Source organism: Camarhynchus parvulus, chromosome 20 (assembly GCF_901933205.1).
Source record: "Camarhynchus parvulus chromosome 20, STF_HiC, whole genome shotgun sequence".
Classification (NCBI taxonomy): Eukaryota; Metazoa; Chordata; class Aves; order Passeriformes; family Thraupidae; genus Camarhynchus; species Camarhynchus parvulus.
In genome coordinates this window covers 8769081-8896592 of record NC_044590.1, presented here as the reverse complement: position 1 = coordinate 8896592, position 127512 = coordinate 8769081, and the positions used below count along the sequence as shown (strand labels likewise).

Below are 127512 nucleotides of genomic sequence, written 5' to 3'. Positions count from 1 at the left end.
GGATCCATCAGCACCACAGAGCATCCTTGCTCCATGCAAAGCCCTTTGTTCCACTCTGAAATGTACACAGGACAGAGGGTGGAGAAGTCAAGTTTCACCCACAGCACTGCAGAACATCTTCAGTATTTCCTTGGAGCCTCTCCTTGCATATGTTATGGTCTGGCTCAGAAGACTGGGCAGTTGGGGTCTGAATACAGAACAGTTTGGTGCTCAGTGGCGATGTGAGACCTTTTCAAGAGATGATTCAAACCAGCCTAATAAGAATTACTACAGCTTTGACAGCCTTTGAAAGGGGAGGGTTATTTAGCTAGCCTGGCCTAGGAGTGGGAATCTGTAGTCCCAGTAGGAGCTCAGCAATCACATTAGTTCCAGAGGAGAAAATACCCAGGGCAGAGCAGATCCACTCAGCAGCAGCTCTGCCCATGGTCAGGAGCTGTGCACAGCCTTCATCATTCCTGCTGAGGAGCAGCAATATTCCAGGAGGGAAAAGGAGTCAATAGCACCCTGCTCCCCACCATAAAATAAATAGACGCACACCTCTGCAGAAAAACAAACCATCCTCACAGTTAAAGGTCAACAAATGTACAAATCCACTCTGTGCTTTTCTGTGGGATGGTTTCTACAAACTCAGCTCCTCACCTGGACCTAGGCCCTCTCCAGAGGCAGGGAGAGGGGTCTGGGCCAGAGCTGTCTCACACCAGCTGATGCCCTCCAGCATTCCCTTTCTGAAGGCACAGGGCTGCTTTGTCTTACATGGCCAGGACACACCAGTAACCTTTCCCAGTGCCCTCCCACTCTCACCAGTGAGCAGCAGCACAGCACAGCAGCTCCCACCGTGCCAGGAGGGCAGAGGGGACCCTGGAATTGTACAGTGGAGGGAGGCAGTGTCTGCCAGCAGGGCACGTTTGGGAGCAGGGGTGGGAGCTGTCCCTTCTGCCTGGCTCTGGCACATCACCCCAGCTGTGCACTGCCCCAGCCCTGCAGGGTGGGGAGCCCCACAGGGGATGGAGCCAGGGCTGAGGGATGCCAGAGCAGCCCTCTGTTGTGATTTCTCTCCTGCCTAAAGTGCTGCCAAAGCTCTCACAAGCTGCTTGTGACAAAGGCCTTCAGTCTGGCAGGGAACAGCTCTGCCTGCCCCAGCCAAGAGGCAGCAGAGCTGTGCTGAGCTGCTTGGCTCCATCCCCTGCATCCCACCAGGAATCCTCAGCAGGCTGCTCTTTGCTGCAGCTGCACGAGGCTGTGCACACCCAGGAAGCCTTTCAGATGCTGGCAGGACTTCCCTGAGCCAGGGAGCCAAAAGGAAGGCAAGAAAATGTGAGGCACTGACAGCACCCTGTAGCTGAGGGAGATCCCTACATGCCAGCAATCCTTTTCCCCATGCTGAAAGAGAGGAAAGGAGACATTTCCTTCCTCTGCAGCAAGCCACACTGCATGAAGACACACGTGAGAGCTCAGCAGGAGGCTGGCAGGGGCACAGGCAGGGCTGCTGGGCCTCCTGGTGTCCCGTGGCTGGCAGGGCAGCTGGGCTCCATCATCCCTGCCCTCTCTGTAGCCCCATCTCTCAGCAGGGCACTCCCTCCACAGCCCCTCAGAGAGGCTGATGTCTATGTTCAGCCAAGCAGCTGGGATGTTCCACAAATAACAGCTCTGGCAAAGGCTGGTGAGGCACTCTGAGACTCACATGAAGCAGTTTGCAGGGAGGAAAGCAGCTCCCACAGATGCCAGCCCTGCACCAGCCCCTGCTCATCACGCATCAAACTGCAGCACAGATCCCACCCTGAGGCCCACACATGGCCAGAAACTCACCATCACTCCCAAATGCACCAGCACAGGAACAAAGGGACCTGCACACCCCTCCCAGCTGAAACCAGTGCCTCCCTACAGCCAAGTGCTCAGGAAGAGGAGGGTGGGTGATTTATGCTGTAGGGCAGCCCAATGAGCTTCTCCCTCTCCCCAGCTTCAGCCACAGAGGGGAATCCATTTCCCAGCTCCTTCAGGTCCCACCAGCAGCGTTGCAAGGGGGAATTCCTGTCTCCAGGCCTGCCTGTGCCAAGGCACACACAGATGCTCCTTTCCCTGACACTATGTAGGTTAATAACATGCAATGTGATGGCAAGACGCAGGGAACTGCAATGCAATGTCAATATTTAGCTTTTACACATTTGGCTAATTAGGAAGCAACCTGTGATTCCCTGAGAAGGAGGCAGGGCTGCTTCAGCCCCTCCCTCCCTCCCTGTCTGTACATTCCCCGTTCGGATGGGATCAACGTCAGCTCCCTATTTCTGGAAAAAAAGAAACGGTCGCAAACGGTCTGTCCCAAAATGCTGTTCCCAGGCAGTGGATGTCAGAAACCATTATACTAAATAAAGCTTCATGAATGATTCATGAGGCTGGATTTCACATTAATCAGGGAGAGATGGGCAGAGCAGCAGAGCCTCGCAGCCCGCCCTGTTGCCTTCCTGCACAGCCAAGGGAACGGGAGGCTTTGGACCTCCAAGGCACAGATCAGAGATGTGGTGCCAATCAGAGGAGCAGCCTAGTCCCAGCATGATCAGAGCCTGACCCAGCAGAGGCTGAAAGAGGCAGCGTACTGCTGCCCAAATGCCCAAATACCTTTCTGCTTCAGGGACTGCTGTGACTGGATCGCGTTAATGAGCCCCAGGGCTGCTGCTCCGAGCATCCCGAGATGCTCCACTGCTTTCTGCAGGAGCTTGGGAATCCTGCACTGACTCCCTGGCTCTGTGCATGATGGTCTCTAAAAATAGAAAAATGCTTTCCTGAAATGTCATCAGGAGGCTCTTTCCAGGGCTCAGGCAAATGGGACTTCTGCCTGGATGCCATGGTGCATCCCAGCAAACCAACAGGCTTCTTCTTGTTGGGACCCAAATGCTACTTGTACTGCTCCAAGAGTTTGGAAAGAAGGTAGATGTGTTCTCTCTTGGTACCTGGAGAGGCAAGCCCTGAACTCTGTCAGAATCAATGAAAGAATGAGGGGTGCCCTCAACATTGCAGCTGGTGGAAGAAGGTAATGGAAGGTGGAATCCTGTGTGCATATTGCAGGAGCAAGTGCCTGTGTCTCCCCCAGCCATCCAGACATAGCCAGCAAGCTCTCATCCACCTGCATCCTGCATCCTTGGTTTCTCCTCTGCAGCTTGCTCAAATATTCCTGGTAAAAAACCCTCAAAACTACAAGAATCCAGTGCCAAGCAGCCAGGATCCTGTACAGCAGGGAAAAATCCATAGCCAGCATAGCAAACCTGGGCTCAGACATGGAGACAGCAGTGATTCTCCATGCAGCAGCAGAGGAATATCTATCAGGAGACTCAGGAGCTGTCAGACACCCTGCTCCCCCCTGCCGAGGCTCTGCAGCCTTCCAGGGCAGGCAGTGAGTCACCAGCCTGAACCACAGAACCACAGAACCATGGCATGGCTGATCCACTGCCAAGGGCACCTGGGGGCTTCGGGGGTCCCCTGCCAGCCCTGGGTGTCACCCCACTCCCCAGTGCTCCAGCATCTCTGGCCCCACATCCTCCTCCTTGCACTGAGGGTTCTGCCCATGCTGGGGTGATGCCTGAAGGAGGGAGAGGCAGAGATGGGATGGAGGGAGCCAGCAAGCCCCTGGCATCCTTCAGAGCCTCAAGACCTGAAGACACTGTGGCAGCAGAGCTCTCTCACCACCCCCAGCTCTACCTGAATCTTCTGCAGAGAGCCCAAAAGACAACATCCCTGCAGAGACAGGAGAGCACACCCTTCCCTGCACCCAACATCTCCAGCTGTACTGGTCCCTGTGTGTTCATTCCTGTCAGCTCAGAGGCAGCTGGAGGCAGAGCTGGAATGGGAGCAGGGCACTCAAACCACCAGGGCACTTCCACCTGCAAAACTACCACAATCATAATTCACCAGCAATTTATAGTTTTGAGTCTCAGCTGTGTCATCACAGCTGGGCAGAGACTGAAGAGCCCCAAACCCAGTGGCCACTCTCTGTCTGCAGCTCTGGTGGACAGGCAGAGCCTCAGGTTTGCTGCCCCTACTCCCACCAGTGCAAGGCCCTCACCTGGGTTTGCTGTGGGATGAAATTACCCACAGGATCAGATAAATCTCAGGGAAATCACCCTTTAATTGTCCCCCTTATTTAATGAAAAGACTGATTTCCAATTTGCCTAAATACTAAATGATAAGGCATTTCCATGTGCAGTGCAGCACAGGGGCAGGTGAGGACCTCCCTGCTCCACCCAGCCTGGCCTTGCTGGCAGGAATCAGAGGCCACCTCTGGCTCCCTCCATGGCCATGGCCTTGGCTGTGCTCAGCTATCAAAAACAAGACACAGGGCAAGTGTCCTCACTGCACGAGCCTGCAGAGAGTCAAACTCGGCTGCACTCTTGGTTACTTGCATCATTCAACCTGCACTATTGTAAGATTTAATTGCAGTTAAAGTTGTGCTTCCATCTTCACCTGTCTCTCTCCTGGCAGAGGATCCAAGAAGCGAGCCCATGCTGCCTGTGCAAGCATGGCTGTGATGACTGGGTTTCATGGCTTTCTCTGTACTGGTGAATGAAGTGTGACCAGACTGACCCTGACACCAAAGATGGTGTCAGGGAACAGAGCAAGTCCTGCCATTAACCTCTCCTCTGACACCATGCTGCCCTTCTGCCAGCATCCCTACCTGTGGCAGCTCCTAGCTCTGCTGGGAATGGTCTGCAGAGGGCTTGGCCTGTGGGAAGCCTTGGCCTGAGATGCTCCAGGTTAATGATGAGCCTAGGAATAGCCTTTGTTTTTGATGAATTCAGTTTTTAGTGTGTCCTGGGTGTTGGAGGATGGTGAGACAACCTGGAGCCGAGGGGATGCAGCACATGGAGATTGCAGGTTGCTGTAAGGTGGAGGCAATCCATATGCTCAAGGCATGTGGGAACTCGCCAGACAGTAAATCAGTGCTCTGAAATTCCTGACCTTACACTGCAGCATCTCCCTGCTCCCTCACCAGAGGCTCTCCATCTCTATAAAAAATAGCCACTGCATTGGTACAACTCTCCAGATTTTCTCATGTTTTCTGTTAGAGTTTCAGAGCCCAAACACAAGTCAAGGTCCCCAGCAAGTTCAGTGAATGTCCATTAATCTTTCCTGGCTCAGGTGCCCCGTCAGCTCAGTAAAACCCAAGTCCTGAAGAGTTCCAGGCTGTCAGAGGGATGGTCTGTTGCAGGCCATGTCTGTCCCAGGCCTGCTGCAGATGGATTCCAACAAATCCCCTTTCTGCAGGGCGCTGGATATGCAGGTGTATCCAAGGGCTCCAGAGACTGAATGAAGATGGTTAATTAATTTCCAGCATAGAGCAGGCTGATATTCCCCTGTCAGCAGCATCTACAGACACCCTGTGGCTCTGGAAGGACGATGAGGATTGTAGGGACAGAATCCCCTGGAGTTTGTGTCCCCACTTTTCTCCTCCTGCTCAGAGGATGCTGCCATCACAGCTCGCTTTGTCTCCTGCCCCCCCGTGAACTGGCTCCAGGGAGAGGCATGGAAACTGGGACAGTTGACAGCACAAGAATGGGAACAGCCAATGGCATGGGAAGGAAAAGCCCAAGCCCCTCCAGCTGGAGCAGCCCCCTCCCATAGCTCGGGGAACAAACGCACCAGCGAGCACAGAAATCACCAGGAAATAACAGCATTAAGGAAAGCCCATGTATTTAGTACTAAATCTTTGCCACTGAGAAACACAAGACCAGGCTTTAGCGTCTGCCCTAATTTAGCTCTTTCCCTCTGGAAAGGACTATTTGTGAAATGCTTTGTGCTCATGTCCCTGGCATGAATCAGCCCCTGTCAGCCTCCAGCTCTGTGGATCCCCCTGCACTCGCAGGTGCGCTGCTCTATCCCACCCTCCCACGTGGCAGGTACCCAGCGGCTCCAGCCTTTCACAACAGATATCCAAGGGGCTCAAAAGTGCCTGAAAATTTTTTTCTTTTAATTAGAGGAGCTCTGGAGACATGCTATATTCATATGTATTTCCTGCTATTTTTTAAATTTATTGCTACATCAGCTATTAAAAAAAAAAGGCAAAAAGAAGAAAGGAAGGGAGCTGCCACAAGCTGAGTGCCTTTTGGGATGAGTCACTGCATCACTGAAATGGCTGCTGGCTTCAGACTCACCCTGCCTCTGCGATTTGCTTCCAGCCTGCAGAAGAGACCATGGCAAGAGGTTTTGCCCCTGCGCCCATGTGGAGGATTTGCCATGTGGTTATTGATATAATCCACCCCGGCCTTCAGCGGGTGGAGATTCGCCTTCCTCAAGAGAGGAGGATGGGGGGAGACATGAAAGGAAGAGATGGCGAGGCATTTCCAGCTGACCTGATTTTCTGCTTGTTCCCATCTCCACATCACTGCTGGTTAGCTCAGGAGCGGCAGCAGGGGCACGGGGCTGGCCCGTGCCATGGAGAGCTGTGCTTTACCAGGGCCATCGCAAACACAGCTGTGCCAAGGAACAGCCCTTACACCTCAATTCGCTGGAAAACAGCCTTAAAGTGGGAGTCTCCCTTTCCTGCCACAGCTTGCCAGTGTCAGTGCGAAGGCAGGCCAACAGGCTCTGGCTGGCTTGTGGCAGAGTCAGGCCTTTTGCCTCTGAATTTATGGGGAAAAGGGAAAATTCACTTCAGGTGCCATTGATGCAGCAGCCAAGTCCCCTCTGAAGGATGCTGTGATGCCAGCACAAACCTGCACGAGGCCTCTGCAGCCTGGGATGTCAACTTCCCTTCTCTGCAGCTGCTTCCAGCCAGAGCCTTGAGCTGCAGCAGGAGACATGGAGGTATCTCCTCTCTGTGTCTTTCCAGCCCCTTCCCAGGGTGATCCCTCCAATCTGGGGGCAATAAGGACAGGGCTCTGCCAACTCCTTTCCCACTCATGATTCAGCTCCTCCACACAGCCCAGGGATACTCAGCAAATCTCCTTGAATTGGGAGACCTGATTTTGGGGGGGACAGGGCTGAGGTCTGCTCTGTAGTAGAGCATAAACAGGGCTCTGGTGCAGACACAAAGTGCCAGATGGAGTGGGCGCCCTTGCAGCGCCAGGCACAGCTCCTTCCCTGAAAAATGGCTGGATGAGAACTATTTTCAGAAGGGAAAAGAAAATTCACCCTGATCACCATATGTCAGTGACAGGCAGAGAAAACCCCACGTGGGAACCAGCCCTCCTCCTACCCTGCGGGCTGCACCCCGCTGGGGCTCAGCACCCACCGTCAGCCAGGCTCGCAGCTGCCTGGAGCAGACAAAGATGGGCATGTTTATCTTGCAGCTTCCAGGGATGCTCAGCCATCTCTAATTGCCATAAAAATAAATGCTTTTTGCTTCATATCACAGAACAGAGGAATTTCCCTCAGTCTTTTTTTTTTCTTTTTTCTTTTTTTCCTCTTTTCTGAGGCCTCACTCAAAGTCATCCCTTCCCCCTCCCTCCGCTGCCTCCTTGCCATGTAAACAAGCACAGGCACACACAGTCTGACACATCACACACATGGAGACACGCTGATGGCCCTGCAGCGGCCAGCTCTGCCTGGCACAGGGACAGGACTGGCAGCACACGCGGGAGGCGGGCGTGCGGGCAGGGGGAAGGATGCTCGCCACCAAATAGAGCTCTCAGTCCGCCTCGTGCAAGCCTGGAGAAGGCTGAGAGCCCTCAGGCTCCAGCCCCTCGGACTATAATCAGCAAGCCGATGGAAGGGATGCAGAGGGTGCTCGCCCCGTGCGAGCCGCCCGTGTGACACAGCTGCTCTGTGCTGGCTGCCGGAGCAATGAGCCATCGCTGCGGGGACATGCAGCCCCGGCCGTCACCCTCGGAAGGTCCCTTTCCCATCCTGCCCTTCCCATTCCTCCGCTCCAGTGGCTGATTTCGGGGGCGCTTGGCGCGCTTGCAGTGCTCCCCAGGCTGTGTGGAGATGGCCCCGGGCGGCGGCGACAGCTCGCTGACCTGAAACCAGCGTGTGCCATGCCCGGGGCCCGCTGCCTTCGCCCAGTGAGCCTTTAAAGAGACACCGAGGAGCTCGGCAAGCCAGGGCAGCGCTTCCCCGCGGGGCTGCCCCGGTGCCCCGCACACTCCCAGCTCCAAGGAGCAAGATGGAGATGGATCGCATGGAGGGCGACTGCGAGGGCAGGGGGACATCCTGTGCCCGGCGCGGGGCGGCAGCGCTGCCCGGGCCCTGCTCGGCCTGAACGGGCACGGCACGGCACCGCCCGGCCCCGCCGGGTCCGCGGGCTCAGCCCCAAGGGCAGCGCTCCCCACCCGGGGCAGCTTCGCAAAGACCTGGGGTAGCTCAGGGCCGGGTGAGACGGGCACCCCCAGCGCGGCTGGCACCGCCATCCTGTGAGCTCTCCCGCCTTCCAAGGCACTTCCAGCAGGTAAGACTTCAGGAATGCCAGGGGTACCCTCGCCTGCTCCAGATTCCCGGCTCGGTTCCGTGTGACAGCTGTGCTGGTGCCTTGGCAGGGGACACCGCCAGGCTCGCACGGAGCTGTGCCGACCTGCCAGCCGGTTTCGCCAAATTCAGCTCGCCGGTCTTGTCCGGTGGCTTCTCCCTGGCATCCTCAGCCCTGTTCCCTATACAGAGCTCGGCAGGGGCTGGCGGGAGGCAGAGGCAGCCACGGACCGGGCACCGGCGGTCTGGAACCGGGGACTGGGAACGGGGAATCGGGAACCGCGCTCTCCCCGCCTGCTCCCGCGCCGCGGCGCCGGCGGGCGGGCGGAGGGCGGCACCGGGAAGGGTGGCGGGGGGGACCCCCGGCCCCGCGGAGCTCCCGCCGCTGCCGGCCCCGCAGGGCTCGGGCTCCGCGCCGGGCGCGCTCGCTGCGGCGGGGGCGGCGCCGAGGCAGGTGAGCGGCGGCGCGGGGCCGGGCTCGCCAGCGGAATGCTGCGGGCTCCGCCAGCGCGGGGACCGCGGCACCGGCACCCGGGGCGGGCGGGGACGAGGGCAGCGGCATCCCGGGGCGGGGTGGGGACCCGCGGCATCGGCATCCCGGGGAGCGGCAGGCACCGACATCCCGGGGACCCGCGGCGCTGGCATCCCGGGGCGCGGCGAGGACCTTAAGATCGGTAACAGGGACCGGGGCACCGGCAACCCGGGTACCCGGGGTACCAGAAGCCCCGGGCGTTGCAGGGGTCAGCAGCCTGGGGTGCGTGGGGGACTCGGGGCATCGGCAGCCCGGGGTGAGAGGGCAACCGGAGCAGCGGCATGCAGGGATGAGCGGGGAAGCGAGGCACCGACATCCCGGGGTAAGCGGGGAGCCGCCGTGCCAGCATCCACGCCCCGGGATGCTGCTGGGTGCCAGGGCGCAGGGACACTCCTCCCCGTGCCTCTGCGGGCGGGTGTAGGGGAGTCCCTGGCCCCGGAGCCTGCCTTTCCCGGGGGCTGCATTCCCCCTCCCCGGGGAACGGAGCACGGAGGTCCCTCTGGAGAGCTGTGCACGCTCAGCGTGAGACTCGGGAGTGGAGGCTGGCACAGCGCTGGGCTGTTGGTAATCACCCTCTCCTGCACCCGAGGCGAGCAGGGAGTCCCCCGTCATCTCCATCTCCAGCCCTGAGCATCTTGGTGGCCTCTCAGCATAGAGCAGCCGCTTGTGCTCTGCCTGCAGGGAGCAGCCAGCAGTGGGAATCCCCCTTCCATTCCATTCTCCCCTCTGCCTGCCTGGCAAACCCCCGCACCGCCCAAGGCAGGGCTTGGACCTGAGCATCTTCAAGCCGATGAGCGCAAAGACGCTCAGCAATGGGGATGGGGCTCTGCAGGGGCAATTTTGGATGACCAGAAAGCAGATGTCTCCCCAGTCCTGTCCCAGAACATGGGGACACCACCCTGCAGGAGCTGGGACACCACCCAGCCCCACGGGCCCCCTCAGGTACTCAGCAGGGGACTCCCAGTCCTACCCCAGTCTCATGGATATCTTGCGCAGGATCTCCTCAGTGGTCTGCAGCCACCACCCCTGCACACCTGGGACATGCACGGTCACAAGCCCTGGGTGACAGGGCATTTAGGGTAGGCTACGGGCAAATGAAAAGAGGTTCCTCCTCCTCTACGCATTTCTAATGGCTCCTTTGAGACAAGCCACACGACTCCCTGCTGGGAAGCCTCGCTGAGCTGTAAGTACAGGGTTTTTTATTTGGACTGTTAATCTAAATCCATTGTACCTGGTTGGAAAAGACCCTGTGTGCAATGCTCCCTGCACTTGCTGCATCCTCACTTGAATGTCTATTAGCACCTTCCTTCCCACTCCCCTGAGTTCCCCCTGCCAGGTAGAATAAATATACATAACTTCCATTTGAAAGCCTTTGAGACAAAAAATTTGTTGTCAAGGGAAACTCTTCTAGCATTTCTTATAGACATGCTTGATGTGTTTTATATTTTATTTTTACTGTCATAAATGCACATACCAGGGATTTTTTTCTCCACAAGATAGATATTAATTTGAACGCCCAACACCCAGCTCACACTGGGCTTGTGTAATTCTGACGGTTGTCTCAAAATAGCTTACAATATATTTCAACATCTATCAGAAAGAGACTGGCTTGATCTGTTCCCTTTTCCCAATTATTCATGGAAATTTTGGGTCAACTAAAGGAAAATTTTGCAAATTCACTTTCTCCCAGACAGACACATTTGTATTCTCTGTCCATCGTGCTTTTAAATAAAAATCACCCAAGCTTCCAATGTGAGCTTCTGTTTCCCAGCTGATTGCAAATGTGAATGGGGTGCATGCTTTGATGGTCCAACAGGGGAGATCACACTGGATCCCAGTTCAAAGTCCAGTTCTGTTCCAAAGCTGAGCTTAGCTGCTTGTGAAACAAATAGGCAAGAGAGTTATAAAACTATTAATTGCTGCTTTAGATTCCTAGATGAAAGCTGTATGTGGGCAGAAATAATTTGGTCTATTCATAAGCGAACATCATAAAGGAACATCCCTGGCAGTTCGTGACCCTTCTCCTCAGTCTGCTTCCAGTGCAGGAGGGATGGAGGGATTTCCCTGGGGTACAAAGCTTGCAGGGTCCTGACACCCACCTTTTAATTTTGAGCTGGGAGAGAGGTAGGAGCGATCCCCTTCTGGCTGTCAGGGCTTGGCACGTCTCACCCAGAACCACAGCTGTGCTCTGGGGATGGTCCTGCTGAGCTGGAGCAATGCTTCAGGCTTGTCCTGCCATCCTGGGCTGTCCTGTGCCCCAGCCCAGCCCCCAAGCCACCTTGCCTTTGATTTTGGTGGCCTGACCTTTCAGAGAGGCTGCCCTATAGGGAGGGTGCAGAGAGAGTCTGGGGCTGGTTTTGGGATCAGCTGGATCCCACAGATGCACCTCCAGGGCCCCCCATCTGTGTGTGTGTGCTTACAGCCTGAATGCATGAGCATCCTTCTGGAAGGAACCTGGATTAGTCATCCCTACCCCACAGATGGGCTGTGTGATGTCTTCTCTGGAAAAGCTAATCTGACACTGAAATTCCAATTTATCCCTCAAAGAAGGGTTTACACCCCTTCTTCTCCCTTGCTTTTGGCTTAAGCATTAAAAATGGATCCTTCTCCTTCTTCCTTCCTGTTAGAAAGGCAAGACATGGATTCCATTAAGCTCTGAGGTTTATCACCAGCTGGTTGCCTCCTCCAGACGTGGTGTGATGGAAGCGCTGGTTGTGGTGCAAAGCTGTGTCTTTAAGGAGCCCCGGGCTGGGAGATGCAGTGGAGTTCACAGATGCCTTTGCCAGGCTGTTTCACACAGATCTGGCATTTCCTGCACCCACAGCCATGCTCAGCTTAAAAAAACCCTCTGGGGCTTAACCGTGGCTCCATTACCTGTTCCTCTGCAGCTCTGTTCTGCCCTACAGATTTACAGGTGACCGTGTCCCCCAGGTGCCTCCCAGTCTGACAGACCTTTTACGCCGAGGTTCTCAGACTGGAAAGCAGGCAGAGCCCTGGTGTTTGCCCCATAAATCCTGTGAGATGGCTGATGAGGAAGAACTCACAGGACTCCCCTGCGTGTTGTGACCCACCTCGTGTCCCTGACCTGGCCTTGGCCCTCAGTGTGGGACCAGGCTGTTCTCTGTGGGGTCTGCTGGCACCTCAGCACCACTGCAGGGGCTGCAGCCTTTTTCCCCTCAGCTCCTGCTGCCTGTTTGTGCCCTCTGTCCCTGCGGCCCCTAAAAGCTTGGAAAATTCTGTGGGTGACATAAGACAGGAAAAATGTAATTCCTCCACCAAGAGAGCAAAGCAGTATCCCTCAAACCCCACCACTCTGTGCCAGGAGCAGGGAGATCCTGTGAGTACAGGGCTGCTCCATGTTTCCCCTGGTTGTTTTGATGAGTAAGGTGGGTGGAAAAATCTGATTTCAAGGTGGTGCATAAAGATCACAGCACTTTTTATTTGCCTTTTTGCTCTAAATTTCTGGTCAAGACAGGTAAATGCATCTGCATCTGGGAATGCTTCTCTTTCTTTGATGCTTTAACTGTTTCTCATTAGAAAATAGAATTTCTGCTGCACAAAAAAGCCCAGCTCCCTGAAACATATAAATCCCTAAAATGCAATAGAAATCAAAACTCTGGGTTTTTATTTCTCCATCGACATACAGATTTTATTCAGTCATCAATGATTCTGAATCATGTTTTTGTTATGTTTCAACATAATCAAAATAATCTTAATATTTTACATGGCAGAACACACAAGAGGAAACAAAACAGGCAGATGAATTGTTTTGACACTTCTTCCTCTCAAATTCTCCTTAAAATTGACACCTTCTGTGAGAATACTTTGATTTTGGCAAAACTGCCTGTGCTGCTGGAAGGATTGCACCATCTAAGGACTTTTTGACCAGGTCTAATTAGTAGCGTGGGTACTGGGGCTACAAAGCAGTTTGGCAGAATCACAGCAGTGGTGATTTGACAAGATCTAATTTTTCCTCTGGGAGACTCTTTGGGGAATAAATCTTCTCTTCAGTGACTAATTACCTGTTTGAAGAAGGAGAGCCCCATGGGTGAGGTGCTGGAGGTGAATTAAACTGCCTTCCTTAGGCCATTAACAACCTGCAAAGGGAGAAACTTTAGCAGGTAAAAAAACAAGGAAAGTTTCACATGGAAAAATCATTGGCTTTTCTTTTTTTTTACTTTCCATACCACAGGAGAACAACAGTCTAAAGCTGTTTTTCTCCCCTTGTCTCTCCTTGGTCCTCACTTCTCAAAATGCAAACATCCCTCCTCACTCCCCAGGGTGCTTCTGCCCCCCCACATCCAGGAGCACCCCTCCAGCCCCGCTGTCTCATCCACAGGTGGAACCCGCTCCTGCTCTGCTGATCATGGTCAACAAGACCTTAAACTACTGGGGTCCCAGTTTTGAGGAGGACGTTATCAACATCAACGTGGGCGGCCTGAGGCGGCGGCTCAGCTCCAGCGCGCTCTCCAAGTTCCCCGACACGCGCCTGGGCCGGCTGCTCTCCTGCGACTCGGAGGAGTCCATCCTGCAGCTCTGCGATGACTACGATGTGAGCGCCAGGGAGTTCTACTTCGACAGAAACCCCGGCTTCTTCCTCTACGTCCTCCACTTCTACCAGACGGGCAAGCTGCACGTCATGGAGGAGCTGTGCGTCTTCTCCTTCTGCCAGGAGATCGAGTACTGGGGCATCAATGAGTTCTTCCTGGACTCCTGCTGCAGCTACCGCTACCATGAGCGCAAGCTGGAGAGCCGGCACCACAACTGGGATGAGGAGAGCGAGGTGAGCAGCGTGGACACGTCCCCTGATGAAATCTCTGACATCAACCACGACCTGCTGCGCTACAGCACCCTGCGCTGCGGCAACCTGCGCAAGCGCCTCTGGCTCACCATGGAGAACCCTGGCTACTCCATCCCCAGCAAGCTCTTCAGCTTCGTGTCCATCAGCGTGGTGCTGGTGTCCATAGCCACCATGTGCATCCACAGCATGCCAGAGTACCAGGAGGTGGATGAGAATGGCAACGTGCTCGATGAACCCATCCTGCACAAGCTGGAGTATTTCTGCATCTCCTGGTTCACCTTTGAAGTGTCCTCCCGCCTCCTGCTCTCACCCAACCCCAGGAAGTTCTTCAAGCACCCACTGAACCTGATTGACATTGTGTCAGTGTTGCCCTTCTACTTCACCCTCCTGGTGGACGTGACCATGGGCAGTGACTCGGAGCTGGGCAACCTGGGCAAGGTGGTGCAGGTGTTTCGGCTCATGAGGATATTCCGGGTGCTGAAGCTGGCTCGGCACTCCACTGGACTCAGGTCACTGGGGGCCACCTTGAAGGTAAACTGGCTCTCTATCTCCTTGCCTACTCCTTTAGACTAGTGCCTAGTAGGGCTGGGAGTGACCTGCTGAGAAGGTAGCAGGCCAGCCAGCAGTTGCTGAGTCTGCCAGCACCAGTGTGTATGGCTCAGGGCTGCTCCTGTCCCCATTCTGGGAAAAGGGGAACCCTCCTAAGGGCATGCTGCCAGCTGACCAGAGGCCAGTGTCCAACCACTGGTGTCTGCTCATTTAGGGAAACAGAAATCCTGGTCCAGCTGAGTTGATACTTGAATGTTTCAGGATACAGTGAGGTTGGGACTGGCACAAAGCAGCAATAGAAAAGCAACAGGTGAGTCTCATGGTTTGGGACAACCAGCCCCAGGCAGGGTCTGTGTCCTCCACAGAGCCTGGATTTCCAGCAGCTGCCCCTCAGTTTGATGGAAAACTTGGCATGTAGGGCTGGGAGAAGCTGGTCCCAGGACCATGCAGTCCTCAGGAGGAAGGTCTGGAGGAAATGCTGAGCAAGTGGAGGACCAGGATTCAGGTATACCTACAAGTAGCATCCCTGCTGGTCTGGTGACAGGGACCACATCCCCCATAACATGTCCCAAGACTGTGTTTCTCCAGACCCCCACCCACAGAACCCCTGGCCTCTTCAGACAGACCAACTTGGGCAACTCGAAATCTGTCCTGCAATCCTCACTATCCTTGTGCTGCAGCCAGACCTCCATCACTGCAGCTCAGTGGTGAGGCAGGACCAGCTTCCCCACCCAGTGTAGTTCTGCACCCCACCATCTCTCCTCTCCATCCCCCTTCTGCTGAGGGCCATGTTCCTGAATCTGGGGAGAAGGAAACTCACCTCCTGTGCTTACACAGAAAATCCAGCCTGGTGCAGAGGCCAATTAAACTCAGCCTTTAATAGTCCCTGGTTCTTGGTGATTGCATCAACAGGAATCCTGGTCCTTAAGTCTGCTCAGAGTGACACATGCTCCCAATGCCCCACCACACATGGACCTGGTGCTGGGCATGGGGGGATGATCACCAGGGCAAATGTTGCCTCTTCTCAGGCCAATTGCACAAATATCCCTGTGCTTTACTCCCTTCAAACAGCTGGTGTACCACATGAACAGCCAAGGAAGCAATCTTTGTAACAGAGCCTGAAATTCAACCAAAGGGCTGCTCTCCTCCCACTCAGTGTCTGCCATGGGAGGGAGCTGCAGCTCCTGGTGCTGCTCCCTGTGAAGGGCCGTGTCAGAGATGAGTAGCTGGGGACACCCTGTTTTTGCTGCTGCAGCAGTGACAGGGCTGGCATGGGGTGTACTGGCCTTGGCTGCTGGGGTTGGACCCGTTCCCATGGCTGAGTCACGGAGGAAAGCAACCATTGAGTGTGAATGGGGGTGAGGATGGGCAGCAGGAAAGGTCTTCTGCCAGCTTCTGCTCTGACGCAGGATCAGCCCTGCCCAGAACTAATCTTGCAGAGCCCACAGAGCATCAAAATATTCCTGGCATGCTCAAAACCTGCTGAGAACAGAGTCCAGGGTGGGTTGCTTGAAATGAAGATGCCTGAAGTCCTACCTGCTTCATACTTGCTTCTGAACACTCACCTTGAAAGGGTACTGACAAGTGACAGACCCAGGTAAGACTGCTGGTGCAATTTAAGTAAACTTGCACAGGTGGAAAGGGCTCCCTAAGTCCTGCTGGTGCTCCATCCAAGCATGAACACCGCCTTTCAGCAGAGCAGGCACTGATGGACTCATGTGCACATTACTAAGCAGTAAAGGAGGTCTGAGGAGCCAGCAGCATCGCGGCTCCGGCTTCTGACGAGCGGCTGATTCACTCAGTGACGTGCTGGAAAGTGCCCCTTCCTGGGGACTCCGCTCTAAACGGGGATGAGCAAAGACACAAATCTGATGCAGCAGCTTGGCATTGTGATTTAGTGGGCACATAAATCACAACGTCTTGTTAATCATAATTTACTTGCTATTGCGAGAGCAGAGAGCAGGAGCAGAGCAGTGGAGGCTGTTAACAGCCAGGAAGGGGAGCGATGGCTCTGGCAAGCTGAGTGATTGTTCCCCTGCCACCAGAGTGCTAGCAGAGGGAATTCTGCCATTTGTGCATTGTAAACCCTGAACAGTCCTCAGACTGCTTGGGGCCTGATCCACAGCGTGTTTAATTTGAGGAGAGGCTTCCCACACGTCTCTGCTCTTCCTCCCCACCATGCCCGACATCCTTTAATGCTACTGCAGCTCTGTGGTGTGGGTTTGGATCCCGTCTCCCACTGGCTGGTGATAGATGTTGGTCCCTGGGTAATTACAGCCCATACAGGGATCTTCAGGAGTTGCTGTCTGTCCCCTCAGGGGCTTAAATACATAAAGAGGTTGGAACTCTGCTCATCCCCTGTCACCCTGCTGTCACTACCATGGGCCATCTTTGCTTGGTCCCCACACTGCTATTTCTGGGAAGACTCAAAGTGGGCTTTTCCATTCCAATTCTTCTGCTGTGCTGGAGGAAAGATGTGAATTTGGCAGGAAGCTGCTTGGAGGGCTTTTTGCTGGAGTCTTTTATTACCTAGCATTGCCTCCCCCAAGGCTGGCTGCTTGCTAAGCCTGCAACCCACCCAAACCCTGGTTAAAACTGCATCCCACCCAAACCGTATCCAAGCCTGCATCCCACCCGACCCTTGGCTAAACCTGCATTCCATCTGAACCCTGGCTAAGCCTGCATCCCACTCAAACCATGGCTAAAACTGCATCCCAGCCAAACCCCAGCTGCAGCTGCCTTCCCCCTCAATCAATGAGCAAACCAGAAGTTTTGCAGATAAAAGGCTGCAAATAGATGGCAGCCAGTGCCTGAGGATCAGCTGGGAGGTTTCTGGAGCCTTCCCTGTGCTGCAAACCCTGACCCTGTTTGTAAATTGAAGCAGCAGGAGCTATGGAGCTGCCTGACTTCCCCTTTGCCTTCCCTCTCCAACACATCCCAGGGCCAGAACTGATACTCTTTAAAAATGCATGAGGTTATTTGGTGCTGCTGATCCCCAGCTGGGATGTACAGACCTGCTGTTAACTTCCAGCCAGGAGCAGGTCATTCTTGGCCAAGTAATACACCCTTGGCTCTGAGCTGCTTGTCCTCCTCGAGGAGCTCCCCTGGCACTGCTATAGGTGAGGGAGGAGAAAGGGAGGAGAAGGAGGAGGAAGGGGAGGAAGAGGAGGTTATTTGGTATTACTGGCATTATCTGAGGAGTTTTTGCCAGCTGTCTAAGCAAAGTCTCCTCATTCCCTGCCATGAATCCACCTCCTTTTAAGTCTCATCCTGACACAGAAGCCTTTTCCCACATTTGCTGCTGTTTGCTTTGCTCAAATGTTGTTTCCTTTAGCTGTTATGTGGTCTCCAATAAAGCATTCTCTGCTTGTTAGGAGACTGGGAAAAAATCCCCACAATCAGAGCTCTGCTTCCTTTTTCCCAAAAGATGAAGAGCAAGCTGGCAGGTCAGTGGGCAGAAACATCCAAAAAAATCACTTATGGCAGTCAAGAAGTAATTGGACAAAGCCATGCTGGGAGGATGGTGGTGGCAGTCTGTCCCTTGGCAGTCCCTTCCTGGCATGACTTGCTGCCTGGTCCTCCAGCTGCCCATTGCCTTTTCCCCCTGGGCTTCTGGCACAGGTTTATACTTTGTTCAAGTATTAGGAATATAAAAAGAAAGATCACAGCATGAAGGTTTTAGGTTGAAACCAGAGAAATTATGTCTTCTTCAAGGAGCGTTGCATACCACTGCCATCAGAGCTGGGTGTCCCATGGCTCTATTGCCACCAAGGCTCCCAGACCCCTTGGGCTGTATCTCATCAAGCTGGGGCTTGCAGCACCCTGTAGGATGGCTACTAAGACCAGCCCATGCTGACACTGGATGGGTCCCTGGTCTGCCCTGATGACTGGGGATGTTTGGTTTCATGTCAGCTCTGATGTGATGTTTCTACAAGTGTGTAACAATGGGTTTCACAAATGCTGAGGCTCAGTGGTGTTGGGGTACAGGAGGGACCCTGGGGCTCAGGAGTCCCCAGGGAGCCTGGGCTGAGACCTGGGTAAGAGCTGAGCTGAGCTGCACCAGAGACCACGTCCTCCCTGCAAGCAGTGCCAGCGACTCAGGAAGGTACAAATTGCTTCTTTTAGTGGCTGCTATTAGGTGGTTTCTGGGGACCTGCCAAGATAAAAGGAAAATGTGCTAAATATTGTTAGCTGAGATCAGGCCAGAGTGAGTGCTGGAGGCAGGGGATCAGCCTCTGCTGGGGATCCCTGGCTGGGGAGCCCAGATCTGCCTTCCCTCCCAGCACTCACAGCCTGGTGGAGTGCACAGAGGCAGCTGTGGGTGCCAGGAACGATTCCCGGCTGCACCACTTGCTCCAGATGAGAGTCACTCCTGCCCCATCCCAGCCCACCCCTGGAGCAGGACATCCCACAGCAGAGGTGGATGGAGGCACTGGGATCCCTGTGGAGGAGTGCAGGGAGTCTGTGCAGGGCTGTGTTTGCACTGTGGGATCTCTGTGTCCTGATCACTGTGGGGTCTCTGTGTCCCTCACTGACCAAGGCTCTGTTTTGCCTTCCAGCACAGCTACAGGGAGGTGGGGATCCTGCTGCTCTACCTGGCTGTGGGGGTCTCTGTCTTCTCTGGTGTGGCCTACACTGCTGAGAAGGAGGAGGACGTCGGCTTCGACACCATCCCGGCGTGCTGGTGGTGGGGCACGGTCAGCATGACTACCGTGGGCTACGGGGACGTGGTGCCCGTCACTGTGGCGGGCAAGCTGGCGGCCTCGGGCTGCATCCTGGGGGGCATCCTGGTCGTGGCACTGCCCATCACCATCATCTTCAACAAGTTCTCCCACTTCTACCGCAAGCAGAAGGCGCTGGAGGCGGCCGTGAGGAACAGCGGCAAGAAGGAGCCCGAGGAGGGCGGCAGCGACTCCGAGGCCCTGAGCGAGACCTCCCTGGACAGGGCCAGCCCCGACCGCCGTGGCCTGACCCCCGGGGCCCACCCCAGCCCCTGAGCCCTTGCTCTGCAGCCCTGGGGCCCATGGGACCTGCTGGGGCCTACCTGGGGCCTGTGGGACCTGCTGGGGCCTACCTGGGGCCTGTGGGACCTGCTCACGGTGAGCACACCACGGTGGAGAAGCCATGGCCAGCATCAGCCTGTGAAGGACAGGAGGGGTTGGAGGAGATGCCCAGGGGATGCTGGCTGCTTCCAGACCCTGTGCCTGCCTGGCTGTGTCTCAGCCTTCACCTTGCTCACCCGTGGCTGCAAAGGGAGGTTGTGGTACTGGATATACCCCTGCCAGAAAGGGAGGCAGAAAATAAGAAATGCAAGTGACCCCTGATCAGGCACTGCCCCAGGTGTATGGAGAGGGATTTTCCTCTGCCCTAGCGTTTTGTGTTGTCCAGGGTGAGGTTAAATAGCTCAAGGATGAGGCAGCCCTCAATAGGCTGGCAGCCCTTACAGATCTGTGCTGTGTTGACAGCTCCAGCCCCTGCCTTGTCCTTTCCAGCAGGAAACAGGCTCAAAAGGCTCATCTGTCCCTCCAGCCATAAAGGCAAGGGGCTGGGAATGAGCCTGTATGGGAGGAGAGGTGGTGCTCAGCTCAGGGTGAGCCCCATGGGATGGGATTGACTGAACCCCACCTTCTTTCCATTGCTGGGATTTATCTGCTCTCCTGCACTGCCACTGCTGGGACCTGCAGGGATCAGGGGCTGTGCTGGGAGCGTGGCACAGCTGGGAGGAGCACTGCCCATACGTGGGGATGGACACTGCCCACACACCTGGGCATGGCCAGGATGGCAGAAGGAACACCGAACTCTGAGGCAGTGCAGTCAAAGGGGTCAAGCTGGGGGAGCTGAGGAGCCAATCCCAGTGGGGCTGTCCCCCAAACCCTGGTCTCCCTCACACAGCCCCTAGCCTGGCTTTGTCCTGCCTCTTCCCTCCCTGTCTCAGGGCCAGGAGGGCTGTAAGGAGGGGGTCACACTGCCCCAGGTGTCCTCACAGGGAGCTGAGCCCCCCGAGTGCCTCTGCACTCACCTTCCCCCTGCAGGGAGAGAGCTGGGGCAGAGGGGACCTTGCTCTGCTTTTGTCACCACGGCCTCTGAGCCCCTCACAGCCAGGCAGGGAGGTCAGCCTGGAACACAAACCCCTTCCTGCCTGGACCCCAGCCCACCTGAGCACTTTCAGGGCACAGCATTAATTCCCTACAGAGCTTTTCCTCTCCCTCCCACCCCTGTTCTCTGGAATTGTGCATCTCTGTTGCACACACAGGAATGCACCCAGCAATGCCTGTTTCAACAGGAGAAATGTGCATCCCACAATCCCAAACCACCTCAAACACACTTTAAAGGCTGCAGGATGACCCCAGGATCATGGCTTTGCTGCTGCTTTCCTGGCTGGGTTTCAGCCCGGCTATATTTGCTGGTGCTGGCTCTGCCTGTAGCCATCTGCTGGTGACAGGCAAGGAAAGCCAACACTGGTGCAGGTCCAGCCTTTCCAAGCCCAGTGGGACTCAGGGAGGGTCCCCAAGGAATGGTAGTGTGGGATGGGAGGGTGCTCACGCTTCTGGCATCATCAAGTCTTCCAGTACCAACTCCATGGTCCTCTCTGTGCTTATTCCTGCTGGGAGCTGGGACTGGAGAGCAGCACCCCCTGCTCCAACCAGCTCCTGCTGCACTGTTACTTGAATACAGGAAGGAGTTTCCCCTTCTCAACATAAATATTCCAGTAGCAAAATGTATTCAAATGTGAAGAGTAAATTATATCTATTAATGAAAAAGCATTATGCAATTAATTAGGAGCATGTAAATTAATTTTCTATCTATGCATGGGATGCATACTGTATATTTTATTAAAGACCTCAATGACCTGCTGTGGATGGTTTCTGTTTTGTGGCAGCTGGATGTGCTCATGCAGCCCATGGGCTGAGCCAGGGCTGGGGCAGGGTGAGCAGGAGCAGCCAGTGCTGCAGGTCCCTGTCAGCCAGCCCCAGCCCCACCCTGGAGCCCAGCAGAGCTCCCACCTGAGCCCTGCTCTGGATGGTGGGATGCTGTGGGACGCCGTGGGATGCTGTGGGATGCTGTGGGACACTGTGGGATGCTGTAGGATGCTGTGGGACGCTGTGGGATGCTGTGGGATGCTGTGAGATGCTGTGGGATGCTGGATGCTCTCTGGCTGACAGCTGTCCTCATGCCTGGAGCACTGCTGTGATCTTGCAGGAGCAGCTGGAGTAACCCACCTTCCTGAGACCCCAGGCATTCCTGGGGTGTGAGGAGATGTGCTGGAGCTGGTGGGCTCTGGGAAAAGCCCCTCACAGGCATCACAGCGGGGAGGGAGGACATCCTGGTGCTGTCTGTGGCTCTCTGATGCTCTGAAATGAAGGGAGGTCTCTAGGCTGTTGCTCTGCAGGGGCTGGCTGGGGAGGGCACCACTGCTCTCCCTGTCTGCTGGGCACGATGGGGTAAAAACACTATCTATTCCTTTGAGAGCTTTCCCATTAAAAAAATGAAAAATCCACATTCTGCCAATCATTCCAAGGCAAAAGCTGCCCTACCTGGGGGGCTACAAGCAAGGCAGGATCTGTGAGCCCCTCTGCCCCACATCAGAGGGGGCACATCAGAGGGGGCTGGGGCACGAGAGCCCCGAGCTCGGGTTTGGGAAAGCCACACAAGATGTTTTCTTTTTTTAGCCTCCTGCTCCCTGTGAAGACATTAGGATTTGTATGGCTCTGAGTAAGTGCACCAGGAAAATCCTCCCACTGCTGTGCAGGCAGATCTGGCAGAGCTGGAGCTGTGCAGAGCAGGAAGGTGCCCAGCAGCAGAGTGGGTGAGCACAGCCCACGCTCCCAGCCAGGCTGTGCAGCACTGGGCTGCAAGGACAGCCTCTCTTACTAGTGCTAAGGCAAGTAGGAAACTCTTGTTCTTTTGCTAATCCCTAATCAGTTTTCCTGAGTGGCTGCATTTTCATTTGATACAGTGGGTAAATCAATTACACACTTTATCAGGTTATTCCTACAAAGCTGCTTTCCACATTCACCAAATGATTGACTAAAGCATGACTCTCTTGCCTCCAGGGAATGGTGATTAAGGAGTGACCTTATTAAGCTGTTTAATGCAGCTGAGAATTAGACAACTCTGCTCAAAGAGACAAAGTAAACTTCATTACCTTTGTTTAAAACTTCTTTTCCTTTGCCAACTTTCAGATCCATGACTACCCTGAGCATGGTCTGTGCACTTGGCTGGTAATTAGAAAACCAGGAGATTTTAAAGGGCTTCATCTGTAGGAAGGAAAGACTCCTCACTGGTAGTGTTTCTGGGATCTCTTCTGCTCACAGATTCTTACAACCCTGCTGACCTCAGCAAGAATCAGTTCTCCCTGCTTGAGCACACTGCTTGACACGTTGAATCAGTGTTACTTCTATTTGCTGAACTATGGAAGGAGACCAGTAAAAACAAACAGTACAGTAATTCCATTTTTTTTTACAAAATAATATTAAACCACTTTTGCCTTGTAGTGAGACAGCCCCAAGGTCTGCATATATTTATGGGTTCACTTTAGCCTTTACCTGAACCCAAGCTGCTAACTTAGTTGTAGGAAAAACACAAAATCAAGACTTCTATTCTAACCATATGAGAGAGCCAAATGAGCAGCCTCGAAGGCATGGAATTGAATTAACCAAATGTGCCTAGACAGGCCACACCATTTCAGGGAATCAAACCCAGAGGTCAGGCCTGCAGGGAGGCACAGCACCAGCAATGTTCACAGCATCTTCACATGCAGACCTCGAGTCTGCTGAGAGCAGCACAGTGGGAAAAACTGCCCCACATTTCTTTCAAGATCATGCTCTCTGTAGTGAAGGAATATTGGTCCAGAGCTTGTGAGCCCCTTGGGCAGAGGAAGATGCACCTTACAGCTCAGTTGTCTGCTGGCTGTGCACAGACAGGACTGCAAGAGGCTGCTGTCACCACTCAGGATGGGACTCAGGGACTCTGGGCTCCCTCCACATCCAGCACTGTATTGATTTGGACAGCAACACCCTAGAGGGGAGCAGGGCAGTCCTTCATAGATGGAATTGAATTGTTTTAAAGGTTTTAAACACACTGGCTTTCTTCCTGGGCTCTTAAATTAAAGAGCAATTAACTTTCAGTCTAGAAAGAGCTGATGGGTATTTCCTGGTTTGACTCGTCAAAATTTTGCCAAAATGATTAGTGAAATGAAAAATTGTCAACTCTCTAGGCAGGGCTGTCAGCCAACACTCAGCATTTATCCAAGCTCAGACTCTTTTGGCCTCTGGACAGCAGGAAACGGTACAAAATGAAGGTGTAGGAAATGAGTAGCTGGGCAAAAAGGACACTGGAACAGCAGCTCCTGTAGCTTAATGCTTATAATTATTAAAAACTGCTGGTGCTATGGGCTTAGTGGAGAGCTGACTTCTTCCTTTATGGGGGAGAAAACCAAGGCTAACCACCAGCCCCAGCTCGTGGGCACCTGTTGTTGCTGGGTTTGTTAGCCACAGGCAGAAGTTTGTGCAGCAGGTGCAGCGCTGCCAGCACAGAGGGAGTGCACACAAACCCTCCCCTGGTATGGCTGCACAACCCTCCCTCCCTTTGCTCTGGGGCTCCACAATATCCTGGTAATGCTGCTGAGAAGATGTGAGAGCTCCAGGCTTCCCCAGTTACTAGAAAAGCCTGCAGCCTCCCTCCCTTTGATTCCCAAGCTCCTTCCCAACACTTAAAAGCTCAGATCTATTTTGTTTCTTCCGGAATTGCTAACCAAAGCTGACTCCTGAATGAATTCTGTCTCTGCTCCAGTTAGTCATCCCTCCAGGACAGATTTAGTAACTGCTCAGGGAAACCACATTGAAGCCAACAGTTCACCATTGGAAGGCAGCACCCACTCACTGTCAGCTTCATCTTCTCCTGAGCTAGAAAGCTCAAAGTGCAGCAAGTGAGCCAGAATTAGGAGTGAGCCTCCAGCCTCACCTGTTGTGTAGGAAGGTGGATAAATTGGAATGTACCTAGGCCCAAATGTGCCTGCAGGTTCAGGGAAGCTGCTGCAGACAGCAAGGACCTACAGCAGAGCTCAGCATCCCCATCTGCCAAAGCACCCCATGGGAAATCATCCCTCCTGCACGGCTGGAGCTCCAGGCAGGGCTGCCTGTGCTCCTCCCTGTTGGAACTGCCTGAGCATCACCTCCTGAACCCCACAGAGCTGCCAGCACATGGAGCTGCCCCTCTGCTCAAGCTGCAGAATTAGTAATGTTTTGAAACATGTGTCTGACATGTTCACTGCCCGTGCTCCTGAAAGCTTGTGCTCTCCTCTGGAACGTTGCATAACATTGGCTGACTAGAGGTGCATCGTGTTTAAACTTCTCCTGGTAAACAGCAACACCCCTCAAGTACTGCAGTGCATAAATATGAGACACAACACTGATGCTTTCAGGTAGGGACAGTTTATTTGCCCCTTTGAACAAATAAGGCAAGATATTTGAGAAAGATCAAACAAAATCTCCTGTATCAAACTGAGAGGAATGCAATAAAAGTTACTGTTCCATACATATACAAACTAAAGACCCAACACTATTATATACAAACAGGCAGATCTTACAAAACAGCATTTCAAGTCAGCAGTTTATGCCAGTGTTGCTAATTTCTTTGTTACAAAAAAAAGTTAAAGCTACAAACTTCACATTTGTAAGTCTCACATGACTGACACCATCAGTATCTCTGGGTTTTCGAAGCAAAGAGAATGGTTCGTCCAGAACCCTTTCCAAATGCAGATGGGCCCAAGGAGCACATGGATGCAGCTTCTCAATTATGCCATTTTTTGCTTAAAACTTTGTCAAAACATCCTTCCCTTATGGTACCAGCCTTGGTCATAGCTTGGAGGACGCTGAGGAATGAACAGGTACTGTGCTCCCAGACATTCTACAAAGGGACCAAAAAGGGAAATATTTTCTCCAACAAATTGAAAACCAGTGAAGGAGAAAATAATTCCTCTGCACTACAGCTCCAAATGCAAGAAACATCATTAAGTCTCACCCACTGCAAGCATTTTAGAAAGGTTCAAAGACAGTTAAGCCATTGGACCAGTTTTAGTTATTTTGGTTCATTTGCTATATTTTAAGACAATCACGTCAGCAAAGCAGAGTATTTCAAGAGTGCTTACATTCAGTTACAGCAGTCACAGGTTGCATATTCTGTAAATAGACACCACCTCGTGGTGTTTCACCTTAAAGTTGGGGTTTCTAATGCCCTCTGATCTCTACAGAGTTATCTATACAGTGCAGAGGAAAAAATCCTTCCAGCAGAACAGGTTCAACCCACACCACACAGGCAGTGCACAATTTACCATGTCACAGACCTCTGTGTCTGTCACACCAGAGGTGCTGGGCCAGATCCACCCAAGTGACTTATACAGGATCCAACACTGACCAGAGAATGCCCTGCTGAGTTGGAGGAGTTTCTTTGATGCAAAGGATGCTCATGAAAATTGCTCATCACGAAGACATGGTTAGGGCAAAGCCCATTGCACAGATTCCAGATGAGCATGGCAGGAGCCCTGATGTTCCCCAGCACCTGGGGCTGTCAGACTGCTGGCTATCCCAGGATGTACTCCTCCTGCAGCACCCTACATACACCACTCACTGCCTCCCTTTTCCTTAGGGACAGCTGTGACCCCACTGCATTAGCAAACTGAGACAAACCCATGCAATGAGGGTAAGGATGGCTTGGTTCCTTTCACAGCTGTGGAGCAAAACTGTGAGCAGCAGCCAAGAGGGGAAACAAGACCCTACAGAAACATGAAACAAACACATCACCTCTGTAGCAGCATTTGATTCAGGAGACACTGCTGTTTAATCATCTGGGTGATGCACCAAGGCCCAGTTCAAAAGCACAACGTGGAAACTCTTCCCTCTATCAGAACAAAATAAAATAACATTGGTAGAAACACTTGCTTTGCCCAAACATTCCATCATATGCTAGGCACACCTAGAACTGCACAGGGGGCAGAGGCATTGCTCAGTCTCTGCCCTCAAACAGGCTTTGTTTTACTCTCCACTCTGGCGTGAGCTGATTGCACCGTCCTCACAGCGATTGTACGTGCTTGGGGCATTGTGGCTGATTGAGCTATGCTGGGCAGGATGGCAGGGAAATTAAAAAAAAAAACCAAAAACAAAAACACAAGAGCATCCAGAGGAGCTGGAAGAGACTGCACCTCTTCCAGCAGGACACTGGTAATTGTCTTCTCATCTACATCAACCCTGCCTTTGCTGCACCACCATAAATGCACATCTTTGTTAATTTAACAGTCTTTACTTTCAGTTTGACTCTCCTGATGTGCTAAACCTTGCAGAAATGTGAAGGATTGTGAAATCAAGTTTTTGTTCAAGCATCCAAAGATGTAAATTTGAAATGAAGCCTATAAAATATTTCACAAGCTGTGGAGATTTTTAAGTCCTCTTAGACACAGCTGAAGTACCTAATTCCTGAGAGAGGTTCACACAACTTCCACCCATTCAAACGCTGTTTCTTTTTCCCAGCACTCCATTCTCAGCAGGGTCTCCCTGAAGGACATTTCCAAACAGACAGAAAAAGGGGTATCAGATCACTGACTGGCTTTTGGTTTTAAGTGGGTGTGGATTTTAAATTACAGAATGTAATTTCTTATGGAGGCACAACATGCTTTATCTACTCGTGTAAATTCATGAAGTACACAAAACGAGGACAAAACTGAGATCTTGAAGGAATAACACTTGCTTAAAGCACACAGTGTAAGGCATGGGGCTTATTACAGGCTTTTTAAAAACTGAGATTTAAGTTCTTTCAAAAGGCTGGAACAGTTTGTACATGTTCTCACCTGCTCTCTTCAGTGACCCAAAACTTATCAGTACCTTAACAGTAGAAACAGTTAACAGCTTGAAATTGAGTCTGTGCATTCACAAAGGAAAACAAAAACCCCACAAAAGAATCAGCTGTTACAGACAACCATCTGTATTAACTTAAACCAAAATAGACTCCTGAAAGTTCAGTTGAAAAGAGAGTGAGCCAACTTTCATTAGCCAATTTCTATCTGGTTCCTCTGGTTTAAAAACAACCCTCCTAAAAACAGTAACAGAACTCTTTTGAAATTACGTTTTAAATACATGTCTAACATTAAAACATACAATCAGGATTTTCCACGTGACGGCATTCCTGAGTTCACAAAAGGTGCTATGGAAAAATAAACGAGCAGAAGTATTGCCCTCTATTTTGCTAGCATATTTCAATAGAAATCAATCTGTTCAGTAGTCATAAAAGCAAGGGGCTGATTGTTTGAGGGTGGGAGAAGGTTCCCCCCATGGCTCAGAAGTTCTGCTGCCGCCGCTTCTTGGCTTCAATGGCGTCGAGGATGGGCTGACGTTTGGATTGGTACTTCTGGCGAATCTCCTCGATCTCCTGCTCCATCATGGGGTCCAGGGCAGAGAGCCTCTTCTGCAGCTCATCCACGCTCCAAGTCTTCAGCTAGCAGGGAGACAAAAGAGAAACAGACACTGGCATCAGTGCAAGCACCACCTGCAGGGATCCTGCTGCTCCTCTGACGGCCACAGAGCATCTTCCAGCAGGGAAAGGCCCAGAGCTCTGCTGCAGGCTGCTGCCCTCAGTGAGAGTGGTGTGAGCCTCAGGATACTGCTGCTGCTCATTTCACAGGTACATTACATGCTCTGGTTGCTGGCAGAGTGAGCACACAACCAACCAGTGAAATGTTTTCCCCATGGAGTTGTTTTTTTAATGCTTTGTTTTGCAGGCATAGGACAGAAATGCTGCACTGAAAATGAAAGTAAGCAAAGTTCTCTTCTCCTCCCCTGTCTTTGCAACTAAACCTCCTTATGTTTAAAGACTAAAGGAGACATAGAGAACAGGAAGAAAATACTATCATTGAAAAAAGCTGCATGTGAAAAAAAAAAGGCAATTATATTCAATCAGGCCAAATCTCAGTCATGGTGAAGAATTCAGACTCTTCTACACCAGAAATCCCAGAGCACAAACACAACTTTGGGTCAGCCTTGTACTGATAAAATATGCAAGTACAATTTGTATTTCCCTGTACACGTGAAGAAGTCAGGCTCATCTGGACAAGCTCCCTCTCCCTGAATTCTCTCTCTCTCCCTGACCTTTTTGTTTAATTGGCTATCTTTTGCTTTGTGGCAATTTGCTAAGAACTGGCACAGGAAAGTTTTGCTCTGTGATTACAGATTCCAAGTGTGGCCTGGGACAGTCTCGATTGTCCACAGACACAGCCTTTATGTAATGTTATAATATTATAACTGGTGCAAAAGACAGGATTTTAGTAGAATGTTAAAAATACGGACCCTGGAAGTGCTTCAGATGTTTACTTAAGCACCAGTCCTTTCCCCATCCACGACCAAGTGATCACAGGAGAGACTGTTTTACAGGCACTCCAGCAGGACAGAAATGACTGTGCAGCACCTGCTATCACTAAGCACCTGCTGTGGATGCTAAGAATATGCAAAATAATGTGGGTTCTTTCTTGTGCACAAAAAACTGTCAATTTTTTTTGTTGTTTTCAACAAATGTCATAATTAAGTGACTTATCTTTATTTTCCTGCAAGTGGGGCTGTCCTAGTTCAGCTGTTAATTAATCAGCTGTCATGATTTTTCTTCAAGCCATTTCTGAACCAAAACATGAAGTGAAATGTTTGCTGCCTACTATAAGGCAACAAATGAATGTTTAATGGCAGTTTGCATCACTCCTTAAAACTAAAATATGGATCCCTTATGCCTTTTCCTGAGTGGAAGAGATACCAGTCCCTAAATCACAAAGTCACCTGCTGCTTAATTTCTCACAATGTCTTTTGAAGTTCTTTAGCATATTCTGCTAAAGAACTTCATATTCTGCTGTTTCAAGATCACAAATCCATTTTAATAATCCAGGCACACATTGGAACAACCTTTCTGCCCAGGGTATACAGTATTTCAGCCTTTCCAATCAGGCAACTGTTCATTAGAAAGACAAAGCACTTCCTCCACAAAGATATATATTATTTATACACATTAATGCAACTTTAACAGGCAGCAGTTTAAGTTGATGCATGGCACCAGTTGCCTTTTCACACTAATTTATTAAGGAGCAGGTAATTATTCAACATTCCACTTCCTCACAGTCTAGGGAATTGAAAAGTCAAATAAAAATGCAAACCAGAAGAAAATATTAATACAAGTACTGAATACATATACTAAGCAGCTACACCTCTCCCAGTGCTGGACTGCTTAAAGAGAATGTTGGAACAAATCTAAACCACCTTGCTCAAGGTGTAAGCCAACTGTTAGATGTGAGAAATTGCCTTAGGGCTGCAATCTTCCAGAGATGCCCTTTGAGCCTTCTCTGCCATCCTCCTGAAGTGCCTGGGTGCTGCTCAGAGCCAGAAACGAAGTGCCTGAGCTGGCAGAGCAGATGTGCAGTGATGGGCTCTCCAGAACACGTGGCTGTAAGAAAACACTGCCCTACAGCTGTCCTTGAGCAGGATGGAGCATCAGGGACATCCTCCAGTGACACACCAAGCCTTCCTGCAAAGTGCAAGAGCTGCTTGCCAAGAGACACAACAGCTTTGACAATTCCTGGGACTGTGTTTGCCAGGACAGATGGCTGAACAGTGTGGAAGATGCTGGAGCACAGCTAAGTCTGGAGTGGGCAAAGCCCACAGATTTATGTGAATATGAGCCAACTGGAAGTGGGTTACCTGCATGATGCAGAGCACAGTGGAGCTTACAGAGCTGATCACGGGTTAAACATGACAGGGAGGCTGGGGGAAGGGAGGGATGGGTGTAGGAGCATCAGGGGGTAGGACGGTGGGGATGGATGGAGACGAGAGATCTCTGCAGCCAGGTCTGGAACTTGGGGTTTATTGCAAAGGGCCTGGATGCAGGGCCCTGCTGGGAGCTGCCAGCCACAGCTGGAGCAGGCACGAGAGAAGAGAGGGGGAGAGAGGATGAGAGGGCAACAGAGTAGAGGGTAAGAGCATAAAAGGGTAAGAGAGTAAAAGGAGCGAGGTTCCCGTTACAATACAATAAATCTCCTTCTGTGCTGAATATTCTAATTCTCACTAACCAATCTCGTACAATATACAAATCCTACAGCATTTACACACAGCCTATAAGAATCATTAAATCACCATACTGTGTTGCATTTTAAACTCTAAAAACTCCTCTTTGGACCCCTTCTGCCGAGCTAGTAGGGTCTGCTCTGACCCTTGGACCTGTCTGCAGGCAGAGGGTATTGTTCCATCAAAAGGGGATTACCTTCAGCCAGCCACACCATTGTTTTCCAGTTGTTCAGTAACTCAGGTATCTCAAAGCTTGCTTTCATTTCAATCTTGCTTATAGTTTCTATATTCTCAAAGTCTTTTGCCAGACAATCATATTTATAAGGCCTTCCTGTTTCATCTTCCCCAACAGGGAGGCAAGTCCATGTGCCCAGGAACCTGGGAGCACAGGAACACCCTGTCAGTGAACATGAACAACTCATGGTTTTCATCTGGAACAATGGCACACTACTCCTGGAAGGGGTGGAGAAGCCAAAGGGCAGCACTGGTGCAAGGTGCAGGAGGTGACTGCTCAGCCCAGATGAGCTGATGGGAGACTGGCAGGTCCCCAGTTAGAGCCACGAGAGCCACCCAGAGCAGGGGACACCCAGCCCTCTGCTCCTACTGTGACAGCAAGAGCCTGGGGACCTGGCCTGGGCAATCACTCAGCCTGTCCTTCCACTCAACACACACATCTTCAGAAGGAAAAAAAAACCCAACAAACTGCTCAAAATGTGATGGCCTCCATTTCACTTTGCTGCCTGGCATTGCACTGTAAGGCAATGGCACAGAAATGAAGTTTTAGACTCCAGTGTATCTGTTTCTGCACTCCTGGGACAATGACATTATTCTCTTAGAGAAACACCAGGAGCAAAATAAGACAAGAAGGACAAGGACAGCATCTCATGACAGACGGTTACTCAGGGTAAAGTCTCAGCACTGAGCAGCTGCAATTAGAGCTGGTTTTAGCCACGGGCTCAGTCCCATTCCTCTCCTCACTTCTCAGCATTTCCTCTGCTCTAAGAAGTCTAACTGTCTCTGTAAAAGCTATCTATTTTTGTCCATGCTGATCAAATACCTAAGACAAACTTCTAAAGGAAGGAATCTCATTTCAAATGTAAAGCTGGATAAAAAAATACTTGTTCTAAGGTTGGCCAAACAAATCTATCAAAATTGTGAGGAGGCAGCACATGAAACTCTTCCAGCAAGCCTGTATGTTGAGAAAGCTAATTTTTAACCATTTGATTAACAGTTGTATTTTTACTTGAGCTTTTGAGAATGATCTTAACTCTGTAAAAATGCCCAGCTGAAGACATATGTCAGAGGTGGAAGTGCTCATCTGAAAGCCTCTCACCCACAGCTGTTGGATGCTGCTTGTTTTCTTCAGACACCACTGACAGCAACATCTTGTTTTAACATGCTGATGATTTCTACTGTATAATTCAGAAGGACATACATAATTATATCCTTTGGAAGGACATAACCTACAGCCTTTTCATGCCTACGCAGTAGTGATGGACAAATCAGGAACAGATCATTTTAAGTACAATTTCTTCCTCAAGGAGAAGGTTTGTAAGCTATTCATGACATTCCTTTGTCAGCATTTCTGACAGATTTGCAGACAACTACCCCACTGAATAATGTTCAACTCAGCAAACTGCTTCTGAGTTGCAGTTCTTTCAAATCAGCACTTTAAAAACAGGGGGAAAAAACCCCCACTTGTATTTCCTACAGTCAGGTAAAGTGTCACAGCAACATGATATTCTACTGAATGTAAATGAGCCTAAGCAGCAAAAGGAGAATACGTATAAGCTCTCTGCAGACACAGCCACAGGTCTGGCATTCAAGGGCACCATGGTCTGAACTTTATACCTCTGCTGTTCTGACCCAAGCAAGACACAGTCCAAAACCCTGCCACCATGCCAGATTTCTGTTTCACATAAAACAAACAAAAAAATCTGTTGTAAAACACAAAGCCTAGAGGATTAACTCAGCCTCTGCCCCATCCCCACGAAAACCAAACAAAACCACCAAATGGTGAAAACTTTTTGAATTAGAAGCTGATGCAAATAATTTATCCCAGTCCTTTTCGTACCCACAGCCCTCACACCAAGGAGCAGCCGTGCTGGTTTGCTACAGCAAGGTTTGTAGCTTGCCCAGTTTGGGGCTTGGCACATCCTCTGGTCCCTCAAGAGTCCCTGAGCAGCACAAGGTCAGCACTGCCTGGGCCAGCCTGCACTACTGACATCAATACAGCTGTCCAGTGACCCCTGAGCCACTCCAGCCATCATTCTTATCTGCTCCTCTGGCAAAACCACTGCCAGCCAATCTCCCTGCTGCAGGAATTATGAGCATCAAGCAGAAATGAGCTGTTTCCCAGCAGCTTTCACACATTTCTCTCCCAACAAAGAGTTTTGGCCAAGCTCGAGTTCACTGACTGCACAGGAATCAAAAAAATATTATCTTGGGGCAAGTGGAAAACATGTTCCTCCTGAAACTGTCTTTTTACTCACTGACACTGAATTTGACCCCTGCATTTAGCACAAAGCCTTTTCTTTGCATGTTTGCAAGGTTTCAAGCTACCTGGGCTTTGCTTTTAAATGCTGTCTTTGAAATCCTGAGGCTTGTGCCAAACAGGAACCCTCCATCCCCCGGGTGGATGCAGCTTTTTTACCATCATTTTTCAAATGTGCAGATAGACCCTGACTTCTGGAACTAAAATTGGAGTATCTATGACACTGGTGAGATGAAGTTACTTTCCTCCTGCTGAAAGCATTTGAACAGTTTTTCAGAATGAGAATATTTTCAAGCCTTGGTACTACAACCAAGCCTACAAATAAAATTGGGAAGTTGTTCTCTTCTTCCTTAACCCTCTAGACATATTCCTCTGCCATCATTCCTGTGAGTTTGAACACTTGTCTTCTACATGCCCAGGGTGTTTTCCAAGTTTCCTCCCACTGTTACCCAGAGCCTGTGGCTTTTTAGAAAGAAAACACCCAGCTGTAGCAATTGCTCTGCCTGCCTTTCACCCAGAGATTCCAGGTGGCATTTACTGCTCAACATGACTTGATGTCAAACTTTTAAGTTTTATATAGCCTTTAGAAAAACTGGCTTTGGCAATTATCACTTCATAAGGGGCAGTGGGAGTTCGAAGACTAAAATACAGAAGTAATAAAATTGCAGCTTCCCACGCTACACAGGGAAATAAATTCTTAGTAGAAAAGATACAAGCTAGATGGGAGCCAAGGAAAAACAAATTAATTGTCTATTTAGCACAGCTTTTATTGTTATAGTTTCCCTTTAAGCCTAGTTTTATGCTGCAATCTAACAGTTCTTGACTGCATACCCAGTGATCAAAGCCCCCCATAGAACTCATCAATCCCATCAGCAGGGTGCACAACCCATCAATTTTTTTGTGTGTATTTAGACAGGCAAACTCTAAGCATGGCTTGAGAAGGGGTTTTACCCAAATCAAGTTACCCAAGCTATGCTAAACATTAAATGCCAAACGGGAATTTGCTGTTAGAGATAATGCAAAGCATTACCACAGTAATACAGTAGCAAGTCTGCTTTGGAAAAACAAAACCAGAACCAACTGGGACTGCAATGGTGTGGAAGCCCCTCAGGGGAGGCTGTCGATGATCACACAGCAAAAGTGGCTACATATGAGACAAGTATAAAACAATTCCTAAAAATTCAATTAAATGCTCAGGTGTCCTTTAGGAAGAGAGGCTCTTCACAGAAGAGAATAATTAAACTCTTCACTTGACCTTGGCCATCACCAAGGCTATCAAGATGTTTCCCCGCTGATAAAACCAAGGGCACACTGACACTTCCTTCTCCACAACCCTGCAGATCAGTTTGATGTGAATCCACCTCAACTCCTGAACTCTTCTGCTATCACCTCCTCGAGCAGAGTTTTATTTTTGGGAGGAGCTCTCCGATCAGATGCCACTTGCCGTGGCTGTTTGCAGCAGCCACCTTGGGACAGAGCTCAGGCTGCAGCTGCAGGACAGCAGGGGTGCTACAGACAGCATGAGCCAGAGAGGGGTGGCAGAACCCAGGGATTCATCAGGGGGAGCTCTGACAAGTGCAAGAGCTGAGATTATCCTGGAATTAGCTTCCTGTAACTAGAAAGACTGGTTAAACAAGGTATCCATTAAATGCTCACATCAAATATACTCTGAGGACACAGATTACTCAAAAGTACTATGCACTTTTTTTAAACCAGAAAAAAAAAAGTCCTCAATTTCTCCAGCCAAAATTAAATTGTAGTAAGGTAATTTCTCAGGCTCAGCAGTGCTCCAGATTTTAGATCTTGAAGATGGTGATATAAATTGGTGTTGGAATAGCATGCCATTTTTTTCCCATAGCATTTTTCCTGAAATGCTGCCTGAATATCACTTGGCATACTTTCAATCACTGCTCTAAAAATTAAGTGCCTCGTTCTCGTTTACGTTTCCAGCACGAGAAAGCCTTGATGTAATGTATGAGCAGGCATTAACTATTTATTCACTTTAAGTTGTCAAATGCAAAGGACACAAGGACCTACTGGCATTTTCTGACCATTTCTCCTCATCCATCAGGTCTCTACAACTTCACAGATCTGTCAAGCAGCCACGCTACGGAGGGGCTGCAGTAAATCAGAACGAGCCCTTGTGCCTACACAGGCACTAATTATCTTGCTTTTCCTCCCTTTTAGCATCAGCATGTCAGTGAAGTTTCTCACTGTTATGAAAGCAGTGGATGAAATGCACTCATTGTGGGATTTCATGCAAGATTAAAAATACAGATATTAATCTTTCAAAAGATTTGAAAAATAAGTCTCAGCAGCACAAGCTTCTGCTTTTAAAGCACCTTAATTATTTAGGCAATATACTGGCAAAACACATCATGGGCTGCAGCATCCAGCACCAGCCAAAAGAGCACTGCAGCTACAACGGCCCAAAGATGGAGAGATCACAGCAGGAGCTGTGATCAGTGCACATCTGGAGACTCTTCTCAGGCCTCCTCACCTGAGCAGCAGGTGGCTTTCCACAAAAAAACATCACTTTCAGTGAGATCATAGGTGACCCAGAGGTCAAGTCAGCTTCAGCCAGTTAAATATTTAACTGCAATCACAGCATCACTTTTGTGGAAGAAAAGATGGACACTACCACATTCTCAGCTTTTGATCCCCAGCTGAACTGGGAAATCTCAACAGAGAGTTGTATCAGAGGAGACCCAGGGGCTCTCAAGAGAAGCGTTTGGGATGGCTCTACCTCACTTGCATGGATGTGGAGCTACTGAAAGTGAAGCACCTTATTCTTATGGATGCCAATAAGGATTCCAGTTAATTTTCCATGTAGCTCTGCTTACTTGATTAACATAAAGGTTCATGACACCAGACCATGGTATCTGTATTACCCCTCAGAATTCCTGAGGGCCATGTGTGCCATCCTTCTCCTTGCCAGACACACTGGGAAGAGCATGTCTGAACTGGAACTGCCTCTGCAGGAATGACAGCTGCCAAGACCTCTCTCCCCAGCCCGGCAGCCTGAGCAAGGCTTCTCCCAAGCAGGCACAGGATCCCAGCTCCAGGGGCAGCTGCCCCTCTGCTCCAGCACTGCTCCACTGCTGGGGTCTCACCAGGGCCTGCTGAGGCCACTGTTTGCTACTCCACTATACCTTATTTCAGGCAACAGTTATCCCCAGAAAGTTTGATCCTGCTGGTTCAGCAATTTCTCAATCCCACCTTGAGCAGCCCATTCCTGTGGCTGCTCTGGAAGAGACACACACGCCCTGGGCACACAGGGGCTCCTCACCAGCTCAGAGGCACCTCTGCCTTCCCACCCTCCCAGCACTTTGGACACTTTCCCCTATTCCTTGAAAGCCTTTAGGAACCAGAGAGCAGCTTTGCTGTTGGCAAGTGTCCCTATTGCAAGGCAATGTGTATTCTATTTGCCATCTGTTAGAGGCGTGGCAGTTATCTTCTGTTCATTGGGCAGTCTTCCTTATCTCTTCCATAAACCAATCCTCCCTCCAGGAGATCTCTTCTGTTCATGGGCCATTAATTATTAATTATCTTCTGTTCATGGGCCAGTGAGTGTCCCTGCATGGCTGACCAAATTCCATCATCCCACTGGGAGATGCTCTGCCCAGGGGAGGAGCCAAGCATTCCTACCTGGATACAATCTGAGATTTTGGGATGCCAGCACAGCTTCTTCTCTGGATTTCCCAGAGGAACAGCAGCTGCCTCTTCCACTGGATCTTCAGAGGAAGACTGCATCCTTCTACAGGACCCCTGCTCCAGCAGAACCACCCCTGACACTGCAGGAGGGCTGCAGCCACAATTGCAATGGGACTGCTGCCAACGCCTGACCCACAGGGTGTCAGGTTGGGTTCTGACTCTGGCAGTGTTGGTTTAGTTTACTGCATGGTTAATTTTATTTTTTTATTTTCTTCCCTAATAAAGAACTGTTATTCCTAGGAAAAAAAAAAAAGGGAGCAGGAATAAGAGAGTCCCTTAATTTCAAATTTATAACAATTTGGAGGGAGGGGGTTTACATTTTCCATTTCAGGGGAGGCTCCTGCCTTCCTTAGCACACACCTGTCTTTCCAAACCGAGATAGCAAGGTATCAGGAAATTCTCAATTCCAGAGGATCACAGCAAACATCCTGTTCCCCCTGGCTACCCTGACAGAACTGTGGAAACTCCACAACCTGGACCAGCAGCACTGGCATCCCTGGGCTGCTCCCAGCCAAGAACTGCACTTCACTCATCCCTGCCCTAATCCTTACAAGGCTCAGGGAAGTTTTGGAAGCCCAACCATAGAATTCTGCAAGCTGTTACACCCTCAGCATTGTCCTGAAGTATTAAGGAAGAAAACCCATCCAAAGGTCTACTTGCAGATATGAGTGCTGAGTGATCATTAAAAAAATAAAGCTTTTTTTAAAAAAGAGCAATTCATTTTAATCTTCTAAGCTCCAAGATTAAATTTCCTATTTTAGCCTTAGTGTCAATTATGAGTGTGAATAGCCCCACTGACTTCCAAAATCATCCCAAGTCCTGTGCACACTTAGTGTAAACAAAGGAAATGACAAATGGTCATGGCAGTGTTATTCTGCAGTACTGAACTTCAAGAAGTCCAAACTTTGAAACCCTTTAGCAGTTTGGAAACTGGATGACTAATCCTATAACCACAAAGACAAGTTATCTCACTGCTATTCTTTTTTCAGTAACTGAATTACAAACCAAGCTAAAAGGTCAGCCTGTAAGTAAAAAAACGAGCACCGTTTGCTTTTAAAAAGCACTTGCTTGCCAGAGGTTTGATTAAATAAAAACAGCAGGGTTTTTTTCCTTCTCTAAGTGATTATGATTTAATTTTCTTAAGTAAGAGTACAAAAATACCTCTGAACATGCTAAAATAAATCATGTCATTAGGCCATGAGGATCTGGCTAGCTGCACAACTCAGCTATAAATTACAGAGCTGACCAACGTGGGCTTTTTCTCCTTTTTTTTTTTTTTTTAAGAAGAGCAATCTGTCAGAAAATGCTGATTCCTTTAAATCAAACAAAAATTTTTTACAAATCAAAAAATTCTTTATAAATTCAGAAAAACTGGAATCCTTATTGGCATTCATAACAATAAGGGGCTTCACTTGAACAAAGCTCTTCTAGGAAGGGTACATATGTCCATAAAGGAGCTCCCTCCAATTCCAGGTACCCTTCACCCCTCTCTCCCTTGTCCTAAGGGCCCTATTTGCTGAAAGATTAACAATTAATTTCTTCATTCAGGATCACCTATCCTGAAGAAGTAAGAATACCTGAACTCAGAGTGATTAATTCATACAATATTTCTCAGTATGAAATACAAATGTAACTGAAGTGGTAACCAATTAATTAACACTAAATCAGTACTTGAATACAGCCTTTATTAATGATGTGGAGTAGGAAGCATCATTAACATATCTGAAGACTTCATACACTCAAATCTGCAAGGAAGATTTTTAAACCTTTTCACTTTTAAGTGAAGGCTTAAAACACACAGTTCCAATTTCAAAGGCTTCAGACTACATCATCCATGGCAAGCAGCCATTACCAGCTTTAAATAACTTGGGCCTACTTATCTTAAGAGTATTAAACTTTATTCAACAAACATTTTTAAGTCTTAGTCTCCCATTTTAGTTCCAGCTCCAGGAGAGCTGCTGAAAGGGGTTTGCTTTCAGGAAGACTCCACATTGTCTACCCAAAAGTGAGGCTTATTAAAAAACCCTGGTTGAATGCTGCTCTGCCTCCCCTGTTTCACTCGGGAAAGGAGGAAACAGTTGCAACTTGAAGGCAAAGAAGACAGGAAGGAAAATGATATCCTTTTCTGAGGGAAGACTGAATTACTGAGATTTCCAAGCCATTCTTGAAAAATAAATAGCTACATGTCCATGCAGTTGTCTTTAAAACTAGGGGCATGTGTTTAAGAGGCAAATATTTTTGGGACAGTCCCCAAGTGAACCATCTCCACAAAACCTGTCTTGAATTAACCTGCACAATTCACTATGAAAGGTTTCCCCAGTTGTTCACTTTTACTTGTGTATACATTTATAACAATCCTGCATGACGGCAGGACACAAAACAAGAAGGAATTAAACACTTCATTCCTAAATAATATTCCTTGTATCAGTCTATGTGTATTAAGCTGCTCTTTCTCCCTCTTCCTGAAGGTGAAAGCTTTGATTATGAATCATAAAATGGTTTGGCTGGGAAGGGACCTTACAGCCCATCCAGTGCCACCCCTGCCATGGGCAGGGACACCTTCCACTGTCCCAGGTGGCTCTGAGCCCTGTCCAGCCTGGCCTTGGGCACTGCCAGGGATCCAGGGGCAGCCACAGCTGCTCTGGGCACCCTGTGCCAGGGCCTGCCCACCCTCCCAGGGAAGGATTTCACCCCAGTATCTGATCGAAGGCACCCCAAGGTTACACACACACACACACACACACACCAGCGTGTGGCAATAAGCAATGCCTCGATGTTCCTGCAGGTTTTAAAGCGACACAAGAGAGGCTGCACAAGGTCAAATGCACCAGGTCCAGCAGTCAGAACTGAGGGAACTTTGCTCCTCTCACAGTTCATCATTTCAGGCACTTTTCCAGATGAGAACCTGCCCACTGGAAAGTGCTCACAGAGGCCTGATGAGGCTTCATCCCCTGACTTTTCCAGATGGTCCAGACTCCATCCCCTAAAGGCAACCCAGAGCAGCTATAACAGGCTCTCCATGCAAAGAGTCTCCAAAAGGAGCCCTTTTTGGTACAGATGAGAAAAACCTGGGCAAGCTTGTCTTTTTAAGCTACATTACCCTTTGCAAACATTTGCACTGACAGATGAGCTGGAAGAAGATTTCAGAAGCATTTCAAATAGATCTTGTTTCAGCAGCAGTGTTCTTTCTTTAAGGGAGATGCTGCGCCAAGAACACATCCAGCCCTGAAAACAGATCTCAAGGCATAACAAGGCTCAAACAGGTTTTCTAAAGAATTCAGTGTGGTCAGAGAGCATTTTTCCAGCATCACACCTTCAGCTACCAACTCCTCTCCCCTTTCTCCCAAAGCAGAAATGCATGCTGCAGCCTGACCTTAACCATGAAGCAGCAGTGGAACAAACCCAATAATCACAGAGCCAGGACGAAATTCTTTTAGTTACTTAGCTCATCTGCAAAACTTTCAGTCAATGTCTTAGCAGATTAAATCTGCAGCAGGCAAGGGGCCTCCAAGATAGTCCAGGATGTTGAATTTACAAGTCTGAGTACTCTGATACGAAGTCGATTTCAGGTTACATTATTTCAGTCTCCATTAAGGGCTATGACCTAAGCAACAAACTACAGCAACTCATTTTACTTCCCACTCACTGCAGGTTTCATCTAAAAGCCCCATGTCACAGAAGGCCTGCTATATACAAAAATATAGCAAAAAATGAAAATTTGACAGCAAGTTGTGGCAGTAAGTGCTTTGCAATCAATGTCAGTTTGCACCAAAGTGAAAGCAGGTGGTGAGCAATGACCCTGTTACCAAATGGGAGAGAGCAGGAATTCTATTCTCTTCCCCAGCAGAGACAAGAGTCATGTCTCTGAAGTACCTTTTTCAATTTTAAATATTGCTAACAAAATTTTAAAACAAATGTGGCGTATTCTTCTTTTGTTGTTGTTGTTGCTATAAAGGGAATTTGGAAAGGTTTATCAAACCTACGTACACAGAACTCGCTGTGAATCACATTGGCCACAAATCCAATGAGGTTTGCAGTGAGGTTCAGAGTGTCTTCCTCATGCAAATGGTACAGAACATTCAAGACTACTTAAACAATAAAAAGGAGAAGCAAGCTGCTCCTTGGCTTATTTTTAAAAAGATTGTTTGACTACAAGGTGACAGAATGAACCATTTGTCCTTAATAAAGATGTCACAAGTTAAAAGTATTTGCTGGGAAGAACATACTAAATATGCTGGAAAGGTAATGCTTAAAAGAGAAATAAACAATTAACAGAGCTTTAAAAATTCTTGGCAGATGGCTGAAGAGAAAAAAAAAAGGAAATCCATTCAAGGAATGTCAGTGTTATGAATCAAGACAGGTGACATTTAAAACCAATGAATAAAACATCAGGAAAACCTGTCTCTTTTTATAAATCATACTTCACAGTGGAACTACATCTAAGCAATACACTTCAAGATCCTCCTCAACAAGCAGGAGATACCATGGGGCTACAATTCAGGTTTGAAAGTTAATAATTGTCTATCCTGGACTGCCTCCTGTTGTCAGAAAAACAGTCCTTTTACTCCCGTTTGTTTCCCTCCCTCCCAACAAAAAGGGGAAAAAAAGCAGCCTTAATGCTCTCCCACAGAAAGAAATCTTTATTTTAGATTCAGCACAGCAGAAACAAGTACCTCAAGTTTTCTTGCTTCCCAACCAGGAACCTGCCCTAGTTTCACAGTGCCTGGACAGAGATATCAATCAGCCATCCCAGATCTGGCTTTATCTCTCAAACTGATGAATGCCCCAGCAAATAAGTTCACTTTATGTTCAAAGTAAGACTATTGGAAGAAGTCAGTCTCTGAGAAGTAATTTTTATTCCAGTCACCACTGGGAAAAAGGAGAGTTCATGATAGATGAAGGGAAGAAACACTTGGACAGAGAAATCCCTGAAGATTCACTCAAAGTGTTTGGTTTAGTCTTCGAAAAATGTTATTGAAAAATGCTCCACTTTAACCAAAGTTTTTTATTCTTCTACACAAAACTATATGTATTCAGACGAATTTTTTGAACAATCAATCTTGATTCATCACACAAGGGTCAGAGAAACTTCCTCTCTTAGACAATAAAGAATATAATCTAAGTTTCATAATAATTCAATAGAAGTCACAAGATTATTTGATTTTCAGTGATGCTGTTTAAATGACCTACAAATGTGCACACTCTAACACAGCTTTTTTTGCTGCTGTCCAAGCAGACAGACTTTCTGGTGTCTCAGTAACCAAATCAAATTACTCACTTGAGTAATTTGTCTGGGAGAAAGGAGAAACAGAAAGATTAGTGCAGAGGCCTGCACCTGACACCTTTACCAAGCTGCTTAGAAGGCAGAAGTAAAAAGAAGATAAACCTAAGAGGATCACAGGAAACGTCAGGAAACACTGTAAAATGATAAATTATAAAAAGTCACACACCAGCAGCTTTCCCATATAATGCAAGTATTCCTAGCATCTGCCTTAACCCTGCATCCTCAGCATGCCTTCCTCCTACTGCTAGCAAAGACCCAAAGACCAATTCCAACAAAATAAGAACCAATTATTCAGTCTGCCATCATTTTCAAAGCTGGCAACTGCACAGAAAATACTCTCAAGTTTTTAATCGATTGAACTTTTAAAAGGACAAAAGGTAGTAAAGCTATAAAGCATCAATATTAGATTGCTAACAAATGCTATCCAAATGGATGTTCAGAGAAACCAAAGCCATTGGATGTTCCAGGTACTGGCAGACAACGAGCTGTTCACAAGACAAATGACACCTTCACAGACAGAATGCAATAAATTAGAGACTCTGGTCATTGTAAAGCAGCGTGTGTTTACTGTTATTGATAAGCAATAAATCACCTGCCCTCCAACAGTTCCTCCCCATAAATCACTTGCAGTGAAAGAAACAGATGGTTCCAGTGTGCAGCCATTCCTGAGCAGAGCTGGGAGAGGGGCTGGGCTCTGCTGAGCCACGGCCACGTTCGCTGCAGGTATTGCACAGGGGGCAGCAGCAGGAGCTGCAGTTCCTGCACTTGGGGTTCCACTGGGACTGTGGCTGGGTGGTGCCAGGCTGAGCAGCACCTGCTGCTCCAGAGGGCATCCTCACTGCACCTCCCTTGTCGGAGCTCAGCACATCCCTCTGGCTGTCCTGCATTGCCAGGACCACTGCCAGGGGGCTCACAGACCCTGGCACAGAGCCCAAAACACCTGTGGGTTTGATTATGGCCCATGGAGCAAATTACCAACCTTAGATGAAGATCTGCAAGCCACGACAGTTTAAGTAGAATGATAGTGAATTTATCATGGGGTGAAAAAGTAGATTTTGGGGGTTTTATAGAGCGGGGGTTCAGGGAGCAAGATGGAGGAACCTGGGCGTGTCCAGCCTTTCTCCTTCTTCTTCTTGGCCTCCATCTTCTGCTGGGATGTTGGCACTTTTAGACTGGTTCAGAGTAGAAGCTCACTGTCTAACACAGGTGATAGGTATTGGGAAGCAAGTGTAAATATCGTACAGGTAGTTTTTAGTACAAAAAGATAACACCAGTGTACCTCTGTGTGACCTGCTGGACAGACCTCAGCAGGCCAGAGAAAGAATTTTATAGATAAGAAACAATAAATGCCCTTGAGACTGAGAACTGAAGAGTTCTGACTCCTTCTTCCCACCAGGCTGGGAAGAGAGACTTTCAAACACATCTTGGGGTCACTGTGAGCAGCAGAGATCCTGAGACTCCCTGGCCTGGATTCCAGCCCAGTGCCATCCCCTGTGGCTGGGTCCTGCCTGCCTGGACCACACCTGACACACACAAGCAGGCTCTGACCTGCAGGCTGCTGTGTACCCTAAAATACAGACTAAAATACATATAAACAAGATACCACGGTCCTAGTGCCTGGGCAGCCTTGCTCTGAAAGAATTCAGCTTTCTATACACTTCGATTTCTTGCTGTCACACCAATACCTAACTTGTCTAACCAGATTCACATTCCCATTTTCACTGCAAACAAACAGCCTCTTATTCAGGCTAAACAAGCTGAAGACACCATCAGACCAACACACTTCCCTTTTTTGCTGGTAAAGATACCAAAAGTGGGTTTACTTATTTATTTATTTAAAAAATCTGGTTCCAATGTAACGTTTTGAACTACTAAGTAAAAGCACAGAAATGAGGATGTGAATAATAACAGAATATCCCATGTGACATCACCATAATCAATCACTGTCTCCAGTAAACAGAAAATTTTATTTTTCTTTACTACTTCAAGAAAAATAATTATATCTTCACTCAGGGAAGAGGAAGGTTTGCTTTTATGCACATTATACTTGTAAAAAAAGAAAAATCTAAGCAGTAGCTGTAAAAAAGCCCTGGCCAGAAGCTGCTTACAGACAGAGAAAATATCAGTTTCCTATCAAATAATTATAAATGGACATACAGTTATTCAGCTATTTGAAGGAGAGTGCAGTTGTGATACCAACTCCTGCAATTTAAGATCTCCAAAAGAGGCTATTATACTTTTAGAAATTGGACTTAATTAAATTTTAAGACTTTCCTTGATGCTTTGCTTCAACCACTTGTCAGACCACTGGTTTGGTGAGCCAGCATCCAACTCCTACAGCTTCCAGCTCTCCAAGGAGCCCTGGGCAGCACTCAGGGTAAGAAAACAGAACCAGAGGTCAGTGTGACCATGTTCACAGGGGTCTGAGGATGAGGGAAGAGATGAGGATCTGACTCCATGTTTCAGAATGCTTGATTTATTATTTTATGATATATATTGTATTTATACTAAAAGAATAGAAGAAAGGATTTCATCAATAGGCTAGCTAAGAATAGAAAAAAAAATTAATAACAAAGGCTTGTGTCTCAGACAGAGAATCCGGGCCAGCTGACTGTGATTGGCCATTAATTAGAAACAACTCTATGACACCAATCACAGATCCACCTGTTGCATTCCACAGCAGCAGATAATCATTGTTTACATTTTGTTCCTGAGGCCTCTCAGCTTCTCAGGAGAAAAAATCCTAAGGAAAGGATTTTTCATAAAATGTGTCAGTGACAGGCCAGAGTAAGTGGTGTACAGACACTTCTGAAATGAAGATGTCTCATTTCAACACTGGTCTGTTTTAAGGAGCACGTTCCACAGGGAAGTCACACATGGACAGCAAATTGTGGCCTGAGACTTTGGAAGCAGCAGGTGAAACAACTGGGAAGGGATCAGTAGGTGGGGAAGGGCTGGGTGAGATCCCACAGCTCCTGCAATCACTGAAGCTCCTTCTCTGACAGGCAGGCTGTGCAGACCAGAACTGTTTCTTGTACCTGGGGGCTCTGCCTGTGCAGCCCTGGTAGAAGTGGCAGCTGATGAGCTCTTGAATTCTTCCTCCCAATTAGAGGCAATTAACACCTCCTGCTCATCCTTCTTTATTTCACCCCGGAAAGATTTCCTAAGCCACAGCTCTGCTGTTTGCAGGACAGCCCTCCCCAGCAGCAAACAGATGACACTGTGCGCTGAGAAGTGATGCAGGCTGCTTTGGAATGCAGGGAAATCACAGCAATCTGTCCTGTCCAAAGGGATTCCCATCAGCAGCCAGGGAGACACTGCTCAGAAGGAGCTAAAGGGATGAGCCAGCCCACAGAATGGCACTCCCAGCATGGACACAGAGCTGAAACAAACACAGGTTCACTCCCAGCAGGCTGCAGGGTGGTGGCACTGTGACCAAAGGCCATGGCAATTGTCACCTTCCACAGAAATCTGACAAACTGTCCATGTCTACTGTTTCCACTTCTGCAAAGTCTGACATCCTCCAAGGTATATTGTGGTATTTTCTGGCTCCCCTGGATGAAGGAGGAATTGAGAATCTGACTCCATGTTCTTAGAAGGCTAATTTATATTATGTTATATTATGTTATATTATGTTATATTATGTTATATTATGTTATATTATGTTATATTATGTTATATTATGTTATATTATGTTATATTATGTTATATTATGTTATATTATATTATATTATATCTATACTAAACAATAGAGAAAGGATACTACAGAAGGCTTAACAAGAATGATAACGAAAACTCGTGACTCCTTCCAGAGTTCTGACACAGCTGGACTGTGATTGGTCATTAAGTGTAAAACAATTAAAAGTAAAAACAATTCACATGTTGGATAACCGATCTCCAAACCACATTCCAAAGCAGCAGAACACAGGAGAAGCAAATCAGATAATTATTGTTCTCATTTTTCTCTGAGGCTTCTCAGCTTCCCAGGAGAAGAAATCCCGGCAAAGGGAATTTTCAGAAAATATGACAGCAACAGTATATGTTAGTTTTCTTTTCCTAAAGACAGAAGCTCTGCTCCAGAGTGTTTCTGCTTCAATGAGAGGACCTGTGAATGTAGATCCTCTCCATTAAGCCAAGGAGAGAAGGATGGACCCATATCAGGGCTGCTGAAAATTGCAGGAATGGGAACAGGTCTGACTCACCAAGACCTTGCAGATGCAAGCAAATCAAGGTTTTCCCAAAAGAAGCAGCACGCTTCTTAGGAAAAAGACATAAACATTGATTCTGGTTGTTATCTTCCTGCCCAGCAGGATGGAGACTGCCAGAGCAGAAAAGCAGGAGTACCTGCAGGGGAATGGCACTGCCTGCCTTCAACAGCCCAGCTCCGTCCTGCTGCTCTGCAGGGCAGCACAGAGCAGCTGCAGACCAGGACAGTGTCTGCACCAATTCAGCTCTCAACAGGCACCTCACAAGGCAAGGAATGGCTGGCAGATCCACAGGTGCTGGAATCAAAGAAAGCCTTGGAGCAAACCGCTCCAATTCCATCAAGACTTGATGTCCTGCAGCACTCTTGCCCTAATCTCTGTCAGAAGTTCACGTCCTACTTGACTTCACATCCAAAACAAGCCCACAGGATAGCAAAAATTCACTGATAAATGAAAAAAATATGACTTAGAATTACAGCAAAACCTAAGCTCAACACTACAGGTATTTTAAAAAACCCACAGCCACATCATGATGGCAAAATTTGGGACTGACTGGGGCCCAAGTGCCACTGATTTTTGCCTGTGGAACCACACTCATGGAATAAAATTGAAAAGGTTTCAATGTTGTCAAAGCTCCCACAAGCCAGGAGTGGCTGGCACCTGCTAATTTGCTAACAAAACAGGCTTTCAATAAAAGGATTACTGATGTAATACCAAACATTCATGACTGGCTGATCCACAAATATGTGCTACAATGGGTTTGGCAACACTGAGGGCCTTTCAAGCAGGGCCAGAATAAAAACAAACGATTCTACTTTAACCACAAGTGATATTAGAATACTGACGTGCTCAGAGCAGTTAAAAGGCTTTTAAAATAGGAATAAGTAAAGGATTTGTTGTGTCTAAGGGCAGGAAACACTACACAGCTAATTTTCCTATATGTTACAGTACTACAGAAAGATTAAAGTGAAAAAATGTAGGACATTGTCTAAACAAATCTTCTAGCATTATTAAGTCTGTGCAACAGCATGTGACTAATGTTCACTGGCAAAATCAAATGCAACAACAAAAATTCTGAGATCTGATTATGGCAATTAGGAATTATCCATACAATGCAGCCTGCCTATTATCAGCCTACCCCTGCAGCAATCTCTGCTAGAGTTTGCTATGTTCTTCCTAAAAGCAAGAATTTTTGCCCATAATTAGTATTTTTCTCCCCACGTTAAATAAATCATAACGTTGTTGAAAATATTGTTCACAGTCAAACATGGCTTAAAAGACCCTTGTTCAAACATGAGAGGGGATAAACACTAACAGCATCAAGCACTGACTAATCATTTAATAACAACTTCCACCTCAGAAATCCAAGGCTGGAAATACTTTTCTGGAAATACTCTGGATTAATGCCATCTCTGACCACAACCACAACACTGCCAAGCATCACAGTTAGGAGGAATTTAGGAGTTCATCACCTTTCAGAAGAGGATCTCTGGGTTTTCAGCTCTGCAGTGGATGGGGTTGACTCAATCTAACCCTCATCTAATGTTACATTGCCATTGTGATATAAATAGTGTCTTATTTGCCTGCTTCAGAACAGCAGTGTTAGTCAAGAAAAGGTCAAATGGTTTTGCCACAGGCAAAAAAAGAGTAAAAATCTTTTGTAATTTAATATTGCTTTTTTTTGGTTTTGTTTTGGAAGACAGGAGACTCCAGGTGCTAGTCACACAGGAGGGAGAGGAATACAGAAAAGGAGAGAAGGCAAATTTATCTAGTCTGCAGTAGCAGAAAGCAATAATATTTCAATCATTTCTTAAGGCCCAGAGGAACAAAGATTTACCTGGCATCTCACTGATCTCCTCTCTACTTGGAATGCTGCAAACTGTAGAAAAAGGCTGCTCAAACCTGCCTGCTTTGGCAATGCAGAAATTATAGCTGCAGGCAGGTCTAGGACAGAGATACTGGATACAACTGATTAATGCCTTTTTTCTTATTCCACAGTGCTTATTACATTGATGCTTTCAATTAATAAATCATTAATAAGCATGACTTTTAGCCACAGACAGTCATCAAATCAATCAATTTCCAGCCAAATGGGAAAAATCCATGATTTTAAGTCTTTGACTACATTATACAACGTGAGCTTGTACTAACCCTCAGATAAGGGCAATAAAAACACCCACGTTATTTATTAAGGCTGCTTTCAAGCAATTTTCTCATCCTACAGGAAAAAAAGTAGCTCTGTTCCAAAATTTATATGCAAGGCAGGCTGGTACATTCATACACAACTGAACTAGAGAAACACACAGAGCTGGGAAGTGAAATTTCTACAAATTCCTTCACAAAGGTGACCCAAAGGCCAATTTATTGCTCACTTTTATTGCTTCCAGCACAGTGGGAATCTGTGCACATGGAAATACTGCAGTACTAATGGAAATCAGTAAACAGGGTCACACATGTCACAGGAGTTGCTTTTCATGTTCTGAAAATATTTGTGGGTCCTGCTTGCTGGAAAGGCAGAGAGCTTTGCTTGTGTTGCCTGTGCTGGCTGGGTGTTCCCTGCACCTACAGCTCCCAGGGCAGAGCATCCCACTCAGAGGAAATACACTGCTAAACTTGTTATCAACCCAATGAGAAAGTAAAATAATCACAGCAAATTTCCCCCTGGGCCATCCCCTGCAGACTACAAAAGACTCCGAAGATCCTCTGAAGCAGCCCTTGTCTCCTGGGAAATGCCACTCATTAAAAAACAATTGTTTATCATTCAATTAAGGTACAGCATGAGGTGAATGAGATAAATGAAGCATCTGACTCGACTGGAATCGTGTGTCGGGCCCAAGCCCTGTGAGACACAGGCAGCTTGAGGGTTATTTTGCACAAAACATATTTATGCAGTGGCTTTATGCCTTGAGACCAAAGATAACAAAGACAAGAGTGCAAAGGGCTACGAGGGAGGAAATGCAGGAGGTCCCCTCAGCTATTCTTTGCAGCCTGAACAAGAAAATAAGAAAAGCAGGAGCAAAGACAACAAAATAACAGCAGTAAACCTACACAACCTACAGAAAGAGAAAGAAAAGCTCCAGCTGTTATTCCAGCCTTGAAGGGAGGCATCTCCTCGAGTTGTGAACAGCAGAGGGAATTTGCTTTGCACAGTTTGGGGGGTGAATATCACCAGCTACTGCCAGAGTGACAGCTTGAACCACAGGCAGGCACTGAAAGGGCAAAAAGTGCTCACAGTGAAAGATCACTGCAGAAAACTGAGGGGGGAGCAATGCCCAGTATCTTCTGGCTTTCTGAAATCAAACATGAAATTTTACATCCTCACACACACACACACACACACACACAAAAACTGAAATCAAATTTATGAATAATAGGTCTTTCTTTGAACTTCTGAAAAGTTCCTGAAACTTCTGAGCACATCAGCCTTAGGAAGGAAGGATGAAAATAAGGATTTGAAAGGAGAAATGAAGACAAGCTTGATGTTTGTATAATAAAACAAAATCCAATGCCAAAGCTTGAGAAAAACAAGGAAATTTAATAGTTCTAACACTGTTCTTTGTCAAACACTAGACACTGAGGATTTGCATTTTCCAACTGCCATCTGAAATTATTTTTTTTAAATTTTAAATGCATAATGGGGAAGTAAAGCAAGACAGCTTATACCTTCATGTCCTCAGGCTTTTTTGTTCCTTTGTTTGCTTTTAAACAAGGAACGTTTACAGATAATGACTGGCTGTGATTACTGAGAAATACATAAAGAAAACCAGTTTTTCAAAATGCCCCATCCAAATGCATTAGCAATTAGAACCTCCTCAAGTTACCATTAGTCTGTCAAAACAAGAAATAATCTCATGGCAGCTGACTAAAATTCTTCAAGATTGTCACATTGATTGAATTTCAAAGTATAGACTTACAAATTCGTAGTCTCCATCCTGTGGTACTTTCCAATCAGATGAATTTTTTGTCTGGCCAGAAACATTCTTCCCAAAGCTATTGATTTGATTCTCCTTCTCTTTCTGTTCAAAGTATTCAAGGAATGATGGTCTGGCTGGCTGCATTGTTTCATCCCTCCCTGGAAATATAAAAAATAAGAAGAAAATAGTTGTTTTGAAAAATACAATTTTGGTTATACAGCCCTACATCATACCCAGAAGTGATTTTATTTTTTGAGCACACACTAAATCACACAGTACTGCTAAAGCACTTGCTAAAATACTATTTTTCAGCAGCTTTTCCATCATAAAACTGACGGCAGAGAGAGAAAAGTGGAGGAGAGCTGAAAGTGAAGCACAGAAGTGATTACAGTGCTGGAGGCCTTGGCCTCTAGACCTGCAATCCATCCCTGCCAGAACACTCCAGGTAACCAGCTCCATGCCCTGAATGCCAGAACTGAACAGCTGCTGGCCAGACAGGCTGGGCTCCTCCATCCCAGCCAGGATGCACTGCAAAAGAAGCAAGCTTCAAAATAAACAGTGCTGTTTTACAAGAAACTCACCTTTGCATTTGTGAACAGAACAGGACAAAAATGAGGCTTTCAAAGACCACAAACACCTTATAAATACCACAAAATTTGCCTTGGGTAGAAGCAGTCAACTTTTCTATATCGTTTGGGTGGAAAGGCTTATCCAGTTTTCAAAATTTGGTTTTTTTTCTTTTTATAAATAGTCAGTAGGTGTTCAAGTTTACTGCCCTAGTTTTCTTTTTGTAAATTAGCTCTTCTGAACCAACTTTCTTAGTGGAAGAAATACTTAGACTCAAACAAGCCAGATATACAGATTAATCATTCAATTCTAGGCTGTAATTAAGAAACTTGGGGTAATAAGAAATGGGAGGGTGGCTTCATTTGTAGGGTGATGACAGCACAATAAGGAAGGAAGTGATGAAATCTGAGGGGATGGAAATGCTAATTCCCAACACAGACAGCAACAAAAAAAGCCAAAACAGGAAGAAAACATGAAATTTAACTTCACAGCAAGTCAAGGTTACAAGGCTTCCAGCATCTCCAAGGGAAGATTTCTTCATTAGTGCAACCAGTCCAGCCCCAGATGCTGCCCAGGCTGTGCACACTTAAACTGGGCTGTCCTGAGTTTCAGCGCAGCTAATTCCTAAAGAGCCTCAGTCCAAACTAAGAGGCAGCAAATGTGCTTTGACAGGGCTGCAGCACAGGACCACGAGAGCTGCAGGCACAGCTGAAGGCTGCTCACAGCTCAGCGCCACCGCCCTGCTCCTGGTGATGAAATCCCCAAAACCTGCGAGCAGCACGGAAGCAAGCACTGTAACCCACTGAATGCTTCTGTTCTGTAACACAAGGTTCTCTAGAATAAGTTACTCATACTTGAAACATATGTTTTAGGTGATGCAGAAACCATAATTTTCAGAAAGCGAGATCAGGGATCGGAGTTTGCAGAAAATGGCATCAGAACAGCCTAAAGTCTGGAGTGCAGAAATAAGTTCAGTGCTGAATGCCATACGTTTGAAATAAATATAATCTGTCAGGCAGGCAACCAACCAAGAGTTTAGAGCTTCAAACAGGCACACAGGGGATGTCCTGTGATGGGTTGGCAAGGTCTGTGTAATGCAGAGACTCTCCCACAAGAGTCTGTACAGAAGGCAGGCTGTCACAAAACAGTCCTCTCTAAGGACATTCAGCAGAGCTTTCCTCTTGAAAAAATATTAGCTGCTCTGGAAACTCATTAAGATTTAATCACAGAATATTATTCTTGCATATAAAATTGCCACCCAGTGATCCAGAACTTCCCTGGCAGACTGTGTCTGAACCTCAGAGAAGTGGATGAAGTCCTTGGTCAGCTACAAGATACTCTAGGAAATTATTTGTCTATAGACATGTTAAATACGGAACAAATTTCTACAAAGTATGAAAAATCTTGGCAGGATATTTGGGTTATGATACTGAGAGAAGTGTGGTTCTGCACAGCCCTAAATGTCACGATGCATTTTGAAAAAGCCCTGCATCGTTCTGCCTCTCCAGGGCCAGCTAAAAGCTCAAGCATGAACTGAAGTGCTGATACTTCTGCACCATGACAATTGGAGCAAAGACAAATTATTATACCCCTGGCAGTAGTTCCCCTTTTTTAAAAAACAAAACTAAAAAACTCATCATACATAATTAGATCAAGAAAGACACCTTCAGACCAGCAGCGTGAAGGTCAGGCAGAGAACACGTCTGCAAAGTGGAGAACAGCTTTGCTGTTGGGAATAATTACTGAAATACAATCACAATCCAATTACTGCTGAGTGATAAAACATTTATTTAGAATGAAGTAAACACACCCCTTGTACCCTACTGCAGCTCAGCCTGCTTGAAGCAGGAGGTAAGTTATTATGGACAATCATGGCAATGTTTAACACCAACTAATTTTGTAGAAAGAGAAGAATTCATAACTAGTCAGGCTAATCTATACGCAGCTCACTGACAGCCAGCCTGGGTCTCAATAATTCAGACTTCCTAGGGGGAGAAAAAGAGAAAATCTAAATCATGTTTGTATTCTGTTTTGAAGACTACTTTTTGCAGCAGAAGAGACTGTGAAAGCAAATGTTTCACTGCAGTGACATTGGCTTATTCAGTTCTTGTCTATTTACTTTCTAAAAAACTATTCACTCAAAACAGAGCTTAATTCAGGGTGTCAGTTAAAATAACCATGGCTCATTTCCTCACATCTTGTGTTTTACCAAGAACTGCTGCACTTGCACTGGGCAGAAGAGATTTGCAGAGTCCCACCTCTCCGGTGTGCCCAGGTCCCACTGGAGGGCATCCCTTCCCTCCAGTATGCCAACCGCACCACACAGCTCAGGGCTATCAGTGACAAAAGGAAGAAGAGGGAAAATTATGGACCTATAGAAGACTTTCTTGCTGCCCTCGATGTCCCTGGCCATACTTAATTCTATCAGGGTTTCAGCTTTCCTAACCTGATCCCTGGCTGCTCAGACAATTTCTGTGAATTTCTCCCATGCTACCTGTCCTTGCTTTTACCCTCTGTAGGCTTCCTTTTTGTGACTGAGTTTGTCCAGGAGATCCTTGTTCATCCATGCAGTCCTCATGGCATTTTTGCCTGACTTTCCCATTGTCAGGATGCATTGCTACTGAGCTTGGAGGAAGTTAGCCTTGGATATTTGAACCAGCTTTTTGGGCCCCTTTTCCTTCCATGACTTTATCCCATGATCCTCTACCAAGCTTATTCCTGAAGAAGCCAAAATCTGCTCTCCTGAAGTGCAGGGCAATGAACTTTCTGTGAGATCTCCCAGTGAGAGGATGAGGGGAAATGAACTGCTGCAAAGGGTAACTTGGCTGAACAAAAGGAAGGAAGTTTCACAGCAAGGATGGTTGTGCAACAGAATGGGACTGGAGTGACTTTCAAGGCCTCAAGCAACCAGATTTGACTTTGTACTTGTCCCATTCCAGGGACAATTGCACACAGGGAATCAGCATGATGAGCACCAGAGCTCCCTGCCCACCCAAGTGCTTTTGTGGCACATGCTCCTCATACCCATCATCAGACACCTCTCACCCTGCAGCCACCTTAGGCCTTGCAGACACAAGCAACATTTAGTCACCAATTTAAATACATTTAGTCACCAATTTAAGTACATTTAGTCATCAATTTTAGTACATTTCCACACATCAACACATTACACTGCATCTTAGTGCTGCTTTGTTTTTTAACTGATATGAAGCAGAGATTGCTAACTGACAAAAAAATGGGGGGGAAAAGAGATGGCAATATAAAAGGAGAAATAGCTGTGATGCAAATCTAAGATATCTGAAATTTTAGTTGCTGCTATGATCTCTGTAGGGGTGTGGATGCAGCAAGAGGGACAGAAACGCTCCTGGAGACAGAAAGACATTACACCAAATCAATTATCATCCCAGCACAACTGAACTTCTTTTCGTCAATCTTAGCACTTAGCATCAGTGTCATCTTTCCAAAGATGACCTGCTATTAATTCAACACAAGAGTCACACCACTATATCTTTAAAATTTTGATAACAGGCAGCCAAAGACCAAAATCGATCCCTGCTATTTGCAGAAGCAGATGCTGCTGAAAGATGACACCGCACCAAACGTGTCTGTGCCAAAAAGCATTTAACTTCCTAATTTTATAGGGTTAGGCTAAAATATGAACATTTGACAGAAAGTGAGATCACAACTGTGGTGGAAAAAAGCCTTTTATGAGAAGGTCACCCCGTGGTGACAAGAAAGGCTTCACTGTTGCATCTATTTTGAAATCTAAAGAGTTGCTTCTAAGGATGAGCCATGAGAGCTCCCTGGAGCCATTAAAGGTCTATCATTTAGATATGCAGTCATCTTTTAGGAGCTATATTAATTACACAAATGGAACACCACAGCTCTGCTGGGGCTGGTCCAAGTGACTGCAGAATTGCAGGTTCAGAGTGGCTGTGCAGAGCAGGGAGGGCTGCTCAGAGCTCAGCCTGCATTCTGTGAAGAGCAGAAGCCCTCCATGGAAGACTCACAGGTGTGGGCTGGTTTCAAAGCCATGCTTAAAAAGTATAAAAACATCAGTACTATTGTGTCTGAGAACAGAAAAAGGTGTGAAACTAGTGGGTCCAAAGGTAGAGAATGCTCTAAGTTGTGCACAACAAATATCCCTATAAATTTCCATTACTGTGCTGTCCTTCAGCACTGGAAGCAACGTCCAACTGCATGTGGCAGTGTGCAGGCTGGTACAGTCCCTCTCCAAGCACAAACAGCCCAAACACAACTGACAGGTACAGGCAGGGCTCTGCAAGAAGCCAGCACCTGGATCCTCTCCTCTGCCAGGCTACAGCAAGGGCAACTTGTAAGGAAAAAACTGAACAACAGTCCACTCCCTTCCAAAAATGTCACCTGTCTGAATAGTTGAGGGAATGAAATAGGTCAGTCTTAGAGGCTGGCTGCAGCATACAAACCACCTCACATGAAGCAAAAGATGACAAAGAAGGTGTGGAGAGCCTCCAAGTCATTTGCATTTCCATATGATGCTGCAGAGAAAGCAGAATGATAAAGAAGAAACAGCCCAGTCAATCAAACCAGCAAGAGATTTACTTTTCATACCCAGCAGTAAAGAATATCCATGGAACCAGATCGCTTGCTATCATCTAGCCCCAGAAATCAAAAGACTAATTTCGTTGATTTTGCCAAATTAGCTCTCACAATTGAAAATTTTCAGAAGCTTACGAGCTTCAAAGGATGCTTTCAAAAAGAAAGGGAGATTTACAAAGGCCTTCTGTCTATCTGAACAAGCTTGCTGAGCAATGAAACTAAAATTTCTGCTTTTCTCTAAAATTATTCTTCTCTACTCAAACTTGACATCAGAAGAATCCTTGGTTTATTATTCTTTCCTCTTGAAAGGGATTGCTAAGGTCTACCTGGGGTGAATATTCTGGAGTTACAAAGCTTGTCATGAGAGGGAGAGTAAGACAGCCTCAGGTACACATTTTGTGTGCATTTTACTCAAGGCAGTTTATATAGTTAATACTTAAATACCTATTCTTGAAGTCATAATGATTGGATTTCCTCCCTATACCACAAAAATTGGAGCTGTAGTTATGGCTGGGCACAGTCAGGAGATAATGCTACAAATTGATTTACAATGAAGCTGACATAAATCAGAAACAATTAAGTGATCAACTAAGTGATTTCTAACTAAGCGATTAGTGATTTCCAACTAAGACATGATCCTTGGTACATGTATGTGCATTTGTCAAAAATTCAGAGGCTGCAACCTCTACTGAGCCTTAGTCCTCACTAGTCTCAGTAAGCTGCTGCTTTATATTCAATTATGTAACTTTAAGACTGAAAATACATACTTAGGATGCACAAAAAAGTGCCTGATGGTCATGTGTAAGCAACACTTCATTAATATTAAATTTCAAATGGAACTGCAGTTTTCTTTGCTTTGGGCTATTTTTTAGAGATCACAGATGAACTTTAGCAGCTGGACAGCATAATTTGTACAGTCTGAAGAGGACTGAGTCATTTTAAGCAGCACAGCAGAGAGATGTCAAATTATTCAACCAGAGCAAAAATTGCTCCATCGTTAATAAGTTCATCCCATGGCAAGAGGAGTTGAAATTTCCTCACATTAAAAGCAGAACACGTAACACTTTTTATCTCTTTATGAGGACAAGTCTCTCCATAATTATGGCCTATCTCAAATTAAATCAAACCAAAACACTCCCAACAGCTTCTGCTATTAATAAGAAACTCCTAAATGAACATAAAAATCAACCTATGAATGAATAAGGTGTGAAAGACATCTAAGGAGAAGAGCACCAACACTTACCCAAAGCTGCAACATCTATAGCGAGAACCCTTCCAAAAATAGGGGAGGAAATCCTCACAGTAATTGAAGGTGCTTAAGGTCAGGTTACCTCCTTTTATCTCTCCTCTGCTTTAAATCTCAGACATGATTATAAATACAGAGCAGCTTTCTTCCTCCATCACAGATTTTCAGTGTCCACCTCTTGTCTTTCACCTCATTAGCCTGAATTGCTAATTTAGTCCAGCAGCCACTGCACGTGACCGGCAGTGAGATGTGAAGGTGCATCCACAAAAAGTGAACATTTCCTACTCTGCATCCTCTGGCTCAGCTCTTCATAAAATCTTAATGAGAAACACCCTAATCAGCAGGGATGTAGGCTTCACATGCAGCACCTGTGGGTAAGAGCTCAGGCTCCCCAGATGGCACAGAACCAAGTAAGCACTTCCTAACTCCCTTTCTATTCATAAGCCAGAAACTCATTTGCTTATCTAGAGAGAACAGAAAACAACATTGCAATGAACATTTTCTCCCCCCGAAGCTTGAAAATCTGCTGGTAGAAACAAATTTGGTTTTGAACTTCTGCAATAAGGAATTTAAGAGTTTACACTTTTTCTTATTCCTGCTTGGGAGTAAGGCTTTCTCCAGGATTTATTTTGATCCAAGTACGGAGTGAGTTTATTCTTAGAAGGGACAGGTAGGCTGCAGCTTGCCTGTATGTGCAAATGCATGAATGTGCATGGGACAGAGATGTACTTACTGAGTGATTTACTACCATTCTGTCTCTTGCTTGAGTCTCCTGAAGCACTGTGCCTCCTGCACAGTGCTCAGGACCCTGTTAATCACATCTCCCATCTTCTCCAAGAAAAATGCTTCTGTCAAGAAAAAAAATAAAAATCTCCTACTTTCTAACTAAATACAGGAGTGCTCAATAACAACCTGTTAAAACCAGCAAAAACAGCTCTGTTAAACACATAAATCATTTCTCCAATTTCAGTATCTCTGATAAGATAAACAGATAATTACTTTGTCTTAGCAATGAAGCTTTGTCAAATGTGCAGGACAACCAAAGGTGGACAAGCATCCCCCTTAGATCCTGGATTAACTTCCCTTCACTCTCCAGCCTGCACAGAGCCAATATTTCAATTAGTAGGGCCAGTGTTCAGATAGGAAAACAAAACACACAACAAAAACCCCACAACAAAATGACAGCATACACAACACCTCCCATCCCTCAGAAATGCTGTCTGCATGTTCACACAGCTTAATACTCTTAAGCAAATTTTGCTGGCCACTGCTTACATCAAGCTTGCCAGCAAGGCTGCTATTAAAAGTCAGAAAGCAACAGGAACATTTCTCTGTGCAGATTTGTATTCTCCACAGCCCAAGAGTGGCAGTAGGATGATTCTTACAGCTCAAGAACAATTTAATCAATGTAGGAGTTTGTATAAGCAGCATGTTATTTAAATGCATTATAATGCTGGGAGTGTTTTATGGTTCAATTATGACTAAAGGGACCAATTTGCTTTAAACACAGAACTGCACCACTGGACATTAATAACACTAAGTAGTGGGAAGTTGCTGCAAAGAGCTGTTGTTGTCCATGGAGAAAACCAGAGGCAAAACAAGAACATTTGGTCAGTATCTTTGGCACACACATGATGTAAATCCTGACAAGATGTGGAGTTATTCTCCACAGTAGCTGCATGAGCAATTTGGATAAAGTGCCACTGCACTTTTCTGGACAACTAATGATATTATAGCTACCTCAGCTATACATCAGTAATACTTTAGTCAATTACAATATTAATGCAATCACATAATCCTTCTGCCACCCATTCTCATTCTGCTGCTCACACTGCAGGTTTTACAGTCATTGCTTTATGTGAAAAATCTCAGGTTAATTCACAGGGAAAAAATGTTTCCTGAGTCTTGGCAGAAACATTTCTCTGGCTCAGGCTTAAGTGTCACCCACTGGATGTCTCACACAGCCACCAAGATGACAAGCTTACTCTGAATCATTTTTCAAATAGGAAATTGCCAAGTTTGCATCTTAGCTCATTTAATTTGCTAATGAAGCCCAATTCCGCCTCAAAAGGGGAAATACTTCTTTAAAATGACACAACCATGCTTAGCAGTGTGGGCATGGTAAAAGCACAACAAACCCCAAGCCACCTCAAACTGTGTAAGAATGAGGCCTGGATTTTTTTTATTTTGAACATTTACAGACTCTAAAGAATTTTTACCAGCACATTTCATCATCAAGGTAGAGACAACAGCGTTATTAAAGCTTCTGGTGTATTTCTGCACCAGACCCTGTACTGAATGTGTGCCACATGAACAAAAACCCCACAGCCACAATCCTTCCCCTGTCTCCAGATTCCTCATTCATCTCAACCCAAACACCAGACAGCCCAACTCACACTGCTGCTGGCAGCTCTGCATTCTCCTATGTAATTCACCAATTATTGGATGCTTAAACAAGCAAGATGTACTTTAACAGAGAAAATAGGGCAGGCTACAGTACTAGACAAACTAGATCCAATTTCACTTGGATCTGATTGTATTGCGGTGTTCAAGGAAGGCAACATTATTATAAAATTATGTTCCACTCTTTAAATCAAAGAGACAAATTCATGCCAAGATTCCACTATCTAAACAAGTACAGCAAATAAAGCAGAAAAAGGAAGAGTAAAAGCATAAAGAATAAAAAATGCTTCACTGTTTAGTAGCACTATATATTCTCCCATAGAAAAAATTAAAAACAGACATTTGCAGACATATTAACAGCTCAAAAGTTATTCCAGCTCTCAAGCACAATGGAAATGCCTGTTATTACAAATCATTGCTCATCTATAGTTCTCCAGCTACATTTAAAGTTTTCCTGGAATAGTTTAACTGCAATCCATAAGTAATCTTTCAGCAATCGATTTCGAAGTAAAATGTGTCGCAGCACAATTTAGTACCTGCAGTCTCAGGCAATCACTTGAGTGCTTTCACAATGTGTAACAGAATGTCACAGTGACATTTTTAATGATGCCTGACTATTTATATTGAGTGCCCAGAATAAAGCCAAGCAAATGAAAGAATTTAAGCAAACACAATTACAGCTCAATTGACTGCAAAACAAAACTTCCCCTCCAATGTAAAATACTGGAATTTAAGATTCCTCTGAGCCTAAAAAGTCACAAACTGATTTATGCAAGAATCACTTTCAAGTCTACTGGAAGTTATTTGCACTTTCAAGGCTACTAGAAGTTGTTTGCCAGAAATTTCTAAGACAATTCTATCTATAAAATACTGAAATACAACACTTTACACACTTTTTACATTAAAAAGAAATACAACCAAACAAAAAACTCGTTAAGACACAGATTTATATTTTTTAATTAGAAAGAAGGGCTACAACACAACTTCAGAAACCTACAGTTAAAAAGCCCAGAACCTAGAAAAGCTATAATGCCATGTAAAAAAACAAATCAGAAGTTTTTTTATTGACTTAAAAATAGGTTCCATTTTGAGTCATAAGACAAACTGCCAAAAAAAATTATAGGTGCGTTTAAAAATATGATTCAATGAAGCTCCTTAAAACTCAGTTGCTCTCAAACAGCATTATTTTATTTATATTTAAGATTACAAAAAAGCACTTTCTCCAGAGGGTTCTGCATCAGGCTGATGAGCTTTAGGGCTAAATGCATTTAACTGAATGTTATGAATATGTAAATGGCAAGCTGAAAAATGGAGCTGCAGGGAATCCTCACAAAGGGCAAGCTGCTCAGAGACACTGCCTTGCATCTGCAAAACAAACTGAGAAGTGCTCTGTGCAGCAGCCAGCATTTCAGAGTTACACCACCAAAGGAGGAGAAAAGGGTGTTAAGATAAGGTTATCACTTTCATTAACATCAGGTTTGCTGGAATGAAGTTACAAGCAGGCAAAATGCAGAATAAATGGGCTGAGTGGGCATCACTGTGTGAAGCCCATGGCATGGAAGTGGTCCCAGCGCCAGCCACCACCTCCAGGGCTGCTGCAGCACCTCTGCCACACACCTGGCTCACACCTGTGAGCACCTTGCACAGCAGCAGCTGAGGAGCAGGGAGTTCTTAAGGAGCCTGAAGTCTAAGGAGGGTTTAAAATAAAACCGCACTTTGCAGTGGCGGAGCTCTGGAGGTGCCAGAGCTTGTTGCGGAGCTCCCTCTTGAGGGGAGAGGCTGCCCTGTGCTGAAGGCATCGCTGCATCCCTGAAACTCACTCTGCTCAAAACCTGAGCTGTCCTTGCTGAACAGAGACTATCAAAGGCATCTCCTCAAGCCTCTGAACAGCACTTCACACACAGCACCAGCAGCTTTTGAGACACAAGCACTGCAGCCTTTCAAAGATAGCGAGAAGACAAGCACATGTCAAACACAGAGGATAAATTCAAGAGGTGCTTCACTTCCACAGTGCTGGCAGTGCAGGAGCACCAGACAGCAAAACCTCTGATACTGTGAGCCATGACATGGAACAATACACACTGAGGATGAGCAACTGTCAGTGCTGGCTGTTAGTAAAGAAACTGCAGCTTCACCAGGTTTATTTAATACCACTGAAATGTCCCTTTCTTTGGATGACATTTTTGCTGCATCCATCTCCTTGCTAGACCAACTTTGTTCCACCACACCATTGTCTTTGCTGCCCCAAGCTGCTACATGGACTGACACCTCTGGGTTTTAATGTGCTGAATCATGTTTATCAAAGTTTGGAAAAATCTTTAAAGGGATTCTGCTGAAATCTCCCTCTCAAACCCAACACTGTTTCACAAACTTCAAAGGGCCCTGACACGGAAGAAGCTTTCAGCACAGACATTCCTGAGGAAAGGATTCTTCCAAACTCCTGTGAAGAGCAGCTAAAGGCTCAATACCAGATGGCCAAGGAAGTCTTTGGAAGCAGAGCCAGAGCCAAAAGAACAAGCCTTGCATGTGGTGATCATACTTGAGTACTGCTGAGCCCTCAGTCAGCACTTTCTCCACTCCTTGAGCAAACAAACATCCAGGCTGGCCATTGAGTCATCCCTGACTAACTGTGCCTCAGGACTGGGAGCTTAACAAACCAGTGGGAATGGATTTCTAGGAGACCCCATAATTCAGAAAAATTCCTTTTCTTGTAGTCATACTTTTCTAGGAAGACTCTCCCTGCTGTTTCTTTAACCAAAGAAATATTTTCAACCCTTTTCCAGCTCAAGCTGTAAGACTACTAGTCACATAATTTTAAATCTCACATCCTCTGACAAGGCTTGTGGCTTTAGTAAGCTTTTCTGTTTCAGGGCAGCATGGATTTCAGCTTGATTGTCTAAAACAGCAGCACAGCTCACTGGGCTGTCCTCAGTGACTGCAGTAACACAAAAGAAGAGCACCACTCCAGAGAGATGCCAACCCCTCCCACTGCATGTCCTGATGTGATGAAGCCTTCAATATATTTGTCATTTCATAAATCTATCTCTTCATTGAATGCACCACTCCTAAAAGAGACTTTCTGCTTTCAGAGCCAGGTTACAGCCAGACCATCATCTAAAGCAACACACATTTTGTGATTAACCCCTTGTCAGAGTCCCCCTCTACATTCTGTGAAAAACACAAAACCAGCAAAATAGAAGTGACAAAAAACCACCCCAAACTACTAGCTAGAATCAGATCTTATTTGATTAACACAAAAGCTTGTGGAAATTGTGGAAATTGCACTTCAGCTATACCATGGCTTGAAACTTGGGCCTAGAAAGGTTTCTCAGAGAGCACGGACCTAAGAGTTTTGGCTCCCTACATCCAACAGACACAATAAACAACAAAAAATATCAAAGCAGGTTGGGAATACATAGCCCACATGAACCTTTAAGCAATATTCTAGAAGTCAGAGATGTTTCCTTACTTTTCATGGTGCCTTCCTCCTCCTCCTCCTCGGTGTTGATGACCATTGTGCCCAGCTGGGACTCCAGGGTGCCATCATGCTCTATCATGGTGTTGGCTCCATCACTCATGGTGTTCACAGCTCTGATTGTGCCAGTTTCATCTCCACTTGCCCTCACCATGGTGCCTGAATCTGTCTCATCTTCCTCCTGTTCAAACATGCCACACACACAGATTTTACTGATGAAGTGCCATGAAGAATGGCTGTGTTTAAGTCACACTAATTCAGAGGGTTTTTTTTACAGACACACACAGAAGCAACATTTGGTTTATGCACTTTGTTCTCTCCCTGTCATCTCCAAACAGGTAATGAAAACTAATGAATACTTTTCTGCCAGCATAAGTAAGAGAACAGATAAATAATCAGCAGAAACTTCTCAGTGCAAGCTGTATCTCATTTCTGAGCTGCTGAAGCGTCTGTAAGAGTAGATTAGAGCACTCAATCAGTCATCAGTGTTTCTATTCATGCAGGCAGTTCTGAGAGCTGACCCTAACCCTCTGTCCCCAGTGGTACAGCTCACTGAGGAGTCACCAGGTCTAAGTCTGGAGAGTATGTGGAACATGGAAAGAAAAGACCCTCAATCCTGTTTTTCTTCTATTTCTAACATTTAGGTAGTTTTACTCATTATAAACTGAAAAAAAAAAAATGAACTACATTTGAAAATTACTTTTTATCTTTCCATTTGCTTAAAGAGACTAATAACAAAAGTTGGAATTACTGCTGCCAAGGCTTAGGAGACTGATTCTGTAGGAAAACACAACCTCTTCAAAGCAATTCTGGCAGAACAACTTCCTGGCAGAGTTATGTTAACTAAAGGTGGCAGCTCCATCAGGTGGTGTGTGCTTCACTAAGTGTGGATTGTGACTAGAACTTCATGAAGAACTGGGCCAAGATTTCCATAATCCATTTGGTTTCTTCAAATTGTGGACCAGCTATCCTACCGCAGGAACAGAAGTCCCTTTCTAGGTTTACACAAGAGTTTCTAGGCATCTCACCTTAGCTGAGATGCTCATGTTTTGTTCTCAGGATGAAGTTCACATTCTTTATGTGACCATGGCCTTACTGATCTGTGTTAGTGTTAGAAGGAAAACACACAGGTGTTGCACATCAAGCTGTAATATTCCATCTCAGTGTCATGGAAAGAGAGAAGTCACCTCTCCATGTTCTGGTGTTTCCAGCATTTTACCTGTTCTGTCAAGAGTGTCTATAAAATTTGCCTTCCAACCTCAAAACCAATAGCAAGAGAGGAGAAAACTACACAAGATGCTAATAGAGGAGAATTAATTTTGTGTGGAGTTGAGTGGGTGAGAGGAAGTAATAAATTTGTTAGCTTCACATCATTTAACAAAGGACTGCATCAGAAGTTTTAACATCACTTGGGAAGTGTTTGGGAAGCTTTTCTGCTAGCAGACATGGAGTAGAGAAGCTTCAGGAGAACACACACACCAACAGAGAGGACTCAACTCCACCACACAGACACCACCTCTGTGACCCCAGATCAGTCAGAAATGAAGGAAGGATGGCAAAGACAAAACTCAGGGTAGGGACAGTACTCATAGAATTGACATCATGGCAATGTGACCAATACGTTACTTCCACACTGAATAAATATCCAGCCCTAGAGTGCAAAACCAGATGCACAAGGTGTTCAGCACAGATACCATGGACCATGCTGTCAAGTGTCACACCTGAGCAGGGCTGGCATACAATGCCTTGTGCTGCCCATTTCATTTACTCAGGCTGAAGCAGGCAGAGGCTCAAAAACCAGCTTTCGACATGCTTCCCAAATCCACATGCTGTAACCACTGAAACAAAGAGCCAAACTGAAATTCACAGCAAGCCCTGAACACTTCCCATGCCCTCACCTCAGGCTTCTGTCGGTTGTTCTTGTGTAGAAGAAAGTTTCTATAAGGGATGTTCTAAAGCACAACAGTAAAACAACACAACAGACTTATATCACAGTGCATCAGAGATGATATTAGTATTCTGTACAAGGAGAGCAGTCTAAGACCTGAACCTACAATGAAAACTTTCTCACTACTGCATAAATAATAGAATCCAACTGGGAAAATGAATCAAGTCTTCTGCATACAGCACTTTGTAGCCCAGCCTCAAGCTACACTACAAGGTGAACAGCACCCCACTCATATACAGCTTGAGCAGGGACCAACTATCAGGTTACACAGTCATAAAGCAGAAAACTCCAGAACTAAGCCAAATGCACTGGCAATTGGACAAAATATTGCAAAAACAAAGCCTGAAGCAGTTAAGCCTTATGAAAGGAGCGAGAGTTTGGACTTTGCACAGTGCTGCTATTAAATACTCACTGAATTTTCTTCATCCTCCTGATCGAGTTCACGCTGCTGTGCCTCTTGGCGTTTCAGCTTGATGTCCATTGCTTCATTGATCAGGTCTCTCAGAATTGATACTCCTTTGGCACTTTTAACAAATGGATGCTGAGAAATATTTTAAAAACAAATAAGCACTGCATCCAAAGCAGGACAGAACAGTAAAACACTGTTACTATGGCCTACTTCAAATCAAATTGAGGTTTAACTCAAAACATTACTAAAATAAAGATCCAGTCCTTCTGTTTGGCACAGGAGGGAGACTTTCCACCCTCCAAACAAGATCAAGCTCCAAGGGCACAACTGATGTGAGACCTTGGGCTCATTCACCACCCACAGCTCTACTTACTTCTTTCCTTAGCTTAGCTGTCAAGAACCAATTACACAGACCATTACCACGCCTGGAACATTCTGAGCAACCACTTACACTTAGCCTGCCCTGTTTTATGTTTTAAAAGACACTTTCTTGGCAATGCTGGTGGGAATTTGAAAGTAAAACAACAAATCCAAACCAAACAAAACCAGCAAACCAACAACAAACTCTGAAAGCCAAAACAACAAAAACACCCCAGAGAAGACAGAGGAAGTTGAAGTCAGACTGGTTCTTAGAGAAGAACTGAGAAGTTGAAGTTGAGTGTGAAATTTTTATAACAAGTTACTAAAAAGTAAAATCTGCAGTGAGCAGGAGCAGCAAGAAACGAAACCAACATCTCAAGAGCCACACAGCACAGCCTACCCTGGACAAGCCTCCCCCAGAATTTATGCTCTCCTAAGAAAAGCAGACCTGCAGCAGCTGTGTTGCAGTGGCTCTCTGCTCCGGGCTCTTCACAAGACACTGCTTCACAAAGTCTGTGAAATTGTCCGACCACAGCTCCGGCTTCCGGAATGTTGGAGGAGGATTGGTAGGAATCATGAAAATCGCCTGAAAGCAGAAGAGTATTTCAGATTTTCACAACAAAGCTTAAAACCAACAATTCAACAGAAATACACCCAAACACATGCTGGTACTAAAGAACAGTGGACTTTTCAAGGTGCTGCCTCTGAGGAGTTTGTGCCAATATTACACACAAATCTGCTCACAGGGATCAAGTAGCAGGAAAACAGACTTTTCTCACTAGGTGCCCATATCTGGCTGAGCCATTATGTGGTCCAAAAGTGTGAATCTGACATTATTCAGTCCCTAAAATTTGTGCTTGCATTAAAAAAAAAAATTAAAAATCCACTTTGCATAATCTAGCTGAAAATATCCTTCACGTCCAACACAGAGCACCAGCTATGTCTTAACAGAAGAGAATTGTGATTTTTTTTTATTCCCATGCAGATTCTTCTTGACAAAAACCTGGTTTTAATTTAATCAACAGTACAAAGAACAGACAGAAAACAACTTGTTCTATACATTAAAAGCAAGATTGCATGCTGATATATGATTCAGCCAGCTATGACATCAAACCTTTTCCATACAGCAATACATTTAAGGCCACAGTCCTTACCCTCATGGGATGAATATCTGCATATGGTGGCTTTCCTTCAGCCATTTCTATTGCAGTGATTCCCAGGGACCAGATGTCAGCCACACAATTATACCCAATTTCCTGAATCACTTCTGGAGCCATCCAAAATGGGGTCCCTATGACTGTGTTCCGCTTTGCCATGGTGTCCTGAGGAGAAAGGGATAAAGATCCAGACAACGGGAACTGTATTAGCCACAAAGTCATTAATGATTAATCATCATTAATTATCACCCTAATTATCTGGCACACTTGCAGATTATTAGACTCAGCAAGACTAGAATACAGAAGTCTGCAAAGATCAATTAAAATGTGCTCACAGAACTTAAAAATATCCTAAAATAAGCAACAAATGCTATTGCAAACCATTACTTAGTTGTAACAGCTTCCACAGAGGAAGATCTGCTCTAATCTGCTGCTGGTTTAGCATCTCATGGTGCAAAGTGATAAAAACCAGCTATGAACAATTTGTCCAGCTCCACAATCCCATCACACACACAGGTTAAAAAGATAAACTGAAATGTATACAGCCACCCTGGTTTTACTTACTGTGAGTTGTCCTGCCACTCCAAAATCAGCAAGTTTAGCATGTCCCTCTGTATTTAGCAATATATTTCCAGCTTTGATGTCCCTGTGTATTTTCCTCATAAAATGCAGGTACTCAAGTCCTTTCAGAGTCGATTGCACTATTGTAGCAATTTCCTCCTCTGTGAGCTGAAGAAGGGAAGAGTTACTGCCAACATACCAGTGGATGAGACACAGTACTGTGGTGCTTTGGTCTGTATTTTACTGAGATTCACTAATTGCCACTTAATTGCCTTCACTAAAGGTTGCCATATCAATGGGGAATCAGTTAGTGACTTACAGCGTTATGTGGCAGAATTAGATCACAACCAGCATATATAAATAAATAAATACACTGCCACATTTCATATGCCATAACCCTTTCTCAGCTAGTAATTGTTATCCTGAAATAACCAAAGGCAAAGTAGGGTCTTACTTGGAATCAATCTGGGTTTTCAAGAAAATCAACACACCAATTAAATTGTCCAGATAACCAAAACTCAATGTCATCAGTTTTGTCATTTTCAGAGTAACAAAGGACCTGCATCTTTCAAGTTATGGCCAATGGTTGTGTCAGGCCCTGAACACTGAGAATTAAGCCCTAACTACTCATACTACACCCACAGTCCCACCCCATGCCCTCAAAGGAGAAAGGACACACGTACAGTTTTATTTCGTAACCGAATAATGTCAGACACAGATCCAGCACCGCAGTATTCCATGACTATCCACAGGTCTGTGTTCTTAAAATAGCTGCCGTAGTATTTCACCACATGAGGACTAGGAAAAAAGAGGGATAAAACAAAGGGTCAGACACCAGGAACCAGCATCACTGAATAAGCACAATACACTGCAGAGATCCTATGGACGTTTTAGAAACTCAGTGCTGAAGTGCCACTGAAACCCAGAGCAGAAGTATTTCAGAACACCCTGAATTCTGCACAGGGCTCCCCCGTCCTGCCAAGCCTGTTCCCACAGCAGAGCTCATATGACCTGCCAGTAAGTCACTCCAGGCAGCTAAACTGTCCCACAAATCCCACGGAAACAAGGGGTGATTAGCCTCCAGTCAGGTTCAGCTCCCTGCACCAGGTTACAGCAGGGTCAGTGCTGGGGCAGGACAGGGAATGGGAAACAGGCCACAGCAGCCCCTGGAAAAGGTGCTGCAGAACATTTGCAAACAAACAGAAACAATAAATAAAGCCCACAATTTGCTGGAACATAACTATCATGCTCATTAAGAAAAATGTTCCCCCACTACCACGTGAACCTACTTGTCTCTTTGATTTAGTCCAGGATACATTTTAGGATCTCAGCACAACCTAAGACTGTCTCAAGTCAGCTGTCTGGCTGCCCAAAAAGCAAACAACCTAGTAAAATACACTGCTCAGAAAAACCATGTGTTCTCTGGAAAAGGTAAAGCAGAAACTAACAGAAAGCCTGTCCCTGATTTGATGGGAATGGAGCTAAGGAACAAAAGCATGTTTAATTTATTTTCTGCTGAACATTTTCTAATGAAAAAGCTTTAAAACTAGCAGGTCAGTCACACTGCAGTGTCCCTTAATGCTTGCACAGAAAATGTGATGCTCCAGTGATTCACTCCCTCTGCTGTTCACAACTCTGAGGTCTCACTTTAGGCCTTACAATACTAATATTTAATTTAAGAGAAAGTAGTAATGCATTTCAAGTTACACAGTAAGATTTTTCAGGAACAATTTCTTTTCAAGATACACTCTGCTGCCTGCCCCTAAGTCATCTTCATTTAACTACAGTGAGAGTGGAATGCAATAGAATAAGTGACTGGGACCACAGTTTTATACTGCTCATGTAATTTATTTTGAATGGCTTTCCACGCAGGAAGTCCTTCAAAGTAGTGTTTCCTAAGGCCAGATTCACAATACCAGAAGAAATAAATGTATTAAAACCGTCAGCCTTGGACTTTGAGAGGGTCTTCCCTACCCACAAGCTCTTCACTGGCTAAGTCACTACAGCCCCTCTTCCTATAAAAACATGCACAAAGGGGAACGACAACCATCACAGAGCTGCCAGCAGGTTATTCAGGGGATGCTCAGATCAGCAGCCAGCTTGCACTGCAGCAGAGCCTGCAGGGGCAGGACAGCAGTAGGAAGGACAGTCCTGCCATGAGCAAGTGACAGCACGGAGCTGTGCACATGCAAGAGCAGTCATGCATTAGCGGCTCTCATCCACGTGCCCTTTAAAACAGAAACAAAAAACCTCCTTCTGACAGTTTTCTATGCCTTGCTGGGAAGGCACCAGCACCCCTGCAGGCAGAGCAGCTGCTGTTCAGGGTCCCACTGTCCAAGAAGTGACAGTGCTTGGGCAGGAGGCAGCGACTGCTGGCAGGGCTGGCAGCCAGGGCAGGGTTACTCCTCTCAGCTCAATGCCCTCTCCTGCTGCAAGCTACACCTCTGCTCTTACCTTTGCACTACCCAAATGGTCAACTAGGGTGGCTCAGTTGATACCATGTAACTTGATTGTACAAGTCCAGCCTTTTAAAAAACATTTAAGGCAAGATTTTTGGGGAAGATGAAGCAGGAAAGCCTTATAAATATGATTGCCTGGCAAAAGACTTTGAGAATATAGAAACTATAAGTGAGATTGGCAAGCTTTGAGATACCTGAGTTACTGAACAACTGGAAAACAGTGGTGTGGCTGGCTGAAGGTAATCCCCTTTTGATGAAACAATACCCTCTGCTTGCAGACAGGTCCAAGGGTCAGAGCAGACCCTACTAGCTCGGCAGAAGGGGCCCAAAGAGGAGTTTTTAGGGTTTAAAATGTAACACAGTATGGTGATGTAGTGATTCTTATAGGCTGTATGTCAATGCTATAGGATTTGTATCTTGTACTAGATTGGCTAGTGAGAAATAGAATATTCAGCACAGAGGAAGATTTATTGTATTGTAACGGGAACCCTGCTCTCTTACGCTTTTACACTCTTACCCCTTTTACTCTCTTACCCTCTCATCCTCTCTCCCCCTCTCTTCTCTCAGACCTGCTCCAGCTGTGGCTGGCAGCTCCCAGCAGGGCCCTGCATCCAGGCCCTTTGCAATAAACCCCAAGTTCCAGACCTGGCTGCAGAGATCTCTTGTCTCCATCCGTCCCCACCGTCCTACCCCCGACGCTCCTACACAAGATCATGGCTCTTATTTGATTAAATGCCAGGTCACAGGTGATGCTTTTCCTTGAGTCCCAATAACGGGTTTTGCAGCACACACTTACCTGTCACATTGTTGCATTATGGAGATTTCCTTGATGATTTCTTGCAGGTCAGATTCCACAGGAACTTGTTTAATTGCAACAACTTGACCCGTTTCTTTATGGATGGCTTTGAACACGCTGCCATAAGAACTGGAAAACAAAACATTAAACAAATACTGAATATAGTAATGTTTTAAAAAATGCACATTATGGTTTTGCTTTTTATGAGTGTTAACTATCCTTTTATTAAAACTATTTTGTATTTTAATGTAAATAATCAGTCCATAAACTTTGAAACACTGTAATACAAAGTATTAATAAGTCAGCACACTGAGGTAGTGAGGAAAGAGCACACTATCATTACACTGACCATAGCTTTGGAATGGCCTTTCACAAAAATTCAACAACTAAAAATTCTCTTTTTGCAGCACAGAGTACAAGATGAGCATCAGCAAGAACTACAGCTCTGGTCAGAGAGGTTTGCTTGCTCCTGTCAGATATTATCACTCTTATTTCCAGCTTCTTTACTTACAGCAGCCAGGCAGATTACAACTCAGTCTTTTCAAACTGCTTAAGGCAGTGAACATGCCACTCCAGGAGCATTCCCATGCTGCTCTGCCTCACCAAAGGGCACAGCATCACAAGTTCACTTCCACCAGGCAGATATTCCTCAAGAGGTACCAGGGATGAACTACAAAATCTCTTGAGTTCCCACAGGGCTCTACCAACTCCAGGCTGGGATTTTTCACAAACTTTTAAACTCCCTACTGCTGACCTGCTATTTGGATTAAGCTATTGCATTCTTGGGAAACAAATTCTTTATTCTGTTATTAACCAAACAATGTCACTATGTCAGTAGCTACCTTTCAGAAACAGGACCATGACAAAAGTGAAACATCTGAATCCACTGAACACACCTCCATCACACAGATCTGTTTTCCTAGAAAAATATACACTGGGAACACTGGAACACAACACATACCCTTCTCCAAGCTTCTCCAGGACATCAAATACTTCTTCAGGTTGTTTGGTTAAACTGTCTTCATCTAACTTCTTCAGCTGCCTGTAGGGGTAAGAAGAGAGAAATTATTACATTTAATTTTAAGGCAGTTTGGGCTCTGCTGAAACAGAAGAATAAACAGCACCATTTAACATGGTTTGGCATGAAGTAAATTGATTATGAAGTAAGCTTATTTCACCTGATGAGGAGACTGAATATTATTAGCATCCAATAGCAAAAAAGGACTGGGAATTACAAGGAATAGAATGTGAGCAGGCACACAAATCTACAGCTCCTCTAGGCAGAAATCGGTTTCAGGATCTATATGTTGGTGGTCACATCTTAGCATGGCACAGTTTTGAAGCCATTGAACATATCTGCTGGATTTCAATATCTGGAATGGAAGGATACCTACCAAAAAAAGGGAACATCACCTTCCCTGATGCTTAGAGTATGAGTGGAATATATTTGTTGGGAGGCAGGAGGCAATACTGCTCTCACCTGGACATTTTTAACATCAAAACTTCAGGTCTTAACTTCATGGGCCTGGACATTTACTAGGAAGATTCTATCAGGAAAACGGAAACTGTATCTGACTCTCAGGATCTTGATGCCATCCCTCTTAAAGTACTGCTAATAAGAATCAACTGAAATAATTTCTAGGAATAAAAACCTGCCATGTGCTGTGATTCTTCACATGGCCTCCCCTTTCCCCCAGTACAGCTTTTAGGGAGATCCCGTACACAAAGCAACAAGAAGCTCAATCATATTTGTTTGAGTCTACAGTGGAGAGCTGTTCACCAAACCTCCTGAAACAGCTAAGGACTACATAACAAAAAGGTCTGAAAACAGTATTTTATTGTCACTGGTAAGAGTATCCAACAGCCCACAAACAAATGCTCTTCCATTTTCACGTGAACTAAAAAAAAAATCTGAAACAACAATAAACAAAAACAAAAAACAGCCAACAAAACCCCCTCCAAACTCCCTAAACGAGCTCATTCGAGTTTTTTAAACACAGAAACTTAAAAGAGTCTCAGAGTTTTTAGCACTGGCTGGTGTTTAAAGTAAAACACGTGTGGTTGCCCGCAACTGCGAATTGCTCCTGAAAGCTCTTACAGCTGCTGCTAAAGATCAGGACTCTAATTTTTAGTTACAGGAATACTAATTTTTATACTAAATATATAACTTTTTTACCCAATTTATTCAGAAATAGAATGAAAAACCATTCATTGACCCCTGGCTATTATGTTTATGTACAAAAGCCACACGGGAGGAGCAGCTCACGCATGGAGCACATACAATGGCTTCCTGAAGCAGAGGAAACATTATATAGAAGCAGACTCAGGAAGTGGTGAAATACTGAAAGTAGCTGCTAGCTTCCCTGCTCAGATAAGCATTAAACAGAATTTACTTGTCCCTGTGAAAATGGAGAGGGAAGAAGCTGTGGGAAAAGGGGAAAAGCAAGTAACACATGCACCAGAAAACACACAAGCCACCATTTCCAAGGAGCCCAAAATGTGGTGACGCAAGAGGCAGACCCCTCTTGTTTGAGGCCTAAATTCTACTAGCATAAAGGAAAAATAAAAAAGACTTTTCATATACCCAAACACAATAACCAGACAACTACTGTGCTTGCAGCAAACAGCCTAATTTCTACTACAGACCAGGAGCCCAATTACTTTGCATTGTTCTGCTCCACCGAGTGCACTCACTGCTGTCTGACACACTCTGCCTTTCTCCTGGATGTTTATACCACACAGATGGAACAGCAACACAAACCCAATCTCACCTCTGTTGTTTTTCACATCTAATCTTAATCACCTGCCCCATAAGCAATTATAGAATAAAACCAAGCTTGTTTTGTTTTTTAACAGAATATACATCACTGTTTAACCAAAGAGGCCAATGCCACTGGGGACCAGCGCCAGCAGTTTCCTTTGTTCGCTGCCGGAGCGTTCCCGGGCCCCAGCTGCGAGGCACTGATAGGATTCTGACACTGACACTTCATCCCAGCTCTGCCCCGCAGCCCGGCCCGGCCTGGCAGCCCGAGATACGGGCTCACGGCTTCGCGCGGGGCTCGCCCCGAAACTCCCGAGGGTCCGGGCTGGGTGCGCCCGTTGCGCTCGGTGCACCCGGTGTGTTGAGTGTGCTCGGTGTGCCCAGTTTGCTCGGTGCCCAGTGCGTCGGGTGTGCCTGGTGCGCCCGGTGCACCCAGTGTACCTGGTCTGCTCCATGTACCCGGTGTGCCCAGTTTGCTCGGTGTGCTCGCTGTGCCCGGTGTGCTCGGTGTGCCCAGTGTGCCCGGTGTTCTCCGTGTACCCGGTGTGCCCGGTGTGCTCGCTGTGCCCGGTATGCCCAGTGCGCCCTGTCTGCTCGGTGCTCTCGGTGTACTCGGTGTGCCCGGGCACGGCGGGAAGGAGGCAGTGCCAGGGCTGGGCACCGCGCCCAGACACGGCACCGGGGGCACAGACCCGCACAAAACTCACCCAAGGAGAGACGCGACGGGAGAACAAGTGACCGGCGCAGTGTCACCCCACGGGCACGGGCCAGCACAGCTCGTACAGCCGCGGTAGCCGGCGGCAGCTCCCGCAGCAGCGCGGGCAGCGCCTTTCCCCCAGCGTTCCGGTTTCAGCCGTTTTCCCGCACCTGAGTGCGGGGCTGTCCCAGCACGGACCTGCCCGGTTGCCAGGGGCTGCTGCCCACGGCCCCGCGGCTCCGGAGAACCGAGGGGGCCGGAGCTCGGCGCGCCCGCAGCCCCGCTCCCGGCCCCGCGCCGCCAGCAAGGGGGTGACACGGGCCGGGCATCCCCGCTCCCGGCAGAGACACACCCCGCGCTTACCGGCGCGGGTTCCGCAGCTGCACCGTCTCCATGGCGGTCTGTCGGCGAGCTGCTCCGTCCCTCACTGCTCCATGGCACGGCTCCGCCGCCGCTTCCGCCCGCCGCCGGATGCCAGCGGGGAGCGCCCGCCCCGGCTCCGGCGGCAGGGGCGCGGCTTCCCGGGCGCGGCGGCAGCGGCGGCGCGATGGCCGCGTGCCCCGGTTCCCCTGGTGCGCTGCGCCGGGCCGGCAACGAGGAGTTCCGCCGCGGGCAGTACGGCCCGGCCGCCGAGCTCTACTCCCGGGCGCTGGCGCAGCTGGAAGCCGCAGGTAGGGCACGGCCCGGGGCCGGCGGGCGGGCGGGGGCACTCCTCTGAATCGCGGCTGAATCGCGGCTGTGCCCCGCGCAGGGGATGCCAGCGCCGAGGATCGCAGCGTGCTGCTAGCCAACCGCGCCGCCTGCTACCTCAAGGACGGTGCCTGCAGCCTCTGCGTGGCCGACTGCAGCAGGTGAGCGGCGGCGGGGCCGGGGACTCCCGGCGGGGCCGGAGGGAGCGCTCAGCGCCGGCCCCGGCGCGGTCGGGGCGGGCGGAGCGCGGCGCAGCCCCGGGGCGCGCGGGCTCACGGCGCTCTCCGCTCCGCCGCAGCGCCCTGGAGCTGGTCCCGTTCGGGATCAAGCCCCTCCTGCGGCGGGCAGCGGCCTACGAGGCTCTGGAGAGGTACTCGCTGGCCTATGTGGACTACAAGACGGCGCTGCAGGTGGACTGCTCCGTGCAGGCGGCGCACGATGGAGTCAACAGGTAAGGAATGGTGCCCGGTGCCCGCAGCTGGGTGCTGCTGCTCCCACCGTGCTCATTCCTGCTGCCCTGGCGGGACCAAGCTGGCTCCCAGGCACACGGGTCCCTGCTGTGCTCCCTCTGCCTGCTAGTGCCTTTCAGGGTGCTGGTCGAGGTCTGGGAACCATTGCTGTGGGACTGGTTTTGCTTTACTCAGTGTGTGGCTTAAAGGAAATAATGAACTAAAGTTCAGTACCCTATCCTTCAAGCCTCTCTCTGTGTTTACAGGCTGCTATAGTCCTGCTCTCTTTCTGGTGCCCTCTGCTTGCCAGACCAAGGAGTGAAATGCACGGCTCTTGCTCACCTGAGCAGTCACAGCCCCAGCCCGTATCCTGTTGTGTTTTTAGCCCTGCTGGTGTGAAGATAATCTTTTTGCAAATGTCCTGTCTGTAGAATAAACCTAGCTGAGATGCATGTAAAGAAATTAGCAAACAGAGAGATGCTGCACTTAACACACAGGCCAGGTTAAAAATGACCTGGCTGGTACTGCGTGGCCCAGCCAGGGTGACTGGGAGCTGTCTCTTCCAGGATGACTAAAGCCCTGCTGGAGAAGGATGGTGTGAACTGGCGTCAGAAGCTGCCACCAATCCCCACAGTGCCTGTTTCTGCCCAGACGAGGTGGAGCGTCCCTTCTGCCCAGGCCCCTGGGGCAAACGCTCCTCCTGCAACTGCACCACGGGGAGAAGGAGGTGGGAACGTGCCCTTGGGCTGGGCAGAGAGCCCTGCAGCTCCCGAGGGTGCTGAACAAGACAGCTGCCACACCTGCTTGGTGTGTCTGCAGCCAGGGCTGAGGCCTGGAGAAACCCAGGCCTGGTTCTGCCACAGCCTTTTTGGTTGATTCTGGGTTTTTTGATGTCTCTGTGTCTTGCCTCTGGTATGGGGATATTTGTTTTCTGTGAGGCTGTGGTATTCTTGTTGGTTTTATAGAGTTCTATATCCTTTCACACCATTTCCAGACAAGACTGCTGCTGGCATGGAGAGAGCTAGAGTGCTTAAGGAAGAAGGAAATGAATTAGTAAAGAAAGGAAACCATAAAAAAGCAGTAGAGAAGTACACAGAGAGTTTAAAGCTCAACAAGGAATGTGCAACTTACACCAACAGGTACTGTTCAGCTCTTTGCCCAGCTATTTCTTGGCCCTGTATGAAAGCCACCATGGTACTTCCTGGCAGAACTGTTTAATATTTGCTCCCAAACTAATGAATAAAACAAAACCACTCCCTCAGGTTCACCCCAAGTGCAGCCTCCCCTGTAGTGTAACACTCTTTGATCAGGTAGTACAGAAACCCTTGGAGACTTCCCTCTGGGCTTCCAGGGGATTTCTCCCTTGACTGCTTTGTCTCTGCTCTCCTACAAACCTCAAACTGCAGATTGCTGTTTTTAAACACTCAAAGTTCTTGTAAGGCAGTTGCAGCAGGCAGAGCAGGTGCTGCACTGGCAGAGGCAGGAACCTGCATCCTCCAAGTGCAAGTGCACTTTGTCTTTAGGGCAGGTTGCCCTAAACATCTTCCTTTTTGTTTCTTTGAAAAACCATTTCCTTTTTTCCCCCTCCCTGTAAATGAAACAAACTTGAGCTCCAGAATGAGATGACACAACACACAAGGATGGTTTTGGAGCCCAGTTTTGTGCTGCCCTGACAGCTGCTCTGTTGTGGCACTGGATGCTGCCAAAGGTCTCTGAGCAGGCGTGTGTGTTGCAGAGCTCTCTGTTACCTGAGCCTGAAGCAATACAAGGAAGCAGCACAGGACTGCACTGAAGCTCTGAAGTTGGATCCTAAGAATGTCAAGGCACTCTACAGGCGTGCTCAAGCACTTAAAGAACTGAAGGTAAGTCAGGAGTTTCTGCAGGGCTTTAGGCTAGGACTTGATGGCTGTTGCTGCATTATCAGAGTCAGGGATACCCTTTAGGGCTTGTTTCTGTGCTAGACAACCTCTGCCATCGCACCTTTAAGAGTCAGACATCACACTTTGCTCTTTGGATCTCATGAGTTTATCACCATTAGATCCTACTTCTAGAGATGCTGAAGGCAACTGCTTTTCACAGAATCACAGGCTATGCTGAGTTAGAAAGGGCCCACAGGGACCCGTGAGTCCAGCTCCTCACCCTGCACAGCACCACCCCCAGCAATGATACCCTGGGCCCAAGAGCTGAAGAGCCTTTTCCTAATACACAACACAAAGCTCCCCTGACACAACTTCAGGCCATTCCCACAGATCCTGTCCCTGCTCACCACAGAGACCAGGGTGAGCTTTATCTTTTTGTCTCATGAGGAATGCAGGAGTCAGTACTGGCATACATATTGCATTGGTGTTGGACTCAGAATGCACTTGAGTGATGGAATTATCTTCTCAGCCCTAGTTTGAACATGTTTTAGAATAGCTACATCAATGCCAGTGCTTGAGCAGTCACAGAGAGGGACTCACAGGCTTGACTGTGCTGTCTTTGCCTCTGTTGCTGGGCAGTAGTTCTGCCTTAGACTGCTTTTTTAATGCACTACCCCTTCTGTCATGGACATAGTTTATGAAAAATCCTTTTGATAGGATCTTTTCTCCTGAGAAGCTGAGAGGCCTCAGAAACGAAATGTAAACAATGATTATCTGCTGCTGTGGAATGCAACAGGTGCATCTTTGATTGGTCTCATGTGGTTGTTTCTAATTAATGGCCAATCACAGTCCAGCTGTCTTGGACTCTCTGGTCAGTCACAAGATTTTATTATCATTCCATTCCTTTCTATTCCTTGCTGGCCTTCTGATGAAATCCTTTCTTCTATTCTTTTAGTATAGTTTTAATATATAATTTTCTTTTAATATATCAAAAAATAATAAATCAGCCTTCTGAAACATGGAGTCAAGATTCTCATCTCTTCTCATGTCAGAGTTGCCTGCAAATTCAACACCCTTCACTTTCTAGGATTTCATATTGATGAAATAATATATATATGAAGTAAATGATTAATGAAATAAAAATATAAAATATTCTCTTTCTAGGATTACAAATCAAGTATTGCTGACATCAAGAGCTTGTTGAAAACTGAACCAAAGAACACAGCTGCACTGAGATTGCTGCAGGAACTGAGCAGAGCCTAGGGTAACCAAGCAACAAGGAAAGCTTTCTTTCCTACTGCAGAGAAAAGCTTTCTCCCTTCTGCTGTTGATACAGGGACCAGTCAATGCAGGATTGGTGTTGAAATCTATCTTCCAGTGCTGCTGAGATCTGAGAGGTTCTGTACCAGCACAGTGATTGTTCAGACGTAATCTGTATCAAACTCTATTCAGCTGGCTCTATGATCATGCATAGTTTTAGTGCCCCTCCCCAAGAGGCATTCAGGTTCATTTTCCTGGTTGAAGTCAACTTGCCTCTAACTATTGGCCTCAGGGACTCTTTACATGTTGGCTAAGATGCACAGGAGTGGCTGTTCCTGTCTGAAGAGCTACAAGCCCAGGGGTTTTAGTCCTTATTCAGGTGACAGATTTGCTGCATTTGTGCTGCTGTTACTGAAAGAAAGTGGCTGCAAGAACTGCTGTAGTTGCCAGAGCACCACATACCCTCCTTGTGGCAGGGGCACAGTTATTGCACAGGGCCAAGCTTGTTCCCTCTCCCCCCTGATGCCTGCTGGGTTCTGCTGCTTACTGTGGCTGGGCAGATGTTCACAGTAGCAGCTTTCTTTAATTATTCTGCACATTTAAGAAAACAGCAGCAAGTTCAGCCTGCCTTGTTACACTGTGCACTATTCTTTCAGATTCTGGGTGCTTGGGAATTTTGCAATGGTTTTTTTGTCTTGTGTTTTTTGTAAAAAAAAAAAGAAAAACCACTTTAGTTCCTCTGTGCCTTTTGGAGCAGTTGCTATGGGGTGTTACAGGGAGGAAAATACACAGCAACACCCCAGCTGAGGTCTGGCTTACTACTTCAATGCATGTTTAAATTTCTCCTGATCTGATATTGATGGCACTGATTTCAAATGGTAGATAAAGAGATACTTGGAGTTACTTTGTGTACTGTTAAAACCTGTTCTCATTAAAGCCATGTTTATTTTCACTCTAGGACTGTGTTTTTTGTGATGGATGGAATGGGGAAGGGAAACACTTGTTTAACCATTTCATCCTGTTCCCTCTGTTTGTCAGAGGACTTCAGGCACTGTACAGGGCTTTGCTCTTTCAGACAGTGACCTCAGCTCATAGTTGCCATTAAAGTTAGAGTTCAGAGAGCCAGAAAGCTCCAGGGACACTGGGGCTGGGAAAGGCATGCCAAGGAGAGCACAGCACTGCATCAGGGTTTCCAACCATTGCTCAGCCTTGCACTCTGCCTCAGCTAGTAAGATGCTGGGCAATGCTGACCTGATCCAACTCATAATACAGAATTATAAGATAAAAAGAAGCTAGCCCTTGGTCAGGGCTCAAAAATACTTGTTTCCTACCTTGTCTCTCCCAGCAGTGTTTCAGGCAGGTACCCCTGAATTTAATTTTGAGAGCGATTAAATAGAGAGCAATCCCTCTAATGCCATTGAAGACAAAGACCTCTTACCTTAGCCTGACATTAAATAGCTTTTTGTTGTTCCCAGGGACTGTACTCCATCAGCTGTAATGTGCCAGGGCTTGGAACAAGCCCTCCTTGAGGGGCACAAATTGCTCCATTCACTCCGTTCCTGCTTCTAAGCATGGCAGCTCCATTGATCCCAGAGCCAGCCCTTTCCCAGGCTCTTGGGGCAGGTGTGATGGATTCCAGGGTGGGGAAGCACACAGCAGAGAAGCACTAGGAGTAGGAGTCCAGAAGTAGGACTGGCTTCACTTAAGAGCTCTCCTTTTGGCAGCCCTGCTGGTACCTGAGAGGCAGACACCTGCTCTGTTCAACAGCAGCTCATTGCAGCACCCCTAAGCAGCAGCAGTCACCATCTCCTTCCCCTCAAAACAGCAGGTTTGTTTGTGCCTGACACCAAAGATTTCCCCAGCAACAGCAGCAGGTGGACAAAGGCCATGCACAGCAGTGAGACACCACTGCAAGCTCAGGGTCACTTCTGCTCCTGCTGAGGTGCTGCTGTCTGTGCTGACACTGCCCAGGTGGGCAAAGGTAGTGCTGGCCCCAGGGCAACAGAGAGGGTTTGTGACAAGGACTCACCTTCATCTGCCCCTCTCAGACACAGCAGCTGCTCCAGACTCGTTTCCTTTGCTCCCTCAACTCCCTAAAGCCTCAGACTGCAGCCAGGGAGCTACTCTGAATCATTTCTAGTATCATCAGGGATCCAAGGGCCAGCTTCACCTTTTCTGATCATCATTTTAAAACCTCTTGTCCTTGTTCATATCCTTTCAGAGGCTATTCTGCTATCCCTGTGTTCCTGGGCCCCACCTCTGGTTTTAAGGAGGGCTCACCCAGCACAGCCATCTGGCACTGTAGGTGGTGTCACAGGCACACCTGAAGTGCCCTGTTACACCTGAAAAAAGGCTGCAGCCAGGCTAAACAACAGCAGAATGAAGTTTACCTGTACAGCTCCATTCCAGCTCTCCTTTTGTGCATTACACTCCTGCAAATACAGGTTTTTCTTCTAGAGACCAAGCAGAAAAACTTCCAGCCCGTGACACTTTGAGAGAAATAACAAATCAGGGTCCTGTATATGAAGTGAATTAAAGTCCTTTAAAAGCATCTCACTGAGGAGATGATATCTAAACAGTGAACAGTTCAGGCTGAGGCATCCACTAAAAGGAAAATAAATATATAAGGACATCAGAGGAAGAACTGGTGAAATGAAGGTGAGAAAAAGGAATGATGAAAAGCCCCAGTGAAGAATCCCAGTGGAGCAGAGCAGATACCATGCAGGAGCAAATGTGTAAGTGGTTCTATTAAAATGCTGGAAGGAAAACAAGAGGTAGGAGGGGTGACTCAGCAGGGAGCTGAAGGGAGAGTATGATACAGCACAGGAGGAGGATTGAGACAGCAAAACCAGCAGAAGCTGCACAGAAAGCAGGTGGGTGGTGCTGGTGGAGGTGTGCTCCTGCCAGCTCGAGGTAGCAGTCAAGTGAGGTCAGTGCATCACCAGCCTCAAGCACTGAGGAGTCTCTAGGGACTGAGATTCCTTTCCTAACTAGGCAGAGCAGAGCATTAAGGCCAGGGTGGTGACAGCAACACAGGGAGCACAAGGCAGCAGTAACAGGTCCCAGCTCCCCCTGCAAGCAGGAGGTGTCCTCGTGGGACACAATGCAGTCATGAATGCTTGTAGGCACTTCAGTGACTCCTGGGAACCTCTGGACAGAGACACATGGGAAACACAGCTTTTGATTTACAGCTGCCCCACAATACCTCAAAAAGTTGATCTTGTGCACCACAGACACACAGACAGACCCCGTGGTGAGCAGCAGAGACACTCGAGCATTGCTGCAGGTCTACAAGGTTCATTACTGGAGGAGAACAGCAGCAATCCATCCTGTTTTGCTTAAATCCATCCTCCTAGGGAATCAGAAAGGATTAGAGGAGCCTGTTGGTTGGCAATTTGTTAATGTAATGCTGTATGTCCCTTCTGTCAGCTCTCCAGACTGACACTACACCAGCACCACCAACTTCAATCCCTAATTACTGCAGCCTGAGTCCGTCCTTCCACCTGGGAGAAGCAAAGCCTTGGCTGTCTCCCTGCCAAGGGAACTAACCCTTTGTGGGGGTGGAAGTATCAGCTCTTTATTGGTGTCAGCTACATGAACAAATAAAACTACAGAACCCAACAAATTCACTAAAATGATGATTCATCAGCACTCATCATTTTCTGGGCAGCTGCCCCAGGCTGGGTTCCATATCACACTTCACAAGGTGCTTTCAGTGGTGAGAAGAGATTTAATGTGAGGATTTTTACAGGTGTAGGAGGAGGCAACTCTACAGGGGTTACAATACACACAAACAATAGGATGGGGCATGTGAAGACAAGCCAGGGTCACTGTATGGGCATGATTCCAACAGCATGGTGGAGTTCCTGCTCCTGTTCTTCAACAGCAACATTCTCAGGGCTTGCTCTCAGTCCCATAGTCTGCAAGAAACAGAAAACCCACACATGTAATTTTCAACTGCTAAAGGAATAGTTCCATCCAGAAAACGTGAAATTCACCCAAACTTGGATTAACACTGTTACTTTGACATCACAAGTCAAGAAGATATCTGAAATATCTTCAAAGGGGTACATACAGTCTGAATTGCTTTGTTAGTGTGTCTATCCCAGCCTCAGCAGCAGGGCCAGCTCCCTGATCAAGCACACAAAGGATATTTTATAGGGTACCTACAAAAAAACCCACTGGGAACTCCCAGGAATGATTGCGCTGGTCTCCACTACACCTACAGAAAAGCAAGGACCCTTCCTATATCCCTTTATGATAGCAAAGTCATTGCCCTCATCAACACAGGAAGAGCCCACACAGGTCTCTGTGGTACAACTAAGTCCAGAAAATAGAGGATGTAATTTAAGAAATGGAATACTACAGCCAAAGACACTGATACTGCTCATTAAGCCCTGCTAGGCCTGGATGAGAAACCCAATCCGCAATCCCAGAGTAGGAACCCAGAGGCTCTGAGCACAGCAGGGCCCCCAGCACCCACCTGGAGTCAGGGCAGGAAGGCCCCAGCAGGGCCCTTGTGGGCTGTCTCGGTGCTCTGGTGTGCCTGGAGAACAGTCACTGCTTCCTCGATCTGCCAACAGAGCACAAGGGGGAGGAGCGGAGCTGCTCCGGGGGAAAACTGCACCAGGAACTCAACATTTCAGGTCCCAGCGCAGCCTCCACACAGAGCTGCTCTCAGAAGGTAAAGAACTGGAATAATCACAAAATCCAAGCTTCTGCAGGAGACTGATCGGCCCTTTTCTGTCTCTTACCAAGGAAAATTCTGGGGCATCTCTCCTTTATTATCAAGTCAGAACTTGCTAGACAGAAGGCAGATTTCACAGGTAAAGCTACCTGGCACCACCCAGCACAGCCCAGGCTCCTCAAAAATACAGCAGTGGAAGGGTGAAAGCAGCTCCTGCCTCCACGGGGCAACAAAAAGGTGCAGTCAATTCACTCCAACTACTTTGATGGGAACCAAAGATAAATATTCACCAGAATTAAGAAGGAAACTGAAGAAACACTGCAGAGAGGCAGCAGTTTGTCTGGTTTTTATTTTGAGGAAAGAGCTGCTTCCATGTAGAGATATCACTCTGCTTTTCCCCTCTTGCTTCCCAGCCAGCCCCAAACCAGCCTCAAGCTTTGTCTGTGCTTTCAGGGAGCTGCTTCCAGCTTCTCCTTTTGCTGAAGGCAGGCAGACATTCAGGCACTGGGTGTGGTGACATCAACCCGGGGCTCCTTTTTCACTTGTCAATAAAACCAGCAGCTACCTGCTCTTCCCACAGTGATCAATGTGCTGGGCTGTGCTCCCTTCCCTTGTAGCAGCAGGGCATCAGCCCCTTGGAGAGGGATTTGTCTGGGCACTGATCTGTCCTACCTTGGAGCGCAGGGAGTCTGGGGACTCCAGGAGCAGCAGCAGCTCAGAGTTGTCAATCTCCAGCAGCATCCCAGTGATCTTGCCAGCCAGTGAGGGGTGCATCACATGGATCAGAGGGTAGAGGCGCTCACCTGCTCCAAACAGCAGCCAGGACGTGAGAACCATGCAAGCCCCCAGCATTTTAACCCACTGCACGCCCTCCTGCCTGCTCAACCAAAATGGGACACAAGGGTGGTGATGGTGGTGGAAAAACCACTGCTCACAGGCAAAGCTGCTCCAGCACGTCTCAGCCACAGGAAGCTGCTGGGTGAAGTCAGCAGCAGGCACCTACAGTGGCATAGGGCAGTGGAGCTGTGCACACCTGCCCACCCCTGCACAGTTTCTGCAGGAGCAGTTTCCTCCTGGGAACAAAGAGCTGGTCTGTTGTAGCTATGATATTTTCTGAAAAAATCTTCTCTTTAGTATTTTTTCTCCTGAGAAGCTGAGAGGCCTCAGGAACAAAATGTAAACAATGGTTATCTGCTGCTGTGGAATGCAACAGGTGCATCTGTGATTGGTCTCATGTGGTTGTTTCTAATTCATGGCCAATCACAGTCCAGCTGTCCAGACTGTCTTGGTCAGTCACAAGCCTTTGTTATCATTCTTTTTCTATTCTTAGCTAGCCTTCTGATGAAATCCTTTCTTCTATTCTTTTAGTATAGTTTTAATATAATATATATCATAAAATAATAAATCAGCCTTCTGAAACGTGGAGTCAGATCCTCGTCTCTTCCCTCATCCTAAGACCCCTGTGAACACCATCATGGTCTGTACCTGCTGTGCTTTGGCCAGGCCAAGCAATGCTGTCCCACACCAGGGCACTGCCTGCTCCACCACAGAACCCTGAAACCCCAGGGTTGTGTGGCACAGCTGACCTTAACCCCCACGGCCACCAAGCTGTTCATCAGTGCCCAGGAGCAGCACTGCAGGATGGCTCAGAGCTCAGGGGAACTGGAAATGCCCTGGCACAGCCTGGCAGCACAGGCAGGCTGGATGGAGCTCTGCCTCTCTGCAAAGCTTCACCAGACACTTCTCACTGTCAGGCAGCTCACGCAGACAGGGAGTGGCTTTATTGCTCCCATCCAGTTCCAACACAGACTGAATTTATTATTATTTCTTTTTTTAAGCAGCATAATATCAGAGCAATCCCACAAAGCCTTACAGCTTCTCCCAGCAGTTAATTTTGCCCTGGTGCATGCAAGCCCAAATGCCCCCAGGGCCCTGCAGCTGGACCTGCTCCAGCAGAGCAGCCTGGCACCCACCTATCATTTGCTTCTGCTCCTGAGGGGGGGCTGCTGCAAGCAAGGATGCTGTCAGTGGCTCCTGCCCCTGGACATGCACAGCAGGTTCTCCCACCTGGCGAAAAACAGAGAAGAACAGCCAACAAAGGCTGGAAGGGATGCGAGTCACCTGACTTGCAGGAATGGTGCTCAATACCAATCACAGTGGGGCATTTCAGCCTTCCAGGATGCACTGTCTGTTTGCATTCAAACAGCAGCTTGCAGAAAAGCTGGAATCAAGCATTAGAGCTGTGTGCCTACTGGATCCACAGCCCCACAAGGTCCCCACAGCACCGCTCACAGAGCATGGGGATCCCTGGGCTCAGCAGTCACATTATCCCAGAGCAGGAATGTCACATTTTGGTGGCTGCAGAGCACTTACCTGTGGGGCCACCATAGGTGGCATGTGCCCCATGGGCTGCATGTTCCTGGCAGAGGAGGAGTACTTGTACTGCTGGGCACCCCGTGGCAGGGCAGACGAGGAGGGCACCCGGGTGCTCACTGTCTGTGTCCCAATGTTGGCTGCAGTGGGGACAAGAACATTTGTGAGGAGGGGTCCGTAAATTCGTGCCTGTGCCAAGGAGGCTGAAGCCACAAGGACAGTGTGTTTGTTTGGAGAGCCTGAAAAGTCCTGCATGAGCTCAAAGCAGCCCCCAGGTCAAAGGCAGCTTCCCCAGGGCAGGCAGGCACTGCTGCCCTTGGGGTGCTCTGGTGTTGTGCAGGGGGCAGGAGAGCTGGCAAAGGCACCCACACCTCGTCAGCTCTCCTGCAGAAACCCATCAGCATCAGCAGCCAGAGAAGGGGAACAGCAGTGGGCAGGGTGGGCTGTGAGACCCTTGTCTGCCACCTCATCCTGAAGGGAGGTGAAGGCAGAGAAATGAGAGGACAATGACAAAAGGAGAAGGGACAAGCCACAGACAGCCCTCCTGGTCCCACTGGTCACTGCAGCAGTTAGTGACAAAGATGACTTTGGGCAAAATCCCATGAAGATGGGAAGGCAGTCACTGCCCCAGATAATCATCTGTGGAGGTGACACCCCAAGACCTAGGGCCAGCCTCAGCACAACCAGCCACTGGGGATGCCAGCAAGGTCTGGTTCTCAGCTCCAAACCCCTCTAACATGAGGCTTGGCATTGGCAGCAGTTCAGCCTGTAAGGTCCCCTTCCTGCTCCCCAAAGATCCTTTCCCACCCCTGCCTTTGTCCAAGCACTAAGCCCAGGTGCTGTGGCTGCATCACCATCTGCTCTAAGGATCATATTCAAGGCCTAGCCACCAACAGAACCAATCTGCATGTCAGAAACCTGTCCCATTACATGAAATATCCCAACCTTCCCCAAAAAGTTACATACTTAAAGTTCCTACAGACATTGCTCCAACTCCATCCCACCATGAGCAATCCCACAAACCAATCCATCCTACTGGGGACCTGAGCTCACAGTAAGCACCCTTGCCACCATGGTGATACCACGGGGGTCCTTCTGGCACTCACCCACTCTCTGGGCCTGGGGGGGCACTCGGGGCACCTGGGTGGAGGCCTGTCTGGTGGTGCTGATGTTGGACAGCAGGCGCCGGGGCGGCACCGCAGCCCTCAGGACGGGGGTGGCTTCAGGATACACTGCTGCAGAAAGAAACGGCACACAGAGCGAAGCTGCTGGGTAGCAGAGACATGGAGGGAGAGGTGGGGAGAGTGGCTGTGGCTGGGGACAGTTCAGGAGCCCCTCACCTCCGGTGTCACTGCCAACATCTCACCTCCGGTGCCCATCACCGTGAGCCTGCACCAAACCCCTGCGCATATTTCCAAGATAAACCCTCATGGTTACAAACTCCCTGCTGCTTTTAAAAACCCTCAGTCCCTGGCTGAGCCCAGCTCGTGCCAAGCGCCCCCAGGGAGAGGCAGGCAGACTCACAGGGAGGCCGGGAGGGCTGTGCACTCCAGCGAGTGGCAGGGCGGACTGGGACAACAGGGCTGGGGCCATAGAAGGCAGCTCTGGTTTGTGGCTGGGGAAGAAGAACACATCCAACGTGACTGGGCAGCTGAGCTGAGCCAGAACTAACCCAGAGCCTCTTGATGGCTGCTGCACACAGACAGACAAGACAAAACCACACTCTGCAGGGTGCCAGAGCACTTTAAAGACCAACCTCCAGCCCTGCTGTCAGCGTGCCCTCCTGCAGCTCTGCTGCATGGCTCCTCAGGAGCTTCTGCCCCTCTGTAACCCTTCTCCCCTGCTCTCCATGCTTCCCTCCCACCAAACTCCTCCTGCCTTCCTCCACAACAGTAACTATGAAATCCCCAGCCCATTTCCTGCAGCACCTGCACCCCACCCAGGCAGATCCCACTGGCTCCACAGGGTGTGCCTGTCACAGACATCTTTTATGAAAACTCCTTTCCTTAGGATTTTTCCTCCTGAGAAGCTGAGAGGCCTCAGGAACAAAATGTAAACAATGGTTATCTGCTGCTGTGGAATGCAGCAGGTGCATCTGTGATTGGTCTCATGTGGTTGTTTCTCATTAATGGCCAATCACAGTCAGCTGGCTCAGACTCTCTGTCCGAGCCACAAGCTTTTGTTATCATTCTTTCTTTTTCTATTCTTAGCTAGCCTTCTGATGAAATCCTTTCTTCCATTCTTTTAGTATAGTTTTAATATAATATATATAATAAAATAATAATTCTGAAATATACAGTCAGATCCTCATCTGTTTGCTCATCCTCAGACCCCTGTGACCACTGTCACGGTGTGCCCAGATCTGCACAACCCAAGCTCTGCTCCTTAGCCCCGCTGCCACCCCGCTCCAGGGCGGATTTGGGTCCCTGTGCAAGGCTGCCACTGTGGAGCAGGACTCACCTGAGGCATGGGGGGTAGGAAGTACCCCGGGGGGGTCTGGAAAGAGCCCAGGAGAGGGCCAGGCAGGGCCCTCATGGTGGCCAGCCTCTGCATGTACTGGTTGGTAAGGATGGCTTTCCGCTCCTCCTTCCTCTGCGCCAGCGCCACGTAGAGAGGCTTGGTGCTGACAATGCGCCCGTTCATTTCTGTCACCGCCTTGGTGGCCTCCTCTGGGGAGGAAAAACATACAAACCCAAACCCTTTGCTGCGGCCACCCTCTGTCATCACCTAAAACAGGATTAGAACAAGACAGCTCAGTCCACAGATCGCTGCAGCATCCACAGAACACAGTGTGGGGAGTGTGTGTGTTCCAGCCACGGGCATCCCATTTCAGCCCCCACACCCAGGGTGGGATGGATGGGACTGCACCTCTCCCACAAACAGGTCTCTCTGGGGAAGGGCAGGATTTGCTCAGGCAGTAGGTTTGGGAAATGAAGATGGCAGAGTCTGGACCAGCCTGGGATCAGGAGCCTGTGATTGTCTGGGGCAAATCTGTGCCTTGGTCTCACAGGGCTCATGGGGCAGAAATGCTCTGGTGCTGAATGCTGCAGGAGCCAGCAAGGGATGGGGATCAGTGGGACTCTGTGCCCTGACAAGGGCCAGCCAGCATCTGTCCCTGGCAGGTGACAGGTGGCTGACCTTAAAGCCAGACCATCCTTTACATGTTGCCTTCCAGAGAATCCTGACACCAATGCCAGTGAAAAGAGTGACATGTCCATGGCGTTTCCAAAGGGCCAAACACCAGCCTGTCACCCCACTGTCCCAACAGAGGTGGCTTGTGGGTCATTTTCATTAGTGTCAGTGTCACAGAGCAGCTGGGCCGAACTCAGAATGTTGCAGCTTTTAGGTCCTATACCTGGCATCTCACCAGGGCTGAGGTAACTCAACAAAACTACCAAATATTTGCTCCTCAGGACAGTGTGAGGTGAAGCAGCATGTCCCTTACATCTGGCTTGAGATACCAGCCATCAGCAGGGAAGTGTAATTCAACAGGATGATAATTCCTATCCATCCCCAAGGGCTGAGTGCACTGGTTTACTGACCCCAGGAGCTCCAGTCCCTCACCTTGGCACTGGTGATGGTGCCATAGGGGGAGAACTCCTTCCTCAGCCTCTCATCATCTATTCCATCATCCAAGTTCTTCACATACAGGTTGACCCCCTGCACGCAGGTGAAAAAAAGCAGCTTGGGATCCCAAAGTTTACAGCAGTTTGTTACACTGGATGCACATTTCACCAGCAGCTCAGCTGGAGGGTGGGACATCCCACAGAGACATGGAGAGGGGCCAGGATTGTGCATAAACTCCCCTCAAAATACAAACACCACAAGTGAAGAGGGCACCCATGCTATCACTGGGAACCTGCTGAACCTCATGAAGCTGTCTAATTTCCAGACTAATATTTCTGGAAATTGGCACACCCATTTGTTCATCCTCCAACATCACTCTGGGTTTAAATCTCTCTCCCCTCTCCTGATATTGCTTCCCAGGACATTCCCAGGCAGTGACTGACCCCTCACTGCAGGAGGTGCCCACCATGCTGATCTGCTCTGGAGAGCTCTGTGCCGTCCCAAGCTGAGTGCCCCTGTTGCAGACCTGCAGGATGGAGCCCCCTGCTCTCCCTTACCTGGTACCTGTTCACCCTCTCTTGCTTCATCTGCTCGAATTTCCTCTTGAGCTCGCTCTGGCGCTCCAGCCGCTTCTGGGCGCGGCCCACGTACAGCACCCGCCCGTTGAGCTCCTTCCCGTTCATGTCAGCCACGGCCTGCCGGGGAGGGAAAGGCTCTCAGACAGCAGGGAGCCCATGGCCACAGCTCTGCTCTCACCCACCACCCCAGGGCAGCCCCAGCACAAGCAGAGAGCTGCTCCCCCCTGCCAGGTCCTGCCCATCCAGGCACCCAGCGCCAGCTCCCAGACAGGCACAAAGCTGGTGAGGTGGGGTGGGGACATCGCCAGGTGACAGTCACAGGAGAGAGATGGGCAGTGAGGAGCCTCTTGCCTTCTGGGCTTCCTCGTGCTTCTCAAAGTTGACGAACCCGAAGCCCTTTGAGCGGCCGGTGCTGTCCATCATGACCTTGACACTCAAGGTCTTTCCTGCAGCAGGGAAGGAAAGCACAGTCTGAGGGGTGCCCAGTGAGGCGTGCTGCCAGTGTGCAGCACTGTGCTGGGAACCACCACGAGAGACCAGCCCAGCAAGGACACTGGACAGCCAGGGCAGCTGGAGGAGCCCAGCAGGAGGACAGACAGCTGGATCCCCATGAGGCAGGGACAGCAGGGTGTGAGGTTTGGTGAACACCTCCAACCTGGGCTGCTGCTCTCATTGCCCTGGCCTCTTCAGCCTCTCCAGCCAGTGCAGTGAGTTCCTTGGCTAGAAAATCTCATCTCCTTTACATATGAACAGAGATTGGGTTCATATGAAGGACAACCACAAATTACTTGGGATGACGCTGACCAAGTATGACCCATGGATTGGCACAACACTAAAACCCATCACAAGAGGCATCCTCCAGTAGTGGACTAAACTGAAAAGCCTGTTTTCCTTATATTCAGACTCAACAATTCTTATTCGCAGAGTTCCTGTCACCCCACAGTATACTGGTAACAAGACAACTTAAAAAAAAACTATCCAAGAAAGAAAATTTTTCAAGACAGCACCAAGTATGAGTTCTCCTCTGTCACAGCAGGAAAGCACATGTAACATCCTGACAAATGAAGTGTCTGCAGTCCTTTTATGTGGGGGATGTTTAAAGTCACATCTCACCAAGAAAAGGGGCTTGCTATTTCAGCCAAGCACTCCCCCACTTCATTTTAGGCTGCCCCAACTCCAGTTTATCAGACATGAGGATATTTCAACAATGCACTCACCAAACTTGGAGAATATTTCCCTCAGTCTGTCATCATCCATGTCATCCCCAAAGTTTTTGATGTAGACATTGGTGAATTCTATTGCCCTAGCCCCAACCTCTGCCTCGCGCTCTTTGCGGGATTTGAAGTGTCCAACAAACCTGTGGGAAGGAAGGAAGAGGCCTCAAGACCTGCATGTCCCCTGCAGAGGGAAGATGGACTCAGGCACACCTGCCTCAGTACAGGCCAAGAGAGGTCCCATCACCTCAGGCCATGCTTTGCTCACCATGAGTTTCACATACAGCACCATCATTCAGCATGGTCCCACTCCGGTGTACATATACCCAAACTCCCCATTGCCACTGCCAAAAGTAGGGATTTGTCACCCCAGGAGACATCAAGAGACTTCAAAGGATGCCACCATCACAAAAGACCCCAAAGGATGCCACCAAGCGCCAGCTCTCTCCCTCCAAAGCATTCACCAACACTCTGGGCAGCCCTTGCCTCTGTGGGATGTAGAGTGAGGTGATGCAATGCAAACAGAGAGAGGAACAACAACAACAAAGCCTCTTCCTGCCCAGATTATCTGATGGCAACAGCCAAGATCAAGGACCAGCTCCACTTTGTGGGCACTCATTACACCTCCTCAGCAATAAAACCCAGCCTGGGGCTGGACTCTTTCCCCACCATCTGGGAGCAGCTCCAAACCACTATCACACTTCCCCCAGCACCCACCACAAGTGACTCACTGTCCCAGAGAGCAGCAGAGCTGCCATGCCCAGCAGGGATGGAAAAGGGAAGAACACAGAGCAGCAGGAAGGGGATGCCTGATAGTGGACCAAGGCAAGGGAGGAGCAGAGCCAAGTGCAGAGCCCGGACTCCTCTCTCTGGCACTTACACCTTCCTGTCATTGAGCAACATCCCATTCATGGTCTCAATGGCCCGAGTTGCTGCCTCGTGAGTCTCAAAGTGGACAAAGCCATAGCCACGGGATCCATTTTCATCACAAACCACCTACAAACACAGCAGAGGGGCAAAGGAAAGAGGCAGACACTGTTTTTCTCCATGTTTGTACATGGGTACATCACAGGAAAACCCAGCCCCATTTTCCAGGGGCATTTTCCCTCCCTGACATCCTGCCCCCACTGCAGCTGAGCTCTTTTGGGATGTTGGCAGCAGGTCAGGGAGGTGGGCAATCCCAGGACCAGATCCATGCTGCTTTATATGATATCCAGGAATCTGTGGCTCCCCAAGACCCACATGGCCCTGGTGCACTGAGCTGCGACAGGATGGCACATAACATCCCTGTGCAGGGACTGGGGGAAAAGCCCCCATTCTGAGGGGAAGCATAGCAAGGCCTTTTGGCTTCAGAACAGCTGGGAATTGAAAGGAGATGTTGTGGGAAGTGAAATGCCAAAGGGAATTCCAGCTGGCTGGAGCATGCTTCCAAGAGTGAGGGCAGCTCTGCAGCAAGTCCTCTCCTGCAGGGCACACCTACCTTGCATGACAGGATGTTTCCAAAGGTAGAGAATGTGTCATACAGGGCTTTGTTATCAATGGAGTCATCCAGGTTCTTGATGAAGACGTTTCCAACCCCTGATTTCCTGAGCCCGGGGTCCCGTTGGGACCACATGATGCGGATGGGTCGGCCCTTGATCACCTCGAAGTTCATGGTGTCCAGGGCTCGCTCAGCTGGCAAAGGAGGGGGAGGACAGGGGAGTAACAGACACAGATCTGCCTCACATTCTGCAGCAGCTGAGATGGGCACAGGAACTGGGGACAGGGGCTTGTTAACCCAAATGGGATAGGCAGCTCTGCCTCCCCACCCCTCCAGCCACACCACTCTTTGACTAATTAGGGTTTTTTTTCTCTCCAAAGCACGCCTGACTCTCAAGGATCAACCATTTCACAATAAGTTCCAGTCTGGCAGATGCTCAGCTAATTTACCCAGTAAGGGATTTTGGTCTCTAGGGCAACCAAATCAACACCTTCCCATCATTACAGCCTCATTTCAGCATGGAACGCCTTCCAATTACAGTACTGTGTCATGGCAATGCCTGCCAGGAGAGTGACCTCACTTTACACTGTGAGCCAGTGGGCAGCTGGGTACCCCAGGGGAGGGGCAGAAGGGGCTTTGGTGCCCTTCTCTGATGGAGAAGAAGGAGGGAGGCAACTCCTGCAAGTCACCTTCAACCCCTCACCAGAGCTCAGCAGCTGCATCCTTTCCCAGATGCTAAGAAGGGATGGAAGCAGGATGGGTCAGCATCAGAGAGAAGGCTGGGATTAGTTATAACTAAGCCCCAGCAGCAATGCAGCCATTCAGACAACTGCTCCCCCCTCTCCCAAGGCCCACCCAAGTCCCTGCTGTGAGGCAGTTCCTCAGAGCTGGTATGAGGAACCTACCATCCACGGGCTGCTGGAAGTTGATGTAGGCGTAGCCCAGCGAGCGGCGCGTGGCCACGTCCCGGCACACTCGGATGGACATGATGGGCCCAGCAGGGGAGAACTTCTCATAGAGCATGGCTTCAGTCACATCTGGGTGCAGGTCTCCCACGTAGAGAGAGGCTAAGGGATAGCCAGGGCCACTGGCATTCATGGTCACCCACAGAGCTCAGCTGCAGAAGACAGACCCGAGGCTGCAGGGCACAGGTTTCAGATTGCCTGTGCAATCACAGACCCACACTGGGGCTGGCCCCACTGCAGCAGCACAAGTCAGAGCAATGCCCTCCCCTTCCCATTCCACTAGGATCAGGAAAGCCCCAAGGAAGCTGCAATCTCAAAACTTTCCAGGACATAATAATTTTGGTACAAAATTTGAGCTGGAGTGGTCTGCACCTCACAGCCCTTGCACACCCTGGAAGGATGCAGAGGGACACACTACACACACAGAGATTTGCTCCTGAAAACACACAAACCCCAAGATAAATAAAATAGAGTTTAATTCCTTGAAGGGAAACGCCCTTCTCCATCAGAGACCTCCATTTTAACTCCTTAATGGCTCCCTCCAGCCGGGGCAGACCCAAGAACTGGGGGTTTTTACTGATGGCCAGGGAGCAGAACTGCAGCCCACTGCTTCCTGCAAACAACTCCATGTCTAACAAGGCAGACACAGGGTTTTAGCCACCGCTTCCCAGTTTCTCAGCTTGTTGACTACTGTTCCCAGAGCAGGCAAATTGATGCTCAGTCTGTGCCTGGTTTCAGTTGAGTATAAAGTTCTGTGTGAAGACAACAGTCAGTGCTTGAGAGCCCCGGGCTAGGAACACAGAAACCCAGGTCCTGCCCCAAAAGCTTATACATCTGTCCTTGGGGCTCTTACCTGAAAGCTCAGAAGTCCTGAGACACTTGTTTAGACACCTATAGATACCCAAAATTAATACACATGTATAGGAGAGGTACATCGAGCAATCCCCCGGCCAAAGGCAGGTCCCCACGGCGGGGAGCCCACGGCAGAGTGACACAGCCCCGCTCCTCGCACCGCCCAGAGACCCCCCCAAAACCAAACCCAGGGTAACAGAGCAGCCCCAGCGCCCCTCCAGAGCCAGCGGGGCACGGAGGGAAGGGAGCTCAAACAGGGAGGAGGCGGCCGGAGCGACGATGCGGGGAGCGGCCGGGCAGAGGCGGCACAGCCCCGCCGGGAGCCGCGGGCACCGCACAGCGCCGGGCACGGGCCGGGGCTGCGGAGGAGCGCTGCTCACCCTGCCCGAGCCCGCCCCGGAGAACTGGCCCCGGCAGCCGGAGCTGGGCGCCGGCCCCGCACTCACACCGAGCGCCCACCGAGGCAGCACCGCTCCGCTCCGGCTGCCGGCACCGGGCGCCTCTTCTGCGGCGGCCCCGGGGGCGGGACGGGACCCCCGCCCACCGCCCCACCCCGGCCAGGTGCGGAGCGGACCGGACACCCCCGCGGGCAGGGCACGGCAGGGCAGGGGCGGCCCCCGCGGGGCTGAGGGCTCAGGGGTTCAGCAGGTGCAATGCAGTTCCTCATCTTTGCGAATCGCAGCTCCTGCGCATCTCGTGCCTTCCCAAAGGGGAATTGCGCTGCGTGTCACCCTGGAACGCTGACAGCGCGCCCCACCCACGCGCTTTTAGGAAATCGCGTTCACCTTCTGACATGTAATTGTCTGAAGTTAAGGAGTTCAGGCAGGAGCCGTACACAGTTGGGTTATAAATCCCTCATCACCAGGCGCTCGTGCATTTCTGAATTCCACAGTAATCTCCCTCAGGACCCAACAGAGAGCCAGGGAATATGGCCTCTGTTATCATCACCTCTTGTCTGTGTGGCCCAGGGGCTCTGTAAGCTCACTTTCACCCACTGAGATCGCACCCCAGCTGTTCTGGACGTGATTGTGCTGCTGAAACGCCGGATGAAAGCACACAGGAACCTCAAGCCGCAGGCAGTGAAACTCCAAAGCAGCCCCCCAGCATCCGGCTCCACCCCATCCTGCACCCCCGGAAGGGTCAGCTGCGAAGCAATCAGGAGAACCATCGCCTTCACAAAAGCCTTCTGGTAGCCTCACCCGAAGGTCAGATCAGCATCAGCATCAGCACCAAGAATGAGAAGCTGCAGCAGCAACAGTTGGATGAGTCAAACACGTTGAGTGCACCTGGACTCTTACTGTGGCTGGGCCAGCTGCAGTGCCTTTTCCCAGAAAGACAGAGTTAAATAAAGAATGGAGACACCCCCTCAACTCATCACTGCTGCAGACCAGCCTCATCAGCTCACGATTTCCCCAAAAGAGACAGCCAGGATGAGAGATGTTATGTGAAAGGACCAAGACAGGAGGTGGTCTCTGAACAGGAGCAGCTAGCAGATGCAGGGATTTTTCTTCTCAGAGCTGATAATGCCATCAGCATGAGTCAGACTGGGAGTTGGTGTACACTATAAAATAATTTGTGTGGTATGTGCATACATTTAGGTATGTCCATAAAGGCTGGAGAAAATGACAAAGTAGCAATAATTACAGACATGGAGGGACCACCATGTACAGCCATGGCACAGGGCAGAACAGCAGTCAAGCAACGGCTGGTTAATTTTGTCCTTATGCCTTCATTGATCAATCCAGAGCAGCCAAGTAACATTTTCCACTGTGCACACTTCTGTGTTGCCACACTCTGGGAGGAGGACCAAGCTTCCTTGAAGCTTTCAGGCTGCCTGGCATCTGCTGCCTTGCTACTGCCATCCATCCCTTCACATACTCTTATGTCCAGTGCATCTCTGCTATTTTGCACTCTTGGTGCCCCTTTAGCACAGCCCAATGTGAGACCTCTGGGTGTGCAGAGGTGAGCCTAGCCCTGTGTACAGAGCAGGTATTTAAAAAGATTCCCAAGAAAAATCTCTAAATGTAACCAACAGGCTTTTCTCATTTACAGTGTGTTTGACCCTACAATATGCAATGACTCGTGGCAAGTTAAATGGTTATTTAGAGTTGCATTTAAGCCCTGCAATTGCAATGTATTACAAGTATGCCCTTGATGAAAAAGAAGAGAACAGTGTTTTCTCCTCCAAATCTGGGAGGGTGTGTGGGAAAGTCTCTCGTTAAAAGAATGAGTAACTCAGTATTTGTAAACCATGAATCAACTCACACAATCCACAAACTGAAAACTGAGTACAAGTGGTGATTTTACTACCACAGGTTTCGGTACTACTACAGCAAAGACAACAGACAACCAAATGATAAAATTTTTTTTTTATTATTCACTTTTGAATTCTTTTACACTTTCCTGATTATTTTGTGTAAGGTGAAACTAGAACTGTTTAAAAGACATACACAAATCTAGTACATCAATAACCAGGTATTTCTTTTTGCTATACTATTCTCACAACCACGTGTGTGCTAGGCAATATAACCGTCACAGAAGCAAACTTTAGGCAGAATACTGGTCAGTAAAAACAAAGCGAAAAGAGCTACCAGATATACAGACAGGCTCGGTTCCACATTCACTACTGCATTTATCAAGCGCCAAGTATTAACTGCACAATTTGTTCAGCTAGTAGAAGGGAGTTTTAAAATCAGTGCATGAAATTCTCTTCAGCAGACAGATGGACAAACAGATGGATCCTATACCTAAGTGGAATGTGAAGGCAGGGGATGATACCACGGGACTGATAGGTGACTATTCCTAATCTTTTCCACTGCATTATTCACGCAACTCTTACTAGGTTTTGTTTAATGGGACATGTTTGAAACATGACAAGGTGAGGACATTTGGAGCTCAAATATTACAAGCATTACAGATGTGTAGGTCTGCATTCCAGTACGAGATGGGAAATCATGAATATTTGAGCCAGTACTTGAGCCAGTTTCCTGGTACTACCAAAGAATGGCAGACAAGAGCTGAAGAATAGAACAGCACTGGCAGCTCTTAAACACCCAAGGAAGAAACCTGTCCTTGGTGAGGTGCAGGCCTCATCCACCATCCTGACATCACCAGGAACCAAAGAAAAGATGATGCATATGGGAGTCCAAAACTGCTTTAATGGAGTTTAAACAGGTGAAAGGGTCAAGGATGAACAGAGTCCAGTGGGAGAATAAAGTGAACTAAAAGATGGCTCAGTGGATTACTTTAAAAGTTTTCAGGATAAATTGAGAATGGGAATACCATGGAGATTTTGATTTACCTAAGAGTAAAGTAATGCAAAAGTGGCAGATCACTTCATGGTATCATTCAAACTAATAAGGCCATTCAAAAAATTGAATCTTCTCCTATTTCAAGTCCATGGCAGTGAACCAAGAGTTTTTACTACTGAAGAATATCTAAGTTGTAACTAGGTAAAAGTTATTGCTGTGGGAAGGGGCTTAGTCATGCATGTGGTATGAGCATGAAAGCACTTTGAGAAGTCAAACCCCAGTTATCTGCCAGTGTAAAGAGTTTGGAAATCAAGCTGCTAACTCCCGTTTCCCTCCTCCCCAAAACAAACCCCATCCCCAGAAAGACAGGATTGACAAAGTGAGCTTTTGACTGAAAGTGGTGCCTCAGACTCGGTTACAAATGTCTACAGAGTGTGCCTGTTCAACTACCTCATAGCAGTGTCCCTAACTGGAATGCCATATCTTGGATTGTTTTCCTTCCATGCCCCAGTGTCACAATAGAATCTCTATAACTTTCTGTACAACTTTACAACAGAATTGTACTTCAACTATTTTGGTGCCAAATTAAGCTCGCCAGAGTTACATAATTGATGTCTACTTGTCTACCAAGAAGAGTTTTGTAAAGTCAATTGCAATCACAAAACCCTTTATTATTATTATCATCACAGTGTTCAGTTAAAAATATAAACACGGTAATCGGAACTGTAAATGTTCAGAATAGGAAAGTTCGGAATGCCATTGGAATAACCGACCTCCGCTCTAGGTACACAAAACACCAACCAACCGGTTTTACCCCACAGACAGTTTTTGCTACGTTGAGGTTGTGAAAGTCAATGTACTATTCTTTTTGCTTGTCGCACAAAGGGATTATGTGTAGGATACAGGGTGACATTGAACATATAGTGAAGCGTGACAGCCATTAGTTCTCTCCCTCCCCAGCATCCCCTTCATCTCCCTGGTTTTCCGACGTCCATAGCTGTAAGGAAATACAAACACGTGTTTATGCTGGAAGCACAGTTAATTACAATTGTCAGGAAAGGGAAGACAGCGTAATTAGTAGTAGCTGTGCAATTTTCTCAGCTAAGAGCAATGCAGAACTGAACTTAATAGTAAAGCTGAAGAATAATAAACTAGAACATGAATAAAAGATAAGCAAGAAGCTAGCACAAGCCAGGAAGTTTCACATAAAACTGTTGAGAACAAACTCCACTCTGTGTTACAAAAGGAATCTGAGTTTGTTACAGCAGTTAACAAGAGATTCGTAGTTTGAACAAGCAAGTCTAACTGGTCTGGTTACAAAAAGCATCGCAGTTAACACATGCAGTTAACGCCTCAGAAAAAGCTTTTAACGGCACAGAACCGCATCAGCTTTCAGATGCTGAGTCCCACTTCAGAGTGCAGCAGCCTAGAGTGCAGTGGTTTGCCCCATGGTACTCACAGTGAGGTTGTCCCTAAGCAGCTGCATGATCAGGGTGCTGTCTTTGTAGGACTCTTCATTCAGCGTGTCCAGCTCTGCTATCGCTTCATCAAATGCCTAAAAACATAAACACAGCCCTTTCACATTCAGCTTCCTGAAGTCACTTCTGCTTATACAGAAGCTTAAAATCTGCCACACTACTATCCATGTTCTATAAAAACTATCCACGTTCTATAATAAAGCTTCAAGTATTTTTCTTTCCCACCACAAGAAGAAATGTAAAACAAAGTGAGCACCAGATCCTAGACAGCCAGGGCAAAACAGAAGGGGTGCCCAGATAAAAGCCCATAAAACATTACTAAATGCCAATACCAAATACTGAAGAGACAAGAGCACTCTATGTGTCATGCTGAAAAATGGTTCACATAGCTTGAAGTCAGGTTTAAGACAACATTTACAAAAAAAACCACTTTCATTAAAAACTAAGGTCTCCCTGGTCTAAATAAGCAGTGAAAGACAAAGGTACCATTACTTGAATGAGTATATACTTATATACATTGTACATGAGTCAGTAGACAAGAAAATGGAACACAAGACTTTTCGACAGTGGGGAGGAAGGTTTCCAATTTCTTTTCAAAACAGCAGAGGAAATCAGGTATGTTCCACTAGAGATTAACAAAGCCATTCTTCCCATCCATCTGTTGCACATGAAAATCAATGCTGTGAGTCTGAGAGCCGTAACTGCTATTTCTTCATTCAGGTTTCAAACAGATGTAAGCATTTTAACTAAAAAAGGCAAGAACAGCAGCAGCATTTTACAGCACAGCATCACTTCTTGCTACAAAGTCTTACTGAAGTGCATATTAAGAACACAAATATTCACCTAATGCCATGTTATTCAACTTACTACCAGACAATTTTCACAGACACAAAAAGCTCCATTTAGAAGACTAATCCCATTTTAGGAAGAAGGCTAAGGAAAAAATGACTGGCTATTTGTTTGCCACAACCCATCACAAAAGCTCTTTTTGGTCTCTGGAGAGAGAGGCACACATGCATATGGATAACAAGGACATTTAGGGCTACAAAGACTGGCACACAGACAACACTTCATGTAGTGGCTAAGTGCTTCAATTTAAATAAGTATTTCACTTTAGAATTGCTAAATTAATTCAAGTGTTTTCAATTTTGACACAAACACATTCTAAGAGAATTAGGGGGACATTAAACAGAGGCAATTTGTCTTCCCTGTCACTGGAACAGCTGCAGTAGCAAATTAGCCTTACCCAAAGCTAAGCTAGTCAAGCAAACCAACTTACCTGAAAATATACTACAATGACAACCATTTTATGACAGCATTTTTAAGGAATTTGATATGAGAAAGCATTATCATCTACAAAGTGCTACTGTAACCATGTAATTACCTCCTCAGCCTCCACAAAAATCGGTGATATGAAGAGTGTGCTTACCGTCTTTGCCAGATTACAGGCTTTTTCAGGAGAATTTAGGATCTCATAGTAGAAGACAGAGAAATTTAGAGCCAAACCGAGTCGAATGGGGTGTGTTGGCTGCATCTCTTTCTTGCTAATTTCAAATGCCTCCTGATAAGCTTGCTGGGAGTTTGCTACCGTTGCTGCAAAGAAGCAATTACAACCACATAAATACACAGTACATCTCTCTACTTCACTGGGGAAGCAATTATATTCTTAGCCTAGACTACCATGTCACCAGAAATTCATACAATTACCTATGCACAGACACGTCTTTCAATGTTTTTACATGCAAAAGCCTTCCACTTGCCAAACAATTAATGCTGAAATAGATTTTTTATTAGAAACTTAAAATAAAATTTATTCAACAAATTCCAACCAATCTGAATAGACACAAACTCTACTTAAGCGTTCTGGTTTAAAATATTCATTTTCAGCCCAGCTGAAGAAGTCATAGTTATCAATAATAAATCCAGACAAAACCATATGGGGAAGAAGAGGTAACTAAACTGCTGCAGTTAGGTCATGAACTTTGTATTTCAAGTTGGGGTTTCAGGGCAAAGCTAAGTTTGCAATTCATGGACTACATCAGACACTCAGGAATTCAGACAGTTCAGCACTGTTTTCCCATTTCAGAATTTATGACTTCAGAACCCAGAAGCCCAATATCCCATATTTGTATGGAGAAAGTTTGTAAACAGTGAAGACTTGAGCTGAATTCATAGTGTAAACATGAGATCAAACAAATGAAGCATTTTCTATGAGAAAGAAACCTACATTCTGCAGGAAAATGATTTACACTGCCACATATACTTGAAAACTAGCTACAGTGGTCAGGGGCTGCAAGCAGAGTTTCACAGCATTGGTGAACATCTGACAAACACTTTTATTAATTTCAGTGAAGTCTTTCTCCTAAAGTGACTTGCACTGCACCTATCTTCATAACTACAGAGCAGCAGTAAAAACAAATAAATACAGGATGTTGGGGAAAAGAATACAAGTGAGTTTTATACTTGATTCTGCTTGGTCCACAGAGAGAGAGATTTCGTTTCTACTTACTTTGCTTATTGTCCCCAGATGCCACCTCTGAGAGGTATCTGTAGTAATCACCTTTCATTTTCAGATAGAAGACCTTGCTTTCTGGCTGCGTGGCATTGACAATAAGGTATTTATCCAGGAGTTCCTGAGAAAGATTAAAAAAAAAGTAGTGTTTCCTGAGTCATAAAAATAATGTCTGAAACAGAGCCTTTGTTACAATGGTGAGCATGAACTGTTCAAACAGTAACAATGACTTCTGTCATGACTTACGCAGACTCCTGTGTTAATCTCTTTGCCTACTGCTGTCTAAAGTCTGGGAAAAAAAAGATAAACTACCTGTAGCCTAATCTATGGAGAGCTGAAAATGTGCTATGTTGATCCTACCCTCAATTCCCTCCTGCAGGATCTGAAGGCTATCAAGGCTTAAGCCTGCTGATGCAAACCCACATCCATGACCAAAGTAATGAAAAGCAGCAGCTGGAAATTAGCACATCTGGTCACTTTTGCTGCCACAAATTTGAATTCTATGCGAGCTGTGAAATTGTCCACCATAATCTGATTCTATCTCCAACTTCAGCTGAAAAGTTTGACAGTGGCACAGGCAGCACACTCAGAAAGAGATGCAAAGATTGAGTGCACTGACAGCATCTGCTCCTGACTGATCTTAAGCAAATGGAACAACAATAAAAGGAATCCCTCCTGTCTGAGTGACAGAAAGAGCAAAATGAGACTGGGAGAAGAACCACACACCTTCTCCATTAAAAAAAAAGTACTAAACAAGACTCAGGACATCAGCACTCATTAATTAAGGAATTTAAACAGCAGGCCTTCTAGCAGGACTCATGTCAGTGAGTTTTGTTGTCATGGTGAACCCCCTCCAGCCAGCAGCCAGGGGTCTTCAACATGGCCTTGTTTGCTTTTTGCTGCTAAAAACATATACTCTTTTATAACAAATTCCCTAAGAAGCAAGCTAAATGACTTAGCTCCATTCTAGGAACTAGAATTGGACCCAAGCATGTAGCTATGCAAAATTATTCCCCTGCTAAGGTGCTGCAGTGTCTACAGCACTACTAAAATTCCTTAAGCCTCTCTGAAGAATGCTGCAGTACTAACTACTGTTATTTTTGCTGTTGGATTATTACCAGAACATCATTGCAGATATCCTGCAATTCAGCCTCAATTTTCTCACGATATTCTTTTCCCATCTGCTGTTTCTTCTCGTTTCTCTCTGTTTTCTGTTCGATGCTGGAAATCACACGCCAGGACGAGCGACGGGCACCGACCACGTTCTTGTAGGCCACGGAGAGGAGATTCCTTTCTTCATTGGACAGTTCATGTCCCTGCTCAGTGACAGCCTTCATAGCAGCAGCCATGTCATCGTAACGCTCGGCCTGCTCAGCCAGCTTGGCTTTCTGTACCAACTCACTTTTATCCATGGCTGTCCTGCAATGAGCGAGGAATAAAAAGAGAGAAAAATGTCTCCATGGTCTGCACTGAAAGTTCATGCTGAAGCAGATCTTACACGCAGTAATAAAAGGGAAATCTATTGACTGTAATAAAGTAATACAAAAGGTTTCTTTTAAAAAATGTATTTGACCTTTTGCCAAATGTGTATCATTTCCATGTGTAAATGACTAATGACAATCCTGAAGACATGAAAGCATCATTCTTCAAAATGCAGCAAAAGTCATATTGGTATTAAGCACAGCCCTATCTGAAGCTCTCCTCTTTCCTTTACCAGCCACATCTCACTCAGATGGGGAGATATTTACCAAGAAACCACCAAGTGCTGGGGCTTTTTCAGCTTTGTTTGTTTGTTGTTGCTGTTGTCGTTTGTTTCCCTCCACTGCAGTACAAGAGCAACTACTCAGGAGCACTGAAGCACTGGACAGCTCCTTCTGACACTGAAGATTTTTGGCAAGTTAGAGATGTTTCTGTGGGTTTACATAAACCATACCCAGGAAAGCAGTAGTGTTGGCAACTATGGAAAGTACATTTATAACGTTCTGCCAGAAAATAACGTGGGTTATTTTGCATATGCATCAACATACACACAATGGACAACTCTACACAGCTAGGGTGGCTGCAGTCTCAGGTTTTCAAGACCTTTTAAATAACATTGACATTCATAAAATCTGAATGGGACGTGGCCCACACAATGGTCACTGCTACAAAGCAAATTGCTTATATGGAATCAGCTTGTTTATAATTTCTGATAATGCAGTTTAGCAACCAAAGCTGTGAAAGCACTTCACATGGCCACAGGGTCACTGAAAAGCTTATGCTAGGGAGAATGAATAAACCACCCAGGGCCAGGCTCACAGGAGAAAGTAAAGCAGCTTCTTTGCCTTTATCAAAATGGACCTCAATACTTCACAAACTTACAGACAACTCAAATTAATCTGTAAAATTTCTCCAGGTCAGCAGGTACAATTTTGGACACATCTAGAACTTATTCTCATCAGTACCGAGCATAATTATCCCCTCCCACTCCTAAATCCTAATCAGGGCTCTCACTGTCTAGGTAAGTTGTCAGGCTGAGACTTACAGCCTAAAAACCACTTTTAAAACAAAAATAAAAACCAAACAAGAACAGTAAGTTTACAATTGTATTTCACAGACTTCTGTTCATTACAGAAGCACCTACAGTCCTATTAGGAAGAACCAACATGCTGAAAGAGATTGCTGCAGCCTTTTTCCTGGCTCTCATCTTTGAAGATTCCAGTCTGACAGGCTTCTGATGAAGAACATCTTGCACACACTGCTCAGCTTGTATTTTACTCCAACGATCACCAACCACACTATTATAGAGGAAAAACAGTCCCCTGTACCAAATCCTCAAACAGGACAATGAGACACAGACCCAAATTCCAATTGTGATACATTCCCAAATACACACACGGCTCACACTGCTGAGGATGAGTCCTAACTACAAAATTATTTTGAGATAAGCACATTCAGTACCTCCAGCTGAAGATATTCCACTTTAGCAAAAAACCAAATCACCCATGATATCAAGTCAAAAATTGCTATTTCACATTAAAGTTCCTGAAGTAAACCCAGCAACCAAGTGTACCTGCTCTGTATCTGCAAGTCACACTCACTCCTGCTTGTGTTCGATCCTTTGAAAATTCTAATACATGCATCTTTGTAAGGCACTCAAAGTAAGGACAAGGAATACTACAACCAGCCTCCTGGAAAGGGATCTTTCACTGCTAAGTAAAGCTGGGCTCTGGGTCAGCTCCATTTCAAGTGCTGTGTTTAAACCAGTGGATTCTGGGACCTATTAAAAGGTGCCACACATACTTCAGATCAAAGCCCTGAAATTTGTTTTCATGACATGGTGACTGTGAGCAGCACTGTGACAACTTGTGGTAAGGCACGATTCATTTGGTTCTCTCTCCCCCAGTAAGCTTTTACCCTGGGGATATTACCATTGGTTTCCACAGGCTTATCAAACAGCCAGCTCCTGATGATGGAAAAGGTTAAGTGGGATTTGTGATGTGCTTTGTTTCTTCCTACTTTAAAGGCTATCACAGCACCAATGCAGAACAAGCCTAAGGAAATCATCAGACCATTTCCCCTTGAGACAACCCATCCCACTTTTCCCTGTCGAGTCTTTCAAACCTTGTAAACCATTCCCTTAACTCAGCACTATTTGCAGACTATGCGCTCAAGGCAGGAAGTAATTTGTGAGTGGTATTTCTCTAGTCACTCACTAAAATCTGAACATGAGCAAAGTACACCTGAAGAATGCTTTTTACATTACAAGAGACAACTTTAAACAACAGGACATTGAAACTAAACCGTTTCAGAGCACTTTTCATTTCTTCATTGTCTGCACAGCTTCTAGAAGTATTTCTACTGCAAACATCTTTTCCTCTTCTTCTCATGGAATGTGATTGTTATGTGGAAGCAGACTGCTTGTTGAAATGCAGAGGCAAGTAGCTCCAACTGAGTTTACATTTTGCCATTGAAAAGTCACTTCGTTTTATCTTTGATCTGCACTTTGCCAATAGTGGTCTAATCTGCAGACAAGTCATCTGTGCAGAATTCTGTTTACAAACAATACAGTTTAGTTTTGAAAGGGTGTAGAGTTTGTTTTATCAAGCTTACTGACATATTTATATTTAGATGCAAGACAGTTCACAGAAGTCAATCGGTTCATATAAGGACACATGAAGGAAATCACAAAGAGAACTGCACATGAAGGAAAACACTAAGACCTAATGGATAAAAGAGATCCAGAAACCAGTTTAACACATCAATTATACAAGTAAAATACCAGCACAAAGATCAGAATGTTGCTTCTCATCAAGCAACTTTCCTCAGCAATGTAACTAATTTATGCACATGAAAGTCATTTATGCATATATGAAACACAAACTCATCACTAAAGATGGAGCTCCTGAGTACTTCACTGGCTTAGTTTTGACACAAGAATTCAGTGTACAGAGGCTTGATTTTAGTTAATTTGTGTTAACATCTGTACTGTTAGCAGGCTTGCTATGAAACACAAGTATTATTCAGCAACATGGATTTAACAGAACTTAAATGCAGTAAGAAAATCACTGCCCACACCAGAATATCTGCCAATGACAGTAAGCCTACCATTACTTCCTTCCCAGGATGCTGCATAAAGGAACACTCAAAATCCTCATTTGATTCTCCATTGCTTACCTTGTTAGAAGCTTGGAGAGAGCTTTGCAGAGCTATGCTGGCTTGAGCTCCATAAGAGGGAAGTGTTTGCCAGAAGGAAAAAAGATACAAGGAAAGGAGTGATGTTTGAAAAGGCAAAGAAGCAACTATCAGTTATAACTGGTCCCTCCCAGAGAGGAGATGAAAGCCACACTCTAACAATGGACCAGTGTGCCATGGTCTGAAACAAGCAAAGCCTAGAGCTAAAAATACACCTAGGCCACACACAGAAGCCATCTACCAAAGGTTACCTGCAGCTAGGAGCAAAACACACAGAGGTGATGAACAGGAGGCTGACAGGAATGGTCTATTCTAGCACTGGTAAAGCCATGCCATGGTGGCAAAGGGAAAAGAGGGAAGATGGAAAAAGGAGCAGAGACGTGCAGATCACAGCCATGGAGGAGTCCTGAAAGTTGCCTGTTCTAAGCAGAAGATTCTGATATTAGATGCATGAACACAGTTCAAATTCTTAAGACACTGTCTTCTTAAGAATCTGCCCAACACGACTTAGCAGCCCTCGAAAAAGAAGTGGCTGGACATTGTTCACAATAAGGAATGCCAACCACTGCCCAGCAGTCACAGCCAATAGCACCAGCTGCCAGAAATTTCAATCACCTGAAGTCCCACACTCAAAATGCAATTTTTTTACTATTTTTTCCCTCTATCTCCCATACAGCCTAGAGCTCTTTCAATCTCTCTTACAAATGCAGAAGAGCATGTATGCAGGCACTGTAAGTTACAAGTGCTTACTCACACTCCAGAAAAGCTTTACACTTGTGTGGTCAAGACTGAAACACATCACAAAGCATCAAAGGTGAAGGTATGGACCTACAAAACTCACTAGTTTGTAGCTGCCTGCATCTTTCAGTGAGTGGAAGATGCAGTGAGAAGGAGATGGTGTGGCCAGCCTGGGAACAGCACCTGGGGTCAGGACACCCATGGATCTTTCAAGAGTGGATGGACACACAGAGCTGGAGGTTTACATCCCATTAACAGCTGAGGGGTAAAACATGCAGCTACTGTTCTTCAGAAGACTGCAGGATTTTGAGAACTACAGCTTACTCCTTAGTACTTATTCCATCTGCTCTGTAGCCTTTATTGGTTCCCATTCCTATGGCCTCTTTAAGACAAAGCCAAAATGAATCAGAACTAACTGTGCTTAAAGTCTGTAAAAATCAAATGAAAACTGACACTGAAATAATCTGGCTTATATAACATATTGAACTGACAGGACAATACTAATAAGCTTACGTTGGTCTGAAGTCTGCTGCTCTTGATGACCTGTTCTTCTGATGCTAATTAAGTCATTGATTTTTGTGCACTGTTTTTCTCTCTACAGCAAGCATGAGAATCTATCAGACCAACACTTCCACTTTGTAGAAAAGAACTGGTGAGAAAGCAGTGTAGTTATTGGTTTGACATACTGGTCCCTAACGAGTTGAGCAGAGCTGCAGGTTACCAGACCTGCACATTTCACTGTGAGAAAGGAATACAAAACGAGGTTTGGTGAAATGGGAGGCAATCATACCTCCCAGTCATAAGCTCTCTAAGTCCACTCAAATTCTAACAGAAGAGGCAGCAGACTGGTACAGAATTGGCAGTTCAGTATTCCAACAATATGTGAACACACCTTATTTGATTTCTGGACAGGCAATTGATTCTGAAAATAAACATTCATGTGAGGTGAGTGGTATCTCAAATTACAGTTCTGTAACTACAGAGAGTAAGAGCTCTGGGGACATTATTTCTAAAATAAAAACAAAATCATTCTTCACCATTCAGGTACACACATGCTGACACAAGTACCTGCGTGATGGGGATGGCATTCCCTGACAACTGGACAGTGCTTCCAACATTTATTTTTTACAGGAAATGGAGTGCAACTTTTGCAGTTGAGTGCAAGGAACTTTCCTTGCTTTCCTGCAGTATGAGGCATTTGATTAGTTGTGTTTCTCTAGATGGTTCCCTCAAAGGCTACCATGGGTTGTTAAATAACTGATTAGAAAATGAATGGCTCTGGTAAGATCTGAACAACAAAATCTTCCTGTCAGAAGCCTGGGTATAATAAGTTCAATAAAATATCCTGCAAACATAATGAGGGAAAAAGGAATATGACTTCACAGCTGTGATATTCTTGCTGACCTTGTACAGCACATAACTTCAGCCTCCTCTGCATCTACCCTGGCCTTCAGCTCAAATCTCCATGCAAATGTTGAGATAAAATTAACATTCTTTAAAGCCATGCCTCACCCTGCTCTGGCCATCTGCTGCCATCATTACTTGTTGCTTTGTAAAATTGAATAAAATGACACTCAATGGTTTTCAGTCTCCATAGAGAATTACAAAATACCTATGACCACTACCAACAGCATGTGGGGACACTGATATTGTATGGATATCTCAAATTTAGTGACAGCAGCCTTGCTCTTCCTAATGTCAGGCTGAAAAGCAGAGCTCTGCTCTTGCCTATGGCCCATTGCTCAGAACAGCTGCATGGAGACATGCTGGCACTTCCACAGCACAACATCCCCACATGGCAACACCTTTTTGTTCCAACCAGCAGAATTGGTTTTGGCTAGAATCCAGGTGGAAATTGTGAGTAAACCCCAAAAAATCTTCCCCCAGGCATAAAGTTCACACCAAACTAATGTATTCATATCACAGGTAAATCAATTTTGTTAATAATAAACTGACAGTATTTATATTACAGGGTGGGGCAAGAAATGTGGCCATGTAACAGACACACCACTGTAATGCCTGGTAGTAGGATACCACACGGATCAGAGCAGGAGCTTTTACCTCATTAACCAAATAATTATTTACTGAGCTCCTCCTCATCCGAGTTTATTCACATGCATCACAAAAAGCTGCATACTGGCACAGGCCTGCTCAGGAAAAAATAAAACGACTCAACATCAAAATAGCAGAGATCAGAACATGCGGTACTGACATAATGAGGTTGAGAAAACTGCACCAGGCCCATCTGTGCAACGAGTCTATCACTTTATTGGTACCCATTTAATAAACAAAATATGATACAGGGGATATTTTTGCAGTCCTTTAATACGAAGGGAGAAATAGGCACTTGTGTTCTTGTTCTCTTTTCTAGACCAGATTGTATCTCATTATTGTTTTAAAATAAAAGTAAGCTCATTTTTTTTCATGTAAAGTTATTGTAATTTCTGACTGAGGTGTCCTGCGTTAGTGAACATGTGAAAACACAAATATTCCTACAGCCACTGGAGATACAAACCATTACAAACATTGCCAAAGTCTCTGATATTTTTCCATGGGAATTCAGCTTTTATAGTGCTGCATGATGTGTTTTTTTGTTTTCCTATCACTGGAAAATGTATTTTAACTATTAATAAGGAATCTATCTAAAAGCAAGCAATCTATATTGTGATCTTTGTGTGAGATGTATTTATGCCAATACAGTGGTTGTGTGCCACTGTTATTTCAACATCCCAATTAATACCTGGTTATACCTACCTCAAACAAAACCCATAGCCATTAGATCTGGGCTACTGCCCAGCCTTTTGTAGGCTGGGACTGGCTTGAACCAACCTTCTTTCCTGTGGAGGCCTCCCTAAACGCATCTCTATTCCCAAAGGGGCAAGAATGATCAAAATCGGAAAACCCTAAACGCATTTTGTTCCCTTCTAAAGCGCTCATACACGGCCATGACCACCTACGTGGGCCGGCTCACGGGCACGGCAGCTGCGCTCTCCGGGGCTGGGCACGGAGCTCCCGGCGTTGGGAAGCCCGAGGCCGGCCCGGGGCCAGCCCGGCCTTGCGGTGGTGCGGGCGAGCTCCGGGCAGCGCCGCTCGGGGCCCGGGCGCGCAGCCCTTCCAGCCGGGCGGGCCCAGGTGAGCGCGGCCGCGCCCCGGGCACCGAGTGACTCACCGGGGCGGGGCGGGGCAGCGCCGGCCGCTCGCCGAGGGGCGGCGCCGCCCGCCGGGGCCCGCCGGGCGAGGGTCGCACCGTTACCCGGGTCAGGGGACGCAGGAGCGGGGAGGGAGAACCGGGGACCCTCCCGCGGGGACCCCCGCACGGCGCGCCCGCCGCGGCCTGCGGCTCCCCGCGCGGGGTGGAGCGGAGCGGAGCGGGCGGGGGGCAGGCCGGGGCGGGCCGGCCCGCGGGTCGCGATGCCGATGCCCCGCGATGGCGATGCCCACCGCGATGGCGGCCGCGGGCCCTCACCTGGCGGCGCGCGCGGATCCCACGGGCGGAGGCGACGGCAGCGGCGGCCGCTCGCACGGACACGCGCACACACCCTGCGGCGCTCGGCCCCGCTTCCGCCGCGCGACACGCCCCCTTCCGGCGCCAGGGGGCGCCACCGCCCCGCGCACCGCCCCGGCGGGACGGTCGCCATGGCGACGGGGCTTATCCCGCCCGGCCCGGCCCGGCCCGGCCCCGGGGCTCAGCGGGTCCCGCCCGCCGTGTGAGCGCACCCCGAGCGGGGAGAACCCAGAGACACGGCCCGTGGTGCGCTCACAGCCCGGCATCCGCCGCTCTTTGTCTCCGTGGAGCTCCCTTGTGCCGCAGGAAGCGCCGGGGTGGTGGCAGTCCGGGCAGGGGCTGCGGCGGCCTGGAAGTGCCCCAGTTTCTCCGGCAACAAAAGAAACAGTTTCTTGCCTTTTCGCACTGCTGGACCTCTTGCCTTTTCTTTGGCCGGACCTCACGGTAGTCACAAAATCACAGGATTGATTAGGTTGGAAAAGACCTCTAAAATCACCAAGTCCGACCTGTGACTGACCACCTCCGTGCCAGTTAGAGCGTGGCACGGAGTGCTGCCCCCGGCCTGAAACACCAGCAGGGACAGCGACCCTGCCACTTCCCTGAGTACGCCATTCCAAAGGGATGTATCCTCGGAAAACAGGCACTGCGGTTATTCTGTGCACCCTCAAAATAAAATTACACAAATGCTTTCAATTGCAAAATCACCTATAAATGCTGTTTTAGTAGCAGCTCTTCCCTACAATTTCAGTTGCATGTTTTCCCTGAAAAATGTCTTCTCTTCAGTTGCATGTTTTCACTGAAAAATCAAGATCCTTACTGGCTAGATAAGTTTTATGCAACTAATAAGATTTTCTAGGGAAATGGCAAAAGAGAACATTTTTGGGGCATGACGAGAAGTCTAGCTTGGTCTCCAAAAAGGAATCCAAGTAAAAGAGTTCAGTTTTGTAATCCATATAATCCTTTTGGATAAGAAGTGACAGGACACACAACTCAATTGCTCTGCACCCAGATCTCAAATTTATGGCAGCAACACTCGTCATAGTGTTATTATTTGGGCTCAGTTCAATTACAGCGTCCCAGAGTCCAATTTTCTCTTCTACTTTCGGATACAGTCCTGGGCCCATCAAAGTCACTGTCAGATTCCTTTTTGGTGATGGAAGGACTTCATTAATTTCCTGCTTAGTCTCAGTCCAAAGGTTAATTACTTTGGAAAGTCAGAAGGAAAATTGCTTGGTACCCACAAGTTATCTTAAGCTGCAAACACTGATTCAGCTCCATTAGTTGCTGTCATCACTCTCTTTTTTCTTTTCTAGGCAAAACTTGTTTTTTCCCCTGATCTTCCCCATAGTCCTTATCGTCTCAGTTTCTATTTGGGCCATTCCCAGTGTTCTTGCTGAGGCCTTGGGGTGCTGATTCATGGCAGAATCACTTGGTTTTGACACTCCTTGCACGCCTTGCCTGCATATCTGTGTACCATACTCAGTTTGCAGAGGTGTGCTGTCGACACCTGTTCATTTAGACTCCCACTGTGCCTCCCTCACCCTGCTCCCCTTCCTGCCTGTGCTATCACAGCTCATGCCTCTTACTTCCAGTGAGGTGCACTGAGCTCCTTTCACACAGCTCCTCCAATTTGTCCACACAAAATTCTCATCATCACCGCTGAGGTGCTTGCAGTCCTTCTCAACTGGTACTTTTGGAACATGCAATCTCCACCTCGGCATCCAGGTGGGACAGTTCCATGCTGCGTAGTCATAGAGGTGAAGCATCACCCTCTGCTTTCACTGAGCTCCTGCAGCTGCGTCCCTGCTGGGCCAGAGGCCACTGAGACATAACTGTGCTAATGATACAGATCATTCCTCCCTGAGCTCTTCCTGCCCTGGGGCCTTCCCAGCCCTGTGCCTGCTCTGGTGCAAGAGATAAGCAGGGCATCCTATTGTAAATGTAGGTGTGCTGATGAGGGAAGAGAATGATGCATCTGATTCTATGTTCTTAAAAAACTAATTTATTACACTATATTATATTAAAAAATATTATACTATACTAAAAATTCAGAAAAAACTTACTAAATATTAAAAAATAATAATGAAAACTAGTGATATTACACTATTATATTTAAAATACTATACTAAAAATACAGAAAAAACTTACTAAATGCTAAAAAATAATAATGAAAACTCGTGATATTATACTATATTATATTAAAAATACTATACTAAAAAATACTAAAAAACCCCTTACTAAATACTAAAAAAAAATAATGAAAACTCGTGATATTATACTATATAATATTAAAAATACTATACTAAAAATACAGAAAAAAACTTACTAAATACTAAAAAAAAAGAAAACTCGTGATATTATACTATATTATATTAAAAATACTATACTATACTAAAAAATACTAAAAAAACCCTTACTAAATACTAAAAAAAAACCTCATGACTCTTTTCAGTCTCAACCCTACTTAACCCTAATTAGCCAGTGAGTTAAACAACACACACCAAAATCCAATTAAGCAATCACCTTGTCTTGGTTTAGAGCAAAATTTCAGTCCAGAGCAGGTTCTAAGAGGTCTAAAGAAAAGGAAAAGAAAAACTACAGTCTAGGGACTCTTCTTTGCCTCAGCCAGCTAAAACTAACTAAAAGCAAAAGGAGAGCTCTCTGTCTTGCCGTCTGTTTGTCCGCAGACAACACAGTCTTGGAGGAGGAATGCGGGGGAGTACGTGCAATGTCTGAGCGAAGAAAAAAAAAACTGTGCGATTCTTCTCTCCCCCCTTTCACTCTCTGCAACAAGTCTTAAAAGTGCAAAACTTATTATTATTCAGCATAAACTAATAAGACGATTTAAAGATAAAAGCATCATATAGTTAACTTAAGACACACCTGTAAGTAAACAATCTCCAAACACATTCTACATAAACACAACATAAGAAAAGCAAATGAAATAAAAATTGTTTTTCTTTTCTCTAAAACCTCTAGCTGCTTTTCAGCTTCCCAGAAAAAAAATCCTAAACAAAAAAAAAAATCAGGTCAAAAAACTGTGAATACCACAGCACCCTGAAGTTCCTCCAGGGATGGTGAAGGCTGGAACCAACACCAAACCTCAACTCTGAAAAAGCTTGTGCCAGCAGCAAGTGGTTCAATGTGTCACCTTTCAGAGGAGGAAGTGCACATCAGCTCAAAGGATCTGAGACAAGCGATACCAAACTCTGTGCAAGAACAGCCTTTACCTCAGGGACAGGCTGGATCCATGAGTAAACAAGCACAGGAGAGAGACCAGGCTGCCTGGCTCTCCAGCAGAAAACATCCTGCTGTGTGCTTTTTCCCAAAGAGCCACATTTCAGGTAGATAAGGGTGAGGTATAAATGGAGTTTGGCTTTAGCAGCTGGTCGGTGCTAACCCTGTCACTGCCCTGGGGAGCACAGAGCAGCTGCCCTGAGAGAGTGCTCACAAAGAGTAAACCAGAAGGGAGTACTCTTTGTGAGCTACAGCCTCACTGAGAGAAAACCAGAAGGGAGGAAATCACAAGATTTGCTCTGAAAGAGGAGACAGCTCATGGCCGGGTGGAATCCCTCTGCTGCAGGAGAGGTTCTTTACAAGGACTGCGAGACCCGAGACCTTTCCCGGACACACCCCAGGCTTCACCCTTCAAAGGAGGCTCTGCAGGGACGCCTTGTTCCTGTCTTTTGCAACTGATTCACTGGAGAAAGAGAATTTCCATCTCCAAACCACTTCTCTTGCACTGAGTTAGTACTTAGCAGCAAGAGCAGGTAAAAGGAGTGGAACAAGCTCTTTGACAGAGATGTCAGCTGCCAAACAGGGAGGGCTGGCTCTACTCCCCGTGCGAGCAGCAGTGGCAGAAGAACATTCTGATGATATCTGTTCCCAGCAGATGGCACAAGAGCTCGGGCTGCTCCAGTCTCTGCTCTCGCAGCCCGTACCTGCCCTCAGGTGTGCGGCTGCTCGTACAGGAAAAATGAACCTGAGATTTGTACTAAAATAAGTGCATAAAGCTTTGTTCAGAAATGCCGTGCTGACCAGTCGCTTAATTTTTGTGATTTTTTTTTTGGTTTTGGTCATTTGTGTTGGAAGTAGTAGGTCTCAGCTGCTGTGGGTACCAGAAGCAAACAGTTGATGGCACTGCACGATCGCTGTCCCTGCAGCTGATCTCTCCCTGCAGCCTGAGTGAGTGAAAAACGAGAGTGTTTCACTTCCATGCTGTACAAAAGACACTCACAAAATGCAATCGCCACCTATTGAGTATATTTTATTTCTTGAGTATTCTTCTACTCATTTTCCCAATCTTCTGCTCTGTGTATGAGAGTGTACAGCCTGATGTTTCAATTGTTCTAGAGCTGGATCTCCCAGATCACTAAATAGTGGATGAGGTGATGGATCCCACATGGAGCTGGTGTAGTGATTTGTGGCAGCTGATACAAGTGACCTGCTGGAGCTGACAGCTGGGATGTCCACCAGAAGTCTCATCAGAATATTAAGAATTCCATCCTTTGCCAATGCTGGTTGTGGTGTACTTTGAATTGCACATGATGGCCCTAAGAAAGGAGACTTGTAAGGAAGCAACAAGGAATGTGAAAGAGCAAAACAGTATTTTTAAAATTAATATTTCTGCAATAGGAAATTTTAAAAAGCTCCAAGGGAAAAACTTCTGCAAAAAGTCTTGTATTTTCTCTGTGCAAAAGGTGCTTGTGACATTACAGACTACTGTGATGAAATTAAAACTAGAATTAGGTTAGTTAGAACTAAAATTACAACTAAACTGGGCTCAGGCATAAGCATCTTGCATAGGATAGAACTATTTATAAGTTTAATTAAAGCAACCTTTAAAGCAAAGAGCAGCAGGTTTTCCTCATGGTCCCTGCCAACAAAATGCTAGACTAAATAATACTTTGTTTGGGCATCTTTCAGTCCTTCCTTCTGTCCAAGGAATGCAAGTAGTTTAGTGCAGCTTCTCTATTAAATGTGATTTGGACAAAAGTCAAATGGCTGTTTTAATTTGAAGGTGTTTAAAGGTCTGAAGGTGACTTTAGATAACTCAGTTAAGAGCATAATTGCAAAGCAACTTACAAGAAGTAACTGTGGGAGCATGAAAATATAAATGACCTAAATAGTATAAAATAGTATGATGGGAAATGTGCTTGGAACAAATGTCTTGGATGGGATAGGAATTCAGCTCCAGGAATGCAATTTTGGCAGTAGTGCCCCAAACAGAGAATTCTATTTCTGGGGAAATGCACTGAACTCTGGGTCATGAATTAAACTCAGGTAATTTATGTTCTGCTCATAAAAAGTGGCAGTGTAAAAAAACAAGGAGAAATGGAATGGAATATATTGCTGTAAATTTTGTAGCTGCTGGGACCTGGAGAGTCAGTGTGTACTTCTGATGCCAGGTAATGCCTAAGAAAAATTCAAGCCAAGGAACACATAGCAAACCCTTCAAAGCTGCCAACTCAGTGACCCTAAGGAAATCCAGTTTCAAAGCAGCATGTGAAGAGAGGTTTGAAGAGGTGACTTCCCAAACCCTGAACTTTATTTATTAGCTGTTTCTGACAAGCTCTAAAGAAAGGCAAATGTCTTGATATTTTGAAATTGCATGGCATGTGTTCATTTTCGTAGGAAACTCTGATCTTTAGGAAATACCAATATTATTCCATTTCCCGATTTCTCATTCTTTTCTCTCTTGGTCTTTAATACCGGTCTGCTGTGTAGAACTTCCAAGCCAGTGTCTCTTCCAAGACTTGGCTGCCTGGGTCCCACAGAGCTCCAGCTTCCTCACAACCAGCTATCTTCCAGGTGCTTTTGAAGCGGGAATTCTACTAGAAAAGCAGCTATGGAAGGAATAACCCTCCCTGTGGTAATGACAGGTAGGTCTGCTAAGGTTTTGATGCTTCACTCCTCAGCATGTGCAGGTCAGCTGGAATTCTTTGTGAGGAGATGCAGCCAGATGAGAAACCTCCACTTGGCAGAGGGATGGGTCCCTTTGGGATTTGGTGAGATCAGCTTGGACAAGTCCAGGCCCCTTATGGAAAACTGGGAGAAAAATCTCCTTAATACACAGAGTGGTGGAGCTCCTTCTTTGGTATAATGCATAGGGGAGCCTGGCATGACGTTTTCTCTGGATGTCTCTGGGGAAAGGCAGCTTCTCTCCCAGCAATATGGATCTGTTTTAGGCCATACTTCAAAGTCCAGCCTGGGTTTTTGGTGTTTGCTTTTCTCCTTTTAAACAGGAACTATCCAAAGGGCTGAAAATCTGAAGTTTAAAGAACTATGCAAGCTGCCTGGAGCTCCAAAGTGTTTCTTTATAATTAGTATAAATGCATTAAATATTTAACCTTCATCCTGTGAAAACCCTGACTTTTAAAAAAGAATTTACAGCACAGGGTGGAGTTTTATGTGCTCCTAAATAGGACAGCAATTTCCTTCTTTCCATTTCTGCCCCAAATCTCAAATTCCAGAGTGCAATGAATCAATTGCAGAGGAGGAGACGACTGTTCATCTACCTCCCCATGCAACTGACTCTCAAAAACTTGATTTTTCTCAGACGAGTCAGGGTGAGAGTTCTGAAGTAGCACAACTCCAGCTGGATATCTGTTCTTTATTCTGGCTTGTGGTTCAAGGTGTCTTTTTCTTAATAAGCACCTACCACTAGACTGTTAATAGTTTAACAGTCCACAGCTTCCAAGGAAATGCTTGCCAGAAGTCAGAGCTGGAAAATAACTCAGAGAATGGCATGGGCCTGATAAAAGGATTAATAAATCATAGCCCTGAGAGCTGTGAGTTCAGTTTTGTCTGACACTGGCTCTAAGGATTATTTTGTGCATTCAGTGCTCTTAATTGCTTTTTCTCCCCGGAAGTTTGTGCGCAGCTCTGGGATAGATTTGGAGAGTTTTCCCAAACAAACTCAACTAGATTTCTTCCTAAATTATATTTAAACTCTGGTCCTTACTGTAGACACTTGTATTTGAGCTGTACTGAGGGGGCTGAAAAACAGAGAGGGGAAGGAGTGACACATCTTCTCATGGCAAAAGTAGAATATTTTTGCAGAATAAAACTGCCAGCCATTTCAACCTAGCTCTGCTATTCCACTTTTACTGGAATTGTTCCGTCTGTTTCTCTGAAAATGAAAGTCTGTTTCTACTCCTGCCACCTGCTATTTCCATATGAAAAAGCTGTTTGGTTATAATGAAGGTACCATTTCTCCCAAGGGCGAAGTAAGGACATTTCATCACACTGCTCTTCCTGAAATTTCACTAACCAGATTCAATATGTTACTAGATTTGATCTACTTTCTCAGAAAGCTTAAAGCCTTTAAGGGAACCCTCAAGTTCTGTGTGAGTATTTACAAAACAAAATGTCATTTCCCTGCTGAACTGTAAAACAGTCTGATCTTGCAAAACAAAAAGGAGAATCCAAAACCAAGATTCACTTTAGCTTTGAGACTTACGCAGTGACAAGCTTTTGGAAATCACAATGATTTCCAAGTACAGAACATATTTTTATCCCAGGCAGAAGTCAACAACAGCGTAAACAAAAAGTTCCTTCCTGCTGACCTCAATGTGAGCAGTGGGGGGCAGTTGAGATGGCCAGAATTTGGGTTCCTCAGCAAGTCAGCATTTTGCAGATGCATTTGTGTTTTTAAGGAGCTGTTTAAACAGTCCCTTGACTCCAGGAGAAACTCTCCAAATTAGTCACTTTTGACATCCACCTTTTAATGAACCCTTTGACATCATGAGCATTGTTCTCCTGCTTTCCAGGAACAGAGCAAGAAAACAGTCTGAAGGCTGATACTGGGCCACCTGAGTTTCCTCTGCAGGATTCCTGGAAAAGAATCATGGAAAATTGATCCTGCTCTTACCATTTGTACAGCTGACTCAGTGTCTAACCCACGACAGACTGTACTCTGGAGTATGTGACACCCAGGAGTTTATAACAAAACTAATTTGATCTTGCAGACCTGGATTCACTGCAGGAGATTCCCAAATGGCTGATAAAGGATTTGGCAAGGGTCTGCCCTGGGCCATTTGCTGCACTTTCAGCTGTGCCTCAAGTCACCTTTTCAGAGCAGTGCAGACACAAACGTGAATCAGAAAAGATTGCACAGTTACAAAGCTCTTTTCAGCACTGTATCCTTTTTCCTGGTAGCCTGGCAATCCCCTGAGCTGAGATACACTCTCTGCTTTGTCCAGGGCTAATAGTTATCATCAGGGATGGAAAGGTACAGGCTGCATTGAAGACTGAAGAGAAGACATAGCTGAATTTTTTCTCAAATCCCCAGAAAGCCATCAACTGTGACTAGAGCTCTGGTCAGGATACTACAGCTCCTTGGAGATTATCCAGGCTCATAAAACACACCAGGCTCTTGCTGCCTTAGACTCCTTTAGGTTCCAGCCTCAGTTCAATCCTGAAGGAATAAGGATTGGGGCCCATAGCAGACTGAGGCTTTCTTGAAAATCCCAATTGACACTTCTCTATTAATATTAAAGATCTGTCTGGTTTTTGCAAGTCATCTTTATTTCAGGCCTGATTAATTTATCAAATGCTCACAGATCAGCCAAAGGCCAGGGCAGTACATGGGAATGTGTTAACACATCCACTCTTGGATTGCCAAAACATTATCCAATTATCTATGCTAATGCCAGCTGCTTGGAACATGGAAAGCCTTTCATACAGAAAAAACTCTGGTAAAGAAACAATGAAATGAGAATAGCTGAAGATGTCTCCCCAGGCTGGGTGAGACAGAGGCGCAAAGGAATCATCACAAATGCACACCTAAACATTTTGCAAACATGAATATACCAAGGGATGAAGTCTTTGTAGTCCCAGGAATAGAGGCAGAGGGTGTCTTTTTGCTTTAAATCGGTTTTCTGACAAATTTCTTGGGGGAAGAACCACAAAACTGCTGCAAGCCCTTAACTACAAGTGCTACCAGCCACTAGATGTCCCAGAGCTGCACTCAAACTGCACCCATCAGCTGCAGACAGAGGGAGGGCAAACTTGGCAGTGCAGGAGACAAGGTATAATTTAGCAGACTCACTGATTTGTCTGGAATCAGCACATATATGTCCTTCTTTAGGGCTTGTATTGTACCTCTGATGGTGCAAAGAAATAAGGGATCTGAACACATGGATCTGAGGAAGAGTTTCCACATCCCAAAGCTTGTCTTGCTTCATTTATTGTTGCCTTAAACAAGGGTACAGCAACACTGCTGCCACAACAGGAAAGCAAAGAGGGGTGGGAAAGCTGACACTTCAGTGCTAAGCTCCTCAGAACAGCAATATGGAAGAGCAGAAGGCAAATATTTCTGATCTTGTCAAGCTGGTGTAACTGTGGATCTGCACGTGCACATGAAGGTGCAATGTCAAATTGCTTTTCTTTTCCTCTTCCTCATTTGTGGTTTAGCATCTCTGCTCAGCAAGCTGCAATGATGCAAGTTTCTATACACACATGCACTGTTCTGTGCCCACTGTTTCTCCCTTCATTTTGTTGCTTTGCTTTAATATTCAGAAGTGTTGTAATTCTGCATTTGACCCAGGAGAAAGTTGTGAACAGCTCACTCAGAGGAAAAATCCAGAAAATGGCTCAAGCATGGCTTGTGCTACTTCCACACAAAAGTGGTTTAGAATCATTCACTTTTCTGACATCCTGATCCCCACAGGGCCTCCTTCAGCCTATGTTTAACCTCCCTTCACCTGGCTAGTTCTTCTCTCTGAACAATCTTTATGATGATCAGCCGTATCTCTGCTTGTGTGAAGCCTTTTGCAGCACTGGAGTGTTGTGTCAGGGCTCCCCTATTTCTCTTCTTCATGTTGCTCTGCTGCTTGATCCATCTGATACAGCCCAAGCAGAATAACTTTACCTGACATGCACAGCATACCCTGGCACTGCTCTGAACACACCCCTCACCCATGGCTGGGATTTTGGGGTGCTCAGAAACTTGGGGAAAAATCCTCAAAGCCCACTGCTCTGCTTCCTGCTTGAAGTCATCTCCTATGAGATCATCACATGATTTTTTCCTGTTTGTCAAGGAAAACAGAGACTGTGGCCCTCCTGCGCTCCCAAATCTGCCTCTTTCCTATGGCACTCACTTGCCACACAATTGCTATTTCTTCTCTGTCAGAGCAGTAATTTAATAACACATGCCAAGATCCAGCCAGCATGCCCAATAAAGGAACAGAAGCAATTTGATGTGATTCATGGTCAGGACTAATCATGACAGGACTAATTCTTTGGCATTCATTCCTCAGAGTAAGAGTCAAGGAAAAAAAGATATTCTTGATTAGATTCAAAGAAAGTAGAGGAGTCTACAACCTCTTCACAGGCAGAAAGGAAGAGAAATGAATCCAGGACATAATTTTTTTTTTGTAAGTGACCCCCTGCACTGCTGGATGAGGAGGGAGAAAGGATTGTGTCAGGGAACTGTGGTGCTGCCACTTGCCTCCTCTAAACCATTCCTGCCAGAGCGTAAAAAATTTCAGGAGACAAGGCTGGATGTGACAGTAAAAGGTTCTTGAGGTACTGTGGTGTCTTGCTTGCTTCCCCTTGATATATCAACTACTAAGCAGGGTGAGATAGAAATGGGGTTTTGGATGCAGGAAGGTTGCATGGGGGCATCTGCTCTCCATTCTGGTGCAGAATGGTGGTGTCATTTGTGCTTGGCAGGTCCTGAGGATGAATGAGAGAGAACTAATGAGAACATCAGAAAGAAACCATTTATTAATGCTTCCCTTGCTAGGAAAATCCATCGTGTCAGTCTCCTGTTCCTTCTACCTTACTTACAACTCCGTGACACTGGGTGACATTTTTAGCTTAGTCATTTTATCAAGGCTGTGAGATAAATCACTGCCCAATGCAGGAAATGAGCTCAGCAACATTTATAGCAGTGTGGGGTCTCATGAAATCTTAATGTAATGACCTTTGAGTAAGAATAGAGGCAAATATACACCCCTGTCAGGCGACCACATCCTGGACTCAATCAAATCCTGCCATCTACTGCTCTGGCTGTTCTGATCCTGTGCTGCAAAGCAGCCCAGGTCTCAGGTGATCCTCTGCTTCAGTCTAATGGGAGTGCTCAGAGAGTTCATTTCTGCAGCCAAAGCTGCAGGCAAGAGGGATGAAACCCTTTCCCAGGATGCAGCAGTGCTGGTGACAGAGCTGTCAGTCAGCAGGACTGCCAGGTAGTTGATGGTTAATGCCAGCTAAAGGGAGGAGAGGCTGCAGCCTTGCTCTTCTGAAGCCTGTCTGTGACCATAGGAGCCACAATCAAGACCTGTTGCAGCATTATCACATCACATTCATCTGACAAAGCTGTCATTTTGCACTTTGGAGTTGGGGAAGCCCCATGAAGGGCAGGATGGCAGCCAAGCCTCAATCTATGCATGATGTGACAACCCTGTCATGGTGCTGAGGGACCTCCTGTGGCATGTATGGCCCTGTGGGTAATGGCATTAACCCAGGCAATAACTGTGAGGGATCAGGACAATGTCCTGGGAACTGCACTCCAAAATCTCAGTGATGACAAATCCACAGTGCAGCTGCACAGAACTTGTGACCAGCAGGCAGCAAGACAAAGCACAGAGTGGGCTCCTGAGCAGCCTCAGCCTCAGACTGCCCAGGCTGTTGCACTCCTCTGGTTGTCAGAGGACTGGTGTTATAGTCCTTCATAACACATCCCTTCAGTGCCTCTTTATCTGCCCACTTCTCTTTCTGTGGCCAAGCCTCTGTGCTCTTCTCTTCACATATATCTAAATAAAGGAAGAAAGCAGAAGAAACAGTGGAGCAGCAGTGATGCCACTATTCCCATGATCATCATTATTTGTCATATCTACCATCAGTTATGGTTTGTTTGTGCTGGGTTTTATCCAAAAGCATGGGAATAAGATATTCCTCACCAGAGGGAACACAGAGTGCAGTTTAGGATGTGATGCAACAGGTGGGGGTGTTTCAGGCTGGCAGGGACCATCGCTCCCTGTTTGGCTGGGTGGTAAATCTCTCTGGCCCTGGGCAGGAGGCAACCAGGGAGCCTCTCACCTGCAAGGAAGCAAAGAGAAAGTATTTGGTGTCAGCTCAGCCCGGTGACGAGGACAGGAGTGCTCCTCAGAAGTGCAGGAGTGGCTTTGCCAACAAGCTGAACTCCTGGGTGGTGGGACACGGCTGTCAGGAAGCCTGGCCAAATGTCTCACAGAGCCTGTGACGTGGCACTGCCTCTCCACCACACACACACCATCTGCCACCAGCCGTCCCCAAGCACAGCCTCAACGTGTGCCTGCTCTGCAAAGCAAGGCTGCAATTAGCTCTGGGAGAAGGAGGCTGGTAGCAAATGCCACCCCACACGGGCTCTGAAGTGAGGTGGGCGCACTGCACGGTGTCCTGGCCACCAGTCTGCCCAGCCCACACAACCATGTCCACAGGGCAAAATGACTTCCTCATCAGTGGCTTCCTCACAAAAGTCTGAAGAAACTTCCCTAAAGAGTGAGAGAGGAGACAGCTCACAGTGACAGGATGACTCTGGACTGTGTTGGGGTGGTGGAACATGTGCACATGAAGCTCCTTGCACCTTCGTTTGTTTGAGTAGATTTGGAGCCCAACTCCCCAGCCAGCACAGGGTCCATCAAATTGCTGATTTCTCTGCCAGCCTCATGCCTCTTCTGCAGCTCAGACACCCCTGCTTTCCCCATGAGATGCTGCAGGGCTGAGTGTGCCTTCCATCCACAGCATGGCTGTGGAATGCACACTGGTCCCTGTCATGGGTGCACAAGATAGGCTGGGACTGGTGTTTGCTTTCTAGAGGGTCTGTCTCCCACATGTGGTCCTTGGCTTTCTTTACTGGTAGAACTCCCCCTGAACTAGAAGAATTTGCCATTTTAAGTGGAAACTATTATTGATGAGCACTAGGGTGTCACAGATTTTACTGTTCTCTACCTTCTCCCTTTCCTCTCTTAATTTTCTTGCTGTTGGAGACAGCCATCTGCTCTGCCTGCCCCAGGGCTCAGCCCTTGGGATTATAATATCTCCAAGCAGTCCTGAGTACAGGAAAGCTATGAGCCAGTAGACTTTGTGAGCACAAGAGTGAGGAAGCCTCATGGGAACAGAGTGAGAAAATAGCAGGCCCAGCCTAATCATCATCTTGGAGCTCTCCCTTCACTTGGGAAGCTGAGACCGGCGGCAGAGAGAAGCTGCTCTGTGTAATCACTGCTGCACATGGAGAACCTGTGCCAGGCACCTTTCTTGGTTCCCAGGCTGCTTGGCACCTGTCTGCCACCCAGCTCAAATCCAGAATCTTTGCAAAGAAAAAGAATGCCAATCTTCTGAACTGCTTAGTAGTGAGTTCCTTCCCAAGAAGGAAAATGTGGCTTTCAATGCAGCTCCTGTTCTCCAGGGGTTTATGGTGATCAGCTGCAGCCTGACAGCACCATGAGAACTCCAGCAAAGCCCAGGTCTGTGGCACAGTCAGCAGAGGCTGGACAGAAAGAGCTGGAAGCTTAGGATTGCCCCTTGCCTGTCCTTCTGCAGACTGGGGCTCTGGTGCAGCTGCATGGGGCTGATAACTGGTGACAAGGACAGGCTCCAAATCTACTCAAACAACATGGACCTGCTGCACTGCTTCATGGCCACATCACAGAGCTGGAGGGATTGAGCCCCAGGACTTTTCATCAAAAGGGACCAGCCAAGTCATGTCAAGTCCAGCCTGGCCAGAAAAATCAATTCCTTCCTGCCCAAGGGCAGGGTGAGTTCAGCAGGCTGTGCAGTGGACAGTCAGATGTTTCTTGGAGAGTAGGGTTGAGCTCCACCATCCAGGGCATTTTCCCTCCTCCCTCAGGAAACAGAACTGTGCTCCACTTTTCCTCTAAGAACTTTTCTCCCTGCAGCCTTCAGTTAACGAGACTTCCCCGCTCCAGAAACTCTGAAAAAAAAAGTAAATTGTTGCCAACTTTCTTCAAGATTCTGTTACAAGGAGTCCAATAAAGCACAGGAATAGATCTGATTTACTAGAAAGTAGGACTTTTTTTTTTTCCCTAGAGCTTGTTCCTATTGCCACAGAGAAAGCTCCAACACGGTGATCCACCTGCACCTGGGAGTGTGGTAGGAACAAGCCCAGAGGCAGGTGGTGGATCCCTGGCTCAGCAGAGCTCCTGGACTGCTGGCAAAAGGCTCCATGCTGCTCTGTTCACGATCCCCTGGTGGGGTTTTCAAGTAGGGCAGATGAACATGAACTCCATTTCTCTGACCCTCCTGTCAGGTATTAGCTGTACGTGCTGGAGATTGCATCTGTAAAGGATTGATGTAAACAGAAAGTTTATATCAAACAAGAAGAGGTGACAAGGAGTGAGCCACAAAGAGCCTTCCAAAGAGGGAGCTGAGTGTCTGGGAGTTTTCAGGTCCAGGCTGAGTGTTGTCCTACTGAAGTGGAAATATGGGAAGTGCCACAGCTCCACACATGTTCAGGTCACTGTGTCCAGCCCAGGAGGACCTAGAGCCCACCCTGGGGAGGGCATCCACATAATCCCATGTTTACAAAATGCTCATGTAGTGCTGGAGCTGGACACACTGGGATGAGTGCCTCTGCCAGGGAAATACACTCGCTCAGGGGGACAGGCTGCCTGCAGCCCTGCACAGCCATGTAGGACGGGAAACCAAGGAGAACAAATATCCTGTTCAAATACTGGAAGACAGTGTGTAATTACCTGAGCTGGGAGCTGGTCAGGATTCCAGGAGCCATAGTTCTGCAAGAGCAAAAGATGTAAAACGTGAGGGAGTGATGGATGGGGGAGGTGAGTACCAGAGAACCAGGCACAGATTTTTACTCTCTTTACGAAGGCAGCATCTCTGCACTGTGCCCATTGCTGGGGCCTTGATCCAGCAAGATGGAGAGAGATGTGTGTGCCTGCTGCACCCTTCCCAGCCCCTCCATTGCCCTGCAGAGCTGGGGATGTGCCCAGGGGATGCTCTGGCCCAGGCACCCCTTGTACCATCCCTCACTGCTGTGTCCCAGCCATAGCTCCTCACACAGAGCCCTCAGCAGCTCCACAGGGCTCTGTGCACTGGGCATGTCATACCCTGTGCCAGGCCCAAGGTGCATCCACACCTGGATGCTGCTGGAATGGCACATTAGCATTTCAGCCAAAGCAATCCCAGAATCTGGTGAGGAAGATGCAGATGGGTTGGAGCAATGCATCACAAAACCCTTTGGGATAGAGCAGGGAGCCACAGCCTTCAGCTGATGGTAGGAATCCCCTGTGACAGGCCAGGGGTGCTTGCAGAGACCAGCCCACAGTTCCCTCTGTGGAGAAGTGTCAGCCTCCACCATCTCTTCCTTCCCATCCACATCTCCACATATCCCATCACACTTTTCAAGAACCATTTTTCTCCTTAATCACCAGCCCCAAGTTTCAAAGTTAATTGGGGCTGGTGAGGTATAAATAGATGCTGGACCAGATGGAAACTCTGTCGTGATTTATAGCTCACTGAGCCATCACATGTTCCACTTGTACTCTGAGCAAGGGCACCATTAATTATGACACTGCCCAGGCAGATCACAGGGGAGGTTACAACAATGATTTTCAAGCTGAGGACTTAAATATAACCAGGTGGTGAGTTTTTGCTGAGTGTGTGAGATGCAGACAGGACCTGCTTGTTGCAGTGGCACCATTTCCAGAGCATTTCTCCAGTGAACCCCAGGGGAGCTCATGAAGCAGCTATTTTGGTGACTTTTGCATGGACAGAGCCAGCACAGCCAGTCCTTTGCAGGGTCTTGTCTTTGTCCAGGCAAACTGCACTAAAGCTGAGGGATATTTTTTGAGCCCTGGGAAGGGAGAACTGTGCATTCCTGGCCTGAAGAAACCAGAAAAAGAAAGGAGATGTGGGCACCCCATGCTACAAGCTCTGTGTCCTTGCCTCCATGGACCACCATGCATCACCCCCAGGGGCTGCAGTCCAGGCTGATGAGAGCAGTGGAGAGGGACATCTCCTCAGCAGTGTTTCCAGGGGGATGCAAGGATCAAAGGACTTGCTGGAGGTCATCTGGGAGGGTCTGGTGCTGCACCAGGTCTCCTGAGTTTTTCAGGCCTCTTTTTATCACTGCCTGTTTCTTCTTGTAGCCCACGCTTAAAACTTCTATTCAGTTATCCATTGTGAATTGGGATTTTGCTAATTACTGGAAGAAAGGGAAGCTCAGGGCAAAGGGGGTGACTAGTCCTGCCTTTCCCCAAACCCATTCTGCCTCAGGAACACATTCCCCATCACTTGTGAAGCACCCAGTTCAACAACAGTTTGCAGTTGTCCTGATTTTCCTGGGACCTGCTGCTCAGAGGTAAAATGAGAACACAAGCCCCAGCCTCCTCTTGCTTTTCAAAAGTATTGACCTCTTGCATTCCCTGCACAGTGCAGCTTCAAAATTCAGACATGTGTCACACCCTACTGCCAGATACAGAGAAATCTTTACAAAATCTTCCTTGGGAACTCTTTGCATGACAAACTGAATAAGATGTGCAATTACAGAGCCATGATTTAAGAACTTAAAACCCAGCTAAGCTCAATAGAAGGTATCAGACTTAAAAACAATACGTAGGGAGAATTTAATCTTGCAGGGACTGCAGTTATTTGAGGGGAGAGATTGTGTTTGGGATTAAGAGTCAAATTACTCCTCAAGTTTTTATTAAACCTTTATATTTTCAGCTGTACCTTCTTACAGCTGTTTTGGGACAGGAGCTTGATTTTATGATGGGCATAAATCCCCCTGAAATAGTTTGGATTCTCTGAAACAGGCAAAACATGAACAAAATGGATTTGGACTTTATCTGGGCTGCTGATGACTTAGAGCCCACACAAGCATTTCATTAAGGCATGCAATTTTCCAGAAAGTAAAAAGAGGTCTAAAAAAATATCTAATTTCCCTAGTGTTCCTTAAAACCCCAGAGAAGCCTTGAGCACACACACACCCCTCTCACTGGGAACCCTCCTGTTCTGCATGCACACTCCTGCTGGGAAGTGCATGTCTGAGCATCCCTGTTTTGAATGGATCCCAGCACTGACACACCACAGAAACGTTCACTTGGGCAAGCAACCTCCTGATTTATTATCTTAGAGCTCCAGGCAACACAGCCCAGCTCCTCTGGGGGGATGCTGGGTGGGATGGATGCACTAGACAGGGAGGGCTCTGTCTGTGCCTGGATCTCAGAATCTCTGCTGGTCACAGTGACTCTGAGACATGTACAAGCCTCTTTTTCCCAGCCCACCTGCTGAAGAAGGAGTCAGAATTCTTCTGTTCTCGTTCTTAAGGTTGTTTATTATTTCTTATCCATAATATTCTTTCTCTGACCTGCTGAGATCTGTCTGGCAGGTCGGGTTGAGGCACACTGGTGTTATCTTGTTATACTAAGAACTACATGTACATAATTTACCTTAACTTCCCAATACCTATCACCTCTGTTAGACAGTGAGCTTCTACTCTAAACCAATCTAAAAGTGCCAACATCACCCAGAAGATGGAGGCGAGGAAGAAGAAGGAAAAAGGATAGGGCACGCCCAAATTCCTCCATCCTGGGACTCTGAGCCCCCATTTTAAAAACCCCAAAAATCTATTTTTCACCCTGTGAGAAATTCACTATCATTCTACTTAAACTCTTGTGGCTTGTAAATCCTCATATAAGGTTGGTAATTTTTTCCATGGGTCAAGATCAAAGGCACAGGGGTCTTGGGCTCTGTGCCAGGGTCTCTGAGCCCCCTGGGCCAGGGCTCAAGTCCTCCAGGGCAGCCAGAGGGATGTCCTGGGTTCCAACACCTGGATGGCCACAGCCCTGGCTGGACACAGGATGTGTATCAAATACAGGCTGACCCCAGTGTCTGGGAATGATTGGCATCTGACTCCATTGATTCAGAATACTGAACAATTGTTTTATTAAAACTATATTATATTAATACTATATTGTAACTATAATATATTAAAGAGATACTATACTATACAAAAGATATTAAAGAAAA

At 47.0% G+C, this 127512-nt stretch overlaps 5 protein-coding genes across 5 annotated transcripts; 2 read left to right on the top strand and 3 right to left on the bottom strand.

The window, feature by feature from the left end:
* The first annotated feature begins 13289 nt into the window (after nt 1–13289).
* KCNS1 (potassium voltage-gated channel modifier subfamily S member 1) lies at nt 13290–19284 on the top strand. Its single transcript, XM_030963356.1, has 2 exons — nt 13290–14255; nt 18833–19284. Exons 1-2 carry the CDS (start codon nt 13290–13292, stop codon nt 19268–19270), a joined length of 1404 nt encoding a protein of 467 aa, XP_030819216.1. The 3' UTR covers nt 19271–19284.
* Nucleotides 19285–24696: 5412 nt separating this feature from the next.
* STK4 (serine/threonine kinase 4) lies at nt 24697–73844 on the bottom strand. Its single transcript, XM_030963399.1, has 11 exons — nt 73750–73844; nt 70890–70970; nt 69929–70057; nt 67357–67471; nt 66677–66841; nt 66110–66277; nt 65404–65541; nt 64599–64727; nt 62233–62419; nt 49970–50127; nt 24697–27758 (listed from the first exon to the last, which is right to left on the bottom strand). The coding sequence occupies exons 1-11, from the start codon at nt 73779–73781 to the stop codon at nt 27600–27602; spliced, it is 1461 nt and encodes a 486-aa protein (XP_030819259.1). The 5' UTR covers nt 73782–73844; the 3' UTR covers nt 24697–27599.
* A 66-nt stretch (nt 73845–73910) lies between these two features.
* Nucleotides 73911–78601, top strand: TOMM34 (translocase of outer mitochondrial membrane 34). The gene is made up of 7 exons (XM_030963284.1): nt 73911–74057; nt 74138–74237; nt 74375–74527; nt 75092–75252; nt 75520–75664; nt 76261–76387; nt 77549–78601. The coding sequence occupies exons 1-7, from the start codon at nt 73934–73936 to the stop codon at nt 77645–77647; spliced, it is 909 nt and encodes a 302-aa protein (XP_030819144.1). The 5' UTR covers nt 73911–73933; the 3' UTR covers nt 77648–78601.
* A 3532-nt stretch (nt 78602–82133) lies between these two features.
* PABPC1L (poly(A) binding protein cytoplasmic 1 like) lies at nt 82134–92641 on the bottom strand. The gene is made up of 14 exons (XM_030963579.1): nt 92449–92641; nt 91544–91737; nt 90944–91059; nt 90067–90206; nt 89201–89295; nt 88829–88966; nt 88269–88364; nt 87165–87431; nt 86229–86319; nt 85811–85939; nt 84705–84844; nt 84305–84398; nt 83004–83134; nt 82134–82217 (listed from the first exon to the last, which is right to left on the bottom strand). Exons 1-14 carry the CDS (start codon nt 92639–92641, stop codon nt 82134–82136), a joined length of 1908 nt encoding a protein of 635 aa, XP_030819439.1.
* Nucleotides 92642–95714: 3073 nt separating this feature from the next.
* YWHAB (tyrosine 3-monooxygenase/tryptophan 5-monooxygenase activation protein beta) lies at nt 95715–109587 on the bottom strand. The gene is made up of 6 exons (XM_030963173.1): nt 109480–109587; nt 101720–102020; nt 100599–100722; nt 99519–99682; nt 98071–98166; nt 95715–97608 (listed from the first exon to the last, which is right to left on the bottom strand). Exons 2-6 carry the CDS (start codon nt 102011–102013, stop codon nt 97552–97554), a joined length of 735 nt encoding a protein of 244 aa, XP_030819033.1. The 5' UTR covers nt 102014–102020; nt 109480–109587; the 3' UTR covers nt 95715–97551.
* Nucleotides 109588–127512: the final 17925 nt, after the last annotated feature.

Excerpts from the sequence above, each read along its gene's own strand:
- YWHAB (XM_030963173.1), bottom strand. The coding sequence starts at position 102,013 with ATGGATAAAAGTGAGTTGGTACAGAAAGCCAAGCTGGCTGAGCAGGCC. Across the intron at positions 99,683-100,598 it reads ATCTGGGGACAATAAGCAAA|CAACGGTAGCAAACTCCCAG; the intron begins GTAAGTAGAAAC and ends GCTTCTTTGCAG. Across the intron at positions 97,609-98,070 it reads TGCTTAGGGACAACCTCACT|CTATGGACGTCGGAAAACCA; the intron begins GTGAGTACCATG and ends ATTTCCTTACAG.
- STK4 (XM_030963399.1), bottom strand. The coding sequence starts at position 73,781 with ATGGAGACGGTGCAGCTGCGGAACCCGCGCCG. Across the intron at positions 70,971-73,749 it reads CAGCTGCGGAACCCGCGCCG|GCAGCTGAAGAAGTTAGATG; the intron begins GTAAGCGCGGGG and ends TTACCCCTACAG. Across the intron at positions 64,728-65,403 it reads CTGCAACACAGCTGCTGCAG|CATCCATTTGTTAAAAGTGC; the intron begins GTCTGCTTTTCT and ends AATATTTCTCAG.
- TOMM34 (XM_030963284.1), top strand. The coding sequence starts at position 73,934 with ATGGCCGCGTGCCCCGGTTCCCCTGGTGCGCTGCGCCGGGCCGGCAAC. Across the intron at positions 74,528-75,091 it reads GCGCACGATGGAGTCAACAG|GATGACTAAAGCCCTGCTGG; the intron begins GTAAGGAATGGT and ends TGTCTCTTCCAG. Across the intron at positions 75,665-76,260 it reads TGTGCAACTTACACCAACAG|AGCTCTCTGTTACCTGAGCC; the intron begins GTACTGTTCAGC and ends TGTGTGTTGCAG.
- KCNS1 (XM_030963356.1), top strand. The coding sequence starts at position 13,290 with ATGGTCAACAAGACCTTAAACTACTGGGGTCCCAGTTTTGAGGAGGAC. Across the intron at positions 14,256-18,832 it reads CACTGGGGGCCACCTTGAAG|CACAGCTACAGGGAGGTGGG; the intron begins GTAAACTGGCTC and ends TTTGCCTTCCAG.
- PABPC1L (XM_030963579.1), bottom strand. The coding sequence starts at position 92,641 with ATGAATGCCAGTGGCCCTGGCTATCCCTTAGCCTCTCTCTACGTGGGA. Across the intron at positions 88,967-89,200 it reads AGCACGAGGAAGCCCAGAAG|GCCGTGGCTGACATGAACGG; the intron begins GCAAGAGGCTCC and ends CCTCCCCGGCAG. Across the intron at positions 82,218-83,003 it reads CAGACTCCCTGCGCTCCAAG|ATCGAGGAAGCAGTGACTGT; the intron begins GTAGGACAGATC and ends CTCTGTTGGCAG.